The sequence below is a fragment of the Pygocentrus nattereri genome, chromosome 24 (genome assembly GCF_015220715.1).
Source record: "Pygocentrus nattereri isolate fPygNat1 chromosome 24, fPygNat1.pri, whole genome shotgun sequence".
NCBI classification, from domain to species: Eukaryota; Metazoa; Chordata; class Actinopteri; order Characiformes; family Serrasalmidae; genus Pygocentrus; species Pygocentrus nattereri.
This window is the reverse complement of record NC_051234.1, coordinates 22,947,439-23,091,617: the sequence shown is the minus strand read 5'-3', so window position 1 is coordinate 23,091,617 and position 144,179 is coordinate 22,947,439. Positions and strand designations below refer to the sequence as shown.

General features: G+C 39.0%; 7 protein-coding genes across 17 annotated transcripts in view; 3 read left to right on the top strand and 4 right to left on the bottom strand.

Moving 5' to 3' along the window:
* Positions 1-4,543, top strand: part of zbtb47b (zinc finger and BTB domain containing 47b) — a 49,853-nt gene extending 45,310 nt beyond the window's left edge. For all 5 annotated transcript variants that reach the window (XM_017717507.2, XM_037533823.1, XM_037533825.1 and 2 more), the window contains one exon: positions 1-4,543. This exon is cut by the window's left edge and continues 4,767 nt beyond it. The gene's annotated coding sequence lies outside the window, so the exon portion shown is untranslated.
* Positions 4,544-5,019: 476 nt separating this feature from the next.
* Positions 5,020-12,516, bottom strand: klhl40b (kelch-like family member 40b). The gene is made up of 6 exons (XM_017717535.2): positions 10,968-12,516; positions 10,075-10,235; positions 9,458-9,565; positions 9,174-9,359; positions 7,153-7,302; positions 5,020-6,325 (listed from the first exon to the last, which is right to left on the bottom strand). Exons 1-6 carry the CDS (start codon positions 12,105-12,107, stop codon positions 6,214-6,216), a joined length of 1,857 nt encoding a protein of 618 aa, XP_017573024.1. The 5' UTR covers positions 12,108-12,516; the 3' UTR covers positions 5,020-6,213.
* A 1,474-nt stretch (positions 12,517-13,990) lies between these two features.
* On the bottom strand, positions 13,991-34,031 carry hhatlb (hedgehog acyltransferase like, b). 4 transcript variants are annotated; one of them, XM_017716161.2, is made up of 15 exons: positions 33,443-34,031; positions 31,791-31,814; positions 31,012-31,209; positions 30,904-30,922; positions 29,131-29,237; positions 23,920-23,987; positions 23,692-23,805; positions 22,764-22,958; positions 21,551-21,760; positions 19,007-19,178; positions 17,558-17,702; positions 17,424-17,459; positions 17,065-17,266; positions 16,097-16,238; positions 13,991-14,500 (listed from the first exon to the last, which is right to left on the bottom strand). In XM_017716161.2, coding segments are annotated over exons 3-15 (1,632 nt in total). In that variant the 5' UTR covers positions 31,013-31,209; positions 31,791-31,814; positions 33,443-34,031; the 3' UTR covers positions 13,991-14,279. The 4 variants fall into 4 exon arrangements, with proteins under 4 accessions (XP_017571650.1, XP_037390052.1, XP_037390053.1 ...); XM_037534155.1 differs by having other exon boundaries at positions 19,007-19,037; XM_037534156.1 differs by lacking the exon at positions 31,012-31,209 and having other exon boundaries at positions 33,443-33,703.
* A 143-nt stretch (positions 34,032-34,174) lies between these two features.
* gars1 (glycyl-tRNA synthetase 1) lies at positions 34,175-46,448 on the bottom strand. The gene is made up of 17 exons (XM_017717547.2): positions 46,160-46,448; positions 45,381-45,482; positions 43,968-44,070; positions 43,225-43,366; positions 42,563-42,651; positions 41,699-41,775; positions 41,242-41,387; positions 41,009-41,158; positions 40,739-40,901; positions 38,049-38,213; positions 37,853-37,960; positions 37,544-37,689; positions 37,305-37,390; positions 36,599-36,708; positions 36,390-36,483; positions 35,886-36,076; positions 34,175-34,675 (listed from the first exon to the last, which is right to left on the bottom strand). The coding sequence occupies exons 1-17, from the start codon at positions 46,394-46,396 to the stop codon at positions 34,550-34,552; spliced, it is 2,235 nt and encodes a 744-aa protein (XP_017573036.1). The 5' UTR covers positions 46,397-46,448; the 3' UTR covers positions 34,175-34,549.
* Positions 46,449-51,063: 4,615 nt separating this feature from the next.
* Positions 51,064-61,016, bottom strand: spag6 (sperm associated antigen 6). Its single transcript, XM_017716175.2, has 11 exons — positions 60,918-61,016; positions 60,341-60,436; positions 59,745-59,911; positions 58,274-58,457; positions 56,004-56,209; positions 55,659-55,832; positions 54,177-54,329; positions 53,593-53,784; positions 52,577-52,693; positions 51,370-51,515; positions 51,064-51,224 (listed from the first exon to the last, which is right to left on the bottom strand). Exons 1-11 carry the CDS (start codon positions 60,940-60,942, stop codon positions 51,161-51,163), a joined length of 1,524 nt encoding a protein of 507 aa, XP_017571664.2. The 5' UTR covers positions 60,943-61,016; the 3' UTR covers positions 51,064-51,160.
* An 8,753-nt stretch (positions 61,017-69,769) lies between these two features.
* Positions 69,770-117,851, top strand: ctdspla (CTD (carboxy-terminal domain, RNA polymerase II, polypeptide A) small phosphatase-like a). 2 transcript variants are annotated; one of them, XM_017717561.2, is made up of 8 exons: positions 69,770-70,153; positions 93,670-93,827; positions 96,547-96,579; positions 103,654-103,755; positions 111,760-111,816; positions 113,317-113,409; positions 114,533-114,718; positions 116,832-117,851. In XM_017717561.2, the coding sequence occupies exons 1-8, from the start codon at positions 70,075-70,077 to the stop codon at positions 116,955-116,957; spliced, it is 834 nt and encodes a 277-aa protein (XP_017573050.1). In that variant the 5' UTR covers positions 69,770-70,074; the 3' UTR covers positions 116,958-117,851. The 2 variants fall into 2 exon arrangements, with proteins under 2 accessions (XP_017573050.1, XP_017573059.1); XM_017717570.2 differs by lacking the exon at positions 96,547-96,579.
* A 1,519-nt stretch (positions 117,852-119,370) lies between these two features.
* Positions 119,371-142,513, top strand: vill (villin-like). 3 transcript variants are annotated; one of them, XM_017717608.2, is made up of 21 exons: positions 119,371-119,457; positions 124,800-124,949; positions 128,200-128,272; positions 128,683-128,757; positions 130,312-130,505; positions 130,601-130,709; positions 130,982-131,092; positions 132,074-132,279; positions 132,495-132,573; positions 132,675-132,773; positions 134,043-134,196; positions 135,275-135,375; positions 135,506-135,643; positions 135,891-136,049; positions 136,961-137,140; positions 137,505-137,650; positions 137,973-138,117; positions 140,018-140,206; positions 140,420-140,488; positions 141,098-141,343; positions 141,654-142,513. In XM_017717608.2, exons 3-21 carry the CDS (start codon positions 128,201-128,203, stop codon positions 141,765-141,767), a joined length of 2,586 nt encoding a protein of 861 aa, XP_017573097.1. In that variant the 5' UTR covers positions 119,371-119,457; positions 124,800-124,949; position 128,200; the 3' UTR covers positions 141,768-142,513. The 3 variants fall into 3 exon arrangements, with proteins under 3 accessions (XP_017573097.1, XP_017573071.1, XP_017573079.1); XM_017717582.2 differs by having other exon boundaries at positions 128,197-128,272; XM_017717590.2 differs by lacking the exon at positions 124,800-124,949 and having other exon boundaries at positions 128,197-128,272.
* Positions 142,514-144,179: the final 1,666 nt, after the last annotated feature.

Genomic DNA, 144,179 nt, shown 5'->3' with positions numbered 1-144,179 from the left:
AGTTCTCCAGAACTTACTTAACTCATCAAACTCTACATCTACCTCCTCATAGATATCAGTTATGTGGAAAGAGGCTTCTTGAAGTTTCATAAGGGTCAGATAAGACAAGTGTAGTGAATATCACACCTATCACTTAGTGGACCTTTAAAGAGTCTCTATGGAGAAGCCATGAAAGGTCTGATTAGAGATAAGAGATAAACAGAGTGTTTATAGAGATTCTAGAAGATTTCCTTACTGAGCTTTAGAGAGGATATATAACACATAAAGAGAAAACTTTAACCTTGAACACAGTATATATAGTCATAATAACAGGTATTACAAACTATATAGCCCACATTAAGATATACAGTACAGTATCTATAGTCTGTAAATATATTGTGTACTCCATGTCATTTACCGAATCGGCTGTTGTTTTTTTTGTTTTGTTTTTGTTTACATTGTACTAAGAGTCAGATGAATGTGGTGACGCGTAGTGGAGGGGTCAGTCAGCACTATTGAAAGACTTTGGAAGTTGTGGATAAGCTTTTGTTTATGTGATAAGCTCTAAAATGTTTTTTTTTTCTTTAAAAGAAAAAGAAAAAAATACCTTAAGCACCTTAAATTTTACAGTCACTCACGTTGCCCACGTATATGCACAAATGGTGACATTTGTGAGATGATACAGTTGTTTTGCAAAACTTTGGGCACCCAGGGGTAATCAAACTTTGCATATGACTATGGTTTATTAGTTGATAGAAGATTTTACAGATTTTTTAATCTGTCAAAGCCACAATTGTGGATTTAAGGGCAATGAAGTGGCAGCATCAACAATCAGTGACATACGGTTTAAATAGTGAGGGGCAAATCTGCACAATATGGACAAAATGCTAGTATTATTTAAAATGCATTGGTAAATCAGTAATGTGGTTGGTCTGGATGCTCAAAGCACACAGCAAAATTTATGTTAAGTTGTATATTGCACCCTTCAGTATCAGATAAAAGCCAATACCACATTAATAGTTAAGAAGAGTTAAGCCCTATTGAGTATTTTTTTCTGTTTCTTCAGCAATCAATGGAAATAGAATTGAAGCGAATGCAAACAGACTTATGGATCCAGATTGTGGCTTTATACAGAGGGTTGCATGGGGTCAGTATGCTTTACTGCCAGTAATTTAAAGCTCTGCTTTTGCTTGCCAAGAGTGACAATGTGTATGTGAATGTAATCACAGTGTATATATTGGCATTGATTAGATTAATTTAGTTTAAACTATATATCAGTGCTTTCATAACATTATCTGTGAAAGGCTTCTGTGGGTCCAAGCTTTTGTGCCTGCTAGTGGCTCAACCAATCAGCAGCCAAATCAATTTTTTTTAGTGATTGGTTGGGACAAAAGCTTGGGAGGACACAGACACTGTGTGGATCAGTCTGTTGGTGGTGCCGTAAGTAGGGCTGGGTGATATGGCAGGATTGTAATATTGCAGTACTTCACAATATACAGTTTATCATGACTGTATATTATTACATTAGAATTTTAAAAAAAGAGTGATATATAATTCTAAGAACACCCTTTGATTTATTCAAATTACAGTCCAAACAGTCAAAAAGTACAAAAAAAGGCCTCAACATCTAAATTTAATCTCAGTTTGTTCAATATTTAGTGTGTCCACACTTTGCCTTTATTACATCTTCCATTCTCCCATTTTTGGGAGGCTCATTTTGTTTTCCAAAGAGGTCTGTAGGGATATTTTTCCACTCCTCCAAAGGTCAGTCTTAGAAGTTGGTTGCATTTTCTGCTGTACATGATCCATTTAATCTTAATTAGGATTACAAAAACCCCTACTCCTTATCGCAGACTACTCTATGTCCAGTTTTCAGTGTACAATTTGCAGTTGCGCTGTAATGTCATAAAAAAAAACATGTTGTCATATCGCCCGCCTCTATCTATGAGCATTGCTGTTCAGATGCCTCCTTTTTAAACCCAATGTTTTTAATGCAAATAGCCCTAGAGTAATGAATATAGACTACTTAGTTGCCGATTACTGTTACCCAGCAATGGAGATGCCACATACTCCAGTCTTACATGTTGTGCTGTTTCGTTACTATAACCTTAGCAAATCTTTAATACATGAGAGGTTGTGGAGCTTCTGTTGTGCAGACTGAAGTGGTGCTGTAACTAACATGCCTTAAGTGTTACCAGGAATGGAGCCGCCATGGTAGTGAATGTGCTAAAGTGTTAATGCAAATCACAGTGGCTTGATAATCGGAAAGTGATGCTACTGATGTGTGCACTTTGGTAAGGACTTGGAGGAGGACAAAAAGTGAAAAATGTTAGATTTGACATGTTTTTTTTTAAATATGAATAAATGTAATTGGGGAGAATATTTCTTGCAATAATGTCTTGTGCCAGATGAATTTGTAAGCCTTTTAAATGTTAGACCGAGGCTGAACATCTTAACTTCTGCCACGTCCTTTTGTCCTAGTACATTTTTATTGTGTCACTTTTCTTATTGCACCTTATTCTCCAGCACCCATAGGTTAAAAGGTATTGGTATTATATTGTGATATGTGTTTTAAAAGAATGAAAGGAACAAACTGAAATGGAAAGAAATGTAGCATGTGGGTTTATTACTATTCTTTGAAAAGTAACACTGGCATTTTTCCACTGCACAGAAAACTGGAACTGTACTCACCATTGGTCACAGGTCCAAAACTGAAGGTTCTAATTTTAGTTTTTTTGGGACCTGATAAAGATTGGCACCAACAGGACCTGAAGGTACTTGAAGGTTTCTCCTCTGTCTGGGGTAACAGCTAAAGCTAACACATATTTAGTGAATTCTTTACTCTTCCAGGTAAAGAAAAGAATTGGCTTGCCGTGTGGATTGACATTTTTTAGAATTATTACTTTCAGAGCTTGCTAAGCTAAATCAGGACACTAGCACTATTACCATTTGTGCTACCCTTTGCAGGATGTATGTTTTTCTCCTCAAATGTTTACAATTGACGGAAAAATTGAAGTTTTATGCATGATTCTATGTAATTGTAGACGTTTTTGAGTGGAGAACAGTGCAGTATAATGTCAGGTAGGCTAGTAACTTAAGCTAGTTATGCTAGCTAGCAAGCAAAGGAGCTACTGGGCAAATGCTTTACAGTGTCATGAAATGACCAGAAAGACAACTAAATTCTTAATTGTGATTATTATGATGGTTTTAGCTGTCTCAAACATATGGAAAGACCTAGAACTGTAAGTTTGGTTCCCATTTGGGTCAGTTGTTTTTGTATGTGCAGTGGAACAAGGGCCACATTGCTAACAGCATATGAAAATGTGAATATCTTGCAGTATATTGCTGATATATTCCAAATTCTGCACTAAATACATGATAATGTATTTTAAATGTATTACATTTTTGTTTGAGGAAACCATGTAGAGGGTATTGATTGTGTTACAATTGCACAGGCCCAAAACTAAATTTTTTTTTTTTTTTTGTTAAAAGTGCACCTTCCTATAATGGTCTTAAATTTAAAAGGTGACTTAGCAAAGCTTTTCATTTTTGTACGCACTTTATGTGATGCTGTGTTTCAGTTTTGAAACAAGGTCTAGCATATTCATAAAAGAATTAAATTATTAAGGAAATGGAGAATTTAGATCAGTCCATTTTAATATTTGTATTTTTTTCCTTTTCGCTTGAAAAATCAAGTGGCCAAATCATAGTGTGTTACAGATTATTTTACCTTCTATCTTGTGGGTGAATTTCACTTTAATTATCTAATGATAAATGCTAAATGGCTGGGAAATACACTGTTTTGATTGTGTATTTGTAAGCAAGTGTGTTCATGGGATTGTGAAGTGGTCTGTGTTCTCCCTCTGTTTTGCTACTTGTTTGCTGCTAGTTGTATAGAATTAGCATTTTGTGGCCTTTTTGAGTTCTTATTGTTTTTTCTCAAGCTATAACTTCAGCGACAAACATTTACATAACCACAGACAAGGCGACAAGGAGGCTACTTTAAAAAGTTATATGTCTAACAAAAGTAAAATAGTTTATCTTGTTTGTTTATTTTGTTCTTCTGGTGAATTACAGAGTGAAAGAGAAGTTATAAAGGATTTGCACATAAAAGATAAAAGGTAATCCATCTTATCTTTAGTGTCCTAGTGAAGGAGAACTGACCATGCAGTTACCGTGGAACGTGTTACAGCCAAATCAAAGATGGAATCACTTTTGTTTTTTTTGTTTTTTTTAAACATTTAATATCTAATAACTTGTTCTTCCTTCATATGTATTGAAGCATTCTGGAGTGTGACTGTTCCTGCATTATTTCCTCAACTTTTGCTATGTAAACCCAATGTCTTAGTCAACCCTTGTGTACGAAGAACACATGTATGCAGTAGTCACGTCGGTTTTGTTAACACAGTACTAAAACAATACAAAGACGCTAGTGTCTAGAGGTGCTAATAACATTAGACTGTATCTTATGTCATTTATCGTATAAGTTAGTGTTTACTGTCTGTAACAGAACAAAATAAAAAAGTTCATTTCAATAGTAAATTAAACATTATCCCAAACCTCACTGTGCTTGTTTTTTTTTTACATTTGTACTTGTATATCTATGTATGGAGGAAACTATTGACCTTCCCTGCATATTACAGTGACTGCTCACTAATAAAATGGTAATAACACATTCACAGAAATATAGAGGAGCATAAAGGCCCATATCCTACATTTTTTACATTTTTCAACCCCAATGTATGACATTTATGTAGATTTATTTACCAAAATTCATTTTTACATGACCGTTTACACGTCTAACCTCTATCCCTTAAAAGTAACTGTTTTTGTCACTGTGCCTTTGAGCTCTATGTTGGCTGCTCTGTATTGTGCCTCATTCAAAAAGCAATCCAAGCTGAAACGCTCTTTATAACTTCAGCAGGAATGGGCGGGGCCAAACTGCTGTAGGCTGAATGGGTGAATATATGCAAATGCATCACTTTTCAAGACATCACAAAAACAACTTTTCTATATATATGGACTGGGGCGTGAACGGTATGTTTTGAAACTTTGACAATATTTATATACTACATCAAATATGTTTTATCCATAATTATTGGCCCTTTAAGCTGGAATTTCACAAAACACTACAATGTGGATTACATACATGTGAAATGTGATTCCAACAGTTAAAATCACATTCTTTTTTTGAAATCGAGATTTTGCATGTAATGGAATGAGTGTGAAATGAATTGCGCTGTTCATAGCCCACACACTTCTTCTTTAGTAACAACTGTTGCTATGGCCCCCACAACGTCTGTTTAGAGTCGCTAATGCTGAGTTTAATGCTAAACTACAGAGATGGACTGTGTTCTTGTAGGTAACTGAAAGTAGGCAGAATGGAAAGAGCATGAATTTGCTGCCATGCTAATGTTAGCTTGATTACAAAACTATATTTGATCTATCCACACATACGAAATAAGTTTTAAATTTAAAATATGCAGACACTAAGGCCCAATCTCATTTATTTTTACCCCCACCCCTGGTTTTCGAGTGTCAACCTCTTGTTAGAATTTTCTTGTTCCACCTTAAAAATGAGCAGCAGTTACGTTCTGGCACTTCAGGCATCAGCACTGCTGGACTATTTAAGGGAGAACAGGAAATTTAGCTGGCTAGCTACTGAGATGTTAGCATACTATTAGCCATTTTTTATACTTGTTATGAAGAAGAGGATCATAATACATTGAAACCACATTAAACTAAGACAGTACAATGGTTATCGTAATATTTTAACGGAGAAAGTAGTTACTCTGTTGTGGATTTCTTTGGTCATTTCCTCACTCTGTTTTGAGTGTGCCTCTGAAAAACTTCCAATTGGAGGACCATGTAGCCCTAAAACTTCACCATACCCATCTATCTCAACAAAAATCAGGACACCAACCCTAGATGTGAACACGCAAAACAGAGGGCTATGGTCTAAGTGGCGGGGCGAGGGGTGAAAAGGGATTGGGCCTAAATCTAAAAACTTGCTTCTCATTGAACGGGATTTTTGCCAGACTTCTTTAAAGCTTGTCAAATCTATCAACAGTTGCTACAAAAGAGTGCATTTGTGAAGCAAGGACAGATCAACTGTTGCGTGATCTAACATTGGCCATTCACTGAATTAAAAACAGCAAACATTGATGGAAAAATGGAAAATGTTGGTTTGGTTTCTTAGTACTGGTGCTCCGCTGGTCTCAGCACTGTTTTTTCTCACATTTTAGTGAGTCTCAGAGTGTTGAGACGGACACCCAGCACTGTTGCGCCAGACGCGTAGCGAATTTCTCTCAGAATGCCATTCCACTTCCTCTCCGCTTCATCATACCTGTAGAGAAATACAGTGTTTTTATTTCAGTTTACAGCACACGCTTAAAAAAACATGGTTCTTCAAGGCCTCTTTAGTATAGAAAGTTGTTCTATAGAGAGCCCTGAACACCCAAAGAACCCTAATGGTTCTTTCTATCATGAAAATGTCTTTCAGATTAATAAAGAATGTGTTTTATATGATTCCTTGTAGAACCCTTTTTGAAAAGGTATGAAAAAGATATGAAAATTATGAAAAAGATATGAAAATTCTGATAAATCCCTGAAACTTCAGCCTATTATATTGGCCAAATGATGTATTGGTCCAAAGCTAATTTATCTCCCTTTTTGTAAAGGGTTCTGTATAAGCAACAAAAAAAGGTTTTTCTGTTGTAATAAGCTTCACATCATAACAGTAGAAGAACCCTTTGTGGTACTATAAAGAGCCATTTTCACAAAGTTTCTATATAGAACCATATACAGCACATTCTCCATCAACATGAAGAACAGTTTCACCATCCAAATGGTTCTTTTGAGTGTTCTATGTAGAACCTTAATATTTCCTAAAGAACCATTGAAAAAACACCTTTTTTAAGAGTGTAGTGTCCAAAGATATGAAAATTCTGATAAATCCCTGAAACTTATAAAGTGCAGCTTTACTATCGGCCTATTATATTGGCGAAATGATGTATTGGTCCAAAGCTAATTTATCTCCTCCTTCACAGTAAATCGTACATACAACTAACATGGATTGACATCCACTCTTGTCAGTGGAGTAATTATGCCATTCCAGTATTTTACCCTTTATCTTGTGGATAATTCTTATGGTGTCATGACCTGGTGTCTTACCTCCATATATCATTCATCTCTCTGGGTGTGAGCTCCTCTTCATCTTCACTTGGAATCATTGCAAAGCCTCCCACAGCATAGATGCCATTACCCACTGTGATCAAACTGAGGGAGCTTCTCTCCTGAGGGAATTCCACAAAATCAGACCACCTAGAGCAAAAGCACACAGTCAGACAAACTAGGCCACATTTGGCAGATCAATGAAACACAGTATTTGTTATGATTAACTGATTAGAATTGACCTTCTGAATGAATTGCCAGTGACTGTTTGGCAGTTTGCAAGATAACAATATATATACATATTTATATTTCCTACTTTTTAGCTTATGAAGCACCAATGGGAATTAAGCTTTTTTCAGAGTACTTTTATTTGTGTATTATACATCGTAATGTTTGTGCAATGTTTTAGGTGTCTATTAGAAAGCATGCCAAGCAAATTGGGGAGATTCTGGGACTTTGTATACTCTTTCATCATTCTTTAATAATCACCTGAGTCTCTGCCCTCTACTAGCTATTTTTAGAATTTACACCAGCACTACCCGGTGGAATTCCCGAGAATTGGAATCTATTGCTTTTGCTCTGTTATTGGCAAAGCAAAGAATTCTTATCAGCTGGAAGTCTCACTCTCCTCCGTCTCATTCCCTCTGGCTAAGAGATTTTGTTTTCTTTTTGCACCTCGAGAAGATCAAGTTTAGTTTGAGGGGTTCAGTGGACAACTTTTATAGGTGCTGGTCATCCTTTCATCACCTTTTTCAGGTCCCTCCCACAGCTTCCCGTGGAGGACTTTTGTAACCCCCCCCACCCCCCCTTTTTTACGTTATTTGATTTATTTCTTTATTTTTCCTCTCATTTTATTTGCATATTGATTCATGATTGTAAGGCCGTATTTTGTAGTTGTTGTTTTAGTACTTTTGTCTGTAAATGTTATTTTGTATTTGTGATGTAAGACCTATAAAAGCAAAAAGAAAATCTGCCAACTTACTTAATAAGCCAACTGCTAATTAGTCAGTATAATTGTGCATTTTTCAACATAATCTTGTGCACAGCAATTACCAGAATATTAGGTCTATATGGCATAAACTTGTTAATGAACTAATGCCCAATTATTTAAATTGCATCCAATCAGAATAGATTTTTCTTCACAAGTTTGGTGTTTCCTTATGATTCTTATCAATTCCTTAATAGTAAATTACCATTCAATTCAAAATAAAAATGTACCCCCATTCAAAATTGAAGCCTTAGGTTTCTAGTTAACATTTACACCCAGGAAATTGTTCATTCACTCTAGATATTGCTTAATAATCATAGCAATCATACTAATAAGCAGCCAGTTATTTATGAGCTACAAGCTTGTTAAGGCTTAGTAAAAGCTTTACAAGGGCCATTACAGAGTTGATTAATTAGCACTTTCTATACAGACCCAGTCCACAAGTAAGAGTTGTGCAAAAAAAAAGTGTAATATGGAAAAAGCTTAATTCACCCCAACATTTACTTGTATTTTATTATTTCCATTGAGGTCCATTTATCACATGTGTGATTTTAAGTAGCAAAATCAATCATTTTTATGTGACCCCAGGTTGGCTGTCCTGTATTGAACCTCATTGAAAAGAAATCCAGGCTGAAATGCTCCTGAATACTTCAGTGTGAGTCAGTGGGGCCAAACTGCTGTAGGCTGAAGAGTTGTGTATAGGTAAATACACTGTTTTTTTGCAACACTGCAAAAAGAATTAATTCAAAAGAGGTTGTTTGGCTATATGGAGTGAACAGTACATTTAGAAACCTCAATAACACTTACATATGACATCAAACTTTTCAAAAATGAAAAATTCCATCATAATTCCTGCAGTACTGAAGTGTTACCTGATGTTTTTTTATAATATTTGTAATATTTGGCCTTGAATAATCTTGATTAATCACCAAAATAATCAGTACGTTACTCAATTCCTAATATATTCAAAAGTAACAGCCCTAATATTTATAAAATAACATGTTTTGTGCAGACTGTAGCATGTTGTACTGACTTGTTTGTTGCAATGTCATAAACTTCTATGGCTCCGGTAAGGCCGCTCTCTGTTACACCTGCAGCCACGTATATCTTGTCCTTGTGAACAGTTACGCCAAATAGTGAGCGTGCCATCTTCATCGGAGTCAGATCCTTCCATTCACCCTTCTTTATATCATAGGCGCACATTCTCTTCAAACACTGTCTACAGGCAAGAGAGCAAGACTTGTGTCAGAATTAACCAAGTTGTAGCATCATGAAATGGGGAACAGTAATGGACATTGTTTCCATGCTAGAACTTACTTGCTGTCCCCTTTTCCTCCTATTACATACACAACTCCATTGTGAGACACTGTTCCGTGGCCGTATACTGGGTAGGGGAGTGGAACTGACTCTGCCCATTTGAAAAATCTAGATTGAAATAAAAGAATGTGGTTTATTGCTTGGAGATGCATGTTTCATACATACTGTGCAAGAGAGACCACCTTTCATTTATTTCATTTTCAGTTCAAAGCCATTAAGCACAAGTTTTTCATTTTTCAAGAGATATTTCTGAGAAGATAAGTTCACTTGCAAAAGGAAGAGGAAAGTGAAAGGAAAACAAGTCTAAAAAAAGTTTTAAAAATTGGAGTTAAAAGGATTAAAGTCTACAGAGAAAATGGATCTAACAACCATGCAAAACCTGGTAGATCACCAGAACTGCCCCATCAGATAAACAGTACTTACAGCTTTCATCTTAGAAGATAGAAGGTGTATAAGAGAGACAGTCAAAAGCAGAACATGAAACCAACTTCTAAGACTAAACTTTGAAAGTGTGAAAAAAATCATCCAGGATGGTCTTTTGCACAGTAATGTATGTTGTTCCTGTTCATAGCTCTGTTTCAGAATCTTCATTCAGGATTAGAAATTGTGGTACTCACAGTCTGTCATAAACCAGGACTGAATCCAAAGAGCGCTCTCCTTCCTTCATCTCTTTCCCACCAATTACAAAGATGGAGTTCTCTGCTTCGCCCATGCCAAACAGAAAGCGTGGGGAGGGCATAGGGGGCATGCCCAGCCAATCTGAAGTCGCAGGGTCAAACTGTTAAGGGTCAGAAGGTGATAGGTAGGTCTATGTACATCATCAGATATATATAATATGTGAATATTCAAAATTGTGGTTCGATACCAATGCAAATTGTGTTTTAAAATGAATGAAACAACCAATAGATAGACTTTAATTAGGCAAACATAAAAGAGAATTATGCAGGTTTTTCAAAGGTTCTGCATAATCAAATGATTCATATATAAACAAAGTCACTTAGCGTGGTTTGGTGTGAAATGCTCTGTTCAAAAGAAACGTACCAAATCTCAATTGTTCACAGTGGTAGTGATAGGAAACAGATGTCCAAAGAGTCGAATACTTCTAAAAGCTAGCTCACAAAGTTATTACATGAAAAGGTTGTGGATACACTGCCTGAGGCCTGGAATGTTGTTTTAACATAGTTTTGAGATGGTTTTGGCCTAAAACATTATTTGTTTTGAATCTGTTCATTGATTCTTTCACTATTTCACAGTTATCAACTTTATATATTAAAACATTATATTTTTGTTGTAGACACTGAACCCAGTTCCCATCACCACCACTGTAAAGAAATCTAAGTATATTTCTCTACCATTCACATCAAACCACTTCAAATCACTTTGTTTACATCTCAGTGATGAAATTACACAGATATTTTTTCAAATCAATCAGTTTCCGTGTCAAAACTTTCTTTCAGTACGTCAAATTGATCTGACTGAAAATTAACCTGGAAAGAGTTGAGTTCTGTACCTGCAAAAAGTATGAGCTCAGTTGTTCCTCTTTGCTGTGTTCATTAAAGAAAAGTCCTCCAGCCACAAAGATTTGGTTCTCCTTGGTAACCAAGCTGCAGTGATTTTTTGGAATCTGGGTCGACAGCGACGCCACATAGCAGTCGTTTCCTGCAGGGTCATAAACCACGGACCCAGTGTCACTTACCATGAATATTAAGTCTCTGAGGAACATACCAAACCTCAAGTTATCATTCAGGATTCCAGGAAGCAGCTCTTCCTGCTCTTCTTCTTCATCTTCGTCTCCATCTTTCTTCCCCTCATCATTTTCCTTTCTCTCACTTTTCTTGCTCTTGGTCTTCTTGACTTCCGGAAGCTTCCCGGCATAGGCGTCTTTGACCAGTTCCAGCTTCTTGGCAATCTCCGGGTTAGATTGTAGCCACTCATGCGTCTCTACCTTCTGAGAGAAGTAGTCCTGAGGGAGTAGCCGGAAGCGCACACAGTCCAGCAGACCCGGAAGCTCGTCCAGCCTCTTGTCCTGGTCATGGGCCACCCACTTGATCAGGGCCTCAAACACGGCCTGCTCCATCTCCACGTTGAGCAAGTCTGAAGCCATGATGGCTGCCAGCTCATTGGGATTGAGCTGCAGGAACTCCTCATCTTTGCAGATCAGCTGGAAGCGTTCACAAGCGAAGTTCCTGGCAGATACAGCCAGCCTTGGGCAATCAAGCATCAGGCCCAGTCGGAAGATGGCCAGGCAGTTGCTCAAGCTCAGGCGCTTCTGCAAGAAGGAGACACAGACAGTGAAAATGGATGGAATCTGGAGCATGTTAGCCAGGGCAAAGATGTCTTGCACGTTCTGCTCGGTCACATTGATGCTGGAAGTGTAGAGGTACTTGAGGATCATGCCCATCACCCCAGGTTCAACATCTTCTAGTACAATCTCTTTCTGCTTGCTCTCCTCCACTCCAGACTGGAAGAAAGCCCGGAAGTAGGAGCTGCAGGCAGCCAGCACCAGCCTGTGGCAGGGGAACTCCTTGTCCTTAATCTTCAGTATGCAGTCCACCATGGTGTCGTTTTCCAACAGGTCGTAGAGGCCATCCTGCAGCAACGTCTGCTGGTACATCCGAGGCTCCTCCATGGGATCTATAGGCAGAGCCATATTTGCTCCTCGAAGTCTTGGACTGTCTCACCGAAGGTTCTGGACAGTCCTTTGGGCTTGCCCTTACTCTTACTATGCCTCTGCCTTTGTCCAAGGCTGGGTGCATTCAACCCTACCCAATGGATTAGTTGACTTCCTCAGCTGTCCCAACACTTCAGCTGAACTCCAACTGGCCAGACTATTTATAGGTTAGACTGGTACATGTGAAATCCTACCCTAGAGCAGTGCAACAGCTGACACATTGCCCCCTCTATGAGGCTGCAGCTTCTTCCCCTGAGTCATAAGGACACAGGCCCTTTAGGTGACATGAGTGGTTTTAAGGGAGCCGCCCACTGCTGAAGCTGAGAGTCACTGTTGGAAACCCACCTTAAATGTAAAGCTATGTAACAACTGTACTCATGTAACTACTGATACATGATTCCAATATGGATGTAAAAAGCTAGAAAAGGAAATAAATAAATAAATAAATGGTTTTAAACTGACAGAGAAAGCTGAACAACTTCAAGAAAGATGTCCTAATGAAACCTCATATTTCATATATTATTATTTAATATCTTGCTTCTAGAAAACATTATATTTAATATCCAATAAACATACAAACTCCTTTTGGTGTCTATTTTGTAATACTGATATATACACTACACATAATTGTTATTAAATAAAAAATTAGTATGACAAATGGTTCCAAACGTCTATATTTTCATTCAAATTATGTGAAACAGATTTTAAACAGACTGAATTTTTAGACTGAACTCTTCAGTTTAGTTGGTTTACAAGAAAATAAAACCTAAAATATTACAACATAAGAAATGGAGGTCTTGCCCCCAGGCCATCTTGATCCTAGTTCAAAATAATAAAAGATTATGGAGCATTTTTTTCCCAGAGCAGCTGTTGAACATGAACCAAGATGCCGTGTAAGTCATGTAAGTCTACAGAAATACTCCACAGCAGAAAGGAGAACAAGAAGAGTCATCAACATGAATCACACAGATTTATCTAGTCTTTAAGTTTAATTTAAGCTGCAGTGTGTCAAAGGCAGAAAATGTTAGACACCATCAGCTCCAAGAACAAGAAATGACAGCAGACAGATGGCTGTGTTTCTCTTAATGGGGAATCTCCTTGATTGAGAAAAAAAAAATCTACCTAATTAAAACTGAGTAATGATTCAGAATGGTTTGAGGTGAAATGGTTCACCGTAGAGAAACTTATTGACTTGGATTTCTTTTTAGAAGTGTGGATAGGAACGAGAGGTCACATTTGTCCACAATGTAAACAGTCATTTTATTTACTGTCCAAACTGACCAGAAAACCTATATGTATCTTCTCAACTTTTAGATGCTGGCAATGGTAAATTAGTGGTAAATCTGAAAGGGGGAAACATTTTGCCTCACAGCTGCCTGAATCTCTGCCATGAATTTTCTTCAAAAAAATGTTTTAGGCCAAAATTTTAATGTGAAATCAGGCAGGTATTCATACCCATTTCAAGCAAGAACTTTCTGATTCAGCATGTTTCTCCACAATAAACTATTTCATATCAAATCACTCTGAATGACTAATGAGTGTTTACTTCTTAACCATTTTATTATGAAGAAAATGTAACAAATTAGTTCAATTTCCCTTTTAATCAAAGCAGGCTTCAGTCATGTTGGTTCTGTCAACGTTTGCTCATGCTAACTTATGTAGAGGTGTCCAAGTTTTCATAGCTAACTTTATTTAACACAGAAAACACTATAAAGACTATAAAAAAACACTATAAATGCTATAAAAAGTAAGTGATTAAAAATTGAAACAGCTGGTGCTGAAAATTGTGATGAACAGCATGTTCATGCATTATCACAAATTATGACATTGCAAATTCTAGAAACTTTAAAACTTTTATTCAGTCTTTTATTTCACCCTGTGTTAAAGCAAAATAAGAGGAAATTTACAGATAATGAAAATTCAAATGATTTGTGCTATTGCAGTAAATTTAGGTTTGTCTACATTGTGTGTAAATTGTACCGTTGTACTTTTTTCTATATAACATACATTAGACTTAGATTATCACTGATCATGTAAAATCTCAGAAAGATGGCAATATGTGTGGAAAGTGTAAAAACACTGATGTTTCCTTTTAAAACATTTTCTGGTAAATTTTGACTAAAATATTTGATCTTTTGCAAAAACATCCCCCTACTCTGCCTTTTCCTTATTGGGGTCCATGGGCTGAGGGGCTGAGGCATCCATCTGGGCAGCCAGGGTGGAGGCAATAGTGGTGGTAGGTGGGGGGACGGGGGCAGGAGGTGGGATTGGATCCGGGTCATCAATCAGAGCCTGCCTTCTTTCTTTCTCTTTAATTATCTGCACCAAGCAGTAGGTCACAAACATCACAGTAATAGTGGACAGAGGGAAACCTGTATGAATAGAAAAGGGTAGTATTGTGTATTAGAGACAAATGAGACTATGTGGTGATATACTCCTGGGCAAAAAATGGGCTAAGCCCAAAAGACAAAATATTGAGCTATTAATGTCTTAACAACAAATCATTAAACAAATTAATAAAGTATATGGGAGGGCATTTCCCTTTGATTTCTTTAAATGGTGAAGATTTGTGTGTAAATCAGAAAGTTGAGTCAGTGTTTTTATACTTAGCATTAATAAAAAACATTGCCCAGCTAGTTTGTGTTTAATGTGAGATCCAAATATTCCAAATATAGGATTCAAATCTGGACTCTGACTAGGACAGTAAAAAAAAACATATTTTGGGCTTGGTGGCCTACTTTTTTTTGCCCAGGAATGTAATGTAGTATGTGATATTCAGAGCTCTTTCTTGCTATACGTTGTATAAGGAGTCATTTAGGGACCTGTTTTGTAGTTTATTCTGTTTGTGTCCATCATGATATCAGAAAAAAGTTTTCTTATTTTACAAAGATCAAGAAAGAGAAATCAAAATTCTACTTATAAACGCAATGTATTATCTTTCCTTTTATTTACAAACATCAATGCCAAAATAAACATAGAAAAGCAATGATTTGTAAATCCAACAATGAAAAAGAACATTCAGATTGTTACCAGTGTAAAGTTCAAAAGTCAGGATCAAGGTATTGGGTTGTTCTACTACCCTTACCTTGAGTAACTTGCACATCAAAGAAGGCAATGAGCTAAAAGATATATACACATTTTGGAGCAACGTATGCTATTTTAAATAACTTGTTTTTCAGGGGCATTCATGCTTTTTATGGCATCACCAAGAAACATCCTGAATGTGTTACAACAGCATGGCCACATAATCAGAGATGCAGACACTAGACTGGCCTGTCTACAGCCCAGACCCGTCTCCCAGTGAAAATATGTGGCCCATTATGAAGTGCATAATATGACAACAAAGGTCCTGTACACTTATGCAGTTGAAGACTTGTCTAATGGAAGGATGGCAAAAAATTGCTCTTCCAAAACAGGATTAATTTGTATATTCAGTGCCTAAATGATTACTGTTATTGTTCATTAATTACTTTACTGTTGTTAAAAGAAAAAGTGATAAACAGTGGTAAACATGTTCATGCCCCAATGTGGAATGGGCATAGATCTACCAAAAAAAAAAAATAGTTAATTAGTTACAACATCAAATACCACTTGGACTCTTTTGGTCAGTTTAAGTCAGATCAGTCACAGCAATCTCTCCTTTAATGATGTTTAGGGCTCCCAAATATTCAAGAACAACCTTTCTCACGGTGGTTGGTTAGTGCAGTGTTAGTTAACACCTCTGCCTTCTACGCTGTAGACTGGGGTTCAATCCCCCAGCAGGGCAAGCACCCTACACTATACCAATAAGGGTCCTTGGGCAAGACTCCTAACACCACCTTTGCCTTCCTGTGTAAAATGATCTAATTGTAAGTCGCTCTGGATAAGAGCGTCAGCAAAATGCCATAAATGTAAAATGTAAATGTTCATTTCAAGACATCTCTAGTAAGGTAGTGCACTGACTTTGTAAAACTGACTCCACTCTTTACCTTTCAGCAGCATTCTTTTGGCAACAAGTTTAGCAAAGTCAAGACTGTTGAGGGCCAGGATGTTGTAGAGGACAATACACCAGAAGTTGAAGGTATTGAACACGGCTCTAATCCTGCGGGACATGGATTCAGACATCGCCATCTAGAGGGGGGAAAGAATATAGATCTTTTGAGATGCATCTAATGCATTCAGAGGTTCAAATAGCGATGATTAATCTTAACCTCCAGAGGGCGTAAATCTGATTGTCTTTTCATGCACTACAGCGGGAGCGCTCGATCCTGGTCCTGGAGATCTACCGAGGTCCAGCACTCTCAGCTCTAATGCCCAGATGCCCCCTGCAGGCCTTCTTGTGTGTTTGAGTTGAAGCTTATCTCTGCAGGGTGGTAGATTTCTCCATCACCAGGATTGAGCACCCCTGCACTAGGGGATGCTCACAGTAGTGTAAATTGATCGAGTACCAATGGAGCTTCTGTTTAAAATTCTAAATTGTAAATGGTTATTATTTTAACAGACACTTGTCCTATTTTCAACAGAGAAGGACTACAAAATGCTGTTATTTCTTTAACGCTTTTCAATTCCATCTGTAGGACTTAAAGGCTTTATTTTTATTGGTCATGTCAACAAGTGTCAGCAACTCATGAGCCAAGACAGCTCACCAACCTTTCAGCATTCAGTAGCAGTAATGCTAGTATCCTACTGGAAAAAAACTGCCTTCTTGATACATACAAATCTATAATACATACAGCGCACCTTATACATACATATATATGGGACATTTTATTATGCATAAGAACTTACACACAGACAGATAGACAGATAGACAGATAGACAGATAGACAGATAGACAGATAGACAGATAGACAGATTTTTCATTGGATTTAAAAAGAACTCCTGTATTACATATGTGTTCAGGGTCAACATCTTACCTGTCTAGTCTTTTCTTACTGCAGCTCTTCTGTTTTCTTACCTCAATTGAAACAAAAGGCTCCATCTTGAAAAACATGGCCGTCCATAACTCAAAGTTCAGCCCAAAGCAGTTCAAGAAAGCCCATATGAGAACCACCCAGCCGGGCCCCAGCCACAGAGCAGTGACTCCGAAAGTGCAAAGAGAGGCAATCAGCTCGTCCAATACATTCTCATGTTTCCCACCAAGGTAGTTATACACATATCTGCAAAGTTACCACATACCTGACTGATAGTTCTGCACACTGGAATATCATGACAGTGATTCGTACAACACAAAAAATAATTCTCTAATTCATCGTGCATGTTGCAGGCCTGCACAATTTAGTGTTTCTGATGGAAAAAACACTTGATGGAACTTACTTGCAGAGCCAGTCATTGATTCCTCTGTCAAAGTGTCTTTAGGAAGAGCACAAAGACATGGTTCATTGTATCATTGCATCTACAACGCGTTAAACAAATTCATTAAATGAAGAAAAATAACAAAGTGTACTCACGTCTCAGAGAAGACATAAAGCATTGTGATGCATTTGGGAGGTTTAGGGGGATCCAGATGGTCCAGACGAGAAATTGTGTTTATCACCCCAAACAGCACGGCTGCTTTTACCCAGTCATACACCAGATTCAAGTAGGCCAAACCAGCTGGTAGGAGAGATAAAAGGAAGCAGTGCCGCTTAGATAGATGCTTACATTAACCCCTAAAACTTTCAGGGCCTGTACATAGGCCCACACTTTAATCCCTCGCTCTCATAACTCTTCTAACTACAGAACTCACAAATTAGCTGCAATTAAATGCTAAGATGAATAACTGTAAAACAAGCCTGCTGTTTAAAGGGGTTAAAGATGATTACATATACCATTATGAAACATATGCACATATTTTACTGGCTTGTTTTTATACAATATCAAGATATGGGGTCATGCATGTGTCCATTATGTGTATGTAATAATGTAATAATAATATGCATATACAGGGTGAGTCAAAACTCACAGGACACCGTTTTATTTTTTATTGTGTTATTGACTTTTTTCTCTGGGGTAATCTCAAACAAATTGTGTATGCTGAGAAAATCCGCTACAAACACCACCTTCAGCACCGCATCGTGGAGACCTGTGACAGCATTTCTTCAGAGATTCTCATGTATGTTCATAACGATTGGATCCTGCGCCTTCAGCTCTGTGTTCAGCACCAGGGACAGCACATTGAACACGTCAAATAGCTGTGCATCACAGGCAGCATTCCCAGTTGTTGTTGCAACTTTCTGGGTTGATAACTTTTGAACCACAAATGGTATTGCAAATCTGATTCCGGCAATCGATTTCTGAGACAATTCTGGTCTTCCGTGATATGCTACATGACCACCTTCTCGTTAGAAAACTTGCCTTTGATCCAATACGGCGGCTTTCAAGATGACGGCCATGTTCCGAACACAGCCAAAAAGATAGGCCCCCTCCCCCATTACTTGCTGGGGTATTCAGATATGTAATTTTCACTTTCGTTTCTGAAATAAAATGGTGTCCTGTGATTTTGACTCACCCTGTATTATGCAGTCACTTCAGAAGACTGTGGTTAGAACATAATCTACAAAAATTCTATAGATAATTTTGCCTAGACAGAAAAACTGATGCACTGAATTGATCTAAATGTATACATGATTACCACATTCAATAAATATATAACTATCACAATTTTGCTAGGTGGTCAATGCATTGATATAATGCACTTTACTCATGGAAATTATGTACACATTTGAGTCAAGTCAGTTCAAGACAATACTTTTCTCAATGTAATCAAAACCCTTATATAGCTAATACAATAGCTAGCTGAGCACTGAAAAAAGCACTTTTTAGACCTCTGGTTTTCATGCAATGTCAGAATATTTTTGTGTTTTCTGTGAATTTTCTGTATGCATAGAAAAATAAACAAACCACACACATCCACTTACCAATGGCCCAGTCTGAGAGGTGTTTCAGCAGCTTCATGTCATTGGGAATGGTCAGAATGTACATGAAGTGAAAGATCAAAGCAACAATAATGATCACCCCCAGGTGCAACAAGGCCTGGATGAAAATGTTCCACATCTCTCTCTCTTTTCTGTTCAGGTCAGGATTATTGGCCTTCAGGGGAGCAGACAACAGCCATGATTCAATTATAAAACAATGTAATTTACTTGTTTACTTGCTATTGCTGTATCTCAGTCAGGGTAGTGCTCTAACGTAGGCCAATGGCTGAAGTATATTATCAAGTAATTGTCACAACCCCATGAGTCATGAGTGTAAAATAGATTAAGGAGTGACATAAGGTGGCCAGAATGAAAAACTGTACTTGCACTTGCATATTTATACAGAGAGTTTGGTACATGGAACTGACACATAGGGCTGATTCCAAAATCATAAGCTGTTACATATCAGTCTTGACTCGTTAATATTAAAACCCAAAAAATTTACATACACCAGCCCATGTTCTAGCCCTGTGGGAAACAACATCAACAGAGCAGCAGCAATGAAAATGGCAGACTATTTGCAGAAATTGCACAGTGTTCCAATCTGTGAAGGGATGTCTGCATTTTTCATGTCTGCATTTCCTGAGGAACCGAACTGTCAGTGGGAATGGCTGATGTTCATCTTTAACTGAGGCTGAAGTTGGCTAGAATGTACAGTGCAATAAGGTAATTGTGGTTCCATTTAAGGCGGAATGGAAAATTCGCAAGCTGGTGAACAGGAAGCCAACTTCAGCTTCTACACCTTTAACAGGATCCCAGACAAATTCATTCAAAGTTTGCATTTCACTCTGGACACTTTCTCAAACCTCGGACAACAGTGAGCAACTTCACTCAGTGTTTGACCCAGAAGAGACTGAGTGAGGGGCAATTTCAGCTTTATTAGCACCATAACCCCAACAATAACGTGCAAGTAGGTAGTCATGCTGTGTGATTTGATCCACTTTTTGACTGTTAAAGCCAGATCATCTTAAATTTAAAGTTTTGTAGTGGAGGTAACAACTATGTGTTGCTGTCGATATTGAAAGCAAGTAGCAAATTTAGGTAAAGTTAACTACTACCAAGCTCCAACTAACTAGTATAACTAACTAAATAGTATGACGACCAAGCTTATTTACACAAAGGTTCATTTTTTTTTTCCTGCCTGAGTCTATTCCACATGTTCCTTCTGTGTGAGCCATCACGGTGCCTGGCTGTAAACCATAAAATAACAGGTTACAACAAATTACATAACTATGGAAGTGTAGAGTGGCCATGAGCAGTTGCTATCATTTTCTGGATTGTTATTTTGAAATAATAAATGTAACAATCTTGTGATCTCAACATAACATCTGGGCATTTTTCACCCCAACATACCTTCTTTGTAGACATCAGAAAACAACTTAAAATACTGAATACTTGCTTTCTATGGCACCTTTAAAAAGGCTATGAAAAGCTATAATTATATTTTAACTCAATATATATTAATATAAAAAAACAAGATAATGACATAATGGGAGACATTCAATTAACTATGTTTTACTATGCATTTTATGCAGTGCTTAGTAAAATATAAATATGTGTAGGGTTTTTTTTGGCTACATGCAGTTGTTCATAATACATAATCTACAGCGCCCTCTGGTGTAAAAGAAAACTAGAGCATTTTAGGCCTTTTCTGAGCAGAGAAATCCTGAGTCATTTTGCATAGAAAAAAGTGATGCAATGACTTGATTCAAATATGTACACAATTTCCACATTAATACAATACATTAGCACAATTTTGTTATCAGTTTACTTATTTTGGGCAGTCATTCAACTAATCACCAATCAGCCATAACATGAAAACCACCACCTCATTTCTACACTCATTCTCCATTTTAACAGCCGTGTTCTTCGATTGTCAGGGCCCCCACAGGACGTTGGGGGTGGATCATTCTCAGCAGCGCAATAATACTGACGTAGTGGTGGTGTGTTAGTTTGTGTTGTGCAGGTTCGAGTGGATCAGACACAGCAGTGCTGGTGGAGTTTTTAAAGACTGTGTTCACTCACTGTCCACTCTACTAGACACTTCAGACAAGTCAAAGGCAGCAGCTTATCTGTTGCTGCACAGTCTGTGTTGGTCCTTCATCAGTGGTCACAATATGTTGCCCACAGGATGTTGCTGGCTGTATAATTTAATTCAGTGGGCTATTCTCAGTCCAGCAGTGACACTGAAGTGTTTAACACACCACCACCAAAAAGTATAACAAACAAAGTATGCAGAGAAACAGATGGACTGCAGTTTGTAACTGTAGAACTACAAAGTGCTCCACTGTGGTAAGTGGAACGGATAAAATTAGATCTTAATTAAGTCATAATATTATGGCTGATCAATGTATGTTATTCATCTGGAAATCATGAACACAACTGAATCAAGTCAGTTCAATGGAATACTCTTTCCAGTGCAGTCAGTAAGTGTGTAAGTATGATGACTTACTACTATGAGCACTGAATTGCTGACAGCTTCCATACCTGTTTGTAGAATTTATCAAAAGTCATGACAGGTCCGAAGTAGAAGAAAGGGAGGTAGAAGTTGTACTTGAGAAGCTCTAGGATGCTGTAGCTGCCCTCTTTCTTCTCACAATTCTCCAGAGCGAAGCTCATACAGCGCATGATGGTGAAGCCACAGCCCCCGTAGAACAGCACAGGACGGAGCTCGAAGGAGCCGGTCACAAACCCCGCCTGTAGGACAGTGAAATCATCTGACGGGTCCCATACTTAAAATTCACTATGGATGTTTTTCCACTGCACAAAGTACTGGAACCTTTGATACCAGAAAACTTAAACTATCCTTTTTATTGACCACTGGTCCAGCAATAAAGGTTCAGGTTTTGATGGAACATGCTTAACATTAGCACCAACATAACCTAATGCTACTCAATAGTGCAGTAAGAGTTGTCCTCTGTCTTAAAAAACATGAGAAAAATCTAATTCTTCACTGTTCAGGGTGTAACTTAGGTAAAGTTACCAAGTACCACTACATGACCAGTAAGTGCGCCAGAAAGCAAACCAGAATGTTTTAGAGTTCAATAAGGTGATAAATCACAAAATTTTATGGTTTGTACAGTAATTCTGTGTTTGTTTTTACTACTAGTTGCACTGAACCTCAAATTGACACATCTATGTCAGATGATAAAATGCAAAATGTTTGTAATTGATTTAAGCAGGAAATAATGTCACCTTTCCTTGTAGATAGAAAATAAAACATAGGCTGGTATCATTCATTTCTGAGATATAGAGGCTTTTGAAAGTGGACGTGGCCTTATATGTCTGCATTAAAATAAGTGGAAAAGTGTAAACTTTGGTGAATCATTCCTTTCATTCCTAAAGGTTCAGATTTTGAAGGAACATGCTTAATATTAGCACCAACATAACCTAATGGTACTCAATGGTGCAGTAGGAGTTGTCCTCTGTCTTCGGAAACATGACAAAAATGTATCTAATTCTTCACTGTTCAAGGTGTAACTTAGGTAAAGTTACCAAGTACCACTACATTCAATCTATTGACACTAGATTGACCTTTTCCTTACTCGCCAAGTAAACTGATACTGACATGGATTTTTTCTAGGAATAAGTGGCACCTAAACACTAACTGTTGTAAGAACAAACACTGAAGCAGACTAATTTAAGATATAAGTCTGGGCGGAAAATGATTTAAAGGTGTTTTGCTATTCCCTGTTTATACCTGCCAGGAAACAAATGGCTCCATTTTAAATGTGGCTAGCGTGGTGAGTCCAGCAGCGAAGCAGAGCCAACGGAGTTTGACCAGAGAGATGCTGTAGAGCAGCACGCAGTGGGAGAGGATGAGGGTGACGTATGTCCAGCCCATACTGGTCAGTACAGCCAGCAGACCATACACCATGTAGACCAGTGAGCGATACTGTCAGAGGAGAAAGGGGACATGTGAGAATGTGCTTTGGGTCATGTAGGTCTTACATTTCTGGGAATTTCTTTAGCTGCTCTTTAGCATTGCCCCTTGAAATACACTTGTAAGACTGCTAGAGGTGAAAATTGGAGTGGACAAATATCTAGTAGATGTCTATCCAATCTGACCAAAAGTGGAAAGCCAGTGACTTCATATTGCACATACTGTTATTAAAATAGTTGAGAATTTATCATATCATTCCAAAATATATGCAGCTGAAATACTGTTGTCTATTGGAACTACAGACCAGTAAGGGCGTGCAAACAGGAAGGCTTTCCAACTGCATCTCATTTTCACAATAGCAATAAAATGCCACTTCCACCTGTACTGTAGTTCCCTCAGTTGAATATATGTTGATGGAAATGTGTATCATTTACAAAAATGCTGCCTGGATTTGTGTTTTTGAAGGTAAGCAAGAAGGTCAACACTTCCAGAATGGTTTTTATTTTGTTTAAACTGTTTTTTTTAATATTCTGATATTAAATTATATCCGTCTATTTGGACTGAACCATTTTCATACCTCCCTCCTTCACCCCTCATTACTCGCTAGCAGCTCAACACCACCACAACATTTCAACTACAGAGATACAACCGTGTCCTAGTTAATGTAAGGGGCCTGTCTCAACTCATCTAGGTTACTAAGTGCAAAGAGTAACCTGAAAACAGTGTATTAACCATCGAAACCCACCTGTGGAGCCAGCATGGAGCAAATTTTGGCAAATATGACATGACCAGACAGAGCGAAGACGATGTGCTCGCGGAACGTGGAGAACCACATCATCCACTCCAAATCAGCCGTGTCCTACAGGGATGTACAGAGGAGACTTAACTTTAGCCATGTTAGCCATTATAACATTTATATTAAAGCAGTGAAAAAAGTTTTTAGACACAAGGGTGCTTTTTGATTATATCTCACCATTTTCCTGCTGAAATAGTACCATCCCGGCTGGATGTTGGACTTGAAGGACTTGCGGTTTGCATTTGCTTAACAGGGAACAGTAACGTAGACTTGTCATAGACTTGTTAATTCAGCAAAGAGTTGTAGAATCTTTTAGATGAATTTGGATAGTTATGAACTTTTAAGGTAGTACACAGGTAGTAAGGTAGTACTATAGATTACTATGTAACACAACAGGTTTTTGGGGGGCAGTCATGGCCTGGAGGATGGGGAACCTAGGGAGCCTTGTGACCGGAAGGTCGCCGGTTCGATCCCCAGAGCAGACAGCACGTGACTGAGGTGTCCTTGAGCAAGACGCCTAACCCCCAACTGCTCCCCGGATGCTGTGGATTGGGCTGCCCTCTGGGCAAGTGTGTGTGTGTGCTCACTAGTGTGTATGTGGTGTTTCACTTCACGGATGCGTTAAATGCGCAGGTGAAATTTCCCCGTTGTGGGACTAATAAGGGTCTCTTAATCTTAATTTTTCAGTGAATGTGTTTAGGTAAAACAATGGGTCTTATGTACCATTCATAAGAAGAAATTTCTTTTTAAACCCACTTACGCAGTTTTTTCAAAGATACTCACATTCCACAATGTTCTCTTATTTGTATTTGTTCTTAGGTAAGAACAGAATATATGCACACTCAAGAGCACAAAGGTGTGAACAAGTCTGCAGTTTAAGAATATGCCATGAATCTGACGACTCTTTCTCAGGACCTTTCTCAAGAACAAATTTAAAAAGAAACTTAGGAAGATATCAGTGAATATATATATATATATATATATATATATATATATATATATATATATATATATATATATATATATATATATATATATATATATATATATATATATATATATATATATATATAGTACTCAGCATAAATGAGTACACTCCAACTCCTAGTTTCCTTTCAGAATCAACATTTTCTGTGGAATACTATACTACAAAATACTAAATAAATAATACAAAGGTGAGAAGTACAAAGTAAAATGCATGGTGCCTACAGTGAAACTGTATCATGAATTCACAGATGTACTGCTCTATATTGAAAGAGAATATGCTACCATCACTCCATGCCCTTGGTTATCATGCACTTTTCCAGCATAACAATGACCCAAAACACACGTTTAAGGCCACTGTTGCATTTCTGAAGGAGAACAGGGTGAGAGTGATTCAGTATGCCTCCTGATCTGAACCCAAACTAACACCTATGGGAAATTCTGAAGAGACAAGTTGAGCATCACTCTCCATCCAGAATCCAGGCTCTAAAAGAGGTCATTCTTGAAGAATGGAAAAAGATTGATGTTTCAATATGTCACCAGCTTGTTCATTCTGTGCCTAGAAGACTTGGTGCTGTGCTTAAAATTCACGGAGGTCATACAAAAAACTAGATGTAGTAGTTTTTGTTGAGGAATGTATTCATTTTTGCATCAACTTCTTCTTCTTCTTTCGGCTGCTCCCTTTAGGGGTCGCCACAGCGGATCATCTGCCTCCATCTTGCCCTATCCACTGCCTCCTCTACTTTTATACCAACCATCTCCATGTCCACCTTCACTACATCCATAAACCTCTGAGGTCTACCTCTTCTCCTTCTACCTGGCAGCTCCATCTCCAACATTCTTTGACCAATATGTCCACTATTCCTCCTCAACACATGTCCAAACCATCTCAACCTGGCCTCTCTGGCTTTATCTCCAAACTGCTCCACCTTCACTGTCCCTCTGATCTGCTCATTTCTAATCTTGTCCATCCTTGTCACTCCCAACGAAAATCTCAGCATCTTCATCTCCGCCACCTCCAGCTCAGCCTCCTGTCTTTTAGACAGAGCCACAGTCTCCAAACCATACATCATAGCAGGACACACTGTCTTGTAAACCTTCCCTTTCACTCTTGCTGCTATCCTTCTGTCACACATCAGCCCTGACACCCATCTCCACCCACTCCATCCTACCTGCACCCTCTTCTTCACCTCTTTTCTACACTGTCCATTGCTCTGGATGGTTGACCCAAGATATTTGAAGTCATCCACATTTACGACCTCTACTCCTTGCATCTTTACCTTTCCACCTGCCTCCCGCTCATTCACACACATGTATTCCATCTTGTCTCTACTGACCTTCATTCCTCTCCAGTGCAAACCTCCACCACTCCAGATTCTCTTCCACCTGCTCTCTACTCTCACCACAGATTACAATGTCATCTGCAAACATCATGGTCCATGGAGCCTCCTGCCTGACCTCATCTGTCAACCTTTCCATCACCATCGCAAACAAGAAGGGGCTCAAAGCTGATCCCTGATGTAACCCTACCTTCACCTTGAAACCATTTGTCACTCCAACTGCACACCTCACCACTGTCTCACTATCCTCATACATGTCCTGCACCACCCTAACATACTTTTCAGCTACACCTGACTTCCTCATACAGTACCACAGTTCCTCTCTTGGCACCCTATCATATGCCTTCTCTAGATCCACAAAGACACAATGTTGCTCCTTCTGACCTTCTCTGTACTTCTCTACCAACACTCTCAATGCAAAAATTGCATCTGTGGTACTCTTTCTGGGCATGAAACCAAACTGCTGCTCACTGATCTGAACCTCTCGCTTTAGCCTTGCTTCAAGAACTCTTTCCCATACCTTCATGGTGTGGCTCATCAACTTTATACCTCTGTAGTTACTGCAGCTCTGCACATCACCCTTGTTCTTAAAAATGGGGACCAGTACACTGCTTCTCCACTCATCAGGCATCCTCTCACTCTCCAGGATTTTGTTAAACAACCTGGTTAAAAAGTCCACTGCCTTCTCTCCTGAACATCTCCATACCTCCACAGGTATGTCATCTGGACCAACTGCCTTTCCATTCTTCATCCTTTTTAAAGCTGCCCTCACTTCCACCTTACTAATTCTCTGCACTTCCTGATCCACTATCTCTCCCCACGTTGTCCTCCTCTCTCGCTCGTTTTCCTCATTCATTAGTTCTTCAAAGTACTCCTTCCATCTACTCAACACTCTGTTCGCTCACTAGTACATTTCCCTCTCTATCCTTTATCAGCCTAACCTGCTGTACATCCTTTCCAGCTCTATCTCTCTGTTTAGCCAAACGATACAAGTCCTTTACTCCTTTTTTACTGTCTAGCCTCTCATACAGCTCATCATAGGCCTGAGCCTTTGCCTTTGCCACCATTCTTTTCGCTATGCGACTAGCCTCACAGTACTCCTGCCTACTTCCTTCATCTCTCTGGTTACCCCACTTTTTCTTAGCTGCCTTCTTCTTCTGAATACTCTCCTGGACTTCCTCATTCCACCACCAACTTTCCCTGTCTTCTTTCCTCTGACCAGACAAAACACCCAACACATTTTTGCCAGTTTCTCTCACCACCTTAGCTGTAGTTTCCCAGTCCTCAGGTAGCTCATTCATTTTTGCATCAACTAATTTGAGTAAAACTGAAGATTTTGCAATCTAAGTTATATTAGTAACCTTATTTACATGGATATACGTGAAACAAATATTTTATGAAACTCAATCTTGTCAAAATCTTGCTGTTCTTGAGATATTGATTAAAATCTTACTCTTCAAAGGGGGTGTACTCATTTATGCTGAGTACTGATTTTTTTAATATATATATATATATATATATATATATATATATATATATATATATATATATATATATATATATATATATATATATATATATATATATATATAAACTTTACTTTTTATGTAAGTCAATGGAACCAGACATCTTTCCAAGTCATTTTAGGCCATTTCTTTTGGTCCGTTTATCATTAAATCCACACAAAATGTAAAAACCAACAGGGATTTTCAAATTATGACAAAAACTGAAAAACAACAAAAATGGAAATGCAAGGTATTGTTCAGACATCAGCGATATATAAAATAAAAGAATCATCTTAATATTATTCAGCCTTCAGTATGCTTTGCGTTTGCCTTTGGTTGCGAGTCTTTTGTGTTGGACAAACCTAACAAACGAACAGCCTCACCATCCTATTTTTCTTCCTGTCTCCAGTGTATTAATACTGACATATGATCCATGCTGCGTTGTCGGCATAGCTCTCAGCAGCTGGTCCCGGCCCACTGCTCTCTGCCCTTTCCCTCAGACAATACACTAACTTTGTGTGCCCTCCTGAATAGGGGCAACAGTGGAGAGAAATAAATAGCTGTGCATGCAGAGGGACACAGTGCAGCTGAACTGTGGAGGGGGCAGGATTAGAGAAGAAACACTAAGGCCTGGTTTTGTGGGGATGTGATTGGGCTTATTCTGGGACTAAATTGTAACATTAATGGTGGTTTGCTGGAAACAAACAGCTTGTCAACAGCTGGTTGACCTGTGATAGGTATGTTTTGGTTTGAATTTGATGGTTTAGCTGGTAGTCCAGCATGACCAGCTAAGAAGGTCAAACCAGTCATGCTGGTCGACCATCTAAAACAAGCCTTATGCTAGTATACCACCTTAATCAGCTAGTTGTCCAGCAATATTGTTTTCATATAGTTGAGCTGGTTAACCTGCTTCACCACCAAAGACCAGCTTAAAGCATCTGAAACCAGTTACCAGCAAAATCTGGTTTTCTCTAGATTCGTCAGCGTGATAGTGTAAGATTGTGCCTAGTCTGGGTCTGAGAAACTGCCCCTAATATAAATACATGAGCGTATATTTTAACATATTTACCTATATGTCAAATGTATTGGCATATGTTTAGGTATAAAATGACACAAGGCCCTGGGCTTATACTCTAGTTTACCACATGATAAACAAGAATGTTAATTACTACACTGTCTAATAATATATCCATATATTTTGGATGTCTAAATCCAATATATATACACATGTATTCTTCTTTGCTTGGAATACATGAGCATATATTTTAGATGTGTAGAAATATATATGCACATGTATATTTCTACATTTAGCATTTTGGTACTAAGACATTTTTATTTATATGTTTTTGTTCTGTGTGGAGGCTAATGCTATTAATGCTAACTATACTAGTTCTTCCATCTTGGCAAAATCTCACGTGAAAACAGATGTAGGCACTACAGTAGGCCCTTCAGCTCAGATAGCTGCTCTTAAAAAAGAACCAGTGGCAGGTGCAGCAACATGCTGAGTTGTGAGCACCGTTTAATGTCACCTCAGGATGTGCGTGTCCATTCACACTTACAGCTGGACACCTCCAAAATCCAGCTGGCAGCCCAGAGCATGGCCATGGACAGCACGACATAGTAACAGTAGAGCTCATACTTGGGTAGAGCTGCTTTCACCCCCATCCTGTAAAAGCAAAGCACAGCACAACAAAAGAAATCTTAAAAAAGTGTATTTTAGTCAAAAGCATTGGTGAAGATGCTGGGGGTGTAATGATTCACAATTTTTTCAATAAAATATTGTTTTTTGCACTACGATGCAACATATTTGCAGCATAACAGAAGTGTAACAATGTACATTTTTTTGTCTTGGGAAGCCAAAGTGGAATTCTTCTGGTGGGCTGAGTGTCAAAAAAGACAAAATCATCAAAATCATAGGTAAGAATACATGTAGGTTTTTAAAAATGAATTTAACAAAGTTGACACTATATTCTGTGAAATACTGTAGTGTCCCCTTGCTGGGTAGTGCTGTGGAGGCATGGCCATGCAGAGGGCTATGCTAAGAGGCTCAAAGGTGGCACATACTCCCCATAGAAAGGGACATATATGCTGTTAATGTCCTTCTTTGTTAGTTTAAAGATGTTTTTCTGTTTTGATCCATTAGTGTTTTATTGTGTTTGGCCGTGTGGGCATTTTGTGTTTTAGCAGTTGGCCATCATGAGGTGGAAGCCTGTGGCTAATGGTGACCTCCCTCCATTGCGTTAGTGTGAGGTTAGGTGCCTTTTTGCCCTTTTGCCTTTTTTGTGCCAATAAAAAAAAGCATTATTTACAGCAGAATCATAGCCTCTCCTGCATCTTACTTTACCAAACCCAGCATATTTATCAGATATTAATTAATCAGTTCATTCAGGTTATCATGCCTGTTCTGTACAGCTCTGTGCAAAGGTTTTGGCACCCTGGTTACCTTTTTTTTTTTTTTTTAAAACATGGAAGCAAGTAAACATGTTCCTTCACAGAGAACACAACCCTGCATGTTTTAATGCACATATTTAACATGTTGTAAAAAATATAAATGTGCAAACATTATGCCACAATTAATTAAAATTAACGTTACAATTTGAAAATACAATTTGCAGAAATGTGCCTTATTTAAGTGTTAACTAATTTTCACTTGCTTCACAAGTTAACTTGTTAATGTAGTCACCACATTAGATTGCCCACAGGATATTTTTTAAATGAAAACACTGAACTTTTCTTTCTTTTTATAGAAACACACTTTTGCTCCTATAATGCTCTTTACCTTAATACAACACACCTGTGTATTTTTAATGTAAAACGTTTATAATGTAATGTCAGGAAAAATTGGTAGCAGGACATTAAAGAAAGGGGCGTGTCAAGGTTAGATTTCTACATGAGGATGTTTTAAATGGTACACTGTTCTAATGGTGAGTCTTCCAGGTTAGTATCTGATTGGAACGTGTTCAACGTCCCCCAACATTTTCAATCGAGCGAGGGCAAAAGTTTCCAGCAGAATGTGAGCTGGAGCATTTACACTGCGCAGCAGGCCTCGCTATTTTTAACCGGGCTATTTCTCTCCTCTCAATTGTGTTCCGAGCATCACATAAGAGCATTCTGGTGTGTTTTTTCATTCATTTTGTTATTTGATTCACTACTTCAAGTCATGTAACTGTTTAGAGAATGAGTTTTGTGAATTTTTGAGGGTACATGCACTACGCAGGTGAGTATCAGTAAGTGCTGTTAGTTGGACAGTTTTCTGTGATTTTTTGATGAAATTAGGTCACCATGCACTGCAAGCAGCTGTCAAATGGTTCCTAGTGACACCTGCTACTAACCTTGAGTGCAGCACAGCCACTGCAAAGCAGAAAAGGAGCTTAAATCAGTCAGATCCCTTTAGAATAACAGTAGAGAGTAGAATACTAATGTAGTCAAAGAATAATCACTTTTAAAAGTGCAGCTGAAAACTCTCTAGAACGAGAACTGGTGCTGAAAGCAATGGAACCTCCAGGCTGCCAGCTGGGCAGTTGCGGACAGTTAAAGGTGAAGGGGGTGGGGCTCCAAAAGTGGGCAGAACTGGTGGGATAGGCCCGCAGCACCACTCTTCACAAATGATCAAGCCTGCAATACTGTTGAGCGTTGACCTGTAGGTTTGAAAGTAATTCATTCCTGCTGAAAAAGTACTTAGAAGCAGCCATTCGTGACATATTAAACCATTAGTATCCTTTACATTGTGATATTAACCCATTAAAAAAAGCCAAAACACATTACAAAACCATCAGGATCCAACAGAAACACTTACTGGTTTATATGGGTTTTATCAGCAGGGATGCATTTTTTTCAAAAACAGTGCATACAAACATAATACAACTTACATTAACTTAACATTAAATTACTCATACTGCTATAAAACGGCATGCCTCATTTCCAGAACGCTAAAACAGACCTGTTTTTAGACAAAAACAAAATTATATGCACATTTGCAAATCGATGCTTACAGCATATTGCAAAAAAAACTTGGACAGGGGCAACCAGCATAAAGGTAAAGCCCATGTGTGGCCATCTGTGAAGGCACAATAAACGCTGGAAGATATTTACTATTTCAGAGCAACACATGCTGCCTTCTAGATGACATCTTCTTCAGGAATGTCCCTGCTTATTTCTGCATACCAATGCCAGGCAATATTCTGCACGTGTAACCGGAAAGTTGAGGTGCTACACTAACCTGTTCGCAGTCCAGATCCGCCTCCTATTGAAAACATGCAGCATATTGTGAAGCACAAAATACATCAACCAAGGCCATGTATGGCTATAAAGCTGCAGATTTGTATAATGGAAAATGGCAATAAAACTTTCTAAACTGGATTAATTGGTGTTTTCAGTCCCCAAATGATTATTAAGTAATGTTAAAATGGGAGGTGAAGTGATTTTCTTCCATCTCAGCTAGAAATAGGGTTTAAAAAATGGGAAGAAAAAGGTTTAATCATGTATGGTCAATTATTTAACCTGATGTCCTTTGAGCAGATTCAACATAAATACAACCTTCCAGCAAATTACTTACTTAAATACCTGCAGCTGAGGCATTATTTAAAGACACACAAAGAATGGGACAAATTATGTAATTTTCCATCCAATATAGAACACTTTATGTTAACAATTAAAGGGACAATTAAAAAGATTATATCACACATATATAAGATATTACAAGGAGAATTAGTGGATAACAGCTTAGACATTAAAGAGAAAACCATCATTTCTGACAAAAAGTGGGAATTATCATGTAGAGAGGGATTTAGAACAACTAGTAGCGCAATTTGGAAGGAATTCGAATGGAAAGTTAAGATGAGATGTTTCAGAACTCCTCTTGTCACATCAAAGTTTAACGGCACCTCTGATTGGTGCTGGAGGGGCTGTGGCCTGGTAGGAGACCATACACACATATTTTGGGACTGTCCAAAGTTATCAGAATACTGGCAAAACATACAAAATGAAATAAAAAAAATGCCTAAATATAGAGTTGCCCTTAGAACCATCTTGTTTTTTATTAGGAATATTACCAGAAAACAGAGGAAATAGTAATCAGACATCATTACTGAGAGTCCTTCTACTAATTGCTAAGAAGACGTTTAAGAATGTTTACTATAGGGAAAGTATAACTGCGAAATTACAATTGAGATCAGATGTATTCTTGACTAAATGGTCCTCAGTAATCACGTTTTCAACAGATGTCATTTAAACAATTCCCTCTGTATGTATGTATACACAAGTAAATGTATTTATTAGATTTTTTTTCTTTTTTCTTCATGTAAAGAAAAGCACTGTGTGATTTAATCTGAAACATCTATTTGATTCTTTTATGTTTATGGAATAATTTGGTTATTGATCCCTGAGGAATTGTTTATGGACAATGAGAGGATGCCAAAATCCATTGACTGCCTCCAGGACATAAACCTCTGAGCCCTGTGCTGTGTTTTTGAAGATAACTCCACTTGACAAAAAGGAAATAAGAAGTTCTTTTAAAAAAAAAAAAAAAAAAAAAAAAAAAAAAAAAGAGGGGGGGGTGGAGGTGAAATAGTTCTAAACATACTTCAACTATATTGAAACATGTTGCAGGCATCAAATTTGGGGTGAGCATATATTTACCAAAATAAAAAAATTCAGAAGGTGAAACGTTAAATATGCTTTTGTACAGTTTTTAATACAGGTCAAACAGAATTTGCTTTCTTTTTTTATTTCATATGCAGTTCTAAAATTTTTTGGAATTGAGAATTGTAATATACAAGGTATGATAAAGAGATGAAGCATGGACTCATTAGACTCTAAGAATAAGTAGTTTAATGTGTGAAATCAGCTTTAAAAACAAATAAAACAACTTACCTGGATGTCGTTTCTGGTCGGTCTGAAAAGGGCAGGCACTGTTTGGAGAATGACAGCTTTGTTCATTGTTTAGATACTCAGTAAGCTTGAGCAACGAAAAGAAACAAGCATGGCTTGTCTTCTCTGAAAGTGGGGTATCAGTTTCTGCCTGTCCCCAGTGTGAGATAAAAACCCTTACATTACTCAATATTGACAAAAGGACATACAAAAATATGAAGAATAAATTTGACAGAATATCATTGTTCAGGTTTTTTATAACCTTTACAAAGTCAGACAATTAATCCACTGTATTTCCACATCACCCCAAGTTAACTGTACAACTGCAGAGCCACACATGCCTCACTATTTTTGTAGTAGTTACATACTGACTTAAATACGTTATCATAAACCAGTGTAAATTAATGGATGTCTAATATGTACATTACCATGCAAGTCAGACACGACCCTTTCATTGCCCCCCCCCCTATTTTATGTTAACATACTTTGTCTTTACGTGACATTGAAAGATTAATAACTTAATGTTTGACTGAAAATTAAACCAATGCTGGACTTGACTTTTCTCACAGTATCATGTACAATGTTCAGTACTCTGCATGTGTGCCATAATACAAAATTCAAGCATGTACACACACACACACACACACACACACACACACACACACACACACACATTACACCATCAGTGCCAATGTGCTCAACAGGCCATTCAGATATCAGACATAACTCACACTGTTGTAGGTCCAGAAATTGCTGGCTTGATTTATTGAACCGAAGATGCATTCCATAATTACCCAACTTCTTGAATGGTGAAAACCCTTTCTCCACACACAATTCATATTACATTATCCCTTTTAAAATGCATCCCATTATGTCTGTAAGGGGCTTCCCGGAACGCTGGCAGAAGCAGGTATCGATAAACCCCCTTTGCAGTATAAGGAATATAGATAGATTCTTTTTTTGATAAGATGGTTGTAACTGTGCAGATCACATAGTGTGTCTGGTGCACATTGATCGTTTGTATGCAATAAAATCGTTCCTATGGGTGCAAAGTGTAAAAATGTCCATGGCTGCCCCACGTGCAGGAGGAAGGAGAAAGCCAGGGCTAATTTACTCTTCCACGGTGTCCTTCTTGGTGGTTGCCTGCCCTTCGAAGATGGGGTATTTGCCCTCAACCTCAGCCCATGTGGTCACACCGTTGGCAAGATCTCGGATGATTTCAGGCAACTCAAGGACCTAACACACAGAGTCAAGCAAATCAGTACTCCTTTCAGTTGGCAAACACAGAAACAGGATCAGGAAAAAAAAAAAAACTTGGCATGAATTAGGTGACAATGGAGCTGCAAAACTATGAGCATCACTGGGATGACCACCTAACAACAAAAGATCAAGCTACTGTCACCTTCTTTAACCCCTTAAAGCCTAGACTTATAATTCAGTTCTAAGAGCACATTAATCAGCAACTAATAGCAATGAAAGTAACCTAAATAACTTGAGGCATGTGATAAATGATGTTATGGTCCTCAGTTCAAGACAAGTGACAAAGCTTTGAAATTTGAACAGCTGCGATTTCTGTACACCAGGTGGCGCTGTGCAACTTCTATTTGGCTAAACAGGGAGGGACAATTCACTATCATCACGTCACCATTTTTCTTGCTAGTTGCTTTCAGTATTTAATTATGGAGGGTAAAGAAAACCTTGTCTTTGAGGAAAATGACTTGAGAGAAGAGGAGGCAGTAAGAACACTGCAGCAATTATATTTTTTTAATTCCTATTTTTGTTGGCTTATTGCATGCTGAGTAGTGAATGTAAAAGCCCAGTGTAAGGGCAATGCTCTTAACATGGATATTAATTTGATTTGATCTTTTTAATAGTAATTATACAGACTCGATGTCTAACCTGATTAATAAATCTAACATCTGAAGTTAATGTATTTCAATGGGAGCAAGCCAAATCGCTTTCTTCGCCAACTGCTGGTCACTGTAGGGGCGTGTTACTAAAGCATAGACAGTTCTGAGCCCCAAAGCAAACAACTATTGTATTTAAATAAATAATCTACCCTAATAATAACGTTTATCAACCAGCGTGTCTCTTGTTCGATGTGCATCTGACATTGAGTCTCAACTTATGACTCAAATGGTTACTGAACCACATAATCGGACTGATCAGTAGCTGTATGCTGTATGTGAAGATGATAAAAACAAAGAAAACAAATTATCTTGTATGTCATCATTCACATCACATATGCTGCTTAAAATTTCAGCAACCCCCACTTAAAACACTATCTTTTGTACCTAACAATTGCTGTATGTGTTTTTAACTCTCTCATTTTAATAACTAGTAAAGTCTATATATATATATATATATATATATATATATATATATATATATAAAAAAGATATTCTGAGCACTTGTGTGTGCAGTTGATGTAGAATGGTTTTATTACCTCAGCCCTGATCTGCCTCATGGTGTCCCGGTCTCTGAGAGTAGCTGTGTGGGGAGTCTCGTTGACCGTGTCAAAATCAATAGTGATGCCGAATGCTACACCGATCTCATCTGTCCTTGCGTAGCGCCTACCAATAGACCCTGAGGAATCATCCACCTTGTAGGACACACCGTTTTTGGTCAAGGCTTCAGCTATGGAGCAGAAGGTAAGTGTTAAAATATACTGCAGGTATAATAGGATAGACTTATCCCACTGGGGGAAATTTACAATGAACATTTTCATTGCTAATGCAATGAAGCATTGTGGTGCATCAATCTGACTAAACTGTATTGCTCTTAAAATGTCAATTACGATAAATTAACATGAACAACATAATACTGAGATCCTTGAGGAACTGCACGCACAACTAAGGTCAGAGTTTCCCATCCCTAATAATGATTTACAATAATATCTAAATATAATTATCACATTTAAAACTGTAGAAGATGTGTACCAAGCACTCACATAGTTCACGCACAAATGGCATGAATTCCTCATTTTGGCTGAGTGGAAGGACGGAACATTTGTAGGGTGCTACAGTGGCCGGGAAACTGAAAAACTAAGTAAAAAAGGGATGTTAGTCTCACTCACAGCAATTATTTTCACTGCAGCACCTTTAAACACACTACAAATTCAAAAGCATTACTGAATTACTTTTAGTTAATCATATTTACCGTTCTTTGCTCATCACCCTCTCTGATGTGGAATGTGTGCTCAAAAATAGAGTACATGATTCTGCCGATCCCAAAGGAAGGCTCAATTACGTTGGGGACGATATCTTCAACTGAGGAGAGAAATACTCATTTAACACTCACATACCAAGAAATGATGCACTTTATTAAAAAAAAAACGCCAATTTAAATTAAACACTATTTTAAGAATGTTTCTGCAGACTGCGTGATATGCCTTACATATTAAATATCCCTTGACTTAAGGTCAAACCATTTCCCTGAATTGTTACGAGAAATAGTATTTACATTTTCTCCTTGATACTGCAGCTTTATGAGCACAATTTTGGAAAAGCCATTTCAATAGGAATTTACACTAGTGATGCCAATTGTCATGCGACAAATTATTACTGCTACAAACTTTTTAATGGATGCAGCTTAATCCATAGTCCATGTATAAAAATATGCTACTAAAACACCCTGTTTTGAAATCAGTTTTTGTGATTCAAAAACACCTATTCAGCCTGAAGCTCTTTAGCTCCACCTATTCACATTAAAGTTATGAGTGTTGCAGCCTAGACTTTTAAACAACGCACAACACAGGGTAGCAACTTAGTTAGTGGTGAAATTTAGAAACTTTGGGAACTCCATGTTTACAAGATAAATGTTACTGAATTGCTGAAAGTATTAGAATTCAGTTTCATTCTCCTACCATGCAAGGTTTTCTGGAACCTCTTGACGTTCACCATGTCCTTAGTGAGCTTGAAGGTTGTGCCATCAATCTCGATGGTGAACTCACTGCAGAGATCAACAACAGAAGCCTTCAGTAAGTCTAGAGGACACTGTCAGTCATATGAAGGGCATCCTGTTTCTCACAAAGGATTGCCAAAGTTCAGTTTGCTTTTGCCAATAACTGTATGTGCTGTGTAGTGTCTGCCCTTGGTTACTCACCCATTCTCACTGAGTAGCTTCTCCTGATCTGTGACATAGCACTCATCACACGCAGCAAGGAAGTCCATTACCAACTTTGCTTCTTTCCTGTACGTCTTGCCAATGGCTCCTTTGTTTGGCTCAAACTGGACAACATTAAAAACTTTGTGTGAAGCAGTTAAGGATATTTACATGAGCTGTGGATCCAGATCATGCATTTGTATTGAGCAAAATTTGCAGGTAGGTAATACTATAAATGAAGGTAATTTTACACTATATGCTTTAAAAGCAGCCTCAAAGTCATAAGACAGAAGTCCAAGTCAAGGATATGAGTTCCTTTAGAGGTCTCTCTGCAACCAGAGGGACTCTGGTAGCACGCGCATGGCACAAAAGATCATAGCATGAACGGTCAGCGCACCCCACAATCTCGATCCAGCCCTGTGAGGAGGCATCAAACACAAAACTCAAAATAAGTCACAGGGCTCATAGCAAATGGCTCCACCATTTTAAGGTTGTAACAACATACATAGGAGGTTTTGGTCTCAGCGTCCCAGCAGTCGCAAGCATAATGGGCCATCTCATTATCCATGTGCTGGCGAAAGCGCAGTTTGTCCTTGGCCACACCAACTTTGATCAGGTAGAGGTAGATCCTACCGATGAAGTAGCCCAGAACAGAGTTGTTGATGACTCCCTAAAAAACAAGAAATACATCAATTATACTGTGCAAAAGCAAACATCTCATACAAGAGTTGCTGTCCGTTAAGAAGGTCTTCAGCAGCAAGTCTGCCCACACTAGACAGGTTAGAAAAAAAAAAGGGAAAAAAAAACAACTAACAAAAAAGGATAAATAGGCCTACAACAAAGAGACAAAATTTTTTTTTTTAAATAATAATAATAATAATAATAATTTCACAAATACAACCCCAATTCCAATGAAGTTGGGACATTGTATAAAAACAGAATGTGATGATTTGCAAATCCTTTTCAACCTATATTCAATTGAACACACTACAAAGACAAGATATTTAAATGTTCAAACGGATAAACTTTGTTTTTTGCAAATATTCACTCATTTTGAATTTGATGCCTGCAACACGTTCCAAAGAAGTTGGGACAGGGGCGTGTTTACCACTGTGTTACACCACCTTTCCTTTTAACAACACTCAGTAAGCATTTGGGAACTGAGGACACTAATTGTTGAAGCTTTGTAGGTGGAATTCTTTCCCATTCTTTCTTGATGTAAAACTTCAGCTGCTCAACAGTCCGGGGTCTCCGTTGTCGTATTTTATGCTTCATAATGCGCCACACATTTTCAATGGGAGACAGGTCTGGACTGCAGGCAGGCCAGTCTAGTACCCGCACTCTTTTACTACGAAGCCACGCTGTTGTAGCACGTGCAGAATGTGGCGTGGCATTGCCTTGCTGAAATAAGCAGGACGTCCCTGAAAAAGACGTTGCTTGGATGGCAGCGTATGTTGCTCCAAAACCTGTATGTACCTTTCAGCATTAATGGTGCCTTCACAGATATGCAAGTTACCCATGCCATGGGCTCTAACACACCCCCATACCATCAGAGATGCTGGCTTTTGAACTTTGCGCTGATAACAATCCGGACCGTCCTTTTCATCTTTGGCCCGGAGGACACGACGCCCATGATTTCCAAAAACCATTTGAAATGTGGACTCGTCAGACCACAGGACACTTTTCCACTTTGCGTCAGTCCATCTCAGATGAGCTCGGGCCCAGAGAAGCCGGCGGCGTTTCTGGGTGTTGTTGATATATGGCTTTCACTTTGCATGGCAGAATTTTAACTTGCACTTGTAGATGGAGCGACAATCTGTGTTAAACACTGACAGTGGTTTTCTGAAGTGTTCCTGAGCCCATGTGGTAATATCTGTTACAGAATGATGTCGGTTTTTAATGCAGTGCTGCCTGAGGTACAGAAAGTCACAGGCATTCAATGTTGGTTTTCTGTCTTGCCGCTTACTTGCAGAGATTTCTCCAGATTCTCTGAATCTTTTGATGATATTATGGACTGTAGATGATGAAATCCCTAAATTCCTTGCAATAGCACATTGAGAAACATTGTTCTTAAACTGTTGGACTATTTGCTCACACAGTTGTTCACAAAGTGGTGAACCTCGCCCCATCCTTGCTTGTGAATGACTGAGCCTTTCAGGGATGCTCCCTTTATACCCAGTCATGTTTCCAATTAACGTGTTCACCTGTGGAATGTTCCAAACAGGTGTTTTTTGAGCATTCCTCAACTTTCCCAGTCTTTTGTTGCCCCTGTCCCAACTTCTTTGGAACGTGTTGCAGGCATCAAATTCAAAAAGAGTGAATATTTGCAAAAAACAATAAAATTTCCATTTGAACATTAAATATCTTGTCTTTGTAGTGTATTGAAAAGGATATGCAAATCATCGTATTCTGTTTTTATTGATGTTTTACACAGCGTCCCAACTTCATTGAAATTGAGGTTGTAATTTTAACTGTAATGAAGATTAGAAATAGGGATTAAAAACAGGGTTTGTTCGCTTCACTTGCCTATGCCGGTCAGTACAGACACCTTCAAACAGTTCGAGTAGCAGCAGTGAGGGAGCTGTGAAACCATTTTATGATTTACGCGTAAGACAGTTGGTTTTAATCAATTAAAATTTCTTGGCTCTTAAAGAAAAAAAAAACTGAATAGTTGGGACTGATTTTACTGAAATATGGTGCTATAGTCCTAACAGAAAATGTGAAACATGGTGTTTCGTCTTTGCTGTTTCATCAATGAAGGAAAAAAAAAAAAAAAAAAAGAAAAAAAAAAAATCTACCTCTTCTGGATGTTTGCAGACATAAGCAATAAACTTCCGATAGCATCCTTCAAACTTCAAAAGCAAAGTTAAAAGTTTTTCCAGGGGGGGACGGGGGGGGGGGACCATTTGTAACTTTTTAATAACCTTGTGGGTTGTGGATTTCGTGGCATGTACTATAGCCTGCATATAGTAATAATTTTAGTAAGTTCATTTTTGTTGAGAGTGGGGGTATAAATTATGGCCCCCAAATTACAATTCAAGAAGCAATTTAATGAATCACAAAGTCTCAATTTTACAAAGACTTTTTTCTTTTAAATATTTTTTTACATTCAGATGTGACTGAATAAACCGTTAACACAGTAGTAGAACAGACTATTAATACACTACATTAATACACTACTAATACACTACATACCTGTTCCACTGCATCCCCCAGCCTCATAATATGGGCTGACTGCCCACTGGTCTGCGCTTTAGAGGAATACAACAAGATCTCCAGATCGGCAACGTTGGAGAATTTGGAATGAACCTTTTCATCCGGGTCAACAAAGTGCTCAATCTCAGCCATTGTAAACTCCCTGAGAGAGAAAGTATGTAAACACAAATGTGAATTCAATATTTATCTTTAAAAAAAAAAAATCTGACTCATTACCACAAATTCAGAAATAAATGCCAGAGCACTCACCTGACACGAATAAGGCCCGAGCGCGGCGAGATTTCATTCCTGAAGGAGTTTCCAATTTGAGCAGCTGCAAATGGCAGCTTGCCCTGGTTAAACTCCAACAGACGTTTGAAGTTTAGGAAGATTCCCTGAGCAGTTTCAGGCCTCAGATAGCTGCAGAAATTGAACAAGTATAGTAAAGGAAAAAGAAAATTTTGTTCTATAAGAATAATTCTGTCACAGCCGTCTCTGCTCACCCTGACATATTCCCCCCAGGTCCAATGGACGTCTGGAACATCAGGTTGAATGAGATGGGTGGTGTGAGGTCATTTCCTGTGCTGGGTGACTTCACGTTGTATTGTACAAACAAGTCAGCCAACTCCTGCTGAGAATAGTTGTCCATCTATGGAGACCAGCAGCACAGCAATTTATCTCCAAGTTCAGCCATATGAAACATACCAAAAAAAATGGATGCACAGGGTAGAAAACAGTGAAATGATCCAAGAGATTAAGATTTAGTTCAGCAGAAAGGACCCTTATATTTGTACATAAATACATTCAATATTATGAAAATCAAAACTCATCTTGCTATATTAGTACTGCACAGTGAGAGATAATTTCGCAAAGCTGATCCAAAAAAAAAAAAATGCTTTGGATGTTGTTCAAAAGTGTTGCTTGATTAATACACAGTACTAAGCATAAAGGGAAAGATACCTGAGTGATGACCCCTTCCATTTCATTCTTCTTTTCTGCAGTACACTTCTTGTCACTCATCAGCTTCTGGAGATGAGCTGTGACGGCACAGAAAAATGCAATTTGTAATTATGGTGAAATTAGTAACATGCAGAAATGAAAGTGTGTGCATGCAAGTCAGATATTACTGTATCGAGGATTCTCAATTGTTGTCTAAACATGCCAAACTACTTCTTGTTACTTTATAGAGCACATTATAATGATGCCAGTGGAAAGCCACCAGCAGGTTGTACATTAGAAGACTAACTCCAAGAAGTTTGGGGAGCTCAGAACAGAATGGTATCAAGGTGGGTTCTGCTGCTGATGTGAGCAAATGTCCACATTATTGTCCACAAATATATCACAATGTGACCTGATGTAAATTATGTGCTAAATAAACAGCAGGAGCATAAATTAACCTTTTGTTTACACACTGATAGAACAGGTTGATTTCCACAGAAGGCCATATGACAATGGCTCTAAGACCAGACTATTAAATGTAACTGGTTTTCAAAATACCAATAATTTCAAGTGGAATACCATTTGAACCAGTATACTGACACAACTGCTGTCCACTTCATCCAAGTCGTCAAAAATTCTACCCCCAGCCTTGACCTTCCACTGGCTTGAGTCCAGGGCTCCTTTGAGAGATCAGTGTTGGTTTTTCCTAGAAAAGCCCTTTGTGATTCTTATGGACTACTACAGTTCCTCTCAGGGATAAACTTGGGAGCCTATAAAGCTCAAAGATAATAACACTTGCTTTGGTCAGGCTCATTCAGTGGATTCAACCGTTTACTTCCAGCTTTCACGGTGATCCCTATGACGTAGACAACTACAATGGCATACCTTTTAAAAGATGGTCAGCTCGGAAGCACTCGCCATTCATGACATCTTTCACCATGTAGTCTGCGAACTTGTCCACGTGCCCTGACGTCCTTGAAAAGAAATAGAAGGGCATTCAATTTCATTTCCCCTGAGAATACAGCATGTCAGGTGAAAAAGACAACCTTTTACATTGCTGATGACCAATGCAAGTGAACTGTTAAGAATGCAGAACAATTTTTAAAATGTTCCTTAGGTATGTAGCTAATTCTAGTGTTTTTAGCATGAGTGCTTGCAGAATGAGTTTTCTGGAGCATATATTACTCAAGAAGAAATGTCTTGCTTAACTACACATGATTCTGTGCAACCACAGACATTTGTGTGTATGCAGTGCATACTAATAGGGTTTTCACCAAGGAGAAAGAACTGAGAAATCATGTTTGTTCAGCTGGCTGAAAAGAAGTGCTGTAACAAATAACGTTATTGTAAATGTTGATAAAAAGCAACACAAATCTTATTAATCAGCTGTCATGATGACGTTTTTGCTCCCAAGTTACATCACAAATGAAGATTACGGTACAGCACTCTGTACAGTTAGACAGACAACTGTCATACAGTTAGAGACAAAAACACAGTTACACTTCACTTCAAGGCCATCTAAAAAGAGGATTTCTTATAACACTCACTTGAGGACGGACTCAGGAGTCAGCATGGTGCAGTCGATCTCCAGAATCTGCTCCTCCTGAATAAAGTGCTGCCTCCAGACCTGCAGAATATTGTTCTTCAGGGCACAGCCAACAGGTCCAAAATCATACAGGCCACTGACACCTGAAACAAGTCAATCATTCACAAAAGGTGGTATATAGTAACATTACTACAATTATTTGTTTATTCACATTAGTCTCAATGTTCTCAATATACAACAACAATACTATCTACATTTTTTAAACCTCTCATCACAATACATAAGAAATTTCAGAGAAAATGGTACCTTTCCATTCATATAGTCAACCAGGTAAGCAGAGTAAGAGAAAGATTTGCCCATTTTTGGTGAAACTCCACAGATGAGATTAATATTTTCTCTTTCATTTCTTAAGAAATCACTTTTGCTCAATTTGCTCCATAACCCCAAAATGAAAGATTATCAGTCCTAAAGAACAGGTGCAAAAGCATCCTCGATTCTCCTGATTCTGGGTTAGCTCTTGGTTCAGTAAAAGCACTGAAATTAGAAATGAAATTTACTCCCAAAACAGATGGCACACTGTCTGCCAACCAGAATGAAATCTGGCAGCAAATTCTGCCAATTTCAGGGCTGAACATCAGTGGTTTCACATAGAACTTATTGCCAACAACCTAATAATCAGGCCACTCTGCAATCTTTTTTTACACTAAAATAATAGCAAGAAAATAGCTAAGAATTAAAACACACCCCCATAAATGGCAAACGCCTGGTCATAAAAGAACCGTCTCTTTAGCGTATCCTCCATCTTAGTTCTGTCCACTATGTCATCTTTGGGCTGCAGGGCAAGTTCCTGTAAGAGAATAAAACATGTTTGGTAAACAATCCTCCTGTCCTGTTATTGTGCATTTAAAGCCAGAAGTGGGAAGAAAAGCTAAAACACACATTCAAGCAAACGTTGCTGCTTTAAACAAGGAGTGATTTAAGTACAAATACCATACCTTCACCCATTTAACAGAACTCCAGATTTTGTATCATTTTGCATTTTTATCCATCAGTATTCTCTCACTACAATACCCAGCATGCATTACATAAATACATCATACAAGCATAGAAATACCCAGGGGAATCCCCTAGTGTGATACAGAAACGCTACCACAGCCACTGACGTGGAGGCAAATATAGATAGATAGATAGATATATATATATATCTCCATATGATATGTGGCTCTACAGCAGTAACATAATCTACATCCTAGCACCAAAAAACAAAATTCACACAAGTGGCCCTAATATATCTGCCACTGTATCTGCTTGTAGTTTTTCCAAAGGTTCCCACCATCTTTAAGATACATTTTCCACAGATTGTATAAAAGAAAGTCTCCTGAAGCTTGTTGCACCACTGGAGGAGGCAAGCAAGCATATTCGCAACTGATGTAGTGATGGCCACATTTTTCATTATGGCCATACTGTCTTTTTAATCAAAAAGGTATGTGCAGCAATAAAGCAGTAGAGCAGTCCAAGCTGCTGAACCAACACAGCAAAATGAAATCACAACCCAAGAAGGGACGATTAGGAAGTAACTGTGAAGAACTGAAACTGCACTGAATGTTTACATAATTCAGTTGCTGACATGTACACAAAGCCAGAGTGGTTTTGCTGTGAAATGCTCTTTTGCACAGAAGCTTGATGAGTCAGAAATATTGACATTTCTCATAGGAACCAGAGATCTGAAGAGTTTACTGCCTGCAAAAGCTCCCTCACTGAAAATTATTACAAGAAATGGTAAGACATATGCCACTGATGTCTGAGACACTCGCATATACAATGCGTTGAGAGGCAAAATAGCTCTTAATAAAACCGTTTTTTGCCCAGATTTAACTCCATTTTATCATCATCATTGTTACATTTACATGTTCAGAACGCTCTTGAAGATTCACTGGTGGATTAGAATAATAAATAAAACTTTCACTTTAAAACAGTGCAATTACAGGTTTCTATCACCTCCACCGTAACGAAATGCGTCAGTACGCCTCTATAAAACTAAGCCTCTTTGAATGACTAACATTTTGATAACTGAACTAGGCAGAGATTTTTAAAAAACTGGTGGCGTTCTCCTTTGATGGATGCTGTATTTGGAAGAACAAGCACATCCGTCCTCACCTTGGCCTCAAGCATCTTTTTCCGGGCCTTGAGCTCAGCCACAGCTTTGGTCACATCCACGTCAGGGGCACTTTCAGCTTTCATTTTACGGACCAGCTCGCCCTGGGCAGAGGAAGCAAGACGAAAATGAAACCAAGGCACACAAGAAAACCTGGGCCAAGCATCGCCCCACATTTACTCACAGTCCACCTACTTTCTCCCCAGAAACCACTTGACTTCTGAGTGAACTCAGGCCCAGAGAGAGAGGAGGAGCCCAACCCTGTTCTCTCCCTCCCCAGCAGCCAGACGAGTCTGAGCTCAAAACGTGGCACTGCAAAACACGAAGCTAAAGCTGGCCTCCTCTTCGAATTCTCCCGTCCCACCTTAAATGGTGCCGCAGTTACTTTCTGCGACACCCAGCCAGAGCGTAACCTGCTGCACCATTTAAGGTGGAACGGGAGAATTCGAACAGGAAGCTGCCAAATAAGATGCTGACTTCAGCTTCGTCTACAAGACTGATGCAGAACTGAACCACAACAGCCAAAGTGCAAAACTCGGCTGATTAGTTAACGCCATTAATCTGGAATTAATGCGGTCTTTAGCTCCTGATACCTGCATCTGAATGAAATAACGCTGACCAGCTGCACGTTAACGTGGCCAGCTAATCTAGCTCCATTCATCCCGGCCAACCTGCCCCAAACACAAGCTAAAACAAATACGAAGTGAGCTCGTGTTACATTTTAAACAGGTTAATGAAATGTAGTGTAGAACGTGTCGTAGCTGTGTTTAGCTTTAGCTACCTGCTCCTTCACCGCTTGCCTCAGGGGAGCCAGTATCTCCTCGACGTTTCCATCCATATTTTGACCTTCAGAAAGCTCCAACCAGCGGCTTTTCTTGTGTTTCTTGCCCAGGCAGGCGGACAGGGAGAGCAGAGAGCTGAGTGGAGGTGTGCAGGGGGGCTGCGGGGTGGCTCTGCGGGCTGAAGGCTGTGTGTAGATCCGCAGGGTTGGTGTCGCTCTCCGCAGCAGCAGCAGCATGAGAGCAGCGCGCAGTCAGTCAGTGCATGATGAAATCGGGGGAAATAAGTAAACATACGCCGAGGACCGCCGCACTTTCGACACTCTGCAAACGTGGAGGCCGCGCTCCAATTCACCTGCTTGTGTTTTTGCTAGAACGTGTTGCATAGAATTCAGAGCAGTGGTCTTCAAATGAGAGCAACTACAGTCTAGTAACATAGGATGCTAGTCACGTGTGTTCTAAATAGGACGATTAAAGGGCTTGGGTTCTGTTTAGAGCACTTAGTAACTAACTTATAGTTCTGGGCCCTTTTGTTCTAAATAAAATGATTAGCTCCTTTCTATTCTATTCAGAGCACTTAGCAACTATAGCTCGTTCTGGCCAACTGGGTTCTAAATAGAACGAGCAGCTAGTTGTGTTCTGTTTTAGAACACTTACATTTAGAGTATTTAGTAGATTAGCACTCTGCAACTATAGATTTACTAGTTCTGGCCACTTTTGTTCGAGTAAAATCATTAGCTAGCTTGTGTTCTATTCAGAACGCTTAGCGACTACAGCTTGACCTCTTGTGTTCTAAATAGAATGATTTGCTAGCTCATCGTGTTCTGTTTGGAAGACTTCGCAACTATAGTTAGGACCACTAGCGCTCCAAATAACACAGGTAGCTAGCTTGAGTTCTATTTACAACACTTGACTAGAAGCTACAGTTCTGACCACTTTTGTTGTAAATAGCTAGTTTGTGATCTAGAATGCTTAGCAACTGTGACCTTACTACTTGTGCTCTAAATATCATGATTAGCTAGCTTGTGCTATATTTATACAGACTTCTGACCGTTAGTGTTCTAATTAGAACGACGAGTTAACGTGTAGAATTCTCAACATGTATGTCCAGAACACTTAACCTAGCAACTAGAAAGAAATCTAGCTACTTCTGATTAGAACATTTAGCAGTTAGTGTTCTAAATCTGGCGGCACGGTGGTGTGGTGAGTAGCGCAGTCGCCTCACAGTCAAGAGGGCCTGGGTTCGATTCCCCGGCCGGGCGGCCAGGGTCCTCTCTGTGTGGAGTTTGCATGTTCTCCCCGTGTCTGCGTGGGTTTCCTCCGGGTTCTCCGGTTTCCTCCTGCAGTCAGGCCAAGTCAATTGGATATGCTACGTTGCCCCTGTCTGCCCTGCGATGGACTGGCGACCTGGCCAGGGTGTATCCTGCCTTCTTGTGTTCTAAAACAGAACACAAGCTAGCTGCTCGTTCTATTTAGAACACAGTTGTCCAGAACGAGCTATAGTTGCTAAGTGCTCTGAATAGAATAGAAAGGAGCTAATCTTATTTAGAACAAAAGGGCCCAGAACTATAAGTTAGTTACTAAGTGCTCTAAACAGAACCCAAGCCCTTTAATCGTCCTAATTAGAACACACGTGTCTAGCATCCTGCTGGGATAGGCTCCAGCACCCCAACTAGAACACCAACTAATGATTACATAGAATTCTGGCTACTTGTGATCAAACTACACGCCAATTCTGGCCCCTAACTAGTGCAACAAACCTGTTGGCGCACAATCCCTCATTTTCTATACACGTCATTTACATCTCTTTGTAAACTAGTACAAGTTCTAAAGTAGGCTTCACATAACGGTGTCCAGAATTGTGCTAACTCAGGCGCAATTCAACACATTACTTTATATAGGTGAGAGTTCTACACACTAGTAAGGCTCTAGTGAGGACACACTTGCGCATATTGGAACGTGGCCCGAGAGCCATTTCCAGTCTCGTCTTTTGGGTCTGCAGATTCACCACAAGCGTGGTTTTGTTTCAGCGCGCTGAACGTACAGAAATACAGTTATTTATAAATGTATGATATATATAGAATGTATCTAAAATAATGAAAGCACACAAGAGTACAAGCAAACATTTAATTGTCGAGGAAACAACAGGTCGCAACTAGGAACATAAGCGAGCTTGGACTGATTTGCTAATAATTAGTTAGACAGCAGGGGGCGTAATGAGTCAGTCAGCTCATGCAGGTGCCTCAAGTTTAGTACTTGATATTGTTCTGAATATTATAAGACGCGAAAGAAGTATTATTACTGGTAATATAATTATTACAACATTATTATTATCGTATGTTATAAAGATGTATTGTCAACAAATGAAAATTATTATTATTATTATTATTATTATTATTATTATAACTAAACTTGTTATTCTATTGTTGAGATTGAGAACAGGGTCATTCAGAGTGATTTGATGTGAAGCGGTTCATTGTACAGAAACTTACAGACTCAGATTTCTTTACAGTGGTGATGATTGGAACCAGGGGTCACACTGTCTACAACAAAAATATAGCCACTTTGTTATATACTGGCTGTCCGAAATGACGAGTGAAACTGTACATGTCTTCTGAGGTTTATACGGAATGTCAATAATATTAAAATAATGTTAAAACAAGTTTGCCTTCAGTACTATGTTGCCTTACAACACACTTTATGTACCGCACCACCATGATTTTATATTAAAAATACATGTTTCAGGCTAAAACCTTTACTACTGTAAAACACGGTCTCAGCCATTTGGCCTCAGGTGTACTGGAAACCCTTTCATTTGATAGTTTTCAATGTTGTGATGTAGCTTTTAGACGCTTGAGACATCTGGTTCCTGTCACCACCACTGTGAATACTTCTGATACAGTATATATCCATATAATGGCACATTTAACTATACAGAAAATGTGAAAAGTAGGTTCTCCCTATAGGTTCCAAATCTTAACTGCTTTACCAGATGTAAATATCTGCAAACATGCATGTCATTCTGTAATATTCTGTATATAATATTGTTTTTATAGTATATGTCATCAGACCTTCATATATATAGGTGTTCTTAGGTGCATATAGACAGTTATTCACACTTCTCTTTATTATTCTCTGCTGTATTTATTGTATTTTTATTTTAATTTTCACTTTGTGAAAACCCTCGTTATGTGCTTGTCTGGTCTGTTTAGTACGTCAAAACTCGTACACGTGACAAATTCTTTGCAAGTGTAACATCCTTGGCAAAACAAAGTGGTTCTGATTCTGATTCTGATGAAAAATGCTTAGGCACTATAACTTTAGTGCTGGTTCAGTTTTTGATCAACTAATATATCGAGTCCAACTGAAACTGAACGTTGGCTTTGCTCCTATCAAGCAATGTGAATATTTCCTTCTGTTCACACTGAAACACAGCATTACCACAAACATGTACTACATGGGGGAACAACCTGACATGCAGAACAAATTTAACACAGACTTTTATGTTATACAAGGTCAAGCAGCGTGAGCTTCTGGCCACACTACCACAGTTCCCAACCCCTGGGTCCCATGAAAAGCGATCCATCAGAAACTGAAAGAGATCTGTGCCAAAGAGTGTTTTCATGAAAAACATCTGGAAACAGGTTTTTCTTCTACTTTATTAGTATCTCTCAGATCGTGTTTTGGTTTTAAATAAGGATATTAATGATACTGACATTACAAGCTTCTAAAGAAACCATGTTCCATGTTCTGCTGATGTGTGATGTTTTCATGTTCCATGTTCTGCTGATGTGTGATGTTTTCATGTTCCATGTTCTGCTGATGTGTGATGTTTTCATTTGCTGTCCTTCACTAGGTAAAAAACATATTTGTCAGTGTTTGACACACAAGTTTTCATATATAATTTGATGTCTGTGTGTCTAATAATCAAGCTGTTGGTCTTATTAATAGATTTTATATAATGCAGTACGGTTGGCAAATACACCAACCAGGCATAACCTTATGACCACCTCCTTGTTTCTATGCTCATCGTCCTTTTTATCAGCTCCACTTATTATATAGATGCACCCCCATGGACCCTCACAGAGCAGGTACTATTTGGGTGGTGGATCATTCTCAGCACTGCAGTAACACCGACGTAGTGGCGGTGTGTTAGTGTGTGTTGTGCTGGTATGAGTAGATCAGACACAGCAGTGCTGCCAGAGTTTTTAAATACTCACTGTCCACTCTGTTAGACACAGTCAGTCCACCTTGTAGCTGTAAAATATACTGCACTGTTTGTGTTAGTCGTCCTCTAGTCCTTCATCAGTGGTCACAAGCTGCTGCCCACAGGACGCTGTTGGCTGGATATTTTTGGTTGGTGGACTATTCTCAGTCCAGCAGTGATGGTGGGTGTCCAAGGGGGTCCTGATCACTGAAGAACAGGGTAAAAGGGGCTAACAAAGTATCAGAGAAAGAGATGGACTACAGTCTGTAACTGTAGAACTACAAAGTGCAGCTATACAGTAAGTGGAGCTGATAAACTGGACAATGAGTGTAGAAACAAGGAGGTGGTCATATTAATTCATATCATATTGAATAAACTTTGTTTGCTGTAATTCATCAGACTTTTCTAGAAAGTGTTAAACTGACCCTCTGTCTGTTACAATTAACCCCAACCACAGGGTAAATGATAACATTGTGCTTCCTGTCATGTTTGGTGGAATTGTAAATGTACAGAAGGTGTTAGAAACAAAAGTTCAGATGTTCCTTGGTAGCAGAGATGTATATGTTGCTTGTAGAAAATATATTATTATTTCAATTTGCATATTTTAAAAATGATTTCATGAATAAATGTGTTGTGCCCCGCTCTCCTGTACTACATATATAACAAAGCTTCACTAAAACAGAGTAGAAATCAAACAAATAAAGTGCATAATATCACCATAGATGACAAATTTTAATAAAACACAGAAGTTGAACTGGATTGTGGAAATAGGGTTCCTAGGCCAAAAAAGACCATCTCAAGCTGGCTGATAGCTCTCTACCCTCTCCAGCAGAGCCTCTGAGTATCCAGGAGAGTAGTACCTGTTGCGGAAGAGAAATTTACAAGAATATATTATAATAAGCGGAAAGAATCAATGGTCAACCACTTCCTTCATATTTCATGATTACGCTTTGCCATTTGTCTGAGCCTCTGGAATGTTTATCACGAGTGTTTATGGGAAAGAACCTGACTATCTCTTCAGGGTAGCAGTTGTTGATGGCGTTGATGTACTCTTGCAGAGCGGAGCCGGGTTCTGCTTTAATCTCCTGCACCTTCTTCAGCCCCCCGCTGGTCACGAACAGACGCCGTGCTTTACTGTCATGAGGAAGAACCTTCAGCACACAGACAACAGGACAGGTGAACATAACTGAAGGTCCCCGACGTGCGATATAACACATCCTCTACAGAGAACCCACTTCTGCATATTGTAACGCACAATTACAGTTTAGTTTCTGAATTAAAATGTGTAAAAGTTATGGCACACAGCAAATAAGAAGTATTTGTGCACTAAAATTTGCAGAATAATAAATTTAAAAATGATAATACTTCACACTTTATTTTAAATGGTCCGTTTAAATGAAACAAACATTTAACAGGTTAGGGTCAGGCTTTGGGATGAGGTTAAGGTTAGGGTTAAGATTAAGATTACGGCCATGGTTAGGGTTAGGCTTTGGATTACGGTTAAAATTAGGGTTAAGATTAGGGCCAAGGTTAGGGTTAGGCTTTGGCTTGCGGTTAAGGTTAAAGATTAGGGCCAGGGTTAGGGTTAGGCTTTGGGTTGAGGTTAAGGTGAGGGATATGTTTTTATGTAAGGATGGGTAGGTTAGGTTTTGCATAAAGGAAGTAATTGATGTATTAATAATACATCTATATATTGTACGTAATATATCAACAGAACATCAAGACATTTACCTGATGCTTCACCACTGTTACTTCACTGATATGTTGTTGATGTGTTACTGACATTCTGTTAAGAGTTTATTAATCATCTACAAATGACTACTCCAAATAAAATGTTACCTAATAATATGCTAAATAAATTTTAGAATTAATATAAAATAAAACAGCTATGTGCTAATCCTTTGGGTACATCTTGCCTCTACACTCAGCTTCATGTTCATCTTTTCTACTATTGTTAAAGGCGTATATTGAGCCTCTTTTGGTTCAAAGGTACTTTTAACAGCTGAAACGAGTGCTAATGAACATAGGGATTAAATGCATGGCCTTTGGCTTTAATTCCAAGGCAGCACTTTGGTCCTTCAGCTTTTTTGGCTTCTGTAAAGGTTAATTAATAAATCATTCTGCAAAAACAACAAAGAAAACAGACAAGCCGGGTGTACCCAAACTTTTGAGAGGCAGCATATGTGTTTGACAGGGAGTCCCAGTCATGCACCTTGCTGAACTGGCAGATGACGTGTTTGAGGATGTTACTGGGAGCTTCATACAGAAGAGGCTCCAGCGCGGGCAGGTAGGTGCACTTCTGAAGGACACTCTTCAGGGCCTTCTTTGCCTGTTGAAAGCATAAGCAGAGCAGAGATTATGGCTGATTTTATATTATAGTTGATAGAGGGCGACTTTCCAGCTTTGTCAGTTGTATATTGTTGGGTTCAGAGACAGATTTAAAATAAAGCAAAGTGCTACAGGAGGCCATTTTTCAACAACAGGACAAAAACTGAAAAAGAAATTGACAGAAAGCCTCAAGAATTTAATAATATATTTTTTTTCCTATTTGCCTTTATTACAGCTTCTATTCCTTTGAAGAGTCTTGCTTTCAGTTTTTCAAAAAATCTGCAGCAGTATTTTTCCACACCTCCATAGTTCAGTCTTAAAAGCTGTTTGCATTTTCTGCTTCTCACGATCCAAGTAACTCAAACACATTCAGTGATGTTAAGGTCTGCACTCTGGGGCGGTCAGTACGTTGTTCTGAGAACACCAGCGGCTTCTTTGTTTGTTTCTTCTTTCTTGTCCCTTTCCTTTTCTACTAAATGGCTTTTTGACAGCTACACATCCTTTCAGACTCATAGTACTGAGTTGTCTTCTCACACTGGAAGGATGGCTGTGGATTTTTTCAGATGTGTAGCAAGAGCAGAGCTTGATCTTCCCCTATCTCTATCTGATGGGCACAGTTTGTGTGGTCTACCAGGTCTTGCACTCTGTAGCTTTTAATTACACAAGTGGATCATCTTATATCTAATCTAAAACAAATAACTTAATGATTGGAAATTAAATTAACAAAGAGTGGTCTCTGACTTATGCACAGTACTGTATGTGTGTGTATTAAGTATTTTACAACAGCTTTGACTATAGCTCAGATTTCAGAACCGGAACTATTCGTTTTATAATGCCACATGAACAACTTCACTCTAGATCAATTTTTTTGTCTTTATTCTCGGTGATGAACATGTGCACCTTGACTTGCAGGTCCTCAGAGCTCTGTGTGTCCAGATACAGATTGAGGAGTTTGGGGAGCACGTTTGCTGCTGCCACGGCTCGTGCGTGTTCAGGGGTGTGTCGCCCTATCTGCCCGAATGCCCACGCTGTGGCTGCCTTGATGTGATCCTCTGGTTCCTCTACCAAGCAAATAGCCAGCTGTGGCACCCCCTACAGGAGAGATGTTCATATAAGCAGGGAGACGAGCAAACAGAAGATGTAGAACTGACAAGTATAAGCTAAATAAGCTATGATAAGAAAATGACATAATATAATATAAATTTATGTAATGTAATAATAATGTAATAATAACATAATAACATAATGTGACAACATAATACTACACTTAGTACAAAATTATCAAAATATTAGTATTAGGTTTTTTTATTAAATTGCAATTTTCTCTGATGGTATACACACACACACATATACATACATCCATATATATATATATATATATATATATATATATATATATATATATATATATATATATATATATATATATATATATATATAATGTCAAGTAACCATATAACAGCTTAAACTCAGATGAAGCTGACTTTGGACACAACGACAGCCATGGCAAGGTTCTCAGAGTGCGCAGCCACATAACCCAGCATCATGATCCCAGGCAGACGCACGTTCCCCCTGGAGTCCCCAAGATAGTCGATCACAGCTGCTACACCACCAGCGTTCACGATCATTTGTGAGAGCTGTAGAGAAGCACAGATACAAATGCACGCACACTCTTGTTTTCACACCATGTCAGGACGTGTGGTCATACATTTGTCTATTTATAGAACATATACTGTAATATTTACAGTGAGTCACTGCTAGGTTAACTCCCTCAAGATTTGATCACCACCTTCAAGTACATGGAATTCTGAGTGGAATAGTGTCTACATGTGTACTAATAATATGTCCTGTATGTATTATATATACACTACTCACAAAAAGGTAGGGATATTTGGCTTTCGGATGAAATTTCAGGATGAACCTAAAGTGAAGTCTAACCTTTACAGATGAACTTAATGTGACCTTCTCTAAACTTCTGAATGCACATGTCCAGCTGTTCAATGTTTCAGTACTTTTTGCACAACTTGCTATTCTCTAACAAGGAGCTTAAAGGCAAGGTGGTGGTGGTGAGTCTAGTCAATACAGAACTGCCCTACACTTTGTGAATGGTACAGTGACGAGCCCATGCTACTTGAATAACATCATTAATCCAGTCATTGTGCATCTGCTTGAACAGCACAGGCCTAATGGATGACAATGCTCCAGCTCATCGAGCTGATGACAATGCTCCAGCTCATGGATGACAATGCTCCAGCTCATCGAGGTTACATAATTAGGGAACGGCTGCTGTAGACTGGGGTACCTCGAATGGAGTGGCCTGCACTTTCTCCAGACCTGAATCCCATAGAAAACCCATGGAATTAGCTGAGTCGTTGTGTAGAGGCTCGTAGCTCTGTACTCCAGAACCTCAATGACCTGAGGGCTGCACTTCAAGAAGAGTGGGATGCCACGCCTCAGCAAACAATGTGTTGACTTTGCTCAAGGGCACATAACAAGTTATTGGGACATTGAAATTTTTCTTGGGGTATACCCACCAGTGTTGTTGGGGTATACCCACCATTCCTGTTTCAATAAATTGTTGGAGGTGAAAAAATCACTATTGCGTGCTTCTAATTAAATGCCCTACTTTCATGATATAATATCAATGTAGCGTGAACTTTTTACATTTTCCATAAATTTTACTCGAAAGCCAGATATCCCTAACTTTTTGTGAGTAGTGTACATTTAAGCATCTATATGTTTTGCTAATGCTAATATATATATATATACAAAATCTCTTCCCTGATGGTATATACACACACAAAAACACACACAAACACACACACACACACACACACACACACACAAACACACACACACACACACACACACACACACACACACACACACATATATATATATATATATATATATATATATATATATATATATAGAGCAGTGATGTAGCTTGTGTGAGAAGCAGATACCTCAGGTGTGTGTTTTGTGATCTCCCTCATCAGTGTGGTGACATTCTTCCTCACATACTCGTCTGGGTCTTTCAGACTTGCCAACACAGCAGGAAAAATCTCAGCCTCCACCACCATCTCTGCCAGGTCCACTGAGTGCTTGGAAATTTGGCCGAGGGCTGAGAACACTTGCCTCTGTCAGGGAGTGAAACACATCACATGAACTCTAGAATCATTAAGTGACTTAGCATGATAAACAAAATTAATCAAACCACTCTCAATGACTTTGTTTACATCTTAACCATTTAATTATGCAGACACTTCCCTTTAGGTTTAGCCTTGTGTGTTACATGCTGTTTCCCTGACCTTCAGTTTGGCGTCTGGGTTTAGGGTCATCTGTGCCAGGTGGGCAATGGCTCCTGTGTCCACCACTGTTTGAGCCAGCTCTGGGGAGTGTTTTGCAATGTCACTCAGGGTAGAGGCAGCAATCCTTTTCACTGCAATCTCAGGCTCCTGGATGCATAGCACGAGCAGAGGAACTGCCCCAGAATCCACAACCGCCTGAGCCAATTCTGCAATATAGAGAGAAAAACATACAAAGAAAATCTTATACTTAGTAAACTCTTCAGAAGGCCTGGATGAGCAGTATTCCCATGTCCCACATGGCACATTTGCTCTGAAACACCTCTACTTATATCATGTTTAATAATTTTTCACTCATAACACACAGAAAAAAGCAGAGAAAGTCTGTTGAAAGTGCAGACACTAAACTTTTAATCCATACCACATTTGTTATGTAAGTAGAGAAGGAGACATTTTATGATGATTTCAAATTGATAACACGTTATTGCTATGTTTTTCATTTCTTGACAATGAAATGTATACAGTGCATCCGGAAAGTATTCACAGCGCTTCACTTTTTCCACATTTTGTTTTGTTACAGCCTTATTCCAAATTGAATTAAATTAATCTTTTTCCTCTAAATTCTACACAAAATACCCCATTGTGACCATGTGAAAAACGTTTTCTCGAGAGTTTTGAAAATTTATTAAAATTAAAAAACAAAGAAATCATATTTACATAAGTATTCACAGCCTTTGCTTAATACTTTGTAGAACCACCTTTGGCAGCAACTACAGCCTCAAGTCTTTTTGAATATGATGCCACAAGCTTGGCACACCTATCTTTAGGCAGTTTTGCCCATTCTTCTTTGCAGTACCTCTGAAGCTCCATCAGGTTGGATGGGAGACGTCTGTGCACAGCCATTTTCAGATCTCTCCAGAGATGTTCAATCGGATTCAAGTCTGGGCTCTGGCTGGGCCACTCCAGGACATTCACAGAGTGGTCCTGAAGCCACTGCTTTGAGATCTTGGCTGTGTGCTTCGGATCGTTGTCCTGCTGAAAAATGAACCGTCGCCCCAGTCTGAGGTCAAGAGCGCTCTGGAGCAGGTTTTTATCCAGGATGTCTCTGTACATTGCGGCATTCATCTTTCCCTCTATCCTGACTAGTCTGCCAGTTCCTGCTGCTGAGAAACATCCCCATAGCATGATGCTGCCACCACCATGCTTGACTGTAGGGATGGTATTGGCCTCGTGATGAGCAGTGCCTGGTTTCCTCCAAACATGACGCCTGGCATTCACACCAAAGAGTTCAATCTTTGTCTCATCAGACCAGAGAATTTTGTTTCTCATGGTCTGAGAGTCCTTCAGGTGCCTTTTTGCAAATTCCAGACGGGCTGCCTTGTGCCTTTTACTAAGGAGTGGCTTTCGCCTGGCCACTCTGCCATACAGGCCTGATTGGTGGATTGCTGCAGAGATGGTTGTCCTTCTGCAAGGTTCTCCTCTCTCCACGGAGGAACGCTGGAGCTCTGACAGAGTGATCATTGGGTTCTTGGTCACCTCCCTGACCAAGGCCCTTCTCCCCCGATCGCTCAATTTAGACGGCCGGCCAGCTCTAGGAAGAGTCCTGGTGGTTCCGAACTTCTTCCATTTACGAATGATGGAGGCCACTGTGCTCATTGGGACCTTCAACGCAGCAGTAATTTTTCTGTATCCTTCCCCAGATTTGTGCCTCGAGACAATTTTGTCTCGGAGGTCTACAGACAATTCCTTTGACTTCATGCTTGGTGTTTGCGCTCTGACATGCAGTCAACTGTGGGACCTTATATAGACAGGTGTGTGCCTTTCCAAATCATGTCCAATCAACCACAGGTGGACTCCATTTAAGCTGTAGAAACATCTCAAGGATGATCAGTGGAAACAGGATGCACCTGAGCTCAATTTTGAGCTTCATGGCAAAGGCTGTGAATACTTATGTAAATATGATTTCTTTGTTTTTTAATTTTAATACATTTTCAAAACTCTCGAGAAAACTTTTTTCACATGGTCACAATGGGGTATTTTGTGTAGAATTTTGAGGAAAAAGATTAATATAATTAAATTTGGAATAAGGCTGTAACAAAACAAAATGTGGAAAAAGTGAAGCGCTGTGAATACTTTCCGGATGCACTGTACAGAATGTAAATTGAAGGTACATATAATTATGTACCTATGTATGTTATTCTGCAATAACATATAGTTTTGTAATGTCAGTCGAATGTGATGGATATCAATAATAGTACAGGCTCTTGACTTACGCCCATTATGCCGAGCAATATAGCCCAGTGCCCATGCTGCAGCCTCTTTCACTCCAGGATCAAACTCCTCCAGGGAAATGACAAGAGCATCAAGAGCTCCACAGTCCACCACTGCCTGGGCCAGCTCTGCTGAGTGCTTAGCAACCGCCCGAAGGACAAATGCGGCTGCCTTCTTATAGAAGCGCTGCAGGGCAAACAGTAATGTCAGATTTATGAAGGAACACATGAGAACATAAACATTCACTGTAGAATCCTCTTATATAAGAACACAGAGCATCCAAAACCATTCAGTATTAATTCATCATAATTTGTTATATTCTCTGAAGAGGGCTTTGCAAGGACAGTCTGGTAAAATATTTCTACAAACAAGACATATCAGTGACAGAGGTATGGAAGCAAACTGATGCTCTAGGTTTAGTGTTATGTTTTTCTCCCCTTCTCTGTCTCTGGCAACACCATTTAAAATATTTGATTTCTGAACTTATTTTCTCACATTTTGACATAATATATCAGATTTATTTTCTCAAAACATTTGGCTTAATATTTTAAATAATGACTTATTTTCTGCAAATAAGGACTTATGTTCTCAAGATAATTACTTGTTGTTTTAATTTTTAATTTTATTTATTTTTTATTACTTATTTTATTATTTTATACATTTTTAACTAAGCTTTTGACATTGAATTTTGATGATGAAATAATGGCCTATTTTCTCTATTTAATAACTTAAAATGTTGAATTAATGACATAAAAACAGTTTTTTTGACAACATTAAACTTCTTATGTCAGAACAATGAAGATTCTCCAAAATATTTGTCAAAAAATTACTTGTTGTCCTGAAATATTGTCAAAAAATTACTTATTTTCCCAAATTTGTAAAATTGTGCCATATTTTGAAATTTCTGAATTTTTTAAATTTCTGTGCCAAAATTATACTATGACTTAAGCAAAAATCACTATGCACTTACTTCAAATCGTTATTTTGACATAGTATGTCAGAATTACATCTTAATAAGTCAAAATGTGAAGTAAATAAGTAATACATTTAAGATGTTTAGAAAAATGTTTAAGATAATAAGGCATTATTTTGAAACTTTAAGTCAGATTTTTCTTAAATGCTGTGAAAAACAGATGAAGACATGTGATTCACCTCTACCTGTCAGAAATGGTCTTCAGCTGTATTTACATGATGCCATTAGCAAAATAAGATACCATACCATAGTACCATATCTGAACATTTTCACTATGATATAAAATAGAAAAACTACACAACAGCAAAACACACAGAACACAGAGCTGCAAACATGATATTAGCAAGACAAGTATTGCTAATAAAACTGCTATAAAAATTACAAAACTGACTCTTTAGCAAACTTGACTCAGCTCTACTCTTCATTCTTGCTTACTGCAGTTCTATTCAAAGTAACAACTCAGCAAACCTTTTATTTGGTGTGAAAAATGAAAGTCTTACATTCTGCTCAGCCAGGGAATAGACAAGCTGAGGAAGAATATCTGCCTTTACTACAGCCTCAGCCAGATCATCGTTGTAGTTGGCAAGTCTTCCAAGAGCCAAAGCTGCCGTCTGCTGGATAGTTGGGACTGTGTCCAACAGGAGAGGCCTCAGGAGGGACATTACACCTGAGCCAAAGAGACAGAGAGGATGTTTGTAAGTAGAAGAGTGGAAGCAGTGAAAAAACAGAGAGCAGGTCAGAGAGAAAATGTTCAGCATGCTGTGCACATAAGGCACTTTTCAATATATAAAAGCCCTTTTAGTGCACATGCTCTAATATGGAGACAATTTACTATTGACAGTACAATACTGAACTTGACTTGAAAGATGTAGTCTATATAAACCTGTAAAGTCTATACAAATCTGTTTATGTCAATGTTACATTGACTACAGCTAAGCGTTTATTTCAGTTGGTAGCAGATGTTCTGAAAAACATCTTCATTCGGGTCTTGGCCTTGCCTCGGTCTCAGCGACTCCTGGTCTCGGTCTTGACTCAGGCTCAACTCTAGTGGTCTTGACTACAACACTACAGACTACAGACAGTTTGCACTACTCACCGGCATTTTGGAGAGTTTCAACATTTTGTGGCCTTGTTGCAAGTTCTGCAACTGTCTGCACAAACTGTGTCCTCGCTTTCTGGTACTGCTCAAACACTGAAACAGGAAAACATTCAACACCGAAAGTATATGGCCAGTTTCCATCAGGGTCATTTGATGTATTAAATATACTAAATTCTATGAAAAACTAATACAGTAGAAACATTGCAAGACTGTCACATGCTGTTCATATTCATAGTCGGCTGTTGCTGATGACCCAACATGGGCTCTAATAACGTTACTATGCCAACTCTGATGATTGCTAGCTTGACAGATTTTTTACATAGCGTTATAAAGCTAAGCTAAACGTATAGGTTAAATCTGATTAAACAAAAATAAAACGTTGTGTTTAAAATGTGTTTTTTCCTTTGGAAACGTGAACATTCTTATGTCCGTAACTAGCTAAGCTAACTAGTTACGCTATCTAACCTAACTACGTAGGTCTGGTCATTTTAAAATGTCTCAAGCATTAATGATTATTTAACCGCTTTAAATGTGTTTTATATTTATACGTATCAATACACGAGACTTTTCTCACCTTGCAGAACCTGGCGCTGACTCATAATTACACTTAAAACCGACAGGAGAATCAGAAACGTAGACTTTTATTTGCTCTCTCTCTCTCTCTCTCTCTCTCTCTCTCTCCGGCTCTGTTTGGAATAGGCGGTCCGCTGTTGGCATGGCAACCAACCGGAAGTGGCAGATTCCATGGCCTTCTATGGTGTTTGTTTTGAGAATGCTAAAAACACATTTTATTAAAAGTTTGTGCGACCATTACTGCTACTTAACGTGTTATGTTTCAAATATTGTCATATAAAAAAAGATTCTACTCCTTTGAATATGTAAGACAATCTGTAAAGCAGCTTAACGTCAGCGAAAGTTACACTCACTTAACTGACTAACAGACTGCCAGGGGTGGTCTTTGCGCTAGGCAGAGACAGGCAGCCACTTTGAGCCCCAATGAGCCAAGGGTCCCATGAATAAACAAACAAGCAAACAAACAAATAATCAAATCTTGATTTCTCTATTTAATTGTAATTCTGGTCAATTATGTCGTGTTTATTACTAAAAACAGGAAATAAATTTAACTTATAAAAATACCAGAAAAAAGTGAAAAATATATATAATGAAAGTTCTTCTCTTCTTTATCTGCCCCAGTTTAATTATAATCCCAGTCAAGTGCCTACCACTGTAAGCACCCTGCTAGTTTATCTCTGGACGCGTTTCTACTGTATTTTATATGTTACATTAGAGAACCACTAGGTGGCAGCATACGCGCACACTTAAACTGTTAAACATCATCCTGATGAAAATATGACTAAAATCAGAAAGTTGTGACGTAGGTATTCTTTTCACGCTCGATTTTAAACAGCATATTTGCCATGTTTACCAAAAATCCTCTGGTTTCGGTTAGATCCACTGAAATACACTGAAAGACATAAGAAAGTGTTGATTTTATCCACGACTGACTTCTGTTGTTCTGTCACTGACAGCTACAAGAGATTCAGCAATACTGTGAGCCTTGAATCACGAATATATGTGTGTGTGTGTGTGTGTGTGTGTGTGTGTGTGTATGTATATATATATATATATATATATATATATATATATATATATATATTTGTGTCAGAATCCTATTTGTGTTGCAGTAGTCGACAAGGCTAAAAAAGTGTTTAATGCAACTCTGAAAAGTCAGAAAGTCTCTTTATTAATGAACCAAATGTAAAATGCCAGCTTGTTTGTCAGGTCCTCTCCTATCTGTTTCAGGCCCTAATCAGAGAGGAGCACAATAAGGTAATGATGTAAGGCTGGTAAATGAGTCCCAGGGAGAGATACGCCTCCTTTTCTTGTTAAAGTTTGAGACCAAACTCCCACCTTCATAAAACATTCAGTTACCATCCCACTTAATTCAATGTTGCTCTGCAGTTAAAAGATTTCAGTCCTGCTAAAACCACAGGAGATCTTTTACCAACTCTCAGGGGAATCAAAGCCCAAATAGGCAACCAGGATTCAGCTAGAGAAGTGCATATATTCATTTGCCATGTACTGTATATATTAATGCTTTCAACTTATTCTTCATGTGGAAATGTTTTTTTTAGTATGTTAAAATATATCATATTGAATTCAGTCTTATAAAACAACTCTGTTTTTAAACCAGGCAAAACTGACTGATAAACTTTGAATGCTTGAAGTTTTTGTTTAAAGTGGAAAACCACTGATTTTTCAATTCTTGAAAATTTTGACAGTGATTCAATCACTGAGATGTAAGCAAAGTTATTCAGAGTGGTTTGATGTGAAGTGGTTCATTGTAGAAAAGCTTACAGACTCAGATTTCTTTACAGGGCATAGACACCGGGGGTCATGATGTGTACAGCACAAATATAGCCATGTCATTTACTATCCAAAACCATCAATCAACCTAACGTGTCTTCTGACTGTTTATATATAGTGTTGATGATGGTGAAATAGTGATAAAAATGAACTTTTCTTTCTATGGGTACTACTTTTCTGTACAATGCCTTGCATATATCTCTTTGTTGCGAATAGCTTTTAAAAATACAATTTAGGTCAAAACATTATCGCAAAATTATTGTAAAACAACATTTTAGACATCAGGCAGCGCATTCATAACCATCATCTTCATCATCGTTGATTGCTAGTCCAGATAGGGTCGCGGTAGCAGTTGGGAGAGCAGGGAATCCCAGATGACCCCATAACTTCCTCCAGCTCATTCCTGGGGACCCCAAGCCACTCCCAGGCCAACTTGGAGATATAATCCCTCCAGCGGGTCCCAGGACAACCCCGGGGTCTTGTCCTGGTAGGCAGTGCCTGGAACACCCACAGCAGGAAGTGTCCAGGGGGCATCTGGATCGGATGCCCAAACCAGCTTAGCTGGCTCCTCTCAATGCAGAGGAGTAGCGGCTCTACTCTGAGCTCCTCCCGGATGACCGAGCTCCTCACTCTATCACGTGTAGCCCGCCACCCGACAAAGAAAGCTCATTTCCGCTGCTTGTATTCGTGATCTCGTTCTTTCGTCATTACCCACAGCTCATGACCATAGGTGAGGTTTGGGATGTAGATCGACCGGTATACAGAGAACTTTGCCTTTTGGCTCAACTCCCTCTTCACCACTATAGTCAGGTACAGTGACCGCATTACTGCTGCCCTCTGTCCCAGCCTGTGGCCGATCTCACGATCCCTCTTCCCGTCACTCATGAACAAGACCCAAAGACACTTAAAAACCTCCACCTGGGGCAGGTCCTTTCCCCTTACCTGGAGTGGGCATGCCATCCTTTTCTGGGCCAAGACTATGGACTCAGACTTGGAGATGCTGATCCGCATACCAACCACTTCAAACTCAGCTGCAAACCGCTCCAACGAGCGCTGGAGGCATCCATGTGATTCTGCCAAAAGAACAACATCATCTGCAAATAGCAGAGATGCCACCCTCCAGCCTCCATACATAATGCCCTCCTGACCCCGGCTACGCCCTGACACTCTGTCCATGAATATCACGAACAAGAGTGGAGACAGGGCACAACCCTGGCGGAGTCCAATGCTAACACTGAAAGAGTCTGAGTTAATGCCGAGTATACGGACACAGCTCTCACTCCGGGAGTACAGAGATTGGATGGCCTGCAGTAGTAGCCCCGGCACCCCATACTCCTGGAGGATCTCCCACAAGATATCTCGAGGAACACGGTCATAAGCCTTCTCCAAGTCCACAAAACACATGTAGACTGGGTTGGCAAACTTCCATGCCCACTCAACAATCTGTGAGAGGGTGAAAAGCTGGTCCATTGTTCCACAGCCGGGACGGAATCCACATTGTTCCTCCTCAATCTGAGGTTCAACTATCGGTCAGAGTCTCCTTTCCAGCACCTTTGCATAGACTTTTCTGGGGAGGCTGAGCAGTGTGATACCCCGATAGTTGGCACACACCCTCCGGTCCCCCTTTTTAAAAATAGGGACCACCACCCCAGTCTAAGGGTACTGTTCCTGAGGTCTATGCAATATTGCAGAGGCGTGTTAGCCATGACAGCCCCACAATATCCAGAGCCTTAAGCATCTCTGGATGAATCTCATCCACCCCCGGTGCCTTGCCACTGAGGAGCTTACCAACTACCTCAGTGACCTTCACCAGGGAAATGGAACTTGATACCCTAGCAGCCTCTGGCCCTGACTCCCATGAGGGAGGCACGTCTCCCGAAATAAGAAGTTCCTCAAAGTGCTCCTTTCACCGACCGACAATATCCTCATTTGAAATCAAAGTTTCTCCACCCTTGCCGAATACAGCTTGGGCGCAGCCACCCGACCACTCCTGAGTCGCCGGACAGTTGTCCAGAACCTCTTTGAGGCCGAACGAAAGTCTTTTTCCATGGCCTCACCAAACCCCTCCCATGCCCCGGATTTTGCTTCTGCCACCGCTGCAACTGCCACCTTTTTAGCCTGTCGGTACCTATCTGCTGAATTGGGAGTCCCTCGGGCCAACCAGTCCCTAAAGGCCTCGTTCTTCAGTTTGACAGCCTCCCTCTCCACCGGTGTCCACCAGGAGGTTCTTGGGTTACCGCCCTGACAGGCACCCACAAGCTTTTGGCCACAGCTACGCCTGGCAGATCCACAATGGAGGTTTTGAAGTTGAATTGAAGTCTCCCAGTAAGACTATGGAGTATGTAGGCGGAACCCTTTCCAGAACCCCGCCCACTCGCTCCAAGAAGGCCGAATATTCTGACCTGTTGTTTGGTTCATAAGCACAGACAACAGTCAAAGTTTTCCTCTCTGCGATTTTAATTCGCATTGAGGCGACCCTCTCATCCCCCGGGACAAACTCCAGCTGCATGGTCACCAGCCAGGGACTCGTGGGAGAGAAATATAAAGGCCTTTGGTGTTTGTGAAGACTTTTTAAAGTACCTTGTACAGCAAATATACAAACTAATGTTTCCTTAAAAATATCAGACCTCACGTCTCACTCAAAGCCCACATAACCAAACTGAAGAGCTCTTATTTTGGGCATATTCTGACAAGAACCAGATCATTTGTTATGCTTGGAAGAGTTTAAGGTAAAAGAGGAAGAATACGAGCAGCTACAAGATGGATGAATAAAGTCAGAGGAATCCTGAACCAGCCAGTGCTAAGCACTGTGCCATCCTTGAAAGCGAACTTACAGACAAAATTGTGTTGATTTCACATATTTTGGTCATTAATGAGGAAATAATGTATTTGAATCAAGTAATTTAATGCATCACTTTTTCAATGCACAGCATTGACAAAAACATCTAATCTAAACAGAAGTTATTCATTTAGAGCACAGGTACACGAGTCTGATGTTTAGAAAGCTAGCCAGACAGCATTGTATATGGTGATCACATGCATACTCATGCATACGCATGCATTCATTCAACTGTGAAAAGAATTTATTTAGAATGATATACGATTACAGCTGATGGTTTTTGATTGTTTACTTAACTTCTCATTGCATAGGGTACATCATAATTTAGCTCACAGAGCAGCACTGCTGAGGGTCCCAGAGCACAATTACTTGCCTATTTGCTGGTTAATTTAGCCCATCACAGCAAGTTATGTTATTATTCAATGAAGCGTCTTCAGACTCTCATACCTGATTGCTAGCTTGATGGCAGATTTTCACCATAAACCATAACCAATGCTTTATTAATGATGGCTGGCTGTCTCACATCCATTGACCACAAGTGTTGCCATGTTTCATTTCAGGGTGGCACTGGCCACCGCTTGGCTACATCTCTGGAAACAACTTGACGGCACTTAATAATAATAGTAACAAGATGAGTCAGAGCTTTTGCCACCACAGTCTACAACAGCTGTAGAAACATCTGAAAAGATCCATTTTCTATATTACAGTAGTTTTGCAAGTCCCAGAGTAGTTCCACAAACTCCTCCATTTAAAGCAGAGCAGCAGGTTCATGTGCTGAATGGCCTGATTTTTCGTGCTTTTTTCTGACTGAGAGTGAGGACCAGTCAACCAAAGCCGGAGCAGATCAAAGTGGAAACACACAGGCATGGAGGCCCTCACTGCTTCAGCTTTTATACCCGCAAACAAAGGAAAGAGACTGGGCTGGACTCCAGAGTTCTGGTGCGATTATGTTTGTGATCAAACAGCAAGACTCGGCCTGGGAGAAATATCCACGCAGGCCTCATGCTGAACGCAGAATTATATGAGGAAAAACAATATTAGAGCCCACAGGTCTTGATGATGAGCTAGTTAGTGTGCTGCAACTGTGCTAACATTAATGTGAGCAATAAAACTATTCTTCAAATCAGCTGAGAGCAGAGCAGTTTGAAAAGTATTATGCATTTAATATGTTTCAATGTGAATATTTTCTCTTTTTTTCATCTCCATCTACGGTGGAGAGATGGTTGAAGCTGTTCTAAGACAAAAAATACAATAATATAACAAGATTTTAATATGATCAACATTACATATTAAAACACAGAAGACACTGGCCATTTTGCATAGATAATAAAATAGCTACTGCGGCTATGGCTAATAGCACTGTACACACCATAACCCTGGTTCCTATCACCACTACAGTAAAGAAATCTAAGCTGGTAAGTTTGTCTACAATGAATCATTTCCCATCAAACCGCTTTGAATGACTTTGTTTACATCTCAATGACTGAATTATGCAAAACCTGTGAAAAAACTGTGGAATTCCCCTTTAACAGTCTGCACTGACGGCTACTTTGAAGTTGTTTTTGTAATAGTTTATGTTCTTTCCTTTGGTACTTTCAGCGATCAGTGTTTCTGGGGCAGACTAAAAATGGGCTGTAAAACTTGACCAGTCCGGATGTATCATACATTACATAATCACAACATGTCATATTATCTAAAAGTCTGCATAATCATTGTTGGCTTCAGAATGCTGGTCTTATCCGGCTTAACCCCTTCAGGAAACTCTTTACCATGAGCTCGAGTAAACAACAGCTAAAGGAATCTGTGCTGTAAAACAGAGTTTATAGATAGTGTCTAATGCTGTATGAACTATCTGCTCTGCATCTCATACAAACACCACCAGGCACATACTGTTGAGTACTCAGTAAAAGTACTATTGCTTGAAGCGCAGATGATGTAAACTCATGTAATAGGGTGAAAATCCACTAGACCACAATTGCACTGCTCTTGGTCCATTTTTCTCAGTGTGATTTCATTAATTTTTGATTACTCATCAGGCATTGCAATTTGCTATACAATTTTAAAGTCATCCCAAAAAGCACACAACTAGCATTTAATGTTATTCGTTGGGCTATGTGTTATGTATATTTATTCCTTTTTGTTTTCATCCATATTTGTTCTATCAAGAAAACATAACACACATATATCATACAATCGCTGTGAATCCTCCCAACCATCCCCCCATATACTGATGTAGAGGCTAATAAATACAGATGTGATTTTTGGCTTCCAGCAGTAATGTTAGTTGACAGGAAAAAATGCCATTTCATACAGCCCACCCTCATGTATCTGCTCCAAAGAACTTTTAGTTTTTAAAAATTTTCTCCCACCTTCAAAGCATCTGAGAGACACTTAACTAGACTTTAAAATCTCACTCTCTGGATTTTTGTGGCACCACTGTAGGGGGTGTGGCTAGTGATGACCTCCCCCGCAGTTTCAGTGTTCTACATGTGCCTTTCTGTTGATGTGTTATTAAAGAGCAATTATGGCTGCAGAATCATGGTCTTTTACTATGACCTTTGCCGACATGGTGTCAGAAGTGGGATAACACCTCTTTGTGGTTTGGGGGAAAAAATGGCACTGCAAGAATCTTCCAAGAGAGCCTGGTGAAAGATCATTAATTATTACGTGACCCTTATTAGTCCCACAACAGGGAAATTTCACCTCTGCTTTTAACCCATAAGTGACGTGAAACATCACATAAACACTAATGAGCACACACACACTAGGAGGCAGTGAGCACACCTGCCCGGAGCGGTGGGTAGCCCTATCCAAAGCATCCAGGGAGCAGTTGGGGGTTAGGTGCCTTGATCATGGATACTTTAGTCATGTACTGTCAGCTCTGGGGATCTAACCGGCAACCTTCCAGACACAGGGCTGGTTCCCTAACCTCCAGCACATTACTGCACCCAAATGACAAGAACAATGCTGAAAGATTCTTGGGGAACATGGTCTGACGAGGCTTGGAGGTTAGACTAGCGTAGCAAGGCTGGAGGCTGGGCTGCTGTTGGAGCCCCAGCTGCACAGGACTTGATGCAATGCACTGTGGGGAGCTCTACCATACGCCGGAAAAGCTGCAACAGCGGGGGCATGGCCCTAGGGGAGGACCTGTGGTGTTTGTGCTGGCTGGGGCTAGGCACTCCCAAGGACTTGGCTCAAGCTAGTAGGCTGCCGGGGACCAGTTGACCTTTGAAAGAGGGCTAGGAGTCATCATTGAGGTGTAGTGCATGGCTAGGAGGGTTTTCATTTTGTCTGTTGGTGTACCATTAAACAACACTTGTTGTAGCAGTATCACGGCCCTTCCTCTAAGTTATTCTGTACTGACAACGCAATATCACGTTTCTCAGTGGTTAGCGTGTCCATTCTTTGCTTGTATTACAGCTTCCATACTTTTCAGGTGACTTGCTTTCAGTAAGTATCAACAGAGATTTTTTCCCCACTTTCGAAGTTCAGTATTAGAAGTTGGTTTTGCATTTTCTGCTTCTCATTACCCCAAACACATATTTCAATGAGAACTGGCATCTGAAAAATGAATAACTTGTACTTAATGGTGGTCTGAAGTTAAATAAATGAAGGGTGGTCTCTGCACAGTACTGACAATCTATGCCTTTATTTTTTTTATTTATTGATTAATCTATTTATTTATTAATTTATAGCCTTTTCATTCAGCTATGGAATTATTTCTTTGTTCGTGTGTTGAATGGTAAATTCATGGATTTAATGAAAGATTTATTTATTCATGTGGAGCATCCTGCGTCCTGCGATTTGAACCTCTTATTGATTTCCTCTCCTGAGTCATTCAGAACATTGGAAAAGCAGCCGAATTCAAAAGAGGCTGCAATTGTTTACATGACACCCCCCACCTCCAGCCCCGCCACTTCTTATCCACACCACACACACAAAATCTCATTAACAATAACGCAGCGTTGAACTGTATCGAGCGATTGGGTCCCTTTCTACGTTTTGTTTTTGTTTCCCACCCGTATTACGGAAATTCCCACCTTCCTGCGCTGCGAATGGCTAATAACGTTCTTCTCCTGCAATAGGATTCTTTATTATAGTGTTTTGACAAGCAGCCCGCCAAGTGAGTATGAACTACTAGCCAATCATAGCATAAGAGGGCGGGCCTTTCCTGAATACAGGTAGGAAACAAACCAAAAAACCACACCGCTGCTGTGGCTCTCATCTTCTGGGAGGCGCTGGTTTTACGAGTGTGAGTAGAGAGACCCAAATGCAGGAGGATTGAATGAGCCGCTTCTGCACATCTTACTGGAGCCGAGATGTTGATCGTCCCGGCGGTCTAACGACGAAAAATCACGTTCTAATCGGGATCTGGCGTTAACGAAGAGCGGGATTTTAATGCAGAGAGATAACCGTTACCGTTACCGTGCGCGAGACGGTCTTGGCTAGCTCGCTAGCAAGCGACCAACGGCAAAAAAAACGAGTGACTTTAAGCAAAAAAATAATAATAAAACCCCTGTTTTCCATGGACAACACGTCCATAATCACCCAGGTAGCGAATCCAAAGGAGGAAGAAATCATTTCTTCGAGTCGTCAAGAAAAAGGTGATACATTTTCAACGCGTTGTTTTCGATAAAATGTTGATTTTGTTTTGCTGTGTTGACAGCTAAGCTAGCTGTGTTTAACCTGTGAGGGGAAGGCAGGCAGGCGGGGAAGCAAAGAGTATCTAGAATTAAGCCTCTTTTTATACATAAAATCATTGCATGTTCAAACAGAGCGACTTTTACGCCTGTTTAATCAGTACATGTGCAAGGTAAGATTAATATTCCGTCAAACTTCAATACAGAATCATTAATGATAGCACCTCGTCCATATTCACGCAGATTAATACATTGCATTTCAGTTAGTGCCTATCTAAAGCACGATAGCGATGTAAAAACATTGGGACCGCAGCTGTATGACTCGGGGTTCGTATCGGTATTTTCTCATTTAATTCATTCAAATATTTGTTATTTACACGACGCAAATGAGGGAATTTGAGTGCTTGGGATTACTGAAATCAAATTCCCCAGAGCCAGTGAGCTGTGGATTAAAGACACTTGGAGCTGTGGCACTGATTTGGGAAAACCTCTGCACCTTCCTTGTGTTTCTACTGTTTTCCAGTCTTTTCGTTTTGTATAGGTTTATGGATTTCTATTCAGTTTGCGCCCTCGACTCAGTAGGGTAAGAAAGCAAGCGTTTTCTCTTGGTGTTGTGAGGCACTTTAATTGCAGTAGTTATGATAGGTCTTCAGTATACAGCCTCATGTAACATGATGGGGCAGTGTTGGACTGAATGGGATGTGATTTTTGTTTTGCATTGCTCCTAAATTAGAAGTAACTTGAATTAATTGTGTTTAGTGAGTTTGGCAGCCGATGGAATATCTCATAGCCAGACGTTTGTGCTCATGACCTCTACTTTGAGTTTTTGTTGTATTTTTGTCATGACCTTTGTATTTGGTTTCTAGATCTTGCCTAGACAGGACCAATATTACACCAGATTTTTTCTTTGAATGAATTACACAGAGACTTCACGTGATATTTGAGGTTTTAGTTGATATAGCCTTTCAGTTTTAGTGGTACATTTGATAGATAATGAGCATTATATCCATGTTAAATTGCCCATAATATAGGGGTGTACCTGTTGCCAAGAGGCTTGTTTTTGTTTATTTTTAAATTTTATTTATTGTATCCAGGAACTTATAGCTATTTGCAGTTTATATTATTCTCTGTTTGCTTTAACTTTTGAAAGAACCGTTTAAAATCCATACATTTGAAGTAAACAGTAAGGTTCCTCTCTGTATACATGCTTTCTACCTGGTTACATTTATGGCATTTGGCTGACACTTTTATCCAGAGTGACTTACAATTTGATCATTCTACACAAGTAGGCGAAGGTAGTGTTAGGAGTCTTGCCCGCAGACTCTTATTGGTGTAGTGTAGGGTGCCTGTCCAAGCAGGGGATTGAACCCCAGTTTAAAGCATAGAAGGCAGAGGTGTTACCCATTACACTATACCAACTACATTTACAGTACTGTGCAAAACAGTTTTAAGAGAAGCAGAAAAGCACTAACCAGTTATCGGCCGATTTCCCATATGATTTCAATATCATCATTCATCTCTACAAAACAGTCCAGTCAAAACAAGCTATTTCAGGTTCGTAAGAGGCAGAAGAAGCGTGGTCTCATTTACCTTATTAATGCAAATCTAAATTTCATTTAAAATAGAATTTATTACTGTGAGACTGTACTATGAATATGAGGATATTTTGTTTCATCAGTATCTCCAAAGACTAGTGGGAATATACAGAGTGAATCTAAACAGCTGCCTTGCAGAGTTGTGACACTTGACATGCTGCACTATGTAGAGGATAAACACAGTAACATCTCCCTTAAAAAAGAGATTCCATTGCTCCTGAAAGTGCAAACAGATGGCAGTCCTCATGTCAGGAGGAGTCTAGCAGGGGAGAGGACAGCAGAAGGGCAGTGGAGCCTGGGAACATGAACTGACCTCTGCCTGGTCCCCTGAGTCTGTGTATGTGTGCCTACTGGACAGACAGTTAGACTGAGGATACCCCTGCCGTGAGTAGGTTGCCAGAGGGGCTCAGTGAACAAAGGAATCCCTTTGTTGTTGCCTGTTTCTTGTTGCTGCCATACTTTAAAACCAATTCTGCATTTTTGTTTTGTGGTAGCTTTTTTTTCCACGACACGCTCATGGGCAGTGAAAAATAAGACCACTTGTTCTTTGTGCTCCTCCTCACGTTTGTGCTGGCAATGCTAAACCATGAATCAATCCTCATTTATTCAGGCCCTTGTTTCTGTTGCTGTGTACTGTATACACACACACACACACACACACACCCACACACACACCCCTTGAGACCAAGCTGGCTTCAGCCATCATAATTAATGGGAGGAAAGGACCTCCAAGGTTATAAATAGATCAATTGTGATAATTGCATGCAAAGATTGTAATGAGATTAATGATGGAAAAGAACAACCTTTTGAAGATCCAGGTGGGTGTTTTGGTGCCGTTATGGAATTGCCCTGGAGCAGTGCTGGAGCTTCTGCTTAGATCCAGTTAAACAAAACCTTACTTTATAAATTTATGAACAGTTTTACTTCATATATGTGCAATTTGTAACCACAATCAAATGTACATTTCTGTGATCCTGCTGGTGTGGGGTTCTTCTTTTTCAGTGGGGCATACACAAGTGACCCGGGTGCCTCCCTTGCGGAGAATCTACAGATTGACAAACATGAATTTATATTGACATGTGCATTATTATTACATTATGTATCTTCCTAATGGCAAGGTAATTACTAAGCCTATTCACTGAGAAAGTGCATTTTAATTTAACATTTTTATTGAATAAAATAAAGTAATTATGAACTCTCAATTAATTAATTGTTTTTTTAATATACTACATTAAAACAAGGACTATATTACTTTACATTCAGTGTATTCCTGTATTTACAAGAACACACACACAAAAAAAGTATTGTTTAGGATGTGGTATTGAAATCAGAGTGCTGGTTTCAGTATCAAAAATGTATAAATGATTTCCTGTCCTAGTAGAATGCCTTGATCAGGCTTCATCTGTTTGATCTTTGTCCTTGTTCCTAAAGGTCAAGGCATGAATAAACGAGTGACAGAAATATGTTTCAGGATCAGCAGCCTGTGAGCTCCATAGCTGCCAGCAACCAGGTTTACCTACTACTACTGTAACACTACAGTAATCGGAATCCTGTCTGATGAAGATGCATCCTTTCTCAGGCCCCAGCTCAAAGGGGATCACTCACCAGTTGGGTGGTAGATCCTAATACAGAAACGTATCCCCTCTAAATCAGGATCCACATGTATTAAGCATCTCTGTCTAAGAGTGCTATTCTAGGATCAGTTCCAGTCTGTTTTATATAATCAAATTTATTCGGCTAGGAAAGGCAAAGGCTGATCATAGTTCTTAACTCTGACATATCTGATCCATTCGAGCACAAGTCTTGCAGACCAGTTACTCATATGGCGAAGAGTCTTTCTACCCCACTGGCCTTGGAATTGGGCCACACTTGCTGAATATTTCAAAGTTGCACGCAGCTATTTTCAGAGCCCTATCGGTTTCATTGTACGCAACAGAGTGGCTAACAGATACAGGCCGTGTTTCTATACACCTTGCTTGTGTGAGTGTTTATAGATTTTCTCCACATGCATTATAGATGGGGTTTAATGAGGTTAACATCAGAAACTCTTTGCTCTGGGTTTTAGAACAAGTGCAGTCAGGAATACCACAGGTGTTAAAAATGGAGTGGTAGAGTTGAGATGTGAAGCCAGGGATGGCAGCAGTATGAGGTCAGGGAGACTGTCAGAGGCTGTTAATAACTTGTTTTGCTGTTGGAGAATCAAAAATAAGCAATTTTTTGGCTCGGCTTTAGTTCCTGTCTAATTGTTACCCTCAAGTGTATTTCACATCACAAGCAAAATGTTACTTTTGTGGGTCATCTGTAGGGTTCTGCCCCATTCTGCTTTCTCTCTTAAAGTGCCATGGACGTAAAAATTTGAAACCTTGATGATCAGTGTGCTCAATCACTAAGATATTTAAATATAACCAGCAGAGATATTAGAGGAAACATCGTCTTTTAGTCTGTTTTGAGGCAGTTCAGTTTCATGCTGCAATGGGATAAAATGTTATCAAATGTTGTGTAGAATAGTATGATCACTTGTCTCATGTCACATTACGACCAAATGACGGCTTTGCTCAAATAACTTTTAAGTCTGTCAGGTGTCATTGGATGAGCAGTTTACCATAATCAGATTACAACACGTCTGAGCTTGGATGTTTTATCCCCACACAGTGCAGAGTGCCAGTTAGACTCAGCCTGATGCATTCTGCTTATTCAGATTTCATAGAGGAAGTACCTCAACTTCTGATTTTCATAACAATAACTGTCTCAGAAGGGCTCATTGTGTACTAGAGATTGACATCTTAAATAATAATTCAAGCCAACGACTACCAACAGCTTAAAAGTAATGTGAGCGCAATGAATATGGGTGGATATTTGTTAAAAATGTGTGCTTAAAATATATATCTGCATCGGACCGATATTTAGATTTAACTGATATTTTGAACTTGTATTTGATAACGTATTTAATGTCCTACTGAAGAGCAGAAGTGATGTTTAGGTGAAGTTTAGGTGACGCTGAGCTGCCATGCTAAAATGTCTGCATGTTATTGTATTGCATTTGTATCTCTATACAAATAGGTGTTTCAGTACTCTGAAATGCTAACGCTAACTTGTTAAAACTTTGTCTTTTCTGGAATTCTGTGAAGCTGCTTTGTGACAACATCCGTTGTAAAAAGCACTGTACAAATAAATTTGATTTCATTTGATTAATGCAGGTAGATTTAGATGTAATTTCTACATTTCATATACAATTATGTATCAGCATTAATACTGGGATCCTCCTTTATTGTGCAGTTTAGCTAATAGCCTCTTTCTGATGAGAGGTATGGTTTTGTGTACAGTCTGCTTTTTACATTACAGTTTTTTTTTGTTGCTGTTTTTCATTTTCTGGTAGAAAATACTTGGTGTATTCATGCTGGACTTCACCAAAATAAAGTGGTGACTGATTCGTTTCTGAGAGCTTTCCTAGAGCAGGCGAATCATTTGTCTTCATTGAGAAAGGCATCCATCAAGAGCATCAGAGGTCTGTTTGCTGTGAAGCTGGCGAGGTACATTGGGAATTGAGCTGTTTTGTACCTAGCTGTCAGACTGATGAGTGTTTTACAGTGTGTACCACTGCTTGAATGACTGTACAGAGTCACAAAGACATTTGTTAATTAAAACCTTGGTTTAGGCTTCAGAAACTCAAAGCAATCAAACAACAATATGGGAATGTGTCCATTCATTATCAGAATTTTCAGATAGTGCCACAGAGCAGGTTTGGCCCCCAGCTAGTGCTGTCTTTTGGCTGAAATTACATAAACATTTTTATCATATATACATTATATTTACAATTACAGGCTTTTGACAGTACCAGAGTCCAAGTCCTCTATATGCACTTCAATTGTTCCTTATTATAGCTGCCAAAGCAGGAAACTACATGAAGGGATCCTCTTTTTTCACGATAGTCAGATTGTTTGCCTTTTTTATTATCAGCACTACAGCAGCTGTTCTTGGAGGAAGTTGTTGCTTGTTGCTATGTTAGCATTACAGTTAGTGAATTCTGGCAAAAATGATTTGAATATATAATATTTGTGAATGTGAAAATCCACCATGGTCTGGTGGTTTGTCAAAAGAGGAAAAAAAAAGCAAAACAATTCCAAGACAAATGAAAAATATTTTAGTGACCAAAATGTGAAATGTTGTGGCCAGCAGCAACAGTCAGTAGGCAGTGTTGACCCCTGCCACAGATTGGTAGCACTTGAAGTATTTAAAACGTAGAGTAATTCTATATGTGGACTGATCCGACACATCCAGTGGGCTGGGAGTGCCTGAATTCCACTCTTTGCTTCTTAAGCTGTTAGTGTCATCTCATCTACAGAGAGAGGAGAAGTTAATTACAGTGCCCAGTGGACCTGTAGCCGCCAAGACACTGATGTGAGTGGTTAGTGGGGGAGATGCAATCCCTCTGCAATCCGGCCTGTCAGGGGCCATCTGGGCCAAATGGAGTAGGTGGACTTCTCCTGGAGTGGCTCCTGCACTGAGGCTTAGAGTAAAAGAGCCGATAGCTAGCTACAGGCAGCCGTTTGGAAAAGTGCCCTTTACGCCCTTATGAGAGAGTCTGTGTGTTTGTGTGTAAGTGCTTTTTTTGTGTTTCCAGGCGCTGTCTGTTTAGCTACCATTTAGACTGAAACTGTTGCAATAAAATTGATGCATTTCATCCATCCATCCAGATTTATTTTATTTCATGTCTGTATATTTGTGAGCATTTGCACTGAACTTTAGGGGAATTTTATTTGTTGGGCTTGTGGTTGATTTTAGATGAAAATGTTCTGTCTTTCTAGCATTGATTTAGAGGTGGCAATAGTGACATTGTCTTAATTGCTCTTTCAATGTAAACAGATTTCCAGTAATTGGCCCTGTACCTTTTTTCATAGCCCTCATTTGTATTACTAATATCAGCATAACACATTTGTATCAATCATCAGTGCATCATTTGTTTTATATAAATCTCCCCAGATATTTTAATTTGATATTAAGGTCACGGTCATTATCTCTGACTGTGGGTTTAGTAGATATACAGTGGACTTTATGCTGAAGTTAGTTAGGAGTCTCATTAGTGATGTAGTTATTACATTGTTTGCTTTTTATTGTTTTCTTTTTCCGACAAAGCCAACTCTAAATGGGATGTGACTTTTTTCTTTGCTCAAGTCTTGGGCCAGTCTGGATGGGTATAAACACACAACCTCAGTGTTAAGCTACATACTGGTCAAGTTTTACAGAGTGAGTAACAGTGTCAGAATGGGATTCAGTAGCCCTTTTATCTATACCAGCTGTACGCAACCATTCTCCTGGAGATTCACCCTCCTGTGCAGTTTCATCACTCCATTACACCTGCTCCAACCATTCAAGGCCTGCAGGAACATTGAGCATAAGAGTTAGGACTACTGCACTTTTATGGTTGAGCATCCTTGATCAAACAGATTAGGGTAGCTTTGGCTCCAAGGCTACACATCATCAGTAGCTGTGTGCGCCCTGGGTTCTTTTCCCATCTTAAATTTCTTAAATTGTATGCACTGGTGGTGGTAAGCATGGACAGGCACTCTCCACAAGCTGAGGATTAATTGAGCGGGCAGCAAACAGGAGATTGTCAAAACAGATCAATAGCCCAGCTGGAGTATGTTAGCTGGAGACGTGCTTTTGTGGAAAGCAGAGCCTTTATAGGCTTCTGCCCAAGGCATCAGTTAATTGTCAGAAGAGTAGAGATTGGATTGCAGACATGTAAACAAAGTAGGGATGCAAATTTTGACAAATTTTATTGACCAATAAGCGACCGTCATGAGGATGAATTGTTAACCAGCCTAAAAAAATGTCTAAAAACATGGACATGACCCATGAATATATCCATCCATCCATCCATTTTCTAAGCCGCTTCTCCGTCAGGGTCGCGGGGGGAGCTGGAGCCTATCCCAGCAGTCTTCGGGCGGAAGGCCCATGAATATATAAAAATAGTAATTTTAAATGGATAGTTTTAAAATAGTAAAATGTTTGATGTATACTCACTTGAGAATGCACATCGACTAAATTCTGTATTAGTGCATCATGATATCAAAAAAAGTTCCTTGTGTGGATTATGGATTATAGCGCTGACAGGTGGGACCAGGTATAAGCATGTTTATGAAATAAATGGCTTGAAATTGTCTTAAACGTACCCTGTATGTAAGAAAGAACTAGGTTTTGTTTAAGTCAAAAGGCTGACAAAAGTTCATGATTGTATAACCAAATACTACAATGATGAAAAGACTAGACTATACAATGATGAGCTAACGAAAGTTTTATTTACTAAAGTTATATTTACAGCTCATTACTAGCTCAAAGTAAGAGGAACATAAATATAACCAGGGGTAGCTTTGACTCAGTGTACCTCAGTAGCTCTTGAACACTTGTTCTACATGCTGTTGTACATTTCCTCACATCACCTTGCATGACTCTTTCTCTTTCAGAAAGCATGGTCGAAATGGTTTTCTTGTCACTTGCAGATGTATGCCACATTATATGACACATTGTTTTGCTATCATCCTCTCAAAAAGTGCTCTGGAACACAACTATTTTTAGCTGTAAGCTTAATTTTTAATAGGCCTGTTTAGTGGAATCATATACTTGTTGCATCCTCATGTACAATTCAAAAGCATTCTTCAGCTTGAATGTCAAAACAGCCTATTCAAATAGGAACTGTGATTTATTGAAAATGAAATTTACTTTTTTTTTTTAACTGATTGGTTGACTAAATGTTTTTTAATGGTTGACATGTGCATCATTCACAAGCCCCATTTCCAGAAACGTTGGGGCACTTTGTAATATGTGATAAAAACAAGAATCTGTGAGTTGTTAATTCCTCTGAACCTTTTTTTAGCAGACAAAAGTATGAAGAAAAGATTTTCAGAGTTGTCACTGACCAACTTAATTATATGTTGTAAATCTAAATTTAGTGTTTGATGCCTTCAATACACTTGAAAGAAGTTGTGACAGGAGGCATGCTTACCACTATGTTACATCACTTCTCCTTGTAATTACTCTCCTTAATCGTTTGGGAACTAGGGATGCTAATTTTTACAGTTTTCCAATGCCTGTTCTGGCTTGATACAAGACTTTAGCTGCTCAACAAGTCTGCTTCTGCTCTTCATGATGCGCCATACATTTTCAAGAGGAGACAGATCTGGACTGCACGCAGGCCAGCCAAGCACATGCACTCTGTATCTATGAAGCCGCAGTGTTGTAGCACATGCAGAACGAGGCCAGTCAATGTCTTGCTGAAATAACCATGGACTTCCCAGAAAAATATGTTGCCTTAATGGCAGCATATGTCTCTCTAAAATCCCAATCTACGCCTCTGTGTCAGTAGCACCATTACACATATGTAAGTCACCCACACCGTGGGCTCTGATGCATCCCCAGCTTTTCCCTCTTTCTCTGATAGAATTCTGGATGGTCTGTCTCGTCTCTGGCTCTGAGAACTTAACATTAATTTTTCCCAAAAACAAGCTGAAGCATGACCTCATCTGACCACAGCACACATTCTCACTGTCTGTCAACACCCAGAGAACGCTGTGTTGTTTCTGTATATAATTGATGTATGGCATTATTTGTACAGTTTACAGGTTGTATTTCTTAATGCAGCGGTGAACTGTGATGAGTGACAGCAGTTTTCCAAAGTACTCCTGAGCCCATATGGCTGTATTTAACACAGCAGCATGATGATTTCTCATGCATTCAACAGTGTTTTTTTTTCAGCTTTGCACTACACAGACTGAGATTTCTCTGGATTTCCTGAATCCATTTGCAATAATATGTACAGTAGAAGACCTAAATTATTTGCAATTTTTCATTGAGAAATGTTCTTTTTGCAGTGTTTGACAATTCTCTCATGAAGTTTGGCACAAGTTGGTGAGCTTGCAAAGGTTGAGCCTTTAGTGAATGCTCCTTTTATACTCAAACATGATACCCTCACCTGTTACCAGTTAACCTACTTATTGTAGAATGTTAGCATTTACAAAACGAAAATCAAGTTGGTCAGTCAAAACATTAAAAATCATGTCTTTGTACTTTTGTAATTTAAATAAAGGTTCAGGATAATTCACAAATCACAGATTTTACAAAATGTCCCAACTTCACCAGAAATGGGGTTTGTACATCCCTAAAAGAAAGCTGTGCAGATGTATACAATTCCACATATATTTTTGTAATGGAGGAGTTAAAGGTTGGTGGACTGGACAATAAAGATAACCATGAGGGCATTCCTATGCCATGAGCTGGAAGCTTGGTGCTAAACTGAAAATAAAAAGTCATTTAATCTTAATTTTTGCTTGTATATATGCAAGAGAGAAAAAGAGAGAGTCACTGTGGCACATATTTTGAAAAAAAATGCTTTGCTACATGGGGACACACAGCAGAGTGCTTGCGTAGTTTTCAGAGTTCAGGGTGAACTCCATTTAATGGTGAGTGTGTCTCCAGGGAGAGTGTCTAAATGGGACAAAAGCTGTGTGTGTGTGTATGTGTGTGCGTGGAGAGAGTGGATTCTTTCTTTTAGTAAGTTCAGAGCCGCTTCACTGAATTCACTCCAACAAATGCCTCACCTGTCTTGAATTTCTGTATTTCTCCAAGAAAATATATGAGCTATATCAGTATGTCAATCAGCCTGTAAGACAAGGGGCTGTAGATGTCAATGAAGTCACATGAGTCACTTCAGTTTTGTTGAATTCAGGATGCTGTATAATGACGTATTTACCTCTGATAAAACCAAGACTATTTTACTTCAACTCTTAAGGACCGAAGAACTTCAGATTCTTTCTGAGCCTGAAGAGTGTGCTCAGAAACCTCTCTGACACATTCCATAGGAATGTTATAGTAACACTAGTTGTGGCATTTGACACAGGGACTAAATTTATCAGTTTGTGTCAGTGCAAACTGCATTTGTAGGCATCAGTGTTGTATTTGTTCTCAGGTGATGTGCATTAGGCATGCTGCGATATGGGAACTGTTGGCCGGTACTGGATATTTTTCATGTACATATCTGCTGATACTGATGTATGGATATTTATAAAATGTCAAAATTGGGATCTACTTGTATTGGCATTACAGAGAAATGTTAGACATGAAATATCTGCATTTTATTAATTTCACTGTATTTGTCACAGTAGTCTAGCATTGCCAATATGTTGTACTCTTGTAGAGTACAATAAATATGCTATCAAATATTGGTTCAAAATATTAGTCTAATATAAACATCTTTTTGAGACTGATCATTTTGTGGGGGGCATATATCTGCTGATGATGATCTGATCCTGATATCACCATGCATCCTTAATGTACACTTTGATGATGCAACGTATATATGTGGAGAGAGGTCTTGTCAAGTGCCGTGTCACTGCTCCTTCCAGTCATATTTGTGTTAAGTAGTATAAAGCTTGCCCTCAATCTGTTGTTTAAGGGTTAGGCCTAGCATAGTCCAGGATTCACTATAGTACATACAAACTGCTATCCTTTTAGTTTCATTGATGTTTAGGTCAAAATCACTATGAATCAATTGACTCATGTTCTGTATGAGCCTACACACCATTGGATCCAGTATTATTGTTTATATTTATGCTTAAGTGAACAAAATCTGATGTATTGGTGCTGCAATTGGTTTCAGTTAATATGGACATAGAACTATTGATCATTGGTGTTGGCGCAGAAATTTATAAGTGCAGAACTATTTTTTATTGGTTGATGCCTGTGTCAGGAGGAATATACCGATGCAGAAATGCTGGCTCCTGCCAGCAGGTTTTAGATGTCTTAGACTTCCTATTTTTAATAAATGTATTTGCTATATGCAGTCATTATAAGGATGAATACAGCTACAGCAGAGTTTTTACTTATAAGAAGTCTTCCTGTTCAGCGGACCTACAGTAAACAGATTCTGTGCTCTACATTTTGAGATATAATCTAAAGACAATGTGGCCTGGCAATGTAAGATGTTCTATACATATGTTATAGCACTTGTGCAAAGGAGGCAGTAACTTAGATGCAAACAAGCTAGTTCAAGTAGTTTAAGCTGTGATTCCTAGATAATAATGTACAACACGGCAGAGCAAAGAAACCCAACCAACCAAACAAACAAAAAGTTCAACAAAAAGAAAAAGTTCTTAATTTTCACCAGACCATTTTTAATATGTGATCACACCTGAATGTGCAGAGCAAAAGGTGTGACAAAAAGACTGACCATAATCTACTGTATCTGTCTGCCCAATGGGCTGGGGTTATATGTGTCTACTGAACAAATAAATATAAAAGTCAGCGTTTCCCCCTTCACTTCACGGTGGTTTTCCCACTCTAACACGCCTAAATAATTTCATTAGCTAATTTCCCAGCCCCTGATTAGCTAAGTTGTGTGTTAGAGCCGCGAAAGCATGAAACTAAGCAGAGCAGAGAGCCTCTAGGACTGAAGCAGATAGATATTATGCAAGTATTATGACAAATAAATGATAGATAGACTGTAACTGTATAAGTTAGTCATTAACTAAACTTTTTTATTGTGTGTGAAATGTTGTTGCTTAAAGTGGCTGGGGTTTAAAGTGCATGCTTTTATACCTCCTATCATGCTATCAGAGCTTGTGACTTTGGTGATTGATGTCTTCTATAGCTTGGTCTTTGTTGCAACTTGCTCAGAAATGGTGTTGGTAATTCCTCAGCACTGTGTAGTTTCTTTTTCTCTTTGAATTTTGATCTCCAGGACCACAAATGGGCACCTTTGTGATAAGATGATATCTCAGGAGGTTGTTCTTTGAGTCTACATATGCTAATGTCAAAGCTGCTGTGACCTAGAACAAAACTAATTGTGCATGACATTCATGTTCACAGCTTTCCCTGTCTTTCCTTTAAAGCCTGTGTGCTAGATCTCCCTCTAGACCTTTTTTCCTTGATCCCAACTGCTTCTGCTCCCTCTCTTTTAGTTTTCTTCTCCTCGCCCTCCCCTCCATTCGCTCTGCAAACCTCCTCCTCTCAAAACAACGTGGGCCGCGGTTGCTGCCGCGTTGCATAACGAGCCCAGATAGTCAGATCTCCCTCATTGTTTTTTGCCGAGCTCTCTGCGGCTAATTCCGCTGTGCCTGTCACATCCTTCATCTTGCCTCACGCTTGAGCTGCAGTTGTGTGGCCTCGGGGTGCTGGAAGCTCCATACAGAACGGTGCACTCTTGGAGGAGAGATACAGGCTCCATCTAGCCAAGGAGGATACAGCATGTTTCTTGCCGAACCACTGAGCAGCGACATAAGGATTCATCTAGTGTGTCTGTGTCGAAATGTGTAAATGTGTGTGCTTGGAAGGTTCAGATCTCCTCCAGTCCTCTTTCAATCGGACATGCTGCTCAACCCAAAATGATAACACTACTAATATTGCGTTATGTAACATTATGTTGCCAACACAAACTGCTTTGAGTATTGGGCAGAGCAATATGGAGCTACCTGAAGCTTTCAATTCGCTGCCAGTGTAGCTGTAGTAAAAAGGTAGTCAAAACTGTGTAGCCAGTTTTGACCATCAGAGTAAGTACAAGACCACTAAAATGTGTCATGGAGTGTGTATTCACTATGATCCTGAATCTGTCAAGAATTTGCATATTTTATCGCACAATTACTATGTTTTTTGTATTTATATATATATATATATATATATATATATATATATATATATATATATATATTTCATCCTTATAATGATTGCATATAGCAAATGAACGCATACACATATTAAAAATAGAATATACACACACACACTCACATATTTTATTTATGTATGTGTGTATATATATATATATGTATATATATATATATATAAAATGAATATATGATATATAACATATTATGAAAAATAAAATGTGACCTGTGTACAAGTTAAAACACATTTTTTATTTTTTGTTTTACTGTTTCCAATACGTCAAACTGGACAACAAAATAGAAACTGTGCACCACATGTACAGAAAAAAAGCATCTGCATACCCTGTAAAGGGTGTGTTAACTTATTTTCACGACACATGTAATTTGACCAGGGGTGCATATGACTGTATTCTTTATTATTATTATTAATGTCATGTGTAACCTTATATATTGTGTATATCAGGCAATACTCAATCATTATTATAATTAACTAAAAGTATTAAAACAAAAATAAATACAAGAAAATTAATAAAACAAAAACTAGCAAAGAAAAAAACTCTATTGTCCACTGCAAAACTAACTAAAACGAAATAGAATTAATGAGAGAAAACTTTTGTTTTTGTTATTTGCAGTGCATGAAAGAAAGATCATAAGTGGATCTCATCCATGTTTGGTCATCTTTAAGGAAAGCTGGAGCCAAGCTGAGCTCAGTCTACTGTTGTGTTAATTTTGTTATAGTCACATTAAAAACTTCATCATAATACTAAATGCAAACTAAACTAAAACTATTATGGTTTAGAAAATAAAAAGAAAACAAAAACTATTAATGCACCATCAAGAGTAAGTGGAACTAAACTGAAATCAAAAACCAAAATGAAAAAAATAAATTTCCATGATGAAAAACCTATTGCATGAGGCTGTTAAATGAACCTTTAAAAAATAGGTTCAGGGGTTTGGCTGTTGCTATGAATCAAAGAACCTTTTTTGTTACTTATAGAACCTGTTTCGCTCTATATAATAACAAAGCGTATAGTTTTCTATAGTCTTCTAATCTCACTTTCATAATGTAGTTATTAAAGTGATGGTTCCAGCTGTTGGAACATTTAGTTATAGGTTTGCGTCTTGCCTTGTCTCACATCCAGTGTTCTTGCGAATGTTTGAAATGCCCTGGTTGCCTTGTTTGTAAAGCATTGTTGAGAACGTTTCTGTGCTCTAGATTACAGCCACAAGCCCTCACACTGCTATTAAATCTAAGTGCTTTTTATCTCAACAGCAAAATATTGGCACTTTGAAACTGATAAAGCAGAGGCTAAATATGTTCCAGACAAGTACTTACTTGACATCGCATTGGGGAACTGTATATTCCAGCCACAGAATTACAAACAAGATATGTGAAAGGCATAGTTGTAGACATAATGAGAACGCTAGACTATGAAGAGGGTTTTGTGTCTGCTTCAGTGACCTGACTCAAGTCCATGATGTCCTCTGTCTTACATCATCCACAGGTCAGCTGCTCACTGTCTAACATATAGTGGAAAATGTCACAGTAGAGCGAGCAGTCATTCAGAACCAATTATATTCGACCTGAGGGCTTTACATAGCCTGGCCTCTGAGCTGTGCAAAGCAATGTTTAATTGACTGAATTAACCACAAAAACAATTTGCATATTGTTTAGAGTTGCTATTATTGTCCTTAAAGATGTGGAGTAGCTGTGGAAAAACACAAAACATTTGTAGTGGTTGTGGAATTCATTTTTCATGCATTTTCTTTCCCTCCCTCTGAAGTTTGTTGGGCTTTATGTAACCAAAACAAGCAGTTCATTTTTACTTGACTATTTTCCAACCTCTCTTCATCCCGTAGAATTTAAACAGCTGTGTTTGTTACTGTGCCTTTTAAACTGATACATGTAAATAAGCTCTGTTCTGGTACACTGTCTCATTCAAATTCAATCCAGACTGAATTTTTCCTATATAAATTCAGCATGAATGGGTCAGGCTAAGCTGCTGTAATATAAATATGTGGATATACGTTTTTCATGACATCACAAAATAAAAGTGAATTTAAATTATGCTGTTTTTGCAAATTAAATGTTATATATGGACTTCATGGATTGGTGAGTCTTTTCTTATTTGAAGGGCCCATATCCTGCGTTTTTAGTTTATTTTTTTTCTTATGTCCTTATAAAGTTTTTGTGGGTTTAAGTAACAAAAAATGATCACAGTTCATTTTAACATGGTCATTTTACAACCTCACTACATCACATAGAATTAAACGGGCAGTTTTTGTTACACTGATGTTTGTAAATGAATTGGAAGTGTTTGCTGAATAGGTGGATAAATGTAATATGTTCTCATGACATAAGGAAAACAGTGAGTTTAGTTTAGGCTTTTCCTGCAGCATACTTTCCTTTTATGAACTGTTTTTACTGGGCAGTGTTTGGAGCATGTCCATGGTATAGGCTGGTTAAGGGCTAGTTTTGTCGTCACTGACTGAGATTTAGGGACACTTTGTGAATTATTCTAAATAACACTTTCACATTTATTTATTACATTTAGGAATTGATTCATTTTGGTATTTTACTGTCATAACAATATTTTGGGAGCATTTTCACCCCGTGTCTTAAGGGGCAAAATGTGGGATTTTTTTATTATTATTTCAAATACTAGTTTGGGCATTATCTATATCTGTTATTATCTTTTATTTTTATTGCTTTGATTTTCATTTCTCCTCTAACTGTTCTGTTTTTAGCTGTCTTATTTGAACAGCGTGGACTGATTTGTAAAGGCGTGCTGGCTCCATTGCAGTTTCTGACCTCCTCAGTCCCTTTGCATTTCTCACTGCATAAAGCTCTGTGGGTGCTCACAGAGGGCCTGCAGTGTTTCCATCTGAATTATTTAAACCTCAGCAGAGTCTTCACATATCTCTACACCTTCACCGCCACGCAGCCTGAACCTGCCACCCTACATTTCTCTCTCACGCTTGCTCTTTCTCCTCATTCACTGTCTCTTTGCTTGTGTCTGTCTATTTCCTTGGCCTGTCTCTTCTGTGTTTGCAGCACACAGACAGCTTGTCGTGAGCACTCTGGACCATCAGCGGTACTCTCTTGTGTAGCACAGTTGTGGACTGGGTTCTTTTCCGATGGGCATTTTTCTCTGCTGCGGGTCGGAGGGTTATTATCTCTTCCTGTCAGGAATGTGAGGAATTTCCTGCATTTCCTCTCCTTCAGCCCCGAGAGAGGCCCTGCCCATGCATGTGACAACCCAGCATCAGATTACCTCTTTCTCAGACTGTGGGAAACATGAACACAACACTACAACTCCTAATGTCATTTTCCACAACCAAGCCTGCTGCTTTTCATACAAAAAAACAAAAAGTACAACAGCAAAGCTCAGAAGAAGAGAAGCTTGGAATCTCTCTTTGCAACTTTGTCCTATGAGCAGTGCTTCCCTAAACATAACTGTTTTTGTTTTGTTTACTAAAACTGAAGCTGTCAGTCTTGTTTTCAACAGCCCAGCTCAAGGCACAGCTCACTGGCTTCCATCACTTGCTTCACTAATGCAGTAATAAGTCAGCTCTCACCCCAATGTCTTCCCCACTGTCTCGCCTTCCCTTGACAAATGACAGTGTTAAGCTTGCACTGCTCTTAGGCCCTTCGTTAACTGCTGTTTGTTCAGCGGCATGCAGGTTTAATGGAAAACGTTGCACTCTAACATTTGCAATGAACTTTAATCCTTTGGATCAGACGGAGAGGGAGAGGGTGGCATTACCAGGCAATCTGACTCCAGCCACATTCCTGTGGGCAGCCAGAGAATATGTTTTTAGGCGTGTGTGTGTGTGTATGTGTGTCTGGCAGCATCAAACTTTCAGCAATGTTGTTTGTGACGGGGAGAAAGCTCTGTTTGTATTGAGCGGTGGTGTTGGAGGGCTAGGGTGGTTTAGGAGGCAGCCTTCAGCCGAGACTTCTTCACACTGGCTGCTCTCTGCTACGCCCCCTCCCTCCCTCTTTCCCTCCCTCCTTCCCTCCCTCCCACCTGTGTTTTCTTATTCTGCCTTGCAAGGCTGGCAACCCTGGCGGGAAATATTGGGACGGCTTCAACATAAAGATAGTGATTGATCAAGTGTAGTGCTATATGAAGCAGATGATAAAATTTCATACCACAGTGTTTTCCAAATATGTCACACTGTAGACATCTCAAGTGATATTTAAGCCCACGGATATTTCTAAATTTCTGCGTAATTATGTGATTAAGATGTAAACAGTCGTATGTGTGAAATGGGCCATTTTGGAAAAGCGAGAAGCTATTTTACCGTTATAAATATTTCATATTAAAGCTTGGATCATCTCAGTGACTGAACAATGCAGACATCAAAATTGGTGAAATTCCCACTGAACCAATAAATAATATTATTCAGTAATTAGTGATTTTAATAAATACCAAAAATCTTTCTTTTTCAGTCATGTGAAATATTTTTGTTATATTATTGCTTCACTCTTATTTATCCATTTGCTTTGTATATGATTAGTTTTACAAAATTATGTACTAATCATGTACTTGCTTACATAAAGGCTATACAAACAGATTATAGCAGCTTTTTGTGTCTGTCAAATAATGATCTAGTTTTTGAACATGAAGAAAGAGACTCTTGTACATGAGATTTGCTTTCTGGCAGAGAGTGAAACAAGCTTGTCCACAGGAAATGTGCCGGAGTACCAGTTGGGCAATATTTTGGTCTCCAAGTAAATGTGGTGATGAACTGGATGTTAACATGTGTTATATGCTGTCTGTGTGCGGAATATTGTTATTTATTTTTAGAAATTCAAAAGTAATAGCAGGGGTCTAGAATGAAGTGCACGAAAAATATAAAACGCTAAAAACAGCCACTATTTTATGGAATAAAATGTTATTATGTATTTTATATTTGTGGCGCATGAAGATGCGCAGGGGAAATGGCTTTAAAAGAATTTACAGCTGTTCTTTTTAGATTATAAAATAGTTATTTAAGGTTTTTGGAAATATATTATAATGTAATTATATATATATATATATATATATATATATATATATATATATATATATATATATATAAAATATTACAATGATCAGTTGAGAAATCCCAGATCCCAGTTTTCATTCCCCAAATAACTTCTGAAAACCATAGCGTAAGTGCCACAAATGCTAAATTGGTGTGCTGTAGCCAGCTCCACAGTAGCCCTCACAAGTAACATCCTAATCAGCAGTGGAGCATGTTTACCATCATCACAGGCTCTACTGGGAGAAGCACGAAAGCAGCAGGCTGATGGCATCCAAAGCAGATCTAAGTAGAGCTCAGCTGTCTGTAGATTTGATACTGTAAGTTGTCTCCAAGTTATATCACGGAGTAGCAGATTCACAGGCAGTAGAAAACTAGTTTAGAACAGCCATGGATTATTTTTCATGATTAGTTGATCTCATCATGCCCAGTAAACTTCCACTCTGTGTTAAGGTTTACAGCAGCATGTCAATTTGCTGAATTGGCTGGCCAGAGTCAGACACAACAGACACAATAATCCTGATTACATCTAGTATTTTTCCAGTTTTTCAAGTCCAAGTATCCACTGAGAATATTAAGTAATTTTATTTCCATGGATTGGATTAAATTCTTCTTTTAACGAACTGGTTGGTTTTCATTGTCCTTTGTCTTCAGCTGATCATCCAGGGTAGATTTGTATTTGTATAGAGCATCGGCTTGCTCTTTGTGCTTCATCGATAAATTCAGATGTGATAGGAAACTAAGGTTTTTAGAGAGGATTACTAGAGTGAATATAGAGCCATTAGTAGTTTTAGGATATTTGTCAACGAAAGATAATTGAATACTATAGTATGTTAGTTTAGCTATAGCTAAATGATGTGTGAAGTTTGAAGTGATAACCGATACTGCCACTCTGGCTGAACTCTGGAAGAGCTTTCACAGAAGAGGCAGTCAGACTAATTTGTTTCATTAGAACCAAGAAAAAGGGTTTATTACAAATGTAATTATACTTTGCATAGAATACCAGTATAGATGGGTTTGTTTTCAATGTATTTGACTTTAAAAGCAATGCCATCACATAATAGTGGGCTGTATGGTCAGACATTTATGCCACGTTTCACATCCGAATATCTCAAGTAGTTTGTCTCATACAGGTGTCCCATACCCTTATGCTTTCAACTGTGACCATCAGCCACTGCTGGACTTATATATTGAAAGTCATTGATGCCAAAAATACCTCCTGGTTTTTTGGTTTGTTGTGAGTAGGCCCTGAGACCATGTTGTTATCAAGGTAGCGCTGTAGGTGGAGCATAACTGATGAGTGGGCTTGTTTCAATATTAGGCTAAAGGCTAACCTCAAAAGAACAGCTGTTTCTTGCATAATACTGCATGTCCACTACATTGAAAACAAACTGGACTACTTTAGATTGGAAATCTGAAACATGACTGAAATTCCCTTGACACCCCTGATGCCAGAAGTGACGCGGTGCACATGGTAGGTTGGAACCACTTCTGCATTTGTTAATTTGTTTATTTGCCTAGTTTGTACAATATAGCAAGAACACTTTTTTGTACTGTTTCTGCCTCAAGACTACTAGCGTGCCTTGCACAGTATGCATCAAAACTCAAAGCACATTTTTGTGCTTTACATGCATAAACATTAATAGAAGCATTTTGCATGTAGCATTGATTACTGCTTCTGTCGCGTACAGTTATTAGAAAAAACAGCTGGTTGATACAGCTAAACAAACCAGTACATGAAAATTGGATGAAACAATGTATCAGCCACTGTTGTCATCATGTAATGTGACTATATTGATACAGTGTTGGGAAAAAATGAAACATTGAGATTCAAAACTATGTATCAAAATGTAAAACTGTCCCTTCGCTCTATCCTGAGGGTCTCTCATGTACTGTCTTTCACTAAAACCCCAATGAATGCACAGAATGCATGTGAGCACAAATTAAATTACTATGTAAATTTTTGTGATTGCCCTGTACTAGTGTTGTATATTGTCTGTAGTATATCATTTACTACTTATATGTGATATTGCATGTTCATGTGTATTGTGCTACAACATAGTTGAATTATGTCTAAATACAATTACCACCAACATGATGTGTGGCAGTGAAAGAATCAATCAATTGTTGATTAAAACTAGTATCTGGGTGCATCCTTTCTTTTTCTGTACTGTTTATAGAACAACTGTATTGTTTTATAAGATTACTACTTTGCACAGGGACATGGTACTTTGCCACACTTTGCTTGAAGTAGAATAGTAAATATAATTGGATCAAAAATATTATCAAACCTAAAAATATGTGTTGTTACATCCCTGCTATCATGTCACGTTGTAGTTTTCAAGCTGGAAGAAAATCAGTGTGATTAACCCTAGGCTCTTGCTGTTATGGTACCTGGACGTGGAGGACGTGTGCATTGTGTAGTCTGACTGAAGTACTGAATGAGGTGCCTCCTTTTGAAATGTAAATATTTACCTCCCAGCAGTGGTGGAAACCCACTTGGGCTTGTCTTCTATGAAATATTAATCCCAAAACAAATCAATTAATTAGAGGCTTAATTTGGTCAAATTTGCTTTCCTAACAGCTACAGTAGTGGTGACATCATAGTACTTCTTGCCTTTACTTGAAAGAGTGACTAAGAAAGACTTTTACCAGAGATGGATGGCATCGTAGTAAATGCAGGCATTGCTGCATGCTTTGATTACTTGTGCCCAGTTGAAACCTGTTACTGTGCCAGTAAGAGTATTTGGCTCTCAAGGCAACCTGCAATACAATCTGTGTGAGGCCAGCTGAACCCACAACAGGTCAACACAAAGTAGCACGGCTGTAATGTAGGCTGGCATGATTTCTTTTAGATATATATCTGAGGAGATGAGTTAAATATTCAGTAGAGAAGTTGCATCACATGCTTTAATTAAATGTTAAAGGCTAATGTTGATATCCATCCATCCATCCATCCATCCATCCATTTACTAAGCCGCTTCTGGTAAATTTCTTCAATACATTAGGGCACATTTGGAGTGAATGGGTCATTTTCAGACCACTTGTTCAAAAAAAAAGAAAAGAAAAAAAAGAATACATTACATTGGGAGCATCTAACACGTGTCATCTAACACATTTTTTTCATTTCTTTTAAGCCTTTTTAAGATCAATTTCTTGGCATAATGATTGAGATTAGAGTCTAAATATACCCTATAAGATCCTTTAAAAGCATAAAAGCTAATTCTGTTCTGTGCAGCAATGGGGGTAAAAATGAGCTCAGATAGTGTACATTTTTTATTACATTACAAACAAGATAAGATGCTTATAAATGTGAGCATTATCCATTGAAATTGTTCAGGAGTCTTTCTTTCCTTCTTTTGGAGTGGTTCATTCAGCTCAAATTTTTAATATCTATAATGTTACAGTACTGCGCAAAAATCAGAGAGCATCGTTCATGTATTTACCTTCAAACAGTTATTATATTATTCGTTTTTTAGGAGACTTTTCTGAGGAGATATAAGATATAAACAAAAGATAATCCACTTGCAAAAAAGTGAAAGTTATAAAGTTGTAGATATAAAGAAAATATACTCCAAAATAGACCCCAAAGAATTGTGCAAGACTGGGTATACCACCAAAACTGTCCCCATCAAATGAACAAAACATTTTGCTTCAGATCTGAAAAGATCAAGTGTTTCTGTTGATCCTTCCAGTGTGAGAAGACAACTTAACACTATGAGTATGAAAGGAAGTGTAGCTGTCAAGAAGCCCTCACTGAGAAAAGGACATACATGCATACAAAAACAGAAGAAAATCTGCAAATCAGAGTCAAGACCTCAACATGATGCTTTCAGGATTACTTGGATTGTGACAAGCATAAAATAAACCAGCTTCTAAGACTGAAATTGGTGGACACAATGAATACTGAAGATTTTGAGACTTCTTTTGTCAGATATGATATTTCCCTTATACTGCAAAATGAATAACTTGTACTTTAATGACTGCTTTGATTGGAAATTAAATAAATGAAGGGTGGTCTCTGACTTTTGCTCAGTGCTGTACCACTTTAATATGAGTTTTCAATTACACAGTGCTGTGTAAATACCTCTTAACATCTGGAATTCGAAGATTCATAACTTTTAAAAGCTTGGATAGTTAGTTGTCAGTACGAAATCAAACAGTAAATGCATGTTCATCCCTAACAGTAAAATTTACGCTTGTTTATGTCACAAGTTCCAAGAATTTGTGTGACGTCCATTTTGCTGTTCTTTTTAATCGATCCTCAGTAGGCTAGCTGGAGTGAAACACAGTGATGCAACTACAGAAATATTTGTTTTTGTTTTTGCAGCCCTGGCTGCACAGTTCCTGTGCCCGTTGCATGCCTTGACTGCTGCAGAGCCGGCATTTCGCACTACTCACTTCACCGTATGAGTAAATGGAAATGCTCTTTCATTTTAGCAGGGGGATGAGCACACCTATTTTCCCTGTAATTGAGGTTAATGTTGTTCATTCTGTCAAGCGGAGGGACATGGAGATTTGCGACATGGTGATGACTCATCTTGAGAGGGGAAACTAGGCCGTAAGTGGGTCTCCAGTCAGAAGTCAAGATTTCGATGCGGTAGCTTCTGACTGCTGTGACACTGTTCTGCTCCAGGACCGAAAATTTTTCTGCTTTTGTTTTGACAGCTCAGTTATTAAATCTAGCCTTATTATAGTTTTGACTTGTGTAATTTTAGCTTAATAACACTTGGAAAGTTATGTTCACTACTTTGTTTTTGCAGCGTATAAGCTTTTGCACATTGTCCATTTCAGAGGAGGTTTTGGGAAGTATTTTTTTACTTCTCTGTAAGTTGCGTAACTTCTGTGCTCCAATAGGCGACCAATGCCATGTAGAGACAATACATGCAAGTGAATGGGACAAAGGTGAAAGGGTTACCATGGAAACATGTTCTGTATATGCTAATACAGAAGGTAATGTTTGTGCTGTATGGCTGTCATGTGAGCCTGGTGTTTGGACCAATAGAAAACTCCACTTCCCAGTTTTCCTTTTTTCCCCCACTTCACTCTGCAGTAACAGCCTCCTTTGAGTGAGCAAAGCAGATGTGAGACAACAGCGTTTAAAGTTACAGGGCAGAGAAGGTGAACTTCCAGATGTTTTGAGCAGTGTGCATTACGGGCGTTTCAGTGACCAGTGTGTGTGTGTGTGTTTTCTTCACACCAGTCTCACAGTCGAACAGCAGCCTAAAGAAACACCGGAGCAGGAGCATCTTTAGCCCCTTCTTCTGCTGCTTCCGCAACTACAATGTGGAAACACCGGCCCCCAACAACAAAACCTGCACCCTGCCTCCACCTGCTGAGGAAAACGGCGGCTCTCCTAAGGTAAGCCTGTCTCATTTTTAATCGAATCTGTGTTTCTGATCTGATATATTCTGCGCAACACTGAACAAATAAGATGTTTATTTGACCCGTCTATGCTCCGCCCACAAATGCGTTCTTTAGTAGCCACTGCTGTGCTGTCCTTTCAGGCTAATGAGAAATTATGGAGATCTATGTATTATCTTCATACTTGTAATGTAACTGTACTCCTAACTTTTATATTATTTGTACTTTTATAATATTTGTATATTGTTTTGTATTTGTCTATTTTGCATACACTGGGGTTCAAAGGTTTAGAAACACTTAATAACAATTTTTATAATTTTGTAGATAATAACTTGTGTGGTGTGCATCAAAAGGTAGTTTTTTTTTCTCAAGCATTCTTTGTACAGAAGATTAATTAGTAAATTATTAAATGATTAAATTATAAATTATACACTGTAATAATTTATTTGCAAGGTACCTGTCTTGAGATTCGGTCTCCACTTTTGAGGTATAGTGCATTCTGGCTATTAATTTTATTGCAACATAATTCTCAGTGTTATACAGCATTCTCAGTCATTTTGGAATCTTCTATGGCTTCATCAGTTCATCATTCTGAACATATTTAAAATATCATAGTTTTTATTTACAGTTTTCATAAAATAATTATTTGAAATATGTGAAATTGCATAGAGTTATTAAATTGGAATCATTCAATCAACCAGCAACCAATTAGTTTTTTTTTTTTTTTGGAAATTGGAGCTCATGTTGACACTTTCACCCAAGAGAAATTTCGTGTATGTCTTGTACTTGGGCAATATTAATTTTGTTTTTGAGTCACTACATATGATGACTTTCAGTTTAAAATACAGTGCTACCAAATGCTACTGGGCTATGCTCTCATAGCTAATTGAAACTAGGCAGTGATGAATTTGCTGCCATGCTGATGCTAGCTCAGTTACTCAACAAAAAAGTTCTATTTCAACAGTGTGACCATTCACACCTAGAAGATAATAAACTTTACGTATTTTGACCAAAGGTGAGTTGTAAGCTACTGTATCCTATTACATTGAATGTGATTTTTGCCTGTGTTCTCTTAAGTATGTCCAACTGTGCAACAGTTGCTACTATAGAACACATCTGTGGGCAGAGCATAGATAGATCATAGTCTCATAAGGCCAGATGTGAACTCTTAATGAGAATGTCTGGGGAGAACCATGAGAAATATTGGGATGAAAGTGGGAGGCAAAGTAGACTTATTAGGGTGGGAACAAAGCTATGAGCTCAAAGCATTGTGCAAAGGACAATAGGCCTGTTGTTAGCCTATGGATTTTTACTTGGATAAAAACAAAAATAAGCATGTAGAAGTAGACAGAGAATGCAATAGATGTGGTACAATTAAACTTCAATTCTTGCAGGGGAGAACTGTTCATTGGCTAATGATAGTTGCTAGTTAGCTTGTTTTGCTTATGTTATCAGTTGTACTCTGTTAAAAGAACACAGAATGCAGAACTTTAGGGATGGGTTTTGGAGTGTAAACTTGTTACCGCCGCAATTCAGCACCAGTGTTATGCAGTATTCTCCAAGATCATGTCTGGCCCCATGAGACTAGTAAGTCAGTTGATGCTGATGTGTGAGTTATTAGTGACAACCTCCTCAGGCGAGAAGCTGTTCTGTCCATTTGTAAGTCTTGCCTTGTCTTTGAGTTCCCTGTTTCTTGTTTGTGAGCTGCTGCAGTGTGTACTCTGTGCACTCAATGTCTCTGTCCACACCGCAAAGTTTTCCAGCTGTTCCGAACTCAGTGAACTTGCTGCGCTGTTTACCATCCAGCTTAAGAAATGATGGGCATGCTTCGCCACACACACATTCTTCAGTATCCGCCCGCCCCCGCCCCCGCCCCCGCGCACACACTCACACACACACACACACACACACGCTCACTCACTCATACACACACTCACCCCCTCACATATTCTCGCTGCCACAGACACGTACTCTCCCACTTCAGCGTAAGTCCTGTTGCTTCTTCTATCCCAATAAAGTGTGCCTTTATGTGTCTCGAGTGATGGATTGGCTTGTGCCCCCTCTCTCTCTCCTTTTCTCTCTCTCGATGTCTCTCTACCTCCCTTTCCCTTCCTTCCACATGAACACAATGTTTATGTGGTGCATGGTGAACCCTCTGCCCATGGAAAGGCACCAAGGCGTGCTCCTCCACAAACATGTGTGCCTGCTGCCAAGGCAGGTACAGGCAGCTATAAATGGGCCTAAATCGGATCACATTACCAGTAGTGTTTACTCGCGTTCTGCAGCGGAATGTCCCACCATTTTACAAGTACATGTGGTCAGAACTGACCTGTTTCGGTCCAGCTTCTCTTTTAAAACGTAGCACATGCATTCATACAAACTCAATGAACCTTAAAGTGGAGGGAATCATTTTACAAAACTTGACTGTGTACCAGGACGTGTTTACAGAGCGCCTGTTCATTGCCTAGCAATAGCATACCATAAAGTGTAGTAGCTAGCGTTGTTTGGTTACATTCTCAATGTGAGTCCCCATGTATTTGTTGTGTTTTGTTTATATATTCTCTCTCTCTCTCTCTCTCTCTCTCTCTCTCTCTCTCTCTCTCTCTCTCTCTCCCTCTCTCCCTCTCTCCCTCTCTCCCTCTCTCCCTCCCTCCCTCTACCCCTCCCTCCCTTTCTCCCTCCCTGTTTTTTCTCTCTGTGTGATTTTGTTTCTCAGTGTGATCAGGTCCAGGTCATCCCTATCCCCAGTGTATGTATATCTTTTTCGCTATGCCTGCATGCTTTTGCTAGCCTGTGTCTATAAAAAAAAACGCCTTGCTCTTTGTGCCTGTTCTGCACCCTTCAAGTCGCCTCTGTCTGTTTCTCCACTGTTCTAGGCAAAAATTTTTCATGACTAACCCATTCTGTGGCCAGCCTTTTTTATATATTAATATATATTTTTGTAATTTAGAGCTTACCAACCCAGCTTGTGCTTATGGCCCATTTAACACTGTTATGCTAACATTTTACAGTACATACATTGGAATTATAATTATTTTACAACTACAGTGACATTCAAACCTATATACAACCCAGGATTCTGTCCCTCCTAAATGAGATCTTGGGTCATGTTTTTTTGTGGTATCTCTTAAACAGATTTTGGGATTAAACCCTGCCTTTCCCCATTTTGTTTCAGAGCCTCTAGATTTGTCAGCCACTAGAACATTTATTTAAATTGCTTCTCTCCTGTTTAGCCCCTTTCTCATGAAATTGAATTTAATTGAATCCCACAACCTTATTAAGCAAACAGTGTGAGAGCTTGATACCAGTGGTGGGCAAATGGGTGGCTTGTCTTCAGAGCCTTGATGAAATTTTATAACAGTCAATACTGCAGAAATTGTCTTTCTCCAGTCCATAATACTTTGCTGGAGAATCAATTAATATTAAAAAATTTAGTTTCCAAAATGTCCTGCATATTTCAGCTTCCTGGTAGGGAAATTAATGCTCTCATTAGAATGTTTTTTATTATTATTATTTATTTATTTATTGCTGGTACTAATTACAGCAAGAAACCCTTCCTTTCACATCCATCCTGCACATCCAGTTTGTAGCTACTGTGAGTGGGACAGCGAGGTGGAAAAGGGAGCTGAACTCCTCTGGTGGTGTGGCACGAGGTTCAGTGAGTCACTCTCTGTGTCAGAGAGGAAGATGGAACAAGGCCACAGGGGCCCTGAGTGGGGCCCTCACACTGGGCAGTCTCTGGCCTGTCTAGGTGAGACTAAAGCCTAAAATACCCACCACCTGTCCCTGCCTGCTCAGCACACCCAGACTGTCCACAGATGGCATATGGAAGCCTTGTTTTTAATAAGAAAGGTCACTAATATTGCAAGTTCAGTTGAATGAAACTTGTATTAAACTAACTTGGACCTGAGTTGCCAGGATGTAAACCATCCTGCAACTCATTTTAAACAATTGCAAGCTTCATGAAACAGCCAGTCAAAACGATTGATTTCACTAGGCTAGTGTACAGCCATATAAAACATCTTAACATACACATTAATAGCAGAGAGAGTTAGGGAGAGATGGATGGATGGGAAGGGGGCACTGACAGCTGAAAAAGTTATCTGAAGACTATAAAAATGCTGCTAACATGTTCATTACAGCACACAACACACATCATTTTATGTAAGAATATATATATATATATATATATATATATATATATATATATATATATATATATATACTGGTCCAAAAAATAAAGGGAACACTCAAATAACATCCTAGATCTGAATGAATGAAATATTCTCATTGAATGCTTTGTTCTGTACAAAGTTGTATGTGCTGACAACAAAATCACACAAAAATCATCAATGGAAATCAAATGTATTAACCAATGGAGGCCTGGATTTGGAGTCACACACAAAATTAAAGTGGAAAAACACACTACAGGCTGATCCAACTTTGATGTGATGTCCTTAAAACAAGTCAAAATGAGGCTCAGTATTGTGTGTGGCCTCCACGTGCCTGTATGACCTCTCTACAACGCCTGGGCATGCTCCTGATGAGGTGGCGGATGGTCTCTTGAGGGATCTCCTCCCAGACCTGGACTGCAACGTGACGTTGGTGGATGGAGCGAGACATGATTTCCCTGATGTGCTCAATCGGATTCAGGTCTGGGGAACGGACGGTCCACTCCATAGCTTCAATGCCTTCATCTTGCAGGAACTGCTGACACACTCCAGCCACATGAGGTCTAGCATTGTCCTGCATTAGGAGGAACCCAGGGCCAACCGCACCAGTATATGGTCTCACAAGGGTTCTGAGGATCTCATCTCGGTACCTAATGGCAGTCAGGCTACCTCTGGTGAGCACATGGAGGGCTGTGCGGCCCTCCAAAGAAATGCCACCCCACACCATTACTGACCCACTGCCAAACCGGTCATGCTGAAGGATGTTGCAGGCAGCAGATCGCACTCCACGGCGTCTCCAGACTCTGTCACGTCTGTCACATGTGCTCAGTGTGAACCTGCTTTCATCTGTGAAGAGTACAGGGCGCCAGTGGCGAATTTGCCAATCCTGGTGTTCTCTAGCAAATGCCAAGCGTTCTGCACGGTGTTTGGCTGTGAGCACAACCCCATCTGTGGACGTCGGGCCCTCATACCATCCTCATGGAGTTGGTTTCTAACCGTTTGTGCAGACACATGCACATTTGTGGCCTGCTGGAGGTCATTTTGCAGGGCTCTGGCAGTGCTCCTCCTGTTCCTCCTTGCACAAAGGCAGAGGTAGCAGTCCTGCTGCTGGGTTGTTGCCCTCCTACGGCCTCCTCCACGTCTCCTGGTGTACTGGCCTGTCTCCTGGTAGCGCCTCCAGCCTCTGGACACTACGCTGACAGACGCAGCAAACCTTCTTGCCACAGCTCGCATTGATGTGCCATCCTGGATGAGCTACACTACCTCAGCCACTTGTGTGGATTGTAGAGTCCGTCTCATGCTACCACCAGTGTGAAAGCACCACCAACATTCAAAAGTGACCAAAACATCAGCCAGAAAGCATAGGTAATGAGAAGTGGTCTGTGGTCCCCTCCTGCAGAACCACTCCTTTATTGAGTGTGTCTTGCTAATCGCCAATGATTTCCACCTGTTGTCTATTCCATTTGCACAACAGCGTGAAATTGATTGTCAATCAGTTTTGCTTCCTAAGCGGACAGTTTGATTTCACAGAAGTTTGATTTACTTGGAGTTATATTGTGTTGTTTAAGTGTTCCCTTTATTTTTTTGAGCAGTGTATATATATATATATATATATAAATATATATATAACCTCTGAGTTCCCTAGTACAGTAATGTGTCGAATGCATGAAAATAAAGTTCCAGGCAACTTACAATATACAAATAGCTGCATGAATGTTTGGTCTGGTGCATATCATCCCTCCAATATCTTTTACCCTCATTAGAACGGATGTAACTGATACTAAACAAGCCACATTTTTGACATCTGTTTGATATTTAAGCTTTTATTTATATATGATCAAGTTTTGGATAAGCTAATTTTGCTGACTGATGTGTGCAGAAGAGCATTTTTCATTATTGCTAAACCTGTTTCATTTGGTTTTTGATTCATTCATTTACCCTTAAATGTAACAAACTGGAATGCCAGAATGAATCTTAATTCTTAGGTGCAGCTCAGAATCTTTATCAGTGCATCCCTTGTGGGTTGTTTGTAAGATACATTTGCATGATTTTTCTGTTTGTAATGCATGAAGAGGAGTCCAGACAGGACAGTTTTCACACGTGCTGGTCTTTGCGAAAGACTGAAACTCACAGTCACTGTGCCCACTTTGTATCTATAGCTAATGACTGTTGACAGTAATGCAATAATGTAGCAGTTAGTGATCAAATGGCAGGTGTTTCAAAGTCCCAGCATCTTTAGAGAGAAGCATTTGAGTGTATTAGCAAACCTCTGCTTGAGAGCATGAGAGAGATCCTAAAGGTTTATTTGTGTGCAGTACATCATGAAGGGCAGTGCTGAAATGGCTGTACATTTTCTGGTGCTACAATAAATGTCAAGGTCATGCAGACTTGGTAGGCCACCAAGGATCATATTCATTTGGGGGTTTCACAAGTTCTATATTTGCCAAATCCTATTTCTGCATGGATTAGGATTAATAGCATCTATTAAACCAATTATAGCCTAGCCTCATATTGGAACATTTTATGCAAGCCAAGGCAGAATATAAAGTGTTTAGCTGCCATGTTTTGATCTCCTTGGGTTTCGAGCTTTTCCAGTCCTAGAGTGTTGGGCACATTATTAGTGGAAAGCTGTTGTTTATTTTTTGATTGATTGATTTAATTGCCAGATTCCCAGTGAAGCTGGCAATATAATTTAAACAATGAAAAAACTCAACAAAATTGAACTTGTGCTGTGCATCCTGTTGTAAGTATATTTAAAAAGACTTTGATGTATATCTTAGCTCCACTAGAAGGCTGCTATATGCGTTAGACCAATCACAGTAAGGAAGATGTCTCAGAACAAATGATACAGTGATTAGAACCAATTGCAGCCAGGGGGAGGCCTCAGAATGAAAGACATGTAGCTTGATTGAGATGAATTGCACCTTGCAGTCGCTGAGAGTAGCTGGTTGTGTTTGGAGGAGGAGCTGAGAACAGCACCGTCAAGCCAGACAGTTTTCCCGGCAGTACCCCATGTGTGCCAGCAATCCTCATGGCATTCACACATTAGATAGCATTTCTTTGAGGAATATAAGTTTGAATTTCACTTGTGAAAACATTAAGAAAAAAATGGTATATCTAAAAAATTGTGTCTACACAGTTGTTGTGGAAGCCTCTAGCTTGTGAGGATTAGGCTCTGTTATCATCAAGACATCTCTTACCTTGTGCAGTCGGATGGTGAGCCGCTGCAGCATCTGGCTCTGAACTGCAGATGCTTCATTCACATGGTGTATATCATCAAGAAGAACCATTGGCGCCAATGCAAGTCAAACAAAAAAAAATGTATCATACCGAACCAAGCCACAAGGCATTTTTTATATTTGCACAGCGCCACGTTAAGTCGAGGAAGCCTATGGCGCTAGTCACAATCAGAGGGATGTCTCAGAACAAATAATGCAGCAACCAATCTCTGTCAAGGGGAGGTCTCAAAATGAGTGACCCAGTGATTAGGACCAATCACAGTCAGGGGAAGGTCTCAGACTGAATAGCACAGTGATTAGGTGCAGTCACATTGATGGAGCAGTCTCAGAATGAACAATGGAGTGTATAGAACCAATCACAGTCATGGGGAGGTCTCATTACAAAGGACACGGTGGTTAGAACCAATCAAGTCAAGTCAAGAGGCTTTTATTGTCATTTCATCTATGTACAAGTACACAGTGGAGTGAAATTCTGTTCCTCCAGGAACAACATGGTGCAGCAAGGAATAAAAAGTACAAAGTGCAAACGTGCAGACATAGTGTGTGAACAAAAAATTAAGCTAGAAACAATATAATAAATAGGTTAAATTAAACAGATATTAGACACAGTAAACAGACAAGACAGTGCAGTGCCAACACAGCATTCATTTCTGAACATGAGGTAGTGAGAATAAGGTGTAGAGATATTTAACATGCTGTGATCTGTGAGTCATGCAGTCAGATGACATACATAAACACAGCAGTTACTGAGGTAGAAAAACCTGAGTAAAACAGTGTAAACACAGCGTTAGCAGCAATATTCCAGATAGTGCAAGTAGAGCATCAAAAGAGATGTGTGTGAGGGGGCTGGGGTTAGTTCAGGATGGGAGGAGGGAGATGAGCCTTCTTCAGTCTCCACAGGAAGTAGAGGCACTGCTTGGCTATGGAGTTGGTGTTGAGGGACCAGGTGAGGTTCTCTGTGATGTGGACACCAAGGAACGTGGTGCTCCTGATCATTTCCACAGCAGAGCCAGTGATTTTCAGTGGGGGGTGGTCACCTCACACTCAACAGAAGTCAACAAACAACTCCTTAGTTTTATCTACATTCAGAAACAGGTTGTTGGTTCCTCACCAGTCCGTTAGCTGCTGCACCTCCTCTCTGTACGCTGACTCATCATTCGTAGTGATTAGTGCAACTCACAGTCAGGAGGAGATCTCAGAGCAAACAACATAGCAATTAAGACTTGTCAGAGTCAGGAGGAGATCTAAGAACAAATGACGTGATTAGGACTGGTCAGAGTCAGGAGGAGACCTCAGAACAAATGACGTGGTGGTCAGGACTAGTCACAGTCAGGAGGAGATCTCAGAGCAAATGACATGGTGATAAGAACCATTCTCAATTAGGGGGATGTCTCAGAACAAACAACACAGAGATTAGGACCAATCTCAGTTAGGTGTAGGTCTCTGAACAAACAGTATACTTTCATTTGAAGTATACTGCTGACAAGCTCCAGTGCTTGTCAAGAAGTTTGTCGAGGACACTCAAGCAGGTTAAAGTGGATATTGATGTAAGGCTGTTACTCCACACAGACTTCAAATTAAGTATGTGACGTGCGCAGTCGATGTGACAGATAAGAGTTTGCTTTAAAGAACCAGGTTTACATCTGCGCTGTATTCCAACTGCTCATTTCTGTCTAATTAGTGAAGAGAGTGGGTGTGAGGTCATGTTGGACTCCCATGGTGTCTCCCTGGCACAGATGAATCAAACAGCAAGCGATTTGTCCTTGGTCGCCTTTGCTTTATACAGAGATTGATGAGCCTCTGTGTGCAGGCACAGACATACATACACATATACAGGACGTGCCAAGACAAATGTACACTAGGTAAACACATTGTACTGGTACAGTATTGTGCACATATTGCTTTACTGTTAGAGAAGAAATGTGAGGATGTGTATTTGTACCCCCTCAGGTGAGGCCATCTGGCTTTTCCTTGTCTGTTGCTCTCAGGCAAGTCTTGGCAGAGGACATCCTCACATTATAGCTAGTGTCATCTCTCTCTCTCTCTCTCACTGTTCCTCTCAACTATACATCTATGCTTAGTCAACATGACTTGGCAATGCAGCCAAACTTGGGGGAACACCATAATCTTAACGCTGTGCTTTGAACTGTTGATCTGGGTGTGCCTGGAAAGCATTAGGAAAGCCCTTCTACCGTACAGCAGGGCAATGTCGAGTGCAAGCTGTGTCTAAAAGGAAGCAATATAGCTGTCATGGATTGGGCAAAGGATAGTCATCAATTTAAACTCCCAGCTTCAGTGATAACAATATCTTCAAATCTGGCTTGTTCTGAAATGAACGGTTTTCTCATCTTTTCTCCTTTCCTCCTCTTTTCATCTCTCCATCTTTCGGACACGCTCTGTATCTCTCTTCAGTCTCCAGCCAAATACCTCCTGCCTGAGGTCAGCATCAAAGACTACGGCAAGAACTGTGTGGTGATCGACCTCGATGAGACACTGGTACACAGTTCCTTTAAGGTATGTTCACACATGCCCTCTTAACTCTTAATGGTGTGTCTTACAGTTTAGCTCTGTTCTACTGTAGATAATGTTGTGGCTTTATGCCCTATATTTTCACTCTGCCATGAACTTCAGGGTATGGACGGCTCACCCAAGATTATATCCGAATTGGAATGTAGTGTTTACGACAAAGCTAGGAGTTCTCTGCTGAGCTGGAGTAAAGCATATTTCACAATCCGCTCATAATCCATTGAGTACTCCAAGGCTCAATAGCAGAAGACAATGGCAGTGTTTAGAGCACGCTGTGGGATTAAAACTCCCAGTTGAATGAAATCCTCTGCTGAGATTAACTGCCATTGTGGTGCCTAGAAAGTCTCCTCTGGGGAGCCACCTGCTCACCCCAATGACCCAGTTCTCTACCAACCTGCATCTTCTACTCCATTTAATGCCAAATTTTAGCTGTCCTGTTTTTTCACATGCACAGTTTAGGATTTTTTCCATAGCAGTAAGTTTTCAATATAGCACCAAAGACTGTGTTTTAATAGCTGTAATAACTTTTTTGGTACTATATAGAACTGTTGTAAAAGGTTCTTTATTGAGCCATACCAGAGTGACACATAATGAAATACACAATGATTATAATAAGCATGCAGCAATGAGCGGGTTCAAGCACGCACAAGCAGTACAGGCCCTTTTGCAGGTTTAGTTCATTCGGCCTAAAATGCCTCAAGCAGTTAGTCGAATAGCACCATTTGTTTATCAACCTTGCAATAATGTTGTAGTAGCATTTTCATTGATTAAGTGTTTTTGAGTGGCCAATCTGGACCAAAAAGTGGCATGTACCATTATAGTTTAAATATGTAAAAATCCTTAAAGTTTGGAGATCTGGCCACTGACTGTTGAGTTATAGCAAATCAAGTTAGCAGTGCAATGACCGCAGTAATTAATTGATTGCTCCACATGACACCGAGTAGAAAACAACATATTTTTGATAATTATTTACCTAAAGAGGCCACAGAGTTTTGTCTGATTTCGAAAACTTCAAAATCAAAATCCAGAGACTAGTTCGAAAAGGGGGGTTATTGAACAGTTAACAATTACTAAAAAAACGGTGCAGTTTTGTAATAAACATGCATTTGCAAAATTGTTTGGCATAATGTAATACAATGGATTCATATGTAGTTTGCGTCAAAATTGTAATAATATAGTAATGACATGTAATAATGTTTATTTTTATGAATAGCACCCCCCCAGTGGTGAAATCTTTTGAAACTTGACTGGTTGTTAGACAGGGGCTACATGTAGACACTGTTCAAGTTTCATGATTGGTCAATGTTAAGCCTGTCTAAAGCCTGCTAAATGCTGATTGGCCGATGGCAAGCACAAATTTCAGTGTATCAAATTGTCCTTGTATTATCACTTATAGTGTGGCCAATAGATGCTGCATTCAAAGTTTCAGCTTGGTCGGATGTATGGATGCTTAGAAACAGTCATGGAGCATTAGCTCCGCCCCCTAAATACATATGCACATAAAAATCGAATGGCCACTTCAGAATCTTCAGCCAAATATGTCAAGTTTGAAATTTGTTGGCTGAAGGATTGTTGAGTTACAGAATTGTAAATTAATTCTGAATTATTTTGAATGTATCCAGAAGGGTTCATTTGCATATGGCAGCCATGCTATTTAGAAAATTCAACGTGTTTTTGATAATTATTGAGGTTCTGGCTCTTCAGAATTTTGACACCAGATACATGAGGATCAGGCAAAAATTGTAGGACTAGTTTGTAAAAGTAGGTTTTGCATATTATACAAAATAGCAAAAACCTTTGGTGGCGGAGCTAAATGATGTTTTGAAGTAAAATGAAGTGAAGTGTTTTGTTTGAACCCAAGGAATCAGGAAAAAAATGAATTTGTCTGTAAACATTTTGGTTTAAGAGTTATAAGGCAAAACATATTTCTGTGCTATAGCGCCCCTTCAGGCTGATTGACCAAGTTTCGTATCTCTAGGACAGAAAAAGAATAAGAAAAATCTTGACAATTCCATTAGGGTTCAATGCACTACATGCTTGAACACTAATAATATAATAACAGGGCTTTCAATAATAAAATTGATAATAATCGATGCATAATCAACAAAGTGATCATAGCATATGTGTAGTGGCATTCATAGCATTTTTCTGAATTACATTTTTGCATAGTCCTTATGATGTTAACAAAGTCTTTTATAGTGGATTCATTTGAAATGCTCCATTCTATAGATAATGGCAGAGTCAGAATTATTCACGGTGGTGGAAGGAACCAGACATCCAAAGCATTCAGTGCCTCTAAAAACTCTTTCACAGAAAATTATTACATTTAGAACCTGAAAACTTTTTTCTCCAGATATTTTTTTTACCATTATTACCATTACCTATAAATACAGTGAAATAAAATGGCTAGATTTCCCTTTTAGACATTACAACCCCTGGTTCCCATTACCACCACTGTAAAGAAAGCTGAATTAGTAAGTTCACCATTACATAACAAACCTGTCTGAATGACCTTGTTGGCATCTCAGCGATTGAATATTAAAGAAAATGGCCTTTTGAAGTATTCAAATTGCTCTTAGAGTTACCATGGTCCACTGCCTTTACTAAAGAACCTTGGAGAAGCCTTCTTTTTAAGGGTGTAAACCTGGAAATAAAAGCTACTTTTCCTTTCTTCCTACTGGAATTATCTACCCCACACCCACACACACACATATTTGCAGACATAAAGTACTGTGCTGAAGTCAGAGACCCCCTTTATTCGTTGAATTTTTGGTTTTCAGTATTTAGTATGTCCACTCTTTGTTGTGTGTGCCTTTATTATAGATTCCATTCTTTTCAGAAGACTTTGTTTTTCCAAGAAATCTGAAGGGTTATTTTTCCACATCTCCAAGGTTCAGTCATAGAAGTTGGTTCCATTTTTTCATCACATCCTTTCAGACTTAGTGTTCTCTTCTCACAGTAGAAGGATTGATACCTGTGGAGCTTAATGTTTATCTATTTGTGAAGGCTGGAAGTTTTAAGTGCTGTTTATCTGATGGGGACAGTTTTGGTGGTCTGCCAGGTGTTGCATGGTTGTCCCATTTTTTCAGTATTTTTAAAATAATTTTTTGAACTCCAGATTTGTAAACTCCTGTTTTTGTCTTATTTTTCTTAGACTTTCCTTTTGCAAGCGGATTAATTTATATGTAATTTCCACAGAAATACCTCATGAAAAATAAATAACTTGTACTTAAAGGCCACTTTGATGGGAAATTAAATAAATGAAGCGTGGACTTTTGCACAATACTGGATATATTGAATGTATTGTGTGTGCACAAAGAGATTCAGAAGAGAGAACATGAAAGAAAGTAAAGTGCTTTCTCTAACAGCACTGTATCCTTTAAAATGTCCGTCTGGAAGCTCTTCTTGTTGCTCAGAAAAGAAGGGAGGTGGTGGTTGAAAGAGAGAGGCCCAGAGAAAGGGAAGGAGCAAGGGATGCATGCCTTTGTGCGCACGCACATACTCTTTTTCTCTCTTACTCATTTGCTCGCACACACACACACCACATGCACAAATACACCCATTCTGCCACCCACACACACACTACATAAAAAGGCAGCTGAAGATTGTACACAAGGGTGTGTCTGTAAGTGTACTGTACTGCGTACAGGGCAAAGTTCTGGGCCATCTTTCCAGAAAGTAATGGTTGTTTTTTTTCCCCCTATTTATTGAAGTATGGAAGACTTGTTCTTCTCCTGCTAATTAATTGCCTGCTGAGTGCCACATATTATGTTGATTTTGTGCCTGTTCACTTGAAGGTCAGCTTGAACTGTAACATACTTCAGAGCGAGCAAGAGATCAATACCGAGAAGAGAAGATGAGAGCTGGTGAAGCCTGTTAGAAAGCAGTGATTAAATGGTCTGTGCTTATTTAGTACATTTGAAGAAATGTCAGCCTCATTTCTGCACAGCTCTAATCCAAATAGACTGACCCTCTGTAATGTGTTTGTCTGAGTTTCTCTGTCTGAAGATTTAGACACTGAATGAGGTCTGAATGTTTAGCCATTGCTCTTCTGTTTGGCTTTGTCATAGAACTTTTCTTATGATGACGTGTAGAATTTAGAGGGCCCATATCTAACTAAATTAGATAAACTAAATTTTCAAAACCTGGACTGTTGAAATTAGATTAAATTCACTGCCCAGTCCATACAGTTCATATGTGGAAATTAATGTTTTGAATTCAGTTTCTGTGATGTCATGAAAATCTTTGCATTTTCATGTATCTGCCCATTCAGATAACTCCAGTTTAACTCCACCAATTAAGTTATAAGGAGGGTTGCTTTTTGAATTGGTTATAGGTTGTGTCATTTTTTGGCAGCAACATAATAATAACAATAATACATTTTATTTAATTGGAGGGAGCAGGGTGGAGATCTGGAGGGGGCATACACTTGCCAGCAAATCAGGAACTACAGGCTGTGTTTCTCTACCATGAACACAGATGGCTTTCTCAAAAATCAGTCAAGCCGTTGCTGTTGCTAAAAAAAAAAATCAAAGCTGATATGATTAAATATTATGCATAAATGTCTACATACATTGTTTAGACATTTCTCCCCAAATGTCACTGAATTACAAGGTTGTTAGAGAGTCCGAAAACTAATTTTGCTACATCCATGCTATAAGCAAGCTAATACTCGTAATACTCATTGAAATGACATCACATGAAAGTAAGTCTATTTATTTCAGGTCTATTAAGTAACAACAGCTACTCAAACTGTAAGCTACTTTTGCCAAAGCAACTTAACGGCCAGAATTGACAAAGCTTGCTGGTTTGTGTGGGGTGTTTCAGTGAGGGTGCCAGTTTTATGATGTGTGCACAGCAGTGTTAGCTTCAGTGTAAAAATATTTGCATCTTGACTCCTTAATCACTGTTAAACAGAGGACCCAATGACATGTGGAGGAATGTACTCAAGAGAAATCATGTCATCTTTCTAACACCTTTTTGTTACCACATTGGAGTTTTCAAAAATGCCATTCATTTTTTTCCGTAGAGAAAAATTGCTTAGACCGGGAATTCTTAATATGGCATAACGCTGACTACAAAATGGCACGTCCTCAGAGATGTGTACCAGCCTTCGAAGTAATTTATATAGACCAGAATTAAAGAATTCCACCAATTTTTGAAATTATCTATATAATTAAGTGGTTAAGATATAAACACTGTCATTGACAGTGATTTGATGTGAGATATCAGTTAAATACCCCTAAAAGCCCCCTCACAGAAAGTTATGTCTGAGGCATTGTTTACAGTAGTTTTGTAGTGAAGTTTTAGATTCAAGGAGGAGAAGTACATGCAGGGCATTGTAAGGCAAAATAGTACCCAAAGAAAACTTTATTTTACCATCATCTGCGTTATATATAAAACCTCGGAAGACATGCATAGGTTAACGGGTGGTTTTGGATAATGAATAAAATATATTTGTTGTAGACATTGTGATCCCTGATTCCTATCACCACTGTAAAGAACTCTGACTTCTAAAACCACTCTGAAGGACTTTGTTCAATGTCAGTGATTTAAGCAAAAATTTTGAGAAAAAAGTGGAATTCATCTCAATGTTCAGTAAAATTTTACTTCAAAGTTATAAAGAGAGGTTGAAAAACAGCCATATGAAAATGAATTATGACTGTTTTTACATAATACAAGAAAATTACAGGATATTGGCCCTGCATTAAAAATGATCAGTTTTTATTGGAATCTTCAGCTTCATTTCATTCTCTTTTATCAGTTTTTTATCTGGCAAAAGCAGTTACCAAAGTTACTACTAAGAAAGTCCACTTTCTTAGTAGACTCAGTTTGGTGACCTCTCTACTGCCTTTGCCATTCAGTAGAACTGCTGAGGAGAATTTACCCTTTCAGAAGTTGCTGTGATTTCTTGGAAGATGAGGATTCATATCGCCCTCGGCTTCATGTGCTCACTGCACAGACCTCATGCTCCCCCTGCTGGATATCCTGCTGACTGATGGCAATTGTCATTTGGCCATATAGGCTGACTTGCTTATTCCAGCCTCAGTAAGGACATCAAAAACGGCTCTGGATCCGCTTGACTGTCGATGAGTCATTAAATATGAATAAGCTAAATCTCTTCTGTACTGTTATGTTTATTTTGAACTCACAAATGCTGTGGGCATATTGTTGGAATTGCTCAAGCTGCAGTATGTATTGTAAATATAAGCTTTCTGAGACTTTTTTTCTCTTGCTGTTGCATCAAAACCTCACATTCTTAACTTAAATGTGTGTTAAGGTAATGAGATTTAATCCCATATGTTTTTGTTGACCCAGTGTTAAGTGCTCACACAGTGTACAGATGGTATTTTCAAATGGGGTAGAAAGACGCTAGAGTAATGATATCCTGCGATGATATTCTAATTGGGTATCTGAATGCTTTTAGATCTTGCCTATTTAATAGATACTGGAAAAGATGTCTGAAATGTCTGGTTTAATGCCTGAAAATCTGACATTAAATCTATTTCACGTTGACGGTGCACAGCTGTGCACTGCAGAACCCTCTTATTTTTAACAAGCTTCTGAAAAGTGCTAAGAGAACCCAACTTTTTTTATGCCCCTTCTCCTCTTCATCTCACTCTCTCCATGGCATTAAGACAGCACCATGCCGCCTGCTGAGTCCTTTCATCCTGTCTGCATGTCTCCTGCTCCCACTCCTATTCTATCTCTCTCTCTCTCTCTCCCCAGCTTTAAAGACTCCTCAAAAAAAAAAAAAGGACTCCCCCTTTTCCAAAATGCATCTCCATTCTGTAGCTCCATGCAGTCAATTTTCAGCTACACATGTACGCACACACATAGTCACATACACCCCCTTTGCGTGCCTCTAAATCAAAGCTTTGCTACAGGTAGTGGTGTCTGAGCGTGCAGTCAATCACTTTGAGCCCACAGAACCTGGTATGTCCCTCCGGCACTGGAGACACAAAGCATCTCTTCTGAGAGAGAGTGTCACAGTCAGACTCTTAACTCTGCTGTCACTGTATCTGCTCTCCTCTACTTTACTGCATGTTATGGTCACTGTAGGGTTGCAGCAGTACAGAATTTTTTTGGGGGCAATGTCCATTCTGAGGTCAAGATTTGATCCTGTTTTTTCATCAGTACAGTGCAAAGGTCAGAGACCACTCTCCATTTATTTTGTTTCCAAACAAAAACACTTTTTATTCTCACAATTTAAGTAATCCCAAACACATTCAGCAATGATGAGGTCTGGCCTCTGGGGTGGGAACACCAGCATGCTTTTTTGGTTAGTCAGGGATTCTTGACTGCTACACATCCTCTCAGACCTATAGTGTTGAGTTGTCTTCTCACAGTGGAAGATGGCTGTGGATTTTTTCAGGTCTGTAGCAAGAGTGGAGCTCTCTCTCAAAGTTTTAAGTGCTGTTTATTTGATGAAGACAGTTTGGGTGGACTGCCAGGTCCTGCATGGTTGCTGGGAGTCCCTTTTTTTCTGCATCTTTGAACCTCTTTGTTCTTGCTTTTTTTTATTTACTTTATCTTCTCTGTGCACATGGAATCTCACAGATGTTCTTGAGATGAAAAATTAATAAAGTGGCCTTTTTGAAATTAAATAAATAAAGGGTGGTCTCTGACTTTTGTTCAGTGTTGTATGTGTCACCACTTTAATTATAAGTTTTCAATGCCTGCCGTGCCAGCCTTCTAATGAAACAAGCCCAAAAAAACCTTAGAATTTGAGTGATTTTGTAACAAAATAGCAGTCAGCTGGGCACAGGAGTGTGCCACGTGCTTTAATGGTGGGATGCACCCAGATGCCACGTTTCACTGCTGCATCATTGACTGTGGTTTCCACAAAAGGAAAGGAATGAAAGATGGGATGAGGGTTGTATTAGCGATACATTTTTAAATGTTGATATTGTCTTTTCTGTACTGTTGTGAAAGTGTAACACCATTAGCGGCAATGGCTGTTAATGTGTCCCTTTCTGTTCTGCTTTGCAGCCCATCAGTAATGCTGATTTCATAGTCCCTGTGGAGATCGATGGAACAGTTCATCAGGTACAGCGCAAATGATTTTCAACAGCATGCTTTGCAAAAATGTTTGCACTGGATCCTCACTAGAATTTCAAGGTTTCAGTTGAAAGGTTTCATATGTGTGTTACAGGATGGTGTACACATAGATTTTCATATAATTGGACATAGAGAACAAATGACTGATTTTATTTATCTTGACTCACAAACTGAAAAAAGTGGGGAAAAATACAGAAATGTTGCTTGTTGAATAGCATGTTGAATGATTCTCTGTTCATTACCGAACATATTCAGACAGCCAAAATAGCATGGGACTGAAGATGCAATATGTTATATTTAAATAGCTTTCCCTATTTTTATTTTAGTTTGTGTTTGATCCACCAGAGAAAAGCATATGTGGGAGTGCCTAGAAGATGCATCTTAAAGCATACTGCCTGAATTGAAGGCTTCTTTTTTAATGCTTTGAAAAGTAGTGTGTGAGAACGAGGTGGTCATGCTTAAGGGAGACCTATTTTGCTCATTTTCACTGTTCACATAGTTTTATTAGTTAGTTTTTTGGGGGTCTACTAGAAGATTTATATGCTTCCGTGTTCCAAAAACACATTCTTTGTCTAATACTGTACATCTCTATTCACTCTCTGTCTGAAACATTTTGTTAGGGAGGCCTGGGTCCTTAATCCACCCAGTGAGCCCAGTGTGATCTGATTGGTCAGCGTGTCCACTCTTTTCTGAACTGCAGTTCTGCTCCTACTTGTTCTGTCCTGTTTTGCAGTCTGCAGACCGACACTTCTCTGCTGTGCAGCTGTAAACACCGGTGTGGCTATTTTTCAAGTAGTGTCAGTTCTGCCATATCAGTTTGAGCTAAAGTCTTGTCCCAAAAGTCAGGTATTCTTAATATGGTGATAAAACTGAACAAACTCTTTCCAGCCTCCAGTAGTTGTTGTGCGCTGTGTTAGGGCATTCCAAGATTACCGGGGCAATAAGGTGGGCAATAAGGATTATGTTATCTTGTAACAAAGGTAAAGAGCATTTCAGGCAGCTGAGAAAAGTCTTTTCTGTTAGAGTTACTTTCTTTGAGCCTTGTAACTTTGCAGACCGTTTACATGCACAAAAAGCTATAAAACACACTAAAGGCATTATTAAAGTAAAAACAACAAAGGTCCCCTTCTAAAGAAATGATGCGGGTCATTGCTTCCCAGGCAATTGCAATTGTGCATTTATATTTGTTTATATGTCAGTATATGTTCACATTTTTCTGTGTGAGACAATCAAAGAATGCTCCCTTTATCTGCTCCATTGATGTGTTGAGATGGCTGTTACCTGGTTCAAGTAATCCAGGATAGGCTCTGTATATCAGGGCTGGCCTGTTCTTGATTACTTGTACTGGGTTGCAGTGACTAACCTTCATATACAAGACAGGAAACAAGGAAAGAAGAGGTTTGTTTGCACTTCTGCTTTTCCTACAGTAAGCAACACAGCAATGATTGACTCACTAAATAGAGCATGTGTTTTGTGTTTCACTGCCAGGTCTACGTGCTAAAGAGACCTCATGTGGATGAGTTTCTGCAGAAGATGGGTGAACTTTTCGAATGTGTGCTCTTCACAGCTAGCTTAGCTAAGGTTAGACTCCTTATCTTTACATCTTTAAATGACTTCTCTCTTTATTTTTTTAATTGGTAGCCCATGATTTCTTTGTACATTTTCTACTGAGATATTTACCTCCTGTCTCAATTCGTTGTTGCTTTTGAGGAGTAAAATTAGTGCAGTTACAATTAACCAGGTGTGTAAATCTCTTTCCTCACGATTTGATTCAGGTATTACTTTTGGAAACAATTCATCATAAAACCTCAGATTTTACCATGATTCAGTCAGATTTGAAAATAGAATGATTCAGAATTTTTTAAAATGTGTGAATACTCGATTATGTCTGGAGGAATACTAGGGGAATATAGACACAAAATACACAGTAGGTCAGTACAGAAAATAGAAACCATGCATGGAGCTTTTGAAAATAGACCCCATCCATCCATTTTGTAAGCCGCTTCCCCGTCAGGGTCGCGGGGGTGCTGGAGCCTATCCCAGCAGTCTTCGGCGAAAGGCAGGATACACTCTGGACAGGTCGAAAGTCCATCGCAGGGCTGAAAATAGACCGAAAATTGAGATTATAATGAATATTATCATAATTAGTAGAGGGCAATGTGCTGGTTCATTCAATATACCGTTTGAAATTATTCTTCAGGTATTAGTTTTGTCATAATGTAATGTAAAAACAGTGAAAATCAGGCTGAGGTTGACCCATTTAGCTGAGTGGCTGAGTCAGGGATGTTTGTTCTTCTGTTGTGTAGACAGATAGCAGTCCAAGGTAACATCTTAAAAGTGCAGGTACATTTCAGAGTAACAAGCTGATGTTAACCCACAAAAATCTTTTTTTTTAAAACATCTAAAATAGTTTCACTGAAACATTATGTTTACAAATACACTATGATATGTACCAAAACCATTAGTAATTTTAATTATAACATGACTAAATTATATCACCCACTACCAACTTTATCAGTTCTAACATTCCAAAACAGTCCCCATCTACAAATCACAGCACCACATTACATCAGTGCATTTTTATACCACATATTTTTCCAAAAATACTATACTATTACTAGAATTATCACTGGGCAGGCTGAAGTTGGTGGTGGTGTTTGTGTATATGAACAAGCTGTGAGTGAGCTTCCCTGTGTGTTTTCAGTATGCTGACCCAGTGGCAGACCTCCTGGACCAGTGGGGTGTGTTCCGGGTGCGCCTCTTCAGGGAATCCTGCGTGTTCCACAGAGGGAACTATGTCAAAGACCTCAGCCGGCTGGGCCGACAGCTCAGCAAAGTCATCATAGTGGACAACTCGCCAGCCTCATACATCTTCCACCCGGAAAATGCTGTAAGTCTTCTTCTGTGTGCAGATGTTAGAATTCTCCTTATTCACTTTGCCCACAGGGTGTGAGCAGGGTGGTTAGAGAGTCAGCAGCTGTTGGAAAATATCTTTTACAGACCATAGACAATGTCTATTTTTCAGTGCTTTCAAAACTTATGTGTCAGTTTTTTGCTCCACTTTCTAACAAATGCTGACTGATAATTACTCTGCTGTCCTACTGGAAAAAATGAAGCTTTTGCAATTATATGATTTAAATGTGTCAATCATTTGCACGTAATAAAATGTAACTGTGTTACATCAACACATTTGATGGCCTTTTTTAGGATGAATTGCACTCACCTGACACATTTGAATTATATCTTTAGTCAGGCCTGAAATTTTGATCCGAACCAGAATACAGCCTAACTTTCTGACTGAGTCCCACCAATAGGGCCAAGTTTTTGTCTGAAACTGGACCAAGACGATTACAATTCTATCTGAAACTGACCAGAACTGGCCCATCAGCACTGAAAGAGCAAAATAAAAACTGATTGTGCCGCTCATATAACTGTGTAGTAACCAAAACGGTTCCAGGTCATAGATAACTAAAAACTATGCAAAATATTTTTTCCAGACAAACATATTCATGAATATAAGCATCCTATTGGCTGCAAGTCTCCTAAATCAGTTCACTGTTTTATTTCTTGTGCATCTAGTTTCCCAAAATTGTGGACCTCATGGACCTCAGTGTGAAAAATTCTGTCAGCAACAGGAGTGTGACTCTAGCATGCCAGATTAAAAGCTCTTTCAATGTAATAAAACTGGGGAGGAAGAATAAAGTAATATGAAAAAGTATAGCAAGGGAAATTCAGTGTAATGTCTGTTAACATTGGGAGATGTGCTGTGAAAACCCAAATATGAATTTTAAACTTGTCATGTATTGAAGAAATGACATCTGAACTTACAAAGAGTAGTCAGGTCCCATGGGGTTCAGACAAGTTCATGCTCCCTGTATGTGACATAAAAAGGAAAAATCATCACTAGAATGCAATCTGTTGAAATGGTTTGGTTGCCTTTTGTGTTAAAACACTTATTTGTCTTGAGAGAGTAGAACCACAATGTAGGTCTTTAGAGATCAGTTTTGTGCTTACAGTGGAGAAATCTCTGAGCCTTCCAACAGCTCGCACTTAAGAACTCAAGAGACACTCTTTAGACAAAGCTGTCATCACCTAACTAAGAAACTTCAACTGTGATGTCTAAGGCTATATCCTGTTACAGTGGCATTTGAAGGGAACTTGAGTTGGTTTAGGACTTGTTATTTGTGTAATTCCCAGCTGAGTGGACCACAGCAGGCTCCACAGGTCCTCAAGCATTTTAGGCCCTCCATCATCTGTCATTTACCCATCATGTCTGCTTGAGGAAGATGTGACAGTAGGCTCCCAGAGCTGTCAGTCATATTCATCCAAATTTTTGTCATTTCCTTATCCTGCTGGACTCCTTTCTGATTATTCTAAAGGTGTTGCAGCCTTGGTAAATATATAACCCTTTGGTAAATATATTTGGAGTGACTGAAATGTAAGAAAATGTATAATAGCCTTTGAATAACCCTTGGGATGCTTTTTACACTACAAGACTCACTACTAGGAATCGTGGAGAACACAGTTTTCCACATAGAAGGGAAGGTTTGAACAAACCAGGTCAAAACAGGATGAAAGGGTGTCTATATGCTAATATAACCAAACACAGTGGCTTATCAGAATTTGCTGTTAATCAAATGATTTAGGCAAAAAGTTAAATTTACACAATTTTCCACTTAATGCCAGATGCAGGTGACTAGCCAAGATATGTTCAGTATCCAAATGTTGAGTTTTTTTTAGTTTAGGACTGGAGCAACAAAGCTAATACAGCTAATAAACACTAGACATCAGTTGAAGGCAGAATCTTTTCTGTAAATACCTCCTTAAAACTTTTCTTAACACATTCAACCTGTGTCCAGGTCTTTATCAAGGCCATCCAGACTTGTTGATGTGGTTTAGGACACAGCTGACTCACACAAAATGTGTATATGCTTCATTCCTTTATAAATCTGTTATTGAGCTATAATGATTCCTGTAAAAGTGTTTTGTGATTATGTCCACAGGTCCCAGTGCGATCGTGGTTCGATGACATGACGGACACAGAACTGCTGGATCTGCTGCCTCTGTTTGAGGGCCTGAGCAGAGAGGAGGACGTTTACAGTGTGCTACAGAGCCTGAGGGCCAGGTAGCACTGAGACTCACACTGCCCTCTGCTGTTCTCTGTCCCACACGGAGACACTCCATCGCTACTGGTCAGGCCGACCCTCCATTCAGCTGTGCCCTCGAGAAGGCACCACTGTGTCACACAGTGGAGGACAAAACTCTTTTCCACCTCGCTAATTTCTGTGGACGGAACTCTGACCTGCCGTCTGATAATTTATTGGACCATTTGCCAACAGGAGTCCCTGGCACGGGAAAAATGTACATAGTGTAAGTTTCTAAATTTGATGCAGAAAAAAATAAACACAAATTAATTTTTGTAAGGGAGACATATGAGTTTACTATCCAAAAACTCTATATATTTACCACAAAAAAGAAAAAAAACCACAAAACAATATTTTTTTTCCCCAGAGGATGTTGAACAGGTCAACCCTTTGGTTTATGCTATGCAGGCAGACTTTTTTTCGATCACCAGTCGTTCCAACAACTGTGACTTTTCTCTTACCAAATAAAGTGCCTTCTGACTGTTGTTTTTATGATGATATACATGACATTTTTATATGCTGCATATTTGCAAAGAACTCAAAACCTTTAAAGAAACTTTTACTGTAAACCTGAGTGGATAGGCGTTAAAACTGTTTATTTATGATAAGGACATTTCCGAATGATTTCCAATAGTCTTCAACGATTTAAATGCATTATCACTGGACAAAGACTGATGCCATTATGTAGACTCTCTGGTTCTTTTGGGAGAATAGTATATAAGCATTGTATTGATGGGGAAAAATAATGATCTATTACCTTATTGCAATTTGACAAAAAAAGATGTGTAATGTGAGACTAGCTACTGTTAATCAACACTCCAGTACCGTACAATTCGATATGAGTATTTAACATCAAAATAAAAGATGCAGTCAATATCAGAAATGACTCAAAGGCTGTTTTCTGGTAAACCCCTCAAATGTGAGTGGCAAAAACAAAAAAGGCAGTTCTTAGTGGTGTACCAAATATGCGTTTGAGTGCAAAATGCATCCACTAAAACCTAAAGGAGACAAGGCAAATCAAACCACGTCCTTGCCATTTCACATATATTTTAGAAACTGTGAAACATTACCCAGCCCTTATACTTTCACCATCACAGCTGCCATAGCACATGCACATATCTTTGATGAACAGGACAGTGTAAAACATTGATGTTTGGAAGACTCTTTTTCATTGATGTTAACAGGCTTATTGGGCCATATTCTGTCCTCACTAGAGAGTATTATGCATATAGCTAAGATAACAGGCTCCAGTAATATTCAAAGACAGGTTTTGTAGCAGTCAACATCCAAACTGCAACATTCAAAGTAAGAATATGTTGCTTGTATGCCTGTTACGAGCTGCTGATATTAGCCACTGTTAGCCTGAAGCTAACATTACATTGAAATAAATGTTAACAGGCTAGTGGAAATTAGCATTACTTTAGCTATGGAAAAGTAGGTAAATGAGAGCTACTTGCAAAGTGAATTTCTGTGTAATTCTGCATAATGACTTGCATGGCTGGCACATGGTCAAGATTTAGTGACTGTATGGATCTCATCATAAACAACATGCCACAGTGACCACACCCTTTACTCCAGCTCTTCTACTGATACAGCCGGTAAGAGCAGTGGTCATTGACATAAAACGAAAGCAACCAGAAAATGACCTTTTCTACACATAGGAGTGAATGACCGAGTAAAGCATATAAAGTTATTAAAGTGTAATTTGTTTTACGCTCATAATTTCAGCAAGCCCAGAAAAAGAACTAATAAAAAATGAAAAAAGAGCAAAATATGTCTCCTTTTAAAAAATATGCATGTTCCCATATTCTCTGTATGTAAACCTGAAGCAGTTTCTGGTTGGGATTTTGAGATTAAACATTTCTATGAAAGAAACACACAAATCCCATAAACCAGTTTTTCTGAACTAACCACCACATTAGGCTGCTATAAACTGTGCCCATGGCTTACTTCCTCAAGGTGTTTTTCTAGGTGTGGAATCCATGTGATCAGGTTGCCACTCAAACCGTTCAGCAGTCATTCATATCTGCTGCGGAATGACTGCTGCATGGTCTGAGTAGCAGACCTTTTGTGAATAACGACTAAAATATAGCATGAAACAAGAATTACTGGAAGAAAAACTGCCCATCACGAACTTGCTTAACGTGAATAAAGTAAATCAAGTTTTCCCATGCGCCTTATGACGATGCAGTCGAAATGTATTCTGAATACACGTTACTGAATACATTTAGGACATTGTATTCACTACTTTTTGACAGTATCCTGCCCAGCTCTGGTTCCACACTGAATGGACAACACTGGACTGAGTTCCGGTGAGTAAAATGTTAATAATCAAACAGTTTCTTGCATGATTTGAGATGAACTTTAAGACCATCAGGTTCCTAGCAACCACCATGAGATCAGCTGTGTTTATCAAGAAAACGTCAACAGGAATGCAATAGTAATACCTTATTCCCAGTTCATGCTTCTAGAGAACAAATCTGAGGTAAGACATTTTTTTTTCCCCCCAAAGTTGTGATATATTATGAAGCATCAGGTTTACGACCAGGACAAGCGGCACTTCTCCTTCATCATTTTATGTGCTGTAACCTTGCCACTATGTGAACCACCTAGCAAAGAATGTAGTGTTGAATCAGGTTTTGAGTATTTTATGTAGTGGTCAGTAAAGCTTTTGTAGACATTAGTTCATACACATGTGGAGAGGAGGATTGGAACAGCAATATTAACTTCAGAAAAACGTTAAAAGATGAAAGTAGACAGTCTGTCCCCTTCACAAACTTTTATTTCCAGATTTGAAGTGCCGTCTCCTGGCAATCTAATGAGAATGTCATTATTTTTAAATACCAAGTCAAATTTTTTGACAATTTGCTCTGCAGTAATGGATGAGGAGTGTAAAAAAAAAACCCTCAAAAAAGTTTTCTTTCTTCTAAGTAGCAGGAATGGCCTTCCGATTCTGATGTGCAATCTGCAAGCATAATTCAGCTCAGTAACAAGTTAAATTAATAAAAAAAATCTATTTTAATGCACATCTGAGTAGTGTCTTTGCTGTGTCGGACAGCCAATTGTAAATACATCATCCTTTCTGATTAGAGTGCTTGTATCTCAAGGATATAGTCCTCACCAAAGGCCACATTAAGGGGGCACAGTTGGGACTTGTGAGCACACCTATGAACACCGAAATGAGAAATGCTACACCCTTTACAACCTCATGGTCCTTGTGTGCGTCAGCATTTGAAGGCCACAGGACAGGTACACCAGTTGGGACAGAGTTAGAGCACCAAATCCTGTGGCACTTAAACAGAATTCCACAGATACTTCTAAATTTCTAGATAATTACACCATTAAGATTTGAACAGTCATTTAGAGTGGTTTTATGTGAAATGACTGCTTAATTCTAGAGAAACTTGCAGTCAGAATTGATCTCAGTGCTGGTGATAGGAACCCGATGTCTGAGGAGTTTAATGCCACTAAAACCTCCCTCACAGAAAATAATTACATGAAATGGTTATGAATACACTGCCTGATGCCTGATATTTTTTACGATAGTTTTTGAAAAGCTTGGTCTAAAATGATTTCTTAAAAAATACATTCATGGTGGAGAGGTACATGCAGGGTGCTGTAAGGCAAAATAATTTCCAAAAAAATTTTTATTTGCATAGTAAATAAAACGGCTATGTCTGTGTTGTAGACATTAAAAGTCTGGTTCCTGTCACCACCACTGTAAAGAAATATTATTTAATATGTCGTTTCTTTTCAATGAACCATTTCATATCAAACCACTCTGAATGAGTTTGTTTACATCACGACTGCATTATGCAGAATTTTTAAAAAAATTGGTAGAATCCCCTTTTAGGTGATACACTGGGCAATATGGCCATTTATGTGACGACTTGATACTTTTACTTACTGTGCCACGTTGAAGGGGTCTGCACAGTAGCAATCCTTTACTGAGCTACGGTCTGGATGGCAGAATCATTGAATCATTTATGTTCTCAGCTTTTGCTGTAGACTTCATTTAGTGTGAGATGTTCATGTTTTTGACCGCTTGTCATTGCGTTTGCTTTGAAGTGGAAGATCTTTCATCATTTATTTTCTTGGAGTGGTGTTGCACTTCTTTTGAACCACATCACAGTCTTTCACAGTGGCTTCTGTACCTCCACCAATCGCAGCTCACCACAAGATCCACACTTCTAAGGTTTATGAAACTGTTGATATTTCATATTATAGGAAATTGTAATTGTGATTGCTTTAACTACTTTTAACCCCTTAAAATGCCAGGCTTATAACATACTAGGGCTCATTATAAGATAGCTACAGTGACTTCACTGCAAACTGGCTGAGCTTTCTTAAGTTGTGAAAGTAAAACTTTGGGCCCCCAGGTAGGCCCTGGCCATTTAAGGCTTCAATATCCTACATTTGTTGTATTTAATTTTTCTGCTAAGGTCCACTTATAATGTTTGTGTGGTTTTATGTGCCAAAACAGCCTTAGTTCATCTTGCATGACATTTTGCAACCTCTCCTGATCTGATATATATCACCTAAGCTCTGACTGGCTGCCCTAAATTGTGTTTCAATCAAAAGCACTCTTTATAACTTAAACATGAACAACTCCAGCTAAACTTTGGTAGGCTGAATAAGTGGACCTGTGTAAAAGTCTTGATTTTTATGACATCACAAAAGCAACGAATTCAAGATAGGTTGTGCAGCTTGAAGGGGAATCTGACTGATTTCTCAAAGGTTTTGAAGTAATTAAATGGTTAAGATGTAACCAAAGTCATTCCGAAAGGTTTTTGTGAAATAATCTGTTCTAGAACAGAAATAATCTGTTCTGAATCAGAACTGTTCACAGCGGTGGTGATAGGAACCAGACATCCAAAGCTCCAAAAGCTCCCTAACACAAAGCCCATTATATGTAATGGTTATGAATATGCTGCCTGATCTTTAGATGTTGTTTTACAGTAGTTCTGTGATAACATTTTAAAACATTAAAACATATATTTGAAAATCCATTCATCGTGGGGAGGTACATGTAGAGCATTCTAAGCACAAAATACACACGCACTTCTTCTAAGCCGCTTCTCCTTCTGGGTCGCAGGAGCCTATCCCAGCTGTCATTGGGCGAAAGGCAGGATACACCCTGGACAGGTCACCAGTCCACCTCAGATAGACAGACAGACACATTTACACCATGTCCAAATGCCTTGACTGCATGTCTTTGGATTGTGGGAGGAAACTGGAGAAAACCCACACAGACGCGGCGAGAACATGCAAACTCCACACAAAGAGGACAGTGGTCGCCCAGCCAGGGACTCGAACCCCAGACCCTCCTTGCTGTGAGGTGACCGCGCTACCCACCATGCCACCATGCTGCCCGAAGACCAAATAGCCCCCAATAAAACTTTTGTTTTCCAGATTTTCTATGTTTTTACCATCATTACATGTAAAAATTCAGAAGTAAGAAGTGGTGGTTTGGGATACTAAATAAAATGACTCTATTTGTGTTGTAGACATCATGATCTCTGGTTTCTATCACCACCACTGTAAAGAAATCCAAAACGTTTTTCTACAATGAACCACATCAAACCACTCTGAATAACTTTGTTTACACCTCAGTGAATGAATTAGGCAGACACTTTGAAAAATCTATGACTATAGGCCCTTAGGAGAAGCATGACGTACCTCATCACGAGGTAATGGGAGGTGTCGACTCATCTGGCAACTGGAAGGGGGACGTAAATCTAAGGCGTGTAAATCTCGCCACTAAAGGTACAAAAGCAAAATACGCCAAGTATACTTTTTTATACTTCCATTTGCATCTAGACTATGTTCTGTTTGTAACTGCTCCCTTGCTGCAAGAATAATGACTTCAAAGACATGGGTGATCTCAGGCAGGAGAAGAATTTTCCTGTGAAGTGTGAGTGGCATGTTTTGCAGCTTTAACAATGTTAAATATTATATACATACAACATCAGTCTCTTTTATCTCCAAAAGATCAGAAAATGTAGTGATGTGTGCCCTTAAGTTAACTACAGATCTGTGTTTGCACACAAACTGCCAATGGAGCATTTGAGCATTTCTGTGTGCCATTAAAGACGAGACTCTAAACTTTAATCAGGCATCATTTTGCCACTCACTGATTATCATAGAGTCTGTTGGGCTGTTTGCTGTAGAAAAGTCTCTGATTTGTATCCAAGAGGCTCCTCTCCCAGTCTGTCCATCTGTTAGCGGAAAAGAGTTTAATGAGAGCCCCTCTCTGGAGCCCCTCAATCACACTCCCTACAGAACTGATCCTGGAGCAGGGAGAGACATCCTTTTTGGCTGTGAGAGGAGTGTGGAGGAGGCTTGGAGACACTGAATAAACTCTGTGTGTCTAATTAGCTTATGTAGTAACAGTCAAATGAATACAAAATAATTAAAGGGCTCCTGTCAGAGAAAAAAGTAACAAAATTTCCTCTCGTTTGATGTACTATGTAAGTATTATTAAAGCTTCAAAACATGACATTCACTCTCCAAATATAGGAATAAAGCTGCACAAACAGTCCATTTAGATCTTTTCTGTGATGTCAACACATTCACATATTCACCTAGTAAGCCTACCACAGTTTAGCCCCATCCATTCACGCTACAATGATAAGAACTCCTTTTTGCCCAAGAAATAAAGTGTGCACACTCCAGCATATTCCGATTCATTAGATCGGAGTAAGGTCTAGAAATCTGATTAAGAAATCAAATAAAGAGGCTGGATTTTAGCTCAGTACTCGGATTTCTCAGTGCATGTAAACTCTTACTCTGATTTCTTTTAGATTTCTCAGTCTGTGCATGTGCAAAAACAGACTGATGTACTGGAAATAAGCAAGCAGCGTAGCTGCGAGATGCAACAAAACACTTTTGGAGTAATGCTGAAACCAACAAAATTCTAAACGCAATGAAGGATTTAAATATTCTAATGTATTTTCATATTTTCATGTAAAGTGGCACAATACTTAAAAAAAAAGCTGCAGCGTGACGTTTGAGTTTTACGTTAAATTTACGTCATGAGTTTATTGGCTGGTTGCAAAGCAGAAAAATACAATTATTTCCTGACTCATGTAGACCTGGAGTTTCCCCATTATCTGATTATTCAAGTGCATGGAAACACATTGATCACATTACTGACAAAATTTTGTGCAGTTGTCGGATTAAGTGCATATAAACGCATTTAATATGTGCCAGCGAATCAGAGCAGATGTCAGTTTCAGGTTTGCTTCTGCTTTTTCCCCATATCTATTTATCCCTTAGAATTAGAATTAAACAGGCTGATTTTCTGACAGCTTATATGTAAATGAACTCTGTTCTGATTGGCTGCCTGATTCTAGAAACACTCCTTACAACTTCTGTGTAAATGGGCGGGGCTAAATTGCTGTAGGCCGAATTGACAGAAGAAACTACAGGGAATGATTACACTATTTGCTAACATATTGGAAAAAAAGGAAAATAGAAGTTTTGAACAGGCCACAGTTGAATATTTTGTTCCCCCAGACATGTAAATCCAGCCAATTTTGCCTGATTTGAACATATTTGGGAAACTCATGTCCAAACATTTGCGCATGACTATGTAAACACATTTTTGTGATAAAACACTGAACTCATTTAAGCTCCTATATATGTTTTGGGGAGTGAGCATGTGTTTTGAAACATCTAGAATGTTTACATACTACATCAAACTCTTATTTTAAAAAAAAAAAAAAAAGGACAGTTCGTTTGTCAGTGATGTGGACCCTTTAATACAATGTAGGACAATGGAAGAGTCCATATAAAGCCATTTGAGTGAGTAGTGTATGTGCGCAGATGTGTGCTCACCTGGGTGGAGAGATGGAAAGAAACACACCCAGATTTACACACGGAGTCCGAGAGGGAAGCGGTCACTGCAGGGATTTGATCATATAGACATACAGGCAGGGTGAACGGGACAGTATTCGGCTCTGACTGGATTGTAAGGTAAGAGTCACACAATGACAGGCTCAGATATGAATGATTGGAATTAACTGCATGTTTAATATTCTTTATATAATGTTTGTCAATTTCTTTAACATCTCTGTCAAATTATTCAGACCATTGTAGAGGCTCTAAAGTGTGCTGTATACTTTACATTATGCTGTATGCTATTGTCGGTGGTTCGAATGTAGACATTGAATTGCCTTTCCTCAAACTGTACCCACATTTCCTTTATTTCTATCATTATATCTCTTTACGGTCTACTGTTTATATTTTGGCTACCTATTTGAGCTATGTAGAAACTTACTGTATGTTATTTTTATTTAATGTGCAAAGCTATCAGAAATGGTCTGGCCTTCATGTGTTTGAACTGGCACAATGCAAGGAGGCGTTATGAAACTAAGCCATGTAATTCATTAAGCCTTGTGTAAATGCCTGTAAATGGAAGCTATTGTTGAGAGCTGAGTCAATACACACTGCAGGCTAATTGAATAGCAAACCAGTCTTTCCAGACACAGTGTATACAGAACATCAGAACATGCTCAGCTCTCATTATTCCTATGCTGTTTTGGGGAGATGAACCTGTTTGCTTATTAAACCTTAGGCATTGCCGAAATATGCATTTATGGAAACTTGAAACGTCAGTTAATGGGCTGGAGGGTGATGTTAGCACACAACACTGGCCCACATTTATCAAGCACCTCACAGTAAGAGCACTGACCCAAGATCAGGCCTCATCAGGTCATGGCATTGTATTCAATGTTACCTAAAAACACACAAGCTGATCCTAGGTCAGTATTATTACTCCAAAGCAATGTGATAAATAAGGACCATTGTTATTATATCAGTATTCTACAATAGGTGTGCTTGTTCTTAGGCAGTTGCACTCCCTTTGCTATGCAGTCTGTGCTGCAATAGTTATGGATGAGCAATATTTGTCTGTAGTTCGATAGTGACACTAGATGCTTTTCATTGGCAAACAAATAAATGAAAAGCGCTGTATGCTTTGATTAATCCTGGCTCTACTGCAGAGTACAGTATAAAAACTTCAGAGGTGTTACACTTAAATCTCCCCGTACTACAATAGCAATTAGTCACACTATATCAGAGCCCATGTTTGTTTAATATGAGTAAGCGCTTTATCTGATGTGGCCATCAGCTGAATACCAGCGCTGAAATGGTTTAAATTTGGGGTGGTGTCTTCTACATCCTGCTGGAGCTGCAGCGTGCCTCTTGCTCCACCTATATCAATCAAGCAGTGCTACGAATTTAAATGATTCAAATATGATTCAAATATCTGTTCATGACCTGGCATTATGTTCTGAAATCTATAGATTTTTTTTCTAACCAAAGCCATCAGCTGGTTTCGTATATGTCATAGTAGGGAAAGCTACCAGCTCATGTTTCTTTAGAAAAGTAGTGTTTTAAAGAAATACTACTATTTCTTTATGCAAATAAGAGGTATGCAAATAAAATGTATTTACCACCCAAAACCTCCAGGTGAACCTACATGTCATCAGGGTTTTAATATGTAGTGTTATGGTGGTAAAATAGTCGCAAACCAGAAAGAATATGTGGTCTTTGGGGACTATTTTGCTTTACCTGTATTCCTTCACCTTGAATGTATTTTTGAAATATGTTCTATGTAGAAACTGCATCTCATTGTAAAACACTGTCTCAGGCATCAGGCAGCACATTCGTAACCATATATTTCATCTAATATCTTTCTGGGGGGGAGTTTTTAAGGCTTTAAACTCTTCAGACATTTGGTTCCTGTCACCACCACTGTGAACTGTGAAGACTCATTAAGTTTCTAGCACAGAGCATTTTACATTAAACCCCTCTGAAGGACTTCGTTTATATAATGGCTTTGTAATTTTACAAATTCCCCTTTAAGCTGGGTCTGGGTGTATAAAATTCTCTTTCCTCTCTCTACTTGCACTGAAAATGGCTATAAAGTATCTTGGGGTTACTGAAGAATGGAAATAAATTGTCTTCCAACTATTTAGGTCGGTATGTTCAATTAAAAGCCAAAAGTAATGTACACAATATGGACAAAAGTATTGGGACACATATGTATCACACCTAGGTGCTTTTATGGCATCCCATTCCAAATCTGTTGGCATTAATATGCAGGTGGTCCCCCCTTTTCGGCTATATCAGTTTCCACTCTTCTGGGAAGCTTTCTACAAGATTTTAGAGTGTGTCTGTGGGAATTTTTACTCATTTATCCACAAGAGCATTTGTGAGGTCAGACACAGATGTTGGACGAGACCTGGCTCATAATCTCTTCATCTCAAAGGTATTCGATGGGGTTGAGGTCAGGGCTCTGTGAGGGCCAGTCAAGTTCTTCCACATCAAACACACCCATCCAAGACTTTATGGACCTTGCTCTGTGTGCTGGAGCTCAGTCATGCTGAAACAGAAAAGGGCTTTTCCCAAACTGTTCCCACAAAGTTGGAACCATACAATTGTGCCAAATGTCTTGGTCTGCTGAAGCAATATGATTTTCTTTACTGGAACCAAGGGCTCTACGCCAACCCATGAAAAAGGACCCCATACCATCATCCCTCCTCCACCAAACTTTACACTTGGCACAATGTAGTCAGGCAGGTAATGTCCTCCAGGCAAACCCAGACTCGCCCATCAGACTGTTAGATAGAGAAGCCTGATTTGTCCACAGAATATGTTTCTGCTCCAGAGTCTAGTGGTGGCATGCTTTACACCACTCCATCCCATGCTTGGCATTGTGCCTTTTGATCTTAGGTTTGTGCGTAGCTGCTCAGCCATGGAAACCCATTTCAAGAAGCTACTAACGTGTAGGTCCTTTGCTGATGTTGCTTCCAGAAGCAATTTGAAACTATTTAGTGAGGATTTCAACAGAAAATAGTCACTGTGCACTTCAGCACTCCACAGCCCCACTCTGTGAGTTTGTGTGGTCTATCGCTTTGTAGCTAAGCTGTTGTTGCTCCTAGGTGCTTCCATTTCACAATAGCACTTACAGTTGACCAGGGCAGATTGAGCAGGACAAAAAAAAAATCACAAACTGACTAGTGACATATGTGGCATTCAATGACAGTGCTCATCAGTACAATCCATTCTACCGCTAGTGTTTGTCAATAATTGTATCCACCCGCTAGTGATGGGTGTGGCTGAAACACCTGAACTCAATAATTCAGAGGGATGTCACTCTACTTTTGTTCATGTAGTATGTATATATGTCTTAATGCACGTATTTATTTATTCACAGCAGGATGAGTGAGAGAGCTCTAGACGCGTTCAGAGGCATCAGCTACAAGCCTGGTCTGCAGATATGGACCATCAATGTGAGAGAAACACCATCTTGTCTTAATTAGTGACAGTTACAGTGTTATGTTTTTGGATGCATTTATGCCACGCCCTCAAAAAATATGCAAACAATAGGTCCTTTAGTGTTTTTTGGCTCTAGGAAAAACCCTTTTGTTTAGAACAGCGTTTCCTAGGCCTGGTCCCACCTTCCTGCACATTTAAGTACTTTGTCTGCTTCATTACCCCTACTTCAACTATGTAAGGTGTTGTTAATAGTAATAATGGTTCTTTTCACGTAACAAATGGTCTACCAAAAATGACCTTTAATACATAGAACCTTCAGGGATGGGGTTACAAACACTGAGCGGATCATTCAATGATGACATGTCATTTCCTCTTGCTTAGTTTGCTTTGCCTATGTAATCATGTCTCTGTTTTGCTTAATAAGAATATGAAAATGGTTCCTGTTCCGGAGCAAGCCTTTGGGAATTTCTTTGAAGGAGACTGCTACATTGTTCTCCATGTGAGTAAGCCTAAGACATGTCACACTATGGGTTTCCTTAGTTCTTCTGCTGAGAGACTGGGCTTGCAGAAGGCTCAAAGCTGTAGCGCTGAAATGTCAAGATTAATGACCATCAGAACAGCTCAGCTTGGTTGGCTTTGGCACTCCCTCTGAACATTCCAGTGTGTCCCACAGTATGTCTCACTCTGTGCTTTTACATCTCAGGTTCTTATCTGAATCATGTGTGCCAGGGGTGTAAAAATCTATCTGAAGGTGGTGATTCAGCTGCATCGATGTTGGAATGTTCAAATCAATTATATTTGCAAAATTGTCATTCACAATAGTCTCAAAACATTTCTTCCTCCATCATGCCAAGATAAAACTTCTACAGGAACTTGCTAAACAAACCTGCAGTGAGAACGTCAGTGACAGTAAATATGTGAAAATGATTTGTCTAAAAAAATGGTGGAAAGGTGTGAAGAGCTTTAGATTTTTAGAGTTTTAGATTAAGACTTTAAACAGCCAGACTTATAGTAGTTCTAAGCTAAACATTATCTTGGTTACTGTACTTGCTAAAACTATTTAAATATGAAGTTTAACAATAAGTAACATTATAGAACAATGTTTAGACCAAATTAGCTTGTCTTTTTTCTAAGTTCAGCTGCTGAAAACTTGATAAACCAGTCAGATAAAATGAGTAGTTGCAACATTACAACACTAATGCACTCATTTGCTTGCCATGTGTATGCATATATACACCAATCAGGCAGGACATTATGACCACCTCCTTGTTTCTATGCTTATTTTCCATTTTATCAGCTACACTTGCTATATAGGTGCACTTTGCAGTTCTACAATTGCAGACTGTTTCTCGGCATACGTTGTTAGCCCCCTTTTACCGTGTTCTTCAGACCCCCATTTGGGTGGTGGATCATTCACAGCACTGCAGTAACACTGACGTGGTGGTGTGTTAGTGTTGGAGTTTTTAAACACCTCAGTGTCACTGTTGGACTGAGAATAGTCCACCAACCAAAAATATTTAGCCAACAGCACCCTGTGGGCAGCGTCCTGTGACCGCTGATGAAAGACTAGAGGATGATTAGGTCATACTGTACAGCAAGAGATCATTTCTGACTTTACATCTACAAGATGGAACAACAATGCAGGTGCATCTAATAGAGTGGACAGTGAGTGTTGAAAAAAAAAACTCCAGCAGCACTGTCTAGTCCACTCAGACCAGCACAACACACCACCACCACGTCAGTGTTACTGCAGTGCTGAGAATGATTCACCACCCAAATAGTATATGCTCTGTGAGGGTCCATGGGGGTCCTGACCACTGAAGAACAGGGTAAAAGAGGCTAACAAAGTATGTATAGCATTAGATGGTCTAGAGTGTATATATATATTCCAAATTATAATATATATATATATATATATATATATATATATATATATATATATATATATATATATATATATAAAAAACCAAATTTGGAAAAAAACAAATGTCATTGGACTGGCAGGTGTTCAAACTTTTGCAAACGATTTTATATGTGTTTGTATGTGACTCAGGGAAGCCATGACTCCTCTCACTCCATGGACATCCATTACTGGATAGGAAATGTCTCTTCTCAAGATGAGCAGGGAGCAGCGGCCATCTACGTGACCCAGCTGGATGAGTATTTGGGCGGCAGCCCTGTGCAGCACCGAGAGGTACAGGGCTGCGAGTCCCAGAAGTTCAAAGGCTACTTCAAAAATGGTATCATGTGAGTGGAAGGGCTCGTACAGAGGAGATAATAGAGGTCAGCAAAGTGGATTTGAACTGTTTACCCAATGTCCACCTTCTTCATTAAATCCACAGATACAAGAAAGGTGGAGTTGCATCAGGGTTCAAACACATTGAGACCAATGTGTATAACATCCTGCGCCTGCTGCACGTCAAAGGGAGGAAAAATGTCACTGCCACAGAGGTTAATGATGCCACTGTTAAAAGGCACCTATTATTCTCATTTTCAGTGTTCAGTGTTTCAATGTCTTGGCTGCTCGACTACAAAGGGGAGAAATTGTGTTCATTTGTTTTTTGGCCAAAGAATCACTTTAATCCAAAGTTATATTTGAGAATACTGTAGCATTAAGTGGTGCCATTTAGTCACAACATTAATTTATTAGTCAGTGTATCTGCTGGGGTAACTGAATGATATGACTGCATGTGGCCAGCCTGATTCTATTTGGCTGTCTGTAGGTAGAGGTGTCCTGGAAGAGCTTCAACACAGGGGACGTTTTCCTGCTAGACATGGGAAAGACCATTGTGCAGTGGAACGGCCCTCAGAGCAACAGGAGGGAGAGATTAAAGGTAAACTGAGCTTCTTGTCAACTTTTGGTTCCTTCAAATACAGCCATATGTCAATTTATACAAATCACTTTGAAATGAACACATTTGTGTCCATTGGTCAGTCTCTGAGAGAAAAGTATATGACAGATTTATTGTGGAAGGACATGGGAGAGTAAAGTCTATGGGAGGGACAGTTATTATAGAATTCTATGGAAGATTTGTTTATTATGCATTATTGAAGATTTGTTATAGAAGTCTGTGGGAGACACATTGTGGAAGATTTAACCCCTTAAGAGGCCAAAGTTTTATTACACACTTCTGTAGGTTAAGAATAGCTCAAGCAGTTTGCATTGAAGTCCCTGTAGTTACTGAATAATAAGTCTTTGTATGTAACGATCCTGAGATTTTAAGGGTTAACATGGAGGTCTATGGGAATATATTATGCATATTGATTGGAGGTTTATTGTGGGAAGCCACTAGAGATTTAGCATGGAAGTCTAAGGGAAGTTTATCAATTGAGTCTATGGGACGTTTATTAGTGGACTCTAAGGGTAAGCTCTCATTGAAGTCTTTGGGAGATTTATTGTGGAATTCTATGGGAGATTTAACTCCTTAAGAGGCTTAATAAGTTTTATTACACACTTCGATAACCTAAGAATAGCTCAAGCAGTCCCTGTAATTACTGAATAATAAGCCTTTGTATGTAATAAGCCTGGGACTTTAAGGGATAAGCATAGACGTCTATGGGATATTCATTATGCATGTCTATGGGAGGTTCATTATGGGAATCCATGGGAGATTTAGAATGAAGGTCTAGGGGAGGTTTAACAATGGAGTCTATGAGACGTTTATCAGTAGACTCTAAGGGTGAGCTCTCATGGAAGTCTTTGGGAGATGTACTATGGATATATATGGGAAGGTTTACATGGAGGTCTATGGGACATTTATGGATTATGGGATATTTAATGTTTTGTTATGTTTGCTCCTGTCTCTTCTGTGCAGGGATGTATGTTGGCTCAGGACATCAGGGACAGAGAGCGAGGAGGACGAGCACAGATTGGAGTGGTGGAGGGGGACAGAGAAGAAGCCTCTGCTGAACTGATGAAGATGATGACATCAGTGCTGGGTCAGAGAAGTGGGGCACTGAGAGATGCTGTACCTGATGACACACCAGATCAGTTGCAGATTGATAATGTCAAGCTCTACCAGTAAGTACTGTTGCATACACAGTGATTAGTAATTGTTAAATCTTAAAAGTTTTTAATGTTTGAAGATCCTTTCAGTTCAATCAAATCAAACCTACATTATATTTGAGTTAATATACACAGTAAATCCTTGCTTTTCTACTATGCTCTATCATAGCTTCCCTAATTCAGTCAAACATTGTTCATTTATACCTAATTGCTTGTTTTTATCTTCACAGAGTTTCAGATGCCAGTGGTCAGCTCATGGTGCAAGAGGTGGCCTCCAATCCACTGACCCAGGACCTGCTGCATTCTGACGTTGGCAAAACTTGTTCTCTGTCTCATTTACTTTGCTGCTGTTTTGTGTACTGCCAACACTTAGACTTATGTCTCTCTCTCACTCTCTCTCTCTTTCTCAGGACTGCTACATTGTGGATGTGGGAGGTGTGTCTTTGTCAGTGTGGAAAGGAAAGAAGGCAACTCTACAAGAGAGGCGTTCAGCAATGGAACGAGCGGTGGTAAGTATGTGAATAGCCTATGAAGTCAGAGAAAAGTTATAACTTCAAAACCTGGCCCAATCCTATTTCTTATTTTTATTAGTGTCCCTTGTTTTCAAGTGTCACCTTGCCCCTTGGAACTGAGTTATGCTTTTTAGCACATTTTATGCTTGTTATGAAAAAAAGAACCTTAATACATTAAAATGACATTAAATTAAGACAGTACAAGTTTATCATAATTTTTAATGAAGAAAATACACACATTTGTGGTTTCTTTGGTCGCTTGTGAAGCCATCTTACAGTTTTTTTCTTATTTTCTTATTACAATGGTGAAATGGGATTGGGCCTTAAAGTCTTAAAGCACCTATATCATGGATAGCCAAGTTTCTCTAGCTTTTTTTATAAAAGTTTGATGTATATATTATACAAAGATAGCAAACCATTTGTTCCCTAGTCCTCATTTGGAAACTACAATGCAAAAACATCCTATTCTGAATTCAGCACGCTTGTGATGTCACATATTTACACATGACCACTCAACCTACAGCAGTTTAGCCCCACCCATTCAGGTTGAAGTGATGTAAGAGTTTGCTCCTGCAGACTGTCAGTAGCAGAGTTACTGGAGTGGAAGTTTTAGGGAAAACAAAGAAGCGATTAAACGCTGTACCATTTCTGGCTATTGGGAAGCAATACAGAGAGTTTTAGTCTGAACTCAAAAATGTGGTTTTCAAATGGATAACTCCTTTTGGATGGCTTGTCAATGTTTGTAATGCACAGTAAGCTGTTAGTTAAAACACATAAGTAATGTTAGTTCATGGTATTTGGTGGTATGTGACCATACTACTACAGTAGCTTAGCATGCTACAGCATCACATAAAACCATCAGTATTTCTGCCTGGTCTTATAAAACATAGAGACAATGTGCAGGCTAATATGAGGAATTGGGTGGGGGTTGAAACAGCAGCCTTGTGAGCAGTGAACAGAATAAATGGTAACTTTATTGCTACTTTAACAGTTTCTACCACATTTCAACCACAATGCAATAGAGGATAGCCTGTTAGAACAGAGGTCATTTATATATTGGCACGATAACAAAAAAAGCCTGTTTAATTCTAAGAGGAACAGAGAGGTTTTTGGAAAATAAACCCACATCAGTGCATTCCAGGGAAAAAAAACACAAAATACAAGGAAAAAGGCAGAGTATGAGCTCTGTAACATATTTACATCACTGTTGATGGTTTATGCAGTCATATAAGATTGACTACAGTCTTTTCAACTGCTCTCCTTTAGGGCTTCATAAAGGCCAAGAACTATCCTCCTACGACTCATGTAGAAGTGATGAGTGAAGGTGGAGAGTCTGCCTTGTTTAAGCAACTCTTCAAGTCCTGGACAGAGCCGGGCCTAACGCAGGGTCTGGGGACCACCTACACCAGGGGAAAGATAGGTAACCACATCCAGCAGCGTATGATACAGCAGATTATGCAGTCAGATCTGACCTTGTTTAAGCAGTAGAATATGAGATGGAGGGTATTATCACAAATAACATCTTGATTTACTAGCTTTTACTAGCTGTAGCCAGAGACCACCCTTCATCATTTAATTTCTAGTCAAGATAGACTTTCAGATATGTAATTGTCCACTTTTTTAAAAGAAGGGGAGAGTCAAAAGAAAATAAGTTGAAAAAATAATATATGATTATAAGATACAGAGAAAATGGGATTCCTAACAACCATGCAAGACCTAGTAGGCACCAAAACTGTCCCCATCAGTTAAACAGCACTTAAAGCTTTCAAAGATGAAAGAGGAGAAAATCAAGCTCCATTCTTACTTCAGATCTGAAAAAATCCTCAGCCATCCTTCCAGTGTGAGAAGACAACTCGATGGCTTGGGTCTGAAAGGGTGTGTAGCTGTTAAGCAGCCCTTATTGAAAAAAGGAAATAGACAAAAAATCCTGAGTTCTGATATGTGGAATAAGATTTTATGGCATGTGAATCTGAATTTCTTATTGAGATTACTTGGATTGTGAGAATCACAAAATACAACCAACTTCTAAGACTGAACCTTGGGGATGTGCAAAAATACCCCTGAAGGTTTCTTTGAAAAGCTGAAAGCTAGTTTCCTGAAGAGAGTGAAAGCTGTAATACTGGTAAAATATTCTGCTTTTTCCCTGATGCTGAACATTGAATAAGACACTTAATGGCCATTTGAACTGGCAATTAAATGTCCTCTCTGACATTTGCACTGTACTGTGTGCTAAAATCATTTGTTGCCATTTTTATTATTAAAATTCTACATGATTGCTTTGTTGCACAGCAGCAGGCCACTTGTGGAGGAACACTTTTTTTGTCAGTTTTGTTTCAATTGCCAGCGTAAAAATACATTTGAAACAATGTTTAGGATTTATATACTTCACTGTTTTCTTTAAAAACTAAAGGTAGTGTGCGTCATCTTATATGTCGTAAGCTTTAAGGTCAGAAATATTACCTGTTAGCTGTTGATAATTTAATCTGCATGTCCTACAGCCAAAGTGGACCACGTGAAGTTTGATGTCATGGAACTTCATGCTGAACCTAAACTGGCTGCACACGAGCGCATGGTGGATGATGCGTCTGGAGAAGTTGAGGTGTGGAGACTTCCAATGATTCCATTGTCACACTTATAGTATATACACCCAGACATAGACAACTCTGAAAAGAGCTATTTGTAAATGTTTCTAACTGCTTACTCTCTTGTGTTTGTTGCCTTTTGCCCAGATCTGGCGAATAGAGAACTTAGAGCTTCAGGAAGTGCCACGCAACACTTACGGACAGTTTTATGGAGGAGACTGTTACTTAGTGCTGTACACCTACAATAGAGCCAATAAACCAGAGTACATCCTCTACATGTGGCTGGTGAGAAAAGTGATGCTTATGTCAACAGACAGTATAAACTTTGGTTTATATGGACGACAGAATTTTAAATACTTACAATAGAATTTTCTATGGCTGGATGTATTTGACAGGTTTTCAAACAAACATCCCATGTGATTCAATGTAAATGCTTATTAAGTGGAATTCAGGGCTATTTACTGTATGTAGATCAATTTCCATAATTTAAAATTTAGCATTATTCATTTGTACTTAAACATATGTTGTCTAGGGTCGCCATGCCACCCAGGATGAGATAACTGCATGTGCATACCAGGCAGTGAATTTAGATAACAGATACAATGGCGCACCAGTTCAGGTCAGAGTGACCATGGGGAAAGAGCCACGCCACTTCCTGGCCATCTTTAAGGGCAGACTGATTGTCCATGAGGTAAAACTCTCATCTGTATACCACCCCAGTCACGTAATATTGTATGTAAATGTGTATGTATAGGGTTGGGCAATACAAGCATATTATTATATTTATTGTTATCATTGCAATTATCTTGATATATAATGGGTAGCATCATTCTTCTAGGACACTGAACAACTTCATGTATAATAAAAGATTTCGACTAATTAAAGAGTCTGTAATCAACAACAAACAGGGCCTGTGACTGTGTTAACTGCATATTTACAAGGAACTGATTAGATGTCAGCCTATTATATCATCTTATTTTTTTATTTATTTCTACCCATTGTTTGTTTTTTCTTACGTGCTCCTTCTTGAATATTTTAAGTATGTGTAATAAAAAAAATCATATTCATAGTCTTTCTTAATCATTTTAGATGCAAAGCACTTCTTGGAAATGGCTTGTCACTCACTCACATTTAGCAGGCTGACAATTCACCACAAGGGGGCACTTTTAGCCTCACTATGTGTCATTCTTTAAATGCTGCACTGCTGTTTTCAGGATATGTGCTGTGTATCATAAAAACGCCTTGTTATTTTTGCCACACCCCCATCCTTATGTAGACATGCCTTTGTATTGCAATTTACTATTTGTATATTTAGGAATAATCGTTAGAATTCATGTAGATTTTTATTATGATTGCTTAAATAGTTAGCATTCAAAGCCTCCTTTCTTCATGCACAATAGCTGCAATCACTGAGTGTTAGGCTCTTGTCAATTCTGCAGCAATACTCCACCAAATCCAGACATTAGTGAAGCTGAGATATCTCCACACTGTCAGTGCTACATCTGTTGACTTTCTGTATTATGTGAATGAATGCTGGTCAAATAGAAGACCTTTTTTGTTTTTTCTTGTTACATTTTCCAATTCTGTGTTGTCCTCCTAAAGGGTGGTACAGGAAAACCTGGTATAGTGAATCCTGATACTGGTGCCAAGCTTTTCCAGGTCAGAGGAACCAACGAAATAAACACAAAAACCACAGAAGTGCCTGCCAGAGCCTCTTCTCTCAACTCCAATGACGTCTTTCTGCTCAAAACTGACCAGGTCACTTATATGTGGTACGGCAAGGCAAGTCTGAACATGCTTCATTCAGTTCTCTTTATTTGAGTGTGGTCATTTAACATGAATGATCTGAAGGTGGTGATTCAACTCCATAGACTTTGCAATGTTAGTATATTTATGAATTATCAGAATATTATCCAACATAGTATGCATACAATTTTTTTGCCAAAATAAAAATGTTATACTGTTTTCAGCTGTAAAAATCACCAGATAAAAAAGCAGATGTTTTTACTTTTTATACCTTATAAATATAATGAAATATGTAATCATTGTGAGGTTACAGGTTTCTACTTCTATTCTGTATACACAGTGAACAGTACATGACAGCTGTTTTTGTGTGGTGTTTATTTTGGCTGTTCACTGCTCACAGGGCTGCAGTGGTGATGAGCGTGAGATGGGGAAGGTTGTAGGGGATGTGCTCTCGAAGCAGGATAAGCAGATAGTGATGGAGGGGCAGGAGCCTCCTCAGTTCTGGGTGGCTTTGGGTGGGAAAGCACCATATGCCCAGGACAAGAGGTACTAATTGTTTAAAAAAATAACTTAAACAGTTTAGACTGAAATGTTATAAACTATACACCAAAAGGTAAAGCAATGGTATAATTCCAATTTAAAGCATTTTGGGAAAACAAGAAATTATGTAGCAAAAAATAGGAAATGTTATAAAATAATATACTGTACTTATCTATTTATGCTGTTTTTTTGACGCCAATGACTAGCTATGTGATTAACAAGATGTGGTCACTGTTTCCAGAATATGATTGAATATTCATAATTTCAGAATACTCTTGATATTGGAATGATTCAGACTTTTTACATCTTCACCAATTGTCTCCACCAGGCTGGAGAAGGAGGTGCCATTGCACAGTCCACGCCTCTTCGAATGCTCCAATCAGACAGGCCAGTTCCGTATGACCGAGGTGGCCCAGTTCACCCAGGATGATCTGGACGAGGATGATGTCATGCTGCTGGACACCTGGGAGGAGGTCAGTCAGTGGTAAACCACATTCTTCTCTCACTTTGCATGTGGCTGCAAAGCTTTACGTCAGATACACAGAAAGACACAGCTTATGTAACATTTTTTTTGTCATACACTGGTGGATACAGTAGTGTATTAGACAAATGCCTCTTTTCATCACTCATTTTTCACTCACAGTCCATTGTACTTATTTTTCCTTCATTTCTTTCTTTTGTCATCCTTTGTAAATTAGTTATGTAACTAATTTTAATGGCAACATCATAAATAAAGCTGGTTGTACAGCTGTAATCTAGCACAGTGTCCATATTAGGCCTAGTCATTAATTTTTGTCTCTCAACTCTTTGTATTATTTGTCTGAGCTTAGTTTCCAAAATAAAAGGCTAAAAATCTGTTTGAGGAGAATAAAATCTAGTTAGACTCTGTATGCAGAGCACAAATCTGGTTGGTCTGAGGGTGGACCAGCAGTGGATGTAGATTTTCTCTTCTTTATATGATACATCATACCTCAGTAAAATACATCAAGGAAACCTATCAAATTGTAAGGTCATGGTTAGGGTCCTGGGGCCAGCAAGAGGCAATAATTAATATTAATAAGCAATTAATTTTTCATTTGAAATGCACTTGCTCCCAGCTTGGCTAGTGAGGTAATTAGCTACCTAAGCAATGCGATGTGCGATGTGAACTTTTTTTGGGGATGACACCCATCAGCCATAACAATAAAGCCACCTCTTTGATCCTACACTCATTTTATCAGCTAGGAGCACTTTGTACTTCTACAATTACAGACCATCTGTTTCTCTGCATACTTTGTTAGCCCTCTTTTACCCTGTTCGGGATCCCCACAGGACCACCACAAAGCAGGTATTATTTAGGTGTTGGATCATTCTCAGTGCTGTAGTGACACTGACATGCTGGTGGTGTGTTAGTGTTGTGCTGGTATGAGTGGATCAGACACAGCAGTGCTGCTGGAGTTTTAAACATCGTGTCCACTCACTGTCCACTGCATTAGACGCACCTTGGGCCTTGCTGGTCCACCTTGTAGATGTAAAGTCAGAGACAGTAGCTCATCTGTTGTTGCACAGTTTGTGCTGGTCATCCTCTAGAACGTGCCCACGGGACGCTGTTGGCTGGATAGTTTTGGTTGGTGGATTATTCTCAGTCTAGCAGTGACACCGAGGGGTTTAAAAATTCTAGCAGCACTGCTGTGTCTGATCCACTCAGACCAGCACAACACACACTAACACACCACCACCACATTAGTGTCACTGCAGTGCTGAGAATGATCCAGCATCCAAATAGTACCTGATCTGTGAAGGTCCTGTGGGGGTCCTGATCATTGAAGAACAGGGTAAAAGAGGGCTAAGTGTGCATAGAAACAAATGGACTCCTATATGATAAGCAGAGCTTATAAAATGGACAATGGGTGTAGAAACAAGGAGGTGGAATTATTGCTATGGCTGATAAAAGTGCAAATAAAAGTTTGGTCTGATTTATGTGGCACATTTCCCTTTTTTGTTGATGCCAGTTGTGTAGTCTGTAGAATGCTAACTAGCAAGCTTGCAAAGCAACAAAGTTACATCTCCAGATATGAACAATAGATGAAGTAGTTTATAAAATAAAGCCCAGAACCAAATCAAATGTCATATTTTAAAATATAGTTTTGCAATGTTGTTAATATTGTGACCTTTAAATTAAATCATGAGCACAAACTTTAACATTTAAATCCTGCCCATTGCTGAGCAGATTCTCCTTCTTGTTCACTGAATTGTACAACCTGTTTTAGTAAATCAGTTTGGAAGCGGATCCAAAATCCAATTTCAGATATTATTTACTAAACATATCGCTATTGTTGGATCAAAAAATTGAGTGAACTCAATTTGTGCATGTGTTCCTCTTGTTACACTCAGCTCTTCCTATGGATTGGCAACTCTGCTAACCAGGACGAGACTCAGGAGGCATACACCAGCACTGTGCAGTATCTGAAGACCCACCCAGCTGGGCGGGACCCTGAAACGTCAATCATCTCTGTTAAACAAGGCTATGAGCCCCCGACTTTCACAGGATGGTTCAACGCCTGGGACTCTCACAAGTGGAGTGTGAGTGGGTGAATTGGGCACTAGAGGGCGTCAGTATCTAGTTATTAGGCATCATGCAATAAAATGGGTTCCCAATGATGGTTCTAAGACCCTCACACCAGGCATATTTAACTCATTAACTAGTTAAGGTCACCAGGACTGATTTTGGGAGCTGTTGTATGTTTTCAAACAAATAACAATGAACAATTAGCAGAATAACTGTGTGTTTTCCAGGGAGGCTTATCATATGAAGAGATGAAGAGTAAACTGGGTGACTCAGCATCAGCTACACAGATCACTATGGTATGCGGTCCATTCATTTATTTGGTGCAATGAATACCTGATGACCCTACATAAGTTCATAAACCAGGGATGCACTGCTCCAATCTTGGAGGGCAGCACTGGTGATGTATCTGTTAATTGACAGACTCAGTGGGTGTGTTTGAGTAGGTAAGCTACCATAATGGATTGGACAGCAGCCAACCAGTACCAGTTGTGCACCCTTGTCTTGAACTCTAAGGGTCCATATTTGGATATCCACTTCAATTCCTCGCTCTCGGAATTTCACATTAGTTATACAGTAGTTACAAATTCATGCCTGTTATTGAATGATAAAACTCAAGATCATATATATACCTAAATAATAAGCCTAGGTTTCAGCAAGTTATCAGAACGTAGGAAATGTGGATGCATAGAAGCATTTGAACTGTTTTAACCCCTTAAATTCCCAGGCTTGTTACATCCTGAGGCTAATTAACAAAAATCAATGCAATGCAATGAGTTATTCTTAAATTATAGGAGTAAGGAATGGATGCCTGGGTCCCCTGGTGGGTCCCGGTCATTTTAGGGGTTATTGCTAAACTTGCCCTGCATCTGCTTCATGAACACTGAATCTCTCCAAACTCCCTGCAGAACCTGAATAACACAGCTTTGAGTAGGATGTCGGTGGGTGGTGATGGAATCGATGGCGCCCCCGGTGGACCCTTTGGTGAAAACTCACCCCAGAGCAACAAACCCCAAACCCCTCAGAGCCCCTCCAACATGCGTATAGAAGTCTCTCCTTTTAAACCTACAAGCTCTGGCACACTGAGTCCTGAGTTTCTGCTCAATAAGAATCCGAAGGAGCTGCCTCAGGGAGTGGACCCCAACAAACGAGAGGTGAGAACTGAATGAAGCGTCTATTGGATTATATTGTCTATACATCTCTGCAATTATTGCAAATAGTAGTTATATAATTATGCTGATGCTGAATATTTTTCTTTATGTGGAAATAATAAGCACATTTGAATCACGTCAATTCAGTATATGACCTTTTTAATGTAGAAAACAGTGAACGCATAACTAATATAGCTTATATAACTAATAAGCACAGTGCATCCGTAATACAGGCCGAACTCTCTCTTCATCATTCATTCTCTTTTTTATTCCTTCCTACATCTTTTCTTTTTTTCTCCTCTGTTTGTTTCAGGAGTATTTGACTGACGCTGACTTTGAAAGCCTCCTCGGCTGCTCCAGGAAAGATTTCCAACGCTTACCAAAGTGGCGCCAGAGCGACCTCAAGAAGAAGGCAGGGCTTTTCTGAGAAAAAAATAAGAAAGGTTTTTCCTAATGAGTTACTAGGCTTTAAATATATATAGAAAACAGAAAAAGGCCAAAGACCTCTGGTATCAAATCAATTAGGCTTTTAATCAGAATCTTGTGTAGAAATGCTCTCTTAGCACTGCAGTAGCTCTGATGCAGTTCTGCTAGAGAATACATGGTTGCTTTGTGTAAATGCTGCCATGTTTACTGTTACATAGTTAGGCTGCAGTGCAAAGTGACTCATACCTTACCAAGATTTCCTAGATTGAAATGACGTGCAGTAAATTTCAGCATGTAGAAAATCAACAAAACTTACTCTGTTGTACATAATCTACCCTCCAAAAGTTTGTTTCAGACTTCTGAACGGTGATTTCAATGCTTTTAATGACATAAATTCCATTTGGTTGTGCCTATTAGATTATACTCTATCGCTGCTGTTGGAACAAAACCTCATATCTCCATTTTTGGCATTTTACAGTTTTTGACATATTTGAAAATACTTGTTGCCCTTTATGTTTTATCTGAGCTGCATGATGAACGGACCAATAGAAACGGCCCAAAATGACTTGGAGAGACAATTGGTTCCATTGACTTACATTAAAACTCAATGAGTTTTTTCCTTCGTCATTTTGGAGATAAAAGGTTTTGATATGAAATAATTCTAATATTACTATCCAGAATGATGATGTAATGAGTATCCAGGATTATGTTCTAATAAAATAGACATCTACAAATGTCTACAAACACCTTTTGTTGTGTCATTTGTTTATTTAAAGTATTTTTATTATATGGTCACAAACCTTTGAATCTGATGTTTATCTTTGTCTACATTGCACCATATTTGCTTTTGGAAATCTGCTGGCTTTAAATACAATACTGCACAAAGGACCGCTGTATGCCTCATTTATGGACAAGTAGGATAATGAATGCATTAGTAAGCCACTATGAGTAGTGATTATGGCTGTCATTACTGTGATCGGTGATTAATGTCATAACTATCTTGCTGTACCACTATAATCTGTAATATGTTAACTAAAGTGATATTTTTATTTATTGCAGTGCCAAACGTTAATTATTAATAAAACTAAACATAAAATCCTGTTGCTTCATCAGATCAGCAGGAATGTTGGAGGATATTTCATGTGTTAGTGTCAATAAAACCAAATGACTTCCATCACCACGATAATAAAAGCAGGTCTACAGTTTACAGACCGTCATGAACAGACTGTCAGCTCTAAAGCTGTGATGATGTGAATGTCTGATAATCATGCACTGACAGACTGGGACCAATAACACAATAACAGACCCTGATATTTATGATAAGAACATAATCATTAAGGCCTTGAATGATTATCAGGTCATTAAAACCATGATTTTGCTAAGCTAAGGCTGATCTGAGGTCAGCATGGAAAAAAACAGTCTTACTCATAATAACTTACAACATAATAATACTACTAACACACATGCACACACACACACACACACACACACACACACACACACACACACACACACACACACACACACACACACACACACACACACAAGATTCCTTGTTTTCATTAGCTCCACTTACTAAAGTGGAAAAACATCTTACTCATCTTACTCATTACATCATTAGACAGCAGTGTCTAATGGAGTGGACACTAAATGGACATGTTTAAAAACTCCAGCAGCACTGCTGTGTCTTATCCACTTGTACCAGAACAACACAAACTAATACACCACTACAACGTCAGTGTCACTGCAGTGCTGAGAATTATCCACCACCCAAATAACACCTGCTCTGTTATGGTCCTGTAGGAGTCCTGACCATTGAAGAACAGGGTAAAAGTGGAAGATATGTTAAATTCAGCCAATAAACTGTAATTGTGTATTAAAATGTGTTCTCTGTATAGGGTGTGTTAACTTATTTACATTCAGAAGATAAACAAAACATGGTGTTTGACCAGGGGTGCCCAAAGTTTTGCATACAATTGTACAGTTAATATGAATATTGTGAGTATCTTGGTATATTATCACAGCACAGAGCTTTAAGTAATAATACAACTTTATAACAATAAAGTCAGTCTAGTGGCTTCATCTTAGTTATTTTCAGAGATATATTTGAGAATGATTCTTTATACCTAAGCTAATCACATTAGAAAAAAATCAGACCCACAATATGAGTGTGGGAGACGTCTCTGTGTGACTCTGTTGACGGACTTTTAACATGCATGTTTTGGAGTATTTTGGAGAGCAATTAGCTATGAGCTTATGGAATGTTTATAAGGTTAAATAATGTAGACAGTCTACTGTATGCTGAATAAATGACTCTTAAAAATGCTACTACTACTACAACTACTACTAATACTACTAATAATAATACTACTGCTGCTGCTGCTTCAACTACTACTACTACTAATAATACAAC

What these genes read in the sequence shown, in the direction of transcription:
- spag6 (XM_017716175.2), bottom strand. Translation starts at nt 60,942, where the DNA reads ATGAGTCAGCGCCAGGTTCTGCAAG. An exon ending in TGAAACTCTCCAAAATGCCG is followed by an intron (nt 59,912 to 60,340) that starts GTGAGTAGTGCA and finishes TCTTTGGCTCAG; the next exon opens with GTGTAATGTCCCTCCTGAGG. An exon ending in CTGAGGACCTGCAAGTCAAG is followed by an intron (nt 52,694 to 53,592) that starts GTGCACATGTTC and finishes TGCTTTCAACAG; the next exon opens with GCAAAGAAGGCCCTGAAGAG.
- vill (XM_017717590.2), top strand. Translation starts at nt 128,201, where the DNA reads ATGAGTGAGAGAGCTCTAGACGCGTTCAGAGGCATCAGCTACAAGCCT. An exon ending in ACATCCTCTACATGTGGCTG is followed by an intron (nt 135,644 to 135,890) that starts GTGAGAAAAGTG and finishes TATGTTGTCTAG; the next exon opens with GGTCGCCATGCCACCCAGGA. An exon ending in GGGACTCTCACAAGTGGAGT is followed by an intron (nt 140,207 to 140,419) that starts GTGAGTGGGTGA and finishes TGTGTTTTCCAG; the next exon opens with GGAGGCTTATCATATGAAGA.
- gars1 (XM_017717547.2), bottom strand. Translation starts at nt 46,396, where the DNA reads ATGCTGCTGCTGCTGCGGAGAGCGACACCAACCCTGCGGATCTACACA. An exon ending in GGCAAGCGGTGAAGGAGCAG is followed by an intron (nt 45,483 to 46,159) that starts GTAGCTAAAGCT and finishes TCCTCTGCCCAG; the next exon opens with GGCGAGCTGGTCCGTAAAAT. An exon ending in TCGGGCCTTATTCGTGTCAG is followed by an intron (nt 40,902 to 41,008) that starts GTGAGTGCTCTG and finishes TTTCTCTCTCAG; the next exon opens with GGAGTTTACAATGGCTGAGA.
- hhatlb (XM_017716161.2), bottom strand. An exon ending in GCTCCATGCTGGCTCCACAG is followed by an intron (nt 22,959 to 23,691) that starts GTGGGTTTCGAT and finishes CTCCTCTGACAG; the next exon opens with TATCGCTCACTGGTCTACAT. An exon ending in AGCCATTTGTTTCCTGGCAG is followed by an intron (nt 21,761 to 22,763) that starts GTATAAACAGGG and finishes ACTGTCCTACAG; the next exon opens with GCGGGGTTTGTGACCGGCTC.
- ctdspla (XM_017717561.2), top strand. Translation starts at nt 70,075, where the DNA reads ATGGACAACACGTCCATAATCACCCAGGTAGCGAATCCAAAGGAGGAA. An exon ending in TTCGAGTCGTCAAGAAAAAG is followed by an intron (nt 70,154 to 93,669) that starts GTGATACATTTT and finishes TCTTCACACCAG; the next exon opens with TCTCACAGTCGAACAGCAGC. An exon ending in TCACAGCTAGCTTAGCTAAG is followed by an intron (nt 113,410 to 114,532) that starts GTTAGACTCCTT and finishes GTGTGTTTTCAG; the next exon opens with TATGCTGACCCAGTGGCAGA.
- klhl40b (XM_017717535.2), bottom strand. Translation starts at nt 12,107, where the DNA reads ATGGCTCTGCCTATAGATCCCATGGAGGAGCCTCGGATGTACCAGCAG. An exon ending in TGAGCTCATACTTTTTGCAG is followed by an intron (nt 10,236 to 10,967) that starts GTACAGAACTCA and finishes GACCCTTAACAG; the next exon opens with TTTGACCCTGCGACTTCAGA. An exon ending in GTCCTGGTTTATGACAGACT is followed by an intron (nt 9,566 to 10,074) that starts GTGAGTACCACA and finishes ATTTCAATCTAG; the next exon opens with ATTTTTCAAATGGGCAGAGT.